This window comes from Eublepharis macularius, chromosome 11 (assembly GCF_028583425.1).
Source record: "Eublepharis macularius isolate TG4126 chromosome 11, MPM_Emac_v1.0, whole genome shotgun sequence".
Taxonomy (NCBI): domain Eukaryota; kingdom Metazoa; phylum Chordata; class Lepidosauria; order Squamata; family Eublepharidae; genus Eublepharis; species Eublepharis macularius.
In genome coordinates this window covers 73,722,736-73,866,914 of record NC_072800.1, presented here as the reverse complement: position 1 = coordinate 73,866,914, position 144,179 = coordinate 73,722,736, and the positions used below count along the sequence as shown (strand labels likewise).

The 144,179-nt window shown below is 41.8% G+C and overlaps 2 protein-coding genes and 2 long non-coding RNA genes across 5 annotated transcripts; 1 reads left to right on the top strand and 3 right to left on the bottom strand.

The window, feature by feature from the left end:
- Window positions 1-32,405: 32,405 nt before the first annotated feature.
- LOC129337292 (uncharacterized) lies at window positions 32,406-46,687 on the bottom strand. The gene is made up of 4 exons (XR_008597808.1): window positions 46,607-46,687; window positions 45,811-46,033; window positions 45,036-45,131; window positions 32,406-32,664 (listed from the first exon to the last, which is right to left on the bottom strand). It is a non-coding gene; the product is annotated as an uncharacterized LOC129337292 (long non-coding RNA).
- A 90-nt stretch (window positions 46,688-46,777) lies between these two features.
- On the top strand, window positions 46,778-89,674 carry ITGB1 (integrin subunit beta 1). 2 transcript variants are annotated; one of them, XM_054990896.1, is made up of 17 exons: window positions 46,778-47,036; window positions 61,662-61,731; window positions 63,334-63,419; window positions 67,275-67,497; window positions 72,511-72,681; window positions 73,659-73,897; window positions 75,273-75,431; window positions 75,921-76,016; window positions 77,555-77,644; window positions 78,172-78,312; window positions 78,449-78,645; window positions 79,902-80,140; window positions 81,527-81,749; window positions 83,073-83,302; window positions 84,976-85,142; window positions 85,680-85,760; window positions 88,544-88,633. In XM_054990896.1, exons 1-16 carry the CDS (start codon window positions 47,028-47,030, stop codon window positions 85,752-85,754), a joined length of 2,415 nt encoding a protein of 804 aa, XP_054846871.1. In that variant the 5' UTR covers window positions 46,778-47,027; the 3' UTR covers window positions 85,755-85,760; window positions 88,544-88,633. The 2 variants fall into 2 exon arrangements, with proteins under 2 accessions (XP_054846871.1, XP_054846872.1); XM_054990897.1 differs by lacking the exon at window positions 85,680-85,760 and having other exon boundaries at window positions 46,784-47,036; window positions 88,544-89,674.
- A 1,444-nt stretch (window positions 89,675-91,118) lies between these two features.
- On the bottom strand, window positions 91,119-115,401 carry LOC129337359 (uncharacterized). The gene is made up of 7 exons (XM_054990961.1): window positions 115,287-115,401; window positions 113,516-113,608; window positions 107,622-107,741; window positions 105,015-105,098; window positions 102,234-102,320; window positions 96,006-96,067; window positions 91,119-91,287 (listed from the first exon to the last, which is right to left on the bottom strand). Exons 1-7 carry the CDS (start codon window positions 115,399-115,401, stop codon window positions 91,219-91,221), a joined length of 630 nt encoding a protein of 209 aa, XP_054846936.1. The 3' UTR covers window positions 91,119-91,218.
- An 8,663-nt stretch (window positions 115,402-124,064) lies between these two features.
- LOC129337431 (uncharacterized) lies at window positions 124,065-130,341 on the bottom strand. The gene is made up of 3 exons (XR_008597818.1): window positions 130,283-130,341; window positions 128,038-128,154; window positions 124,065-124,148 (listed from the first exon to the last, which is right to left on the bottom strand). It is a non-coding gene; the product is annotated as an uncharacterized LOC129337431 (long non-coding RNA).
- Between the last annotated feature and the right edge of the window lie 13,838 nt (window positions 130,342-144,179).

The following is a 144,179-nucleotide window of genomic DNA, read 5'->3' as shown; positions in this document are numbered from 1 at the left end:
GATGTTAGAAGCTGTTCACTGCCTAGAATGCTGTTATCTTTTTCTCAGTCTGAGGTTTCTCTTTGGCCCAGGAAGGCCTCGTGGCCTTTAAGTTTCTCACGCTGCTGTTCATCTATTAAACTAAGCTAACTGTTCTCTGAAGGGGGGTGGGGCTGGGGGTGGGCTTAGGATCCTATATACATTATGTGCTTGTAGAGAAAGGCCATTCCTGCCAAGGAATGTAACAGTGTGTGAACTAGTAGCTTATCAATAAAATTGCTTTAACTCATGCAATTCCTGGACTCATGCAGTGAAGTCTTTGAGAGTTACTTGGTAGAACTTTACACCTGCTTTACTATATTCCAAATGAAGCTATAATTAATCTATCTAATTTGAGTTACTAATCTCATAAAATTATGTTTACAATCAATGAGGGTTATTGGTATTTTTTCAAATACTAGTTCAGTTCCCAGCTACGTGTTCAGAGTTTTACTCCTTTACTTAGACATTTATACTCTTCTCCCCAACTAGCACTTTCAACATCTGAGGTATGTTAGACTGAAAGAGAGTAACTGGCCCAAAGTCATCCGGTGAGATTCCAACCCAGGTCTCCCAGAACTATATCATACTAGCTGTCAGTATAATGGCTTGCTATCACATTAGTGTCTCTGGAAACAATGGCCATGCTCCATCCAAAGACAAGCAACATACCAGCAGCAAAACTAAGCACACTTGCTGGGCAGCAAGTTCAATTAAACACTCTTAGGCCACGTCCTTAAAGGGATGGCCCACACACCCAGTGCTAATGGCTTTTCTCCTTCACTCCACATGTCTCCAATTTCAAAACAGAAGCAGGCTGTTTGGCTTCCATTTTTTTCAGTGCCTGTTATAAGAACACAATTTCCTGCACTTTCCTGAGTCCCCGAAAAGGCGCCGAAAAAATGGAAGCCAAACAGCCTGCTTCTGCTTTGAAATCAGAGACGTGTGGAGTGAAGGAGAAAAGCCATCATGGTTGGGTGAGTGGGCCGTCCCTTTAAGGACGTGTGGAAAGGGCCTTAGAATCCTTCTATAGGTCTCATTTATTTTAATGAAAAAGTTAAGTGCTTTTTCACATGCTTCACATTCTGGGACTAAAATCAATGGGACATATAAGTACTGGATTGGGGGTGGGGGTGGGAGGCTAAAACAGTATCCCGTGACACCAAGACATCATTTCCAGCTGCATAGCTGGAAGGAAGGTCACTTTACTGGACACTCTAGAATTTTCCTAAAACTCTATATAGTTTTTACCATAGCATTTGGGGAGAATACTAGAGCATTCCATGACAGTGATGTTCTTCTGGTTGCACAGTTGAAAGAGACATTGCAGCATTGCTGAATGCCATTTGGGTGAGTCTCTGCCACTTAGTCTCTCCTAATTATAATCAATGTGAAGAACTGAACAATAAATCTCTTATATCTGCAGTATAGTGACTGAATATGTTTTTTAATCACAATGAAAAAACAATTCTAAAATTTTAACGTGATTTCCATTTAATGTTGCCTTGGAAGGTTTGTTGCAGCACAAATTTAAACTAGTCTACAGGTGCCTAGAAATGCATTAGAGAAAGTGACTTGGCTTTTTATAAGGGGGAACAGACAAGAAATCTCTGAGGGATTCAGGTTGTGTCAGGCATTAACACAGCTGACTGGATAGCAGGTGGCTGCAAGTATAAATTTCATGCTAACATATTCATTAGAGCTCCCTTGCCTCTGTCTTCCTGGAATTGTAAAGTGCTGCCAGTATCACTCTAAGCAAGCCTGCGCAAGGGCAGCCTCCTTTTCTGAGAAAAGAAAGAAAACAAAACCCAGTTGGATATGAAGAGCGAGAGCAATTCCATATTCCTTGTCTCTTTTTCTTCACCTCTGCAGAAACATCGCTTTAAGCAGAGACTGTCGAATCCTGCTTAATCAGTGAGTTAGCAAAGCAAACCCAATTCTGTCTGGAGCTGAAATGGTTCAGAATATCTCTGTCTCAATTAATTTATTTATGAGAACCCAGAAGGTGTGACTATATTACGCTACCTAACCTCTCTTTTTAGAATATCAATTGACAGATTCAAGCACCTGGTAGGCTTATGAGACATAAACATTCACGTAGTTTCGTAGTTTCTGTAATGATAAAATGTATATGTGACACTTGCTTTTAATTTTATTTTCCTCCATGAATAAATAAACATATTCCATAAATGTGCTGAATAAAACAAAGGCAGAGATACTTAGACCCCAAGCACAGTGGCAGGAAAAGCTAAATCTGATGTCTTAAGTATAAGTTCCCCCAGCCCATAAACTATACAAGAGAGCACCATAAATCTTTCTTTTGACTTGGTTTCCCATATGCTGCATTTCCTGTTGAAAAATTCACATACAATTAAATATCCATAGGCAGGTAGGCAAGCATGCAGGCAGGCAAAAGACAGAATTGTTGGTGGGAGGAAATCCACTAATGTGAACTAGCTAGGGTTCCAGCTTCAAATTGAGAAATTCCTGCAGATTGGGGGGGGGGGACCTGGAAAGGGTGGGATTAGGAGGGAGGAGGGACCTCAGCAGGGTATAATGCCATAGAGTTCACTCCCTGAAGTAGCCATTTTCTCCACGGGAACTGATCTCCGTGGCCTGGAGATCAGTTGAAATTCCAGGAGATCTCCATCCGCCACCTGGAGGCTGGCAACCCTAGAACTAGCTGCCACGTTGAGGCAGGCCTCTTAAAAGGACAATGTCCTTTACACCAGATGGGGCTGCCAGGCCACACAGCTGAAAGGTTGTTCTGTCTTTGAATGCATGAAGATGCCTTATCTTAAGTCAAATCATTAGTCCATCTTGCCCAATAACGCCACTGTCTGGCAGCAGCGTTCCAAGGTCCCCTCGGCAGGTGGCACTTTCGAAGATCCTTTGAAATAGAGATGCCACAGATTGGATTTGGAACCTTCTACGTGCAAAGTGCATGCTCTACCAGGTACTTACGGATTTAATATCCCCAACGAAATGGCAAAAAAAGCAGCTGCGGCTTCTCCTACCTCTTTGCTCCTCGGTCCCTTCACTCGTCCTTCTTCTTTCCCACTTGCTGCAGCAAGGTGTTCTCCAGATATGCCAAATACTGGCAGGTGAAGAAGAGAAGAGGACTGGGAAGGCCCATATATGTATAGATCGCAAGGTAACAAAAACAAATCAAGATTAATGTATGTAGTCAGAGGTTGGGGAGCACTCTCACAAATGAGTCCCACAATATATTTAGATCATATTACCAGGCTTGCCAAATGGGCTCTGGGAAAATCCCAAACCCTGGGGTTGGGGCCCATACTTACCACAAGAATCTTCTCCAGGCTCCAGTACATTTGCTTCCTCTGTGCCACTCTCTCCCCTTCCTCGTCTTTCCTTTTCCTTCTCCTCTTCTGTTCCCTTCCCTCCAGCCAGGTGTCCAGTATTTTCAGGGCATTTCCCCCGGACAATCTAAGGAAATACTAGACTATCCAGGTGAAAACCAGATACCTGGCAACATTGCATATTACACCAGTTTTAAAATAACTGCACTTGTTTCCTGTATGTTTCTGTGTCAAATTCAAGGTGCTGACTTTGGCCTCTAAAGCCATAAACATATTTATTTGGTACATCTGTATCTCATCCTTCCTCTGAGGAACTCAGGGTGGCATACATTGGCCTTCCCTCGTCCAATCTGTCCTCACTAGAGATGGGCATGAACCAGAAAAAAACAACAACCAAGGAAATACTAGACTATCCAGGTGAAAACCAGATACCTGGCAACATTGCATATTACACCAGTTTTAAAATAACTGCACTTGTTTCCTGTATGTTTCTGTGTCAAATTCAAGGTGCTGACTTTGGCCTCTAAAGCCATAAACATATTTATTTGGTACATCTGTATCTCATCCTTCCTCTGAGGAACTCAGGGTGGCATACATTGGCCTTCCCTCGTCCAATCTGTCCTCACTAGAGATGGGCATGAACCAGAAAAAAACAACAACCATGCCGTTCATGGTTCGTTACATTTCACGAACCATGAACTTTCACGAACCTGCCCCAGTTCATGAATTGGTTCGTGAGAATGTCACTTCCGGGCCAGCAAATCACCACTTCCAGGCCAGCAGAAGGTCACTTCCGAGTCAGCAGAAGGTCTGCAGGAAGTCCATCCCCTGTTGCCTAGGAAACTGATCGGTGCCAGGCTGTCTGCAGTGATGAACTGAAAAACGAACCAAATGAACCAGCCTAAAGTTCATGGCGGTTCATCAGAAATGGGATCTGACGAACTGCTGGTTCATAAACCACGAACCAGCCTGGTTCATCATGAATTCTCTCAAAACTGTCTCTCAAAACTGTCTCTCTCAAAAACTGTCTCTCTCAAAACTGCCAGTCTCTCAAAACTGTAGCTCACATCATGTGCAGAGCACATGAATCTGTGTTCTATTTGCTGCTACTGCTGAAAATTACTGTCCTTGTGTCCTTTATCTCTTTGCAGGCAGCCCTTCAACAGGGATAGAAGCCAGGATGGATCTCATACATAGTCCAGAGCCAACTATCTGCAGAGCCTACAACATGACCAGCATCTGCCGTAATCAACCTACATCTAGCATTTGTGCTGCTATGTGGCGGCTGACTCTCTTGTTTCAACCTGGATCCTGGTCTGTTGCAAGCAGCTTAATGCAAAGTTGTTTGAACTTTCGTGCTCATCTCTAGATGAGCAGTTCGTGCTCATCTCTAGTCTTCACAACAACTACCCCGTGAGGTAGGTGAAGCTGAGAGTGTGACTAGACCAAGGGGTGATTAGTGTGACTAGACCAAGGGGTGATTTGACTGTGAGCGTACATGGCCAGGTGGTGATTTGAACTGAACCTGAATCTCCCTGATCCCTGTAAAATATTTTGACCACTTCATGGTTTGGGTCCCTGATAGTGTTTATTCCCATTTGATCCTCCCCATGATTTACAATTATTAGGCAATATCCTGTTCCAAAATCCATTTTCCAGGTAGGGTTGCCAATTCTTGGAGATTTGTGGGTGGAGCCTAGAGACGGAGGGGTTTGGTAAGGGACCGAAAGTGAGACATAATGCCATACAGTCCATCTTCAAAGCAGCCATCTGCTCCAGAGAGACTGATCTCTGTAGTCTGGGAGACAAGCGATCTCCAGGCTATTTCCAGCCCTATTTCAAGGATGTCCAGATTAACCCCCTTATGTTGCAGAACTTTCTCTGTGATTGTACTGGCATTCTGGAATGCCCTCCACCACGAAATCTACCTCTCTGTTCCCTTACAGACATTTCAGAGAAGGCTAAAATCTTTTTGTTTAGGATAGCTTTTTAAACAGTTATTCCCTTACTCTTGCCCTGTTCTTACTGCTGCTTTTTCATCATTTTTGTTATGTTAATGTATTTTATTATTGTAATTAATTGTATTCTTGTTGCATTTTATAGTCTTGTTTGATTTCTATTTTCTGTACACTGCGCTGAAATGCTTGAAATCTAGAATTAAATGGACTTGCTTCTGAGCAGACAGGGGCTGTTTCCACACAGCTTACCTCTCTTCATAATGTCCTGGTAGATCGCACAAAAAACACGGAAGATCGCGTTTCCTCACGTGAGATTTGTGCGATGTCACGTGACGTCACGCAAATCTCGCACGAGGAAATGCGATCTTCCGCGTTTTTTGCGCAATCTACCAGGACATTACAAAGAGAGGTAAGCCGTGTGGAAACGGCCCTGTTTAGGATGGCTCTCTAAATATCTATTAGAACTCTTTCTGCAGCATACATTCGAGTATAAGGATAATCTCTGTTTCAGTTCAGGAATAATCAAATAAATGCTTAATTCATACTGCACAGATGGAATGAGTGAGAACTGGACAACAGAACTTTTAATAACCAGAATCTCCATGAAATATTTTTCATATGTTACATAGGCAAAAGGCAACCCAATCTTTAATGTCATCTGTTCCAAATTATACATGCAATTATGGTAAAAAATCTATACCAGAGCACATCTTATTCCTTGGGATGTTGGTTCAGTTGTTATTAAAAATTTTAAGAGATTTCAGCCGGCAGATTTATGAAGTTCTTCATATATCACCATCTACAAGACTGAAGCTCACATTGCTTAGCCAATCCTCTGTTATGAAGAAGATCTGAGGGATTAAAATTGGCAGTTTACAGAAAATCTCTTCTCTGTACCTTAAGGCATGGACTCCTGGGGTGCCTAAGCAGTATGTTGAGGGTTCTTCAGTGAAAAGATCCGTAATGGAGAATGAACATCTCTGAAAGACAGTTACCAATTTCCTGCTGCAATAGAATATTGGAAGTCTTTGGGATGCATTCAGATTAGATGCAAGGAGGACAGCCAACCTTGTTTGATCGTGGGTCTGTCTTCTTCCCATATAAAGTACGGGGTGTGGGGCCTAATTTTTCCAGACAGGACACAAAATGAGGGAGGCTGACTCCTTGTCTTCCCTACCTTCCCTCCCCCACTGCATTTGTCCCAGCCAGCTCACGCCTACTATCAGAGCCAGGGTGTGTGTTAGTTCAGTCCCTGCAGCAACGCCCTGATGAGCTTTGCCAGCATTCAGCCATGCAAACTGATCATATACTCTAAAACTTCCAATCCTCTTTAGAGATTATTTGGAACTGAATTTTTCGTGTGTGAAACAAAAAATCCATTTCTAAATGATTGCTAAAGTGCATTGAAAGTGCATTATCCAACATGCGCGGAATCAACTGTCTGCAATCCTCTGCAATTTGCAAAGGCTCTACAGCAGCTGTGCAAATAACGACAATCTTAAATATACTTACTGGGAAGCAAACTGAATTGAAATCCAAGGGACTGTCTGCTGCAAATATAATCTTCTGCCTACATGTACCGGCATTCCCTCAGACTATGTTATTTATTATTACTTACTAGTTACATTATTTATACACCTTTCTCACCGAGACTCGAGGCGGATTACACAATGTGAATCAGTACAGTCAGTTCCAAAGACATTTCAATAAATAGTGTAATAGGGTATATAAATGCAAATTTGCAAAGATGTAAAACAAGCAGAAATCCAATACAGAGTTAAAGAAAAGAGTGTAAGTAATTCTAAGACTGATATATTAAACAATGTAGAAACTACCCAGTGGGATCAGACTTACAGTAACAGACAGTTGAGTGGGAGCTTTCCTGCCCTCTTCAGATAGGCCGTTCCATAGGGTGGGGGGCCAATGCACGTGCACGGGCAGCTGTTAATTTTGCCTGTGTGCAGGGTGGCACTTGCAGAAGGCCCTGTTACATAGGGAAAGAGGCAGTCTGGTAGATATGATGGACCAAGGCCATGAAGAGCTTTGTGTGTGATAGCCAAAACCTTAAATTGAGCCTGGTAACTAATAGGTAGCCAATGGAGTGACTGCAGAATGGGAATAATATTCATGTTCCTCTTAGCTCTCGATAATAATTGAGGTGCAGCATTTTGCACCAACTGGACTCTCCAAGTTAACTTAAAGGGGAGACCTATGTGCAAGGTCGTTACAGTAATCAAGTCTTGATGTTACTGTGGCATAGATCCAGGTGGCCAGACTGGCCATATCAAGGTAGGGGACCATCTTCCAGGCTAGATTGAGGTTGTAGAAAGCCATTTTTTGCAGCTGCCTTAACTTGCTTTTCTAGCAGTAACACTTGATCCAGTATAACCCAAAGGTTCTTAACTGAGAGCCAAGCTACCAGTGACTTTTTCACATGGAGAACACTTGATTGTTTTCACAAGTTTTCCTGGGAACTGAAGTCTGAGTGTCCTTCCCCTCTCTGTTAGAATCGCTGCCTGAAGAGCCAGAGAAAGCCGGCAGCGGCAGCAGCTTTTGCAAATCGTTCCTCCAGTCACGAGCCTGCTGGACAAGAGAGCTTTCAATGATCGTTTGGGGTTGGGCAGCTGCTACTTTCTCCCTGGGCATCCTGCTCCCAGGGAGCTGCTCTGGAGAAAGCTGCTGTGTCGGTGAAACTCCAGCTGCAGCGACAGCGGAAGAATCTGCAACTGCTCTAACATGCCCTTGTTCCAGTTTTTCTCCAGCTCAGGAGCGGGGGAAGGGCATGTTAGAGCAGCAGCAGATTCTTCCACTGTCGCTGCAACTGGAGCTTCACCGACACAGAGGCTTTTTCCAGAGCAGCTCCCCGGGAGCAGGACGCCCAGGGTGAAAGTAGCAGCTGCCTGCCCCCAAACGATCGTTGAGAGCCCTCTTGTCCAGCAGGCTTGTGACTGGAAGAACAATTTGCAAAAGCTGCTGCTGCTGCCAGCTTTCTCTGGCTCTTCAGGCAGCGATTCTAACACAGAGGGGAAGGACACTCGGACTTCAGTTCCCAGGAAAACTTGCGAAAACAATCAAGTGTTCTCCACATGAAAAAAGTCACTTGTAGCTTGGCTCTGTGTCTTCAAGGGTCAGACAAATTCCATTGAAAGTGGAGAGTACAGTGTCCTTCAAGATCTCTGCCTTCCCAACCAGCTTCATTTCTGTCTTGTCTGGATTCAGTTTCAATTGCCTGCTTTCAGCCATTTGACCACAGCTGTTAGGCAGTGCCCAAGATCTATCTATCATAATTGAGTATGCAGGGAGCACCGACATCTTAAAGGTACAAAAGAGGGTGATTGAAAAAGATTCCTTTTTTCATAAGAATGAACAAAAGAAGCCAATGAGAGCTATATGTAAAGGCAATTAATAATAAAAATACACGTCATTTCATTTTTTAAAAAAAAACATTAATTGTAAGTCCATCTTTCCAGCTCTGCAGAGAACCTACAGGGGCTACAAAGAGTAAATGAAGCCAATACATGCGGCACAACAGGAAGAATGATTCAGGATATTCTTTGAATTTTGCAGGAAATTGCCACACCAGGGAAACCAATTAGATATTGATTATGGCTTTCTTATATGAGTTGATAAATTGTCTCCAAGAAATATCCTACAGCTATGCTCATGATTATGGTGTAATTCTGAAACCGGTGAATGGACCACTTTGCCATAGAATATCCAGGAAGTGTGATATGTGGGGGAAAGGAGTATGATACACATAAAATTATTTTTGGACTTTATGATAAAACCTGAATTTTGGAATTCTGATAGTCTAATGTAGCCAATTACATGTGATTATTTTCATGTGCTTCTGGCAAATTTGGCATGTTTTTACAAGTGTATGCAGTGCCTCAATTAATGACAATTTAATGTGTTTATAAATTGTTTTTATATAGCTCTCTATAAATTTAATTTCTCTCTCTTATGAACTAGTGTACTTTGTAAAAATCAACATTAATTTACTGGGTAACAGTAAAGCAGAGAAATACACACTCTCAGTATCTGTATTTGTGGGTGGAGGGGGCCACACAGTGGCCAACAGGGGAAAAGTTAGCCTTAGGTAATGATCTGTGTATCTAACACATTCTCCTAAGAAGGAAAATTATTCATTAGGACATACAAATCATTCCTACTGAATGCAGAAAGGTATTCATGAAGTCATATAAATTAACCAGTTAATCTCCAATCCCTCCAAAATAGAAAGCAATCATGATACCTCTGTAGCCAAGTTAAATCTGAGATTGCTTCATTATGCCTTCCAATTTAACACCGTAACAACCAGCAAAATTTTCCTGGTTGTGAGCTTTCAACAGTCAAGTTTTCTTCATCAAACCCAAGTAGGAATGGAGATCTCTGACTCCTTATATCCCAGTTAGACGGTGGGAGTTGCAAAGAAGATAGACTGTAGAGGTACAATGTGATGAAATGTAACTAGCATGATTAGAGCAGGGGAGAAAGAGCAGAAAATTAGCCTCTATGGCGATAGAAGAATTCTCTGTCCTTATTCAGCCTTCAGGTGGTTCATTGTTTTGAATTTGTGACTGATCTCAATGTTAGCAATCTCCTGTTGTAATCTTCTCTTGAAGTTTCTCTGTATGAGGACTGCCACTTCTAGGTCAGCAGTGGAACGTCCTTCCAAGTAGAAAAGCGGCATGTAAAGTTAAATATAAATAATACAGTACACAACTAGACTTTAAGATATATATATTTTTGCAACCCTTCTTTCCTAGGCAAAACACTAGATGGCATACAATCACTACTGTAAGTCTTAAAACATGGGCCAGAGCCCCACAGTGAAATCACCCAACTTAATAATGAAGCACACAACAAAGAATGCCTCAATGTTGGTTTCAATGGAATTTATTTTTACCAAGTTCGCTTGTTCCAGTGGCATTTGCTGGAAGGAACTACTAGAATAAAAATGTACAAGACAACACCAAATTCTACCGGAGAGAATTTGCAGATTTTCTGTTTCCATTGAAGGAAAATCCAGATGGCATAGACTGTCAGCAGAAAAACCAGCCAAAAGGCTTGCGTGGCATATTAGATTCATGTGCTATAAACTAGAACCATGCCATAGCCTAGAACGCCCCACTCCATAAAAGTTTATGCCACAATAAATCTGACAGTTTTTAAGGTGCCACAAGATTGGTATGGGTTGGATCCATTGGTATACTTCTACTAAGTGAAGAATCTTTCTCCTACGGAAGATTACTCACTTAGCACTTAGCAGAGAACCATTGGCTTCAGCCCTGTGTCTCTTGAGATATAGCATAGTGGTTTAATATTACCCCCGGAAATATACAAATTACAATTCTACACATGCTTACTTGGGAAAAAGTCCCATCAAACTCGGTCGAACTTACTTCCATATAGGTATGCTATATATATTAAAAATATATATATCAGAAACATCTGATTATTTTAAATACATATAAACAATGACAATCACAGCTGGTGTATCTCCTTCCATGCATACTTGCTGAAGTGTTTGACATTAAAATTGAGCTCTTCACAGGCTTCATACTGGTGGGGTGAATCAAATCCACGAGTGGCTGAAATAACCTATTTACTGCATTTATGAGTCATTTCCTCTGCAAGTGCTCATAGGGGGCATATAATATGAAAATGTCAGCAATTAAAACAATATCAAACAACCTAAACCATCAAAATGCCCCCAAAACAGATAAAACAACAAATACAATAGTTAGCTGCTACTCTTCGTTACATATTGCATCAACCATTATCTATGAATTCAAATCAAAACAACATTAGGAACAAAACGTGCACGTTCATATCACTTGTGAGAGTGACAGTACGGTAAAAATCATACATTCAATTTCTTACCATTTAAAAACAGTGCTCTTTTAAAAGGATATTTCTACTTAACATTTATTTAGCGCAAATAACGTTCTCAGCAGCACTGAGCTGAAACCATACACTATTAAAATAACACAGAGCCTGGCATTCTTAACTGCAGCTGCTCTGAATAGTCGCATTCAGTGTCTCAATATTGCAGCACTTTAGAATTCAATATGATGCTAACATGTCTGGTACAATCCGCGCATTGTGTAAAAATACTCCTACTGGTATAAATACCCCTTCCTCATACAATAGCTAATGAGAATATGAAAGAGTTCTTTCAAGTCTCTATTAAATCATCCATGCGAATACAAACTCAGCACTGGGGGAAGAGTTATAGCAGATTTGTCCTAATGCGGTATATGAATCACTTTTATCGACAGTGTATTGCCACCTTGACATATATATGATCTGATCCTGATGGAAGCCTGTAAAATTCTATAATCATCACACCTTGGAGATGGCATGGTTCTTTTTAGCCTTGCTTTAGCCAATATTGTTGTTAATTCATACTATAAGTAAAAAACACTTGTGTATAATACAGGCATAGAGATGATATTAAACTGAATGCAAATGCAGCAGAGGCAGATTTAGAGTTGCCAGATCTCCCTTCTGGTGGGAGGGAGGAACCTGGCACTTACCTGAGGTAATCTCCTTGCCGGATGCAATAACATCACTTCTCGAAGTGCCATCATTGCGCCTGGCAGTGGGCGTGCTCCCACACTTCACAGGGGCTCCTGTGAAGTGCAGGAGCATGCCCGCCATCAGGTGCAATGACATCACTTGAAGAAGTGACATCATCACACCTGGCAGGAGCACACCTGTGGCGCACTGGCCCAAGAGGTTTTTTGCCTCCTGAGCCCATTCCCCAGGCTCTTTCCACCCACCATCCCGGTGAATAACAACAACAACATTCAATTTATATACCGCCCTTCAGGACAACTTAATGCCCACACAGAGCACTTTACAAACTATGCCATTATTATCCCCACAACAACAAACACCCTGTGAAGTGGGTGGGGCTGAGAGAGCCCTGAGAGAGCTGTGAGTGACCCAAGGTCACCTAGCTGGCTTCAAGTGGCGGAGTGGGGAATCAAACCCGGTTCTCCGGATTAGAGTCCCATGCTCTTAACCACTACACCAAACTGGCTCTCAAACTGCCAAAATGGCGGCAAAGGGCAGAGGCTGGGAGCAGGGGATTCCCCACCTCCACTGGCGGACTGGCTGCCCTAGCCAGATTACCTCCCAGCCTATTTATGCTAAGGTTTGAGAAGGCTACATTGCTGATCAACTGCTCTGCTAGGTGCAAACTCTGTCCTCTACACACCAGACTACGATCCCAAGTCTAGCGCCAGCCAAGCTAGCAGCCTTTCTCCAGACCTCGCCAGCCTGCAGAGTGCAGGACAGGAGCAACCATTTTGTGAGCCATTCTGAGTCAGGATGAGGGGGGCTGTGGCCAACTCAATAATGGTGTTTGCTTTTCAAGAAGTTGGCTTCTCAGACTCCCCTACTGGAGCCTGTCAGCATTGCTAATGGGCACCAAGAAAATCATCCTTCAAAAGGGCTATTGTTTGCAAGCATGGAATCCTAAAATCCTAGCATTGGAAGGGGTCTTACAGACCATCTAGTCCAACCCCTGCCCAATGCAGGAACAGCCTAAAGCCTAGAATCATAGAATCATCTTCTAGTCCAACCTCCTGCACAATGCAGGAAATTCACACCTACCTCCCCCCCAGTGACCCCTGCTCCATGCCCAGAAGATGGCAAAACACCTCCAGGATCCCTAGCCAAACTGGCCTGGGGAAAATTGCTACCTGACCCCATGAGAACTAAGCACTGATGTAACCCATTCTGCCCTCCCCCTCAGGATCTGCCCAGGTTCACAGAATCAGCATTGCTGATAGATGGCCATTTAGCCTCTGCTTAAAAACCTCCAAAAAAGGAGAGCCCACCACTTCCCGAGGAAGCCTGTTCCACTGAGGGACCGCTGTAAATTGTCAGGAAGTTCTTCTTAATGTTTAGCCGAAAATTCTTTTGATTTAATTTCAAGCCGTTGGTTCTGGTCTGACCTTCTGGGGCAGCAGAAAACAACTCTGCACCATCTTTTATGATATCCCTTCAAGTACTTGAAGATGGTTATCATATCACCTCTTCAGTCATCTCCTCTCCAGGCTAAACATTCCGAGCTCCTTCAACCTTTCCTCATTGGGCTTCAGACCCCTCACCATCTTCGTTGCCTTTCTTTGGATATGTTCCAGCTTGTCTATATCCTTCTTAAATTGTGGTGCCCAAAACTGGACACAATACTCTAGGTGAGGTCTAACCAAAGCAGAGTAGAGTGATACCATCACTTCAGGAGATCTAGACACTATGCTTCTGTTGACACAGCCCAAAACCACATTTGCCTTTTTAGCTACCACATCACATTGCTGACTCATGTTCAGCGTGATGGTATAATCTACTAAGACCCCTAGATCCTTTTCACACATATTACTGCCAAGACAAGTCTCCCCCATGCATTTGATTTTTCCTTCTTAAATGTAGAACTTTGCATTTATTTCTGTTGAAATTCATTTTATTTGTTTTAGCCCAGTTTCCCAGCCTGTCAAGATCATCCTGTATCCTGACTAGAGATGGGCACGATCCGCATTACGAACAAAAAAACCCCACTATAATGGCGATCGCGCAATCGTGACCTGGCGGATCATGATCGGCCACGGCCAACGATCCAGTGGTCGGGAGAGGCCTGGATCGGGGTGATCGGGCTTGGTTCAGGGATCCAGACACTCAGGCGCCAGCAATCTATTCCCCTGGCAATGGAGCCAGGGGAATGCCTGAGCTCTGTTTGCCCTCCTTCTGTCGCCCTGGAAACCCAAATGGAAGCCCAGCTTTCCTTGATCAGCAGGGCTTCCTTCCAACCACAGAGCAGCAAAGCAGTCACAAGTTGGGAGAAGACACCCAGGGGAGGGAGGGGGAAGGGGGTGTTCTGTAGCCATGGGCACTCCAATCTCATCCCAGCAAACCCTGATCGGCAGCTCTGATGGCCAAACACAGACCCCCTGTGTTGCTGAATGGGACCCATGCTTATAAATAGCCGTGGTCTCCCAGGCTGGGTTTCACTTTCTGCGAGCAGTGAAGTGGGACAGAGCTCTTGCTTGATACTTGTTAGCCTTTGGAGAGAGAGAGAGACACTGAGAGAGTCAGCTGCCGCCACAACCCACCTTCCCACATAGCTGGGATACCAGTGTGCCCTGCTTTGGCATCCACGATCCACGATCCACGGCTCGGGAACAGGAGATGATCGGTGTGGATCGTTAATTCGAGATTGTCGCCGGCGCCAATCCACGATCCGCTGGATCATTAATTTTTTGGGGATCGTGCCCATCTCTAATCCTTACTCTGTCTTCAACCGTATTTGCTACCCCTCCCAATTTAGTATCATCTGCAAATTTAATAAGCATTCCCTCTATTCCTTCATCCAACTTATTTATGTTGAACAGAACAGGCCCCAGGACTGATCCCTGAGGAACTCCACTTGTCACTCTTCTCCAAGAGGATGAGGAACCATTAACAAGCACTCTTTGGGTGCACTCTTTCAACCAGTTACAGATCCACCTAATAGCAATAGGATCCAAACCACATTTTACCAACTTGTCAACAAGGATATTATGTGGAACCTTATCAGAAGCCTTACTGAAATAGAGCTAAACTACATCTACAGCATTTCCCTGATCCAGCAAGGTAAAAGCTTTCTTTAAAAAGGGGATAATGTCTGACATGACTTGCTCTTGAGAAATCCATGCTGGCTCTTAGTAATCACAGCCATCCTTTCTAAATGTTCAAGGACTGACTGTGATGATTTGTTCTAAGACTTTTCCAGGTATTAATGTCAAGCTGTCGGGTTGGTAGTTACCTAGATCACCCCTTTTTCCCCTTCTTGAAGATGGGGACAACATTTGCCCACTTCAAATCATCTGGCACCTCGCCTGATCTTCAATAATTCTCAAAAATAATGGACCGAGGCTCAGAAATTACATCTGCGAGTTCTTTTAGTACCCTTGGGTGCAATTCACCTGGCCCTGAGGACTTAGCTGCATTTAAAGAAACTAGGTGTTTATGTACTACCTCTATGCTTATCCTAGGCTGTAACTCCCTTCCCCCATCATGTGTTCTGTTATTGCCATGCTGAGCACCATCTCCCTTGCAGGAGAAGACTGAGGAAAAGTAGGAATTGAGCAGTTCTGCCCTCTCTTCATCGCCTGTTACAATTTCACTTCCCTGTCCCTGCAATGGGCCTATTATGTCCTTGCTCTTTTTCTAACTTTGAACATAAGCAAAGAACCCTTTTTTGTTGATTCTAGCATCTCTTGCGAGCCTAAGCTCATACTGAACTTTAGCTTTTCTAGCACTCTCCCTACAAGCATTGGTTATTTGTTTATATTCATCCTTGGTTATAAGTAGAAATGGGCATGAACCGGAATACAAACCAAAAAAACCCACTAAGCGGTCCAGTTCGTGGTTCCCGAACACCAATGCCCAACAAACAGCTGATCATTTAAACAGCGGAGCTTGGCTGGCCGGCTGGGAAATGGCCATTTAAACTGTGGGCGGGGCTTGGCTGGCTGGCTGGCTGGGAGTTCCCCGCTGGCCAGCCAAGCCCCGTTGTTTAAATGATCAGCTGCTTGTTGGGGATCTCCCTGACAAGCAGCTGATCCGGGGGTTTAAATGCTCCTTTCCCTGCAGCTGCTAAGTGGCCGGGAAAGGGGCATTTAAACCACATGAACCATGATCCACAAACCGGTTTGTGAACTTGCCCCAGTTCGTGGAAGTGTGTGGTCCCTGGTTCACGAAAATGCCATGAACCACGAACTGCATGGTTCGGGTTTTTTGCAGTTCGTGCCCACCTCTAGTTATAAGTCCCTCCTTCCATTTCCTAAATGAGTCTTTTTTTATTTCTTAATTCATTAGAAAGCTGTTTATGAAGCCACTGTGGCTTCTTTAAGCTCCTCCTGTTTTTTCTTCTCATAGGAATTGTTTGTGATTGTGCTTTCAATATTTCACTTTTAAGAAACTCCCACCCCTCTTGACCTCCCTTCTCCTTAAGTATTTCTGACCATGTGATTCTATGCAGCATAGCTTTCAGTTTGTTAAAATTTGCTTTCCTGAAGTCCAACCTATATGTCTGACTACATGCAGCTTTTCCCTTCCCCAAGACTGTAAATTCCAAAATTACATGGTCACTGCTACCCAGAGTGCCCACTACTTTTACTTCGTCAACCAGTTCTTACCTGTTGGTGAGAATTAAGTCCAAGATAGCAGAACCCCATGTTTCCCTCTCTACTTTCTGAAAAATGAAGTCAGGAATTTATTTGACCTTTCATTTTTAACAGAGTTAGACTTCCAACTGATATCTGGGTAATTGAAATCCACTGTGCCCCATCTCTTTGTGAACTTTGTAATTTGTTCTAGGATTTTCTCATCCAAGTCCTCTACTTGGCTTGGTGGTCTATAGCAGACCCCCACCATAGTATCACTTACATTTCTTATTCTTTTTTTATGTTTCCTAGCATACGTTCCACTCCCTGCAGGTCTTCAGTGTTCCCTTCTCCAATTATAGGTTTTGAATTTTTCTCTCTCCCCCCCCCCATAGGATTTAGTTTAAAGCCCTCCTTATCAGGTTTGCAAGACTCTTACCAAACACATTTTTCCTACCCTCATGAGGTGTAAACCATCTCTCGATAGAAGAGCTTCATCTCAAAAGCATAAGCCATAGTCCAAAAAACCAAACCGCTCTGGATGACACCATCTATGTATCCAGTTATTTATTGGCAGCAGTCTTCTTTCCCTTCCTAAACCACGGCCTATGACAGGAAGAACTGATGAAAACCACAACCTTTGCTCCGAGGTCCTTAACCCTTTTACCCAGATCCCCATAGTCTCTTTTAATGCATTCTGGACTGTGCTGGGCAATATTCCAACAAATATACGTCCAGTCACTCCTTGAAGACTGCCAATGAGGGAGAAGCCACCACATCACTAGGCAGCCAATTCCACTGCTGAATTACTCTTAACATGAAGAAGTTTCACCTAATGTCCAGCCAATACCTTCCCTCCTGAAGTTTAAACCCTTTGTTCCGAACACTGTCCAACAGGAACAGCTCCCTTCTCTCCTCTAAGTGACAGCCTTTTAAATACTTAAAGAGAGCAGTTATGTCTCCCCTCAACATGCTTTTCTCCAAACTGAACATTCCCAGGTCCTCAGTCTTTCTTCATAGGGCCCCTGATCATCTTGGTTGCTCTCCTCTCCACTTGTTCCAATTTGAGAACATCCTTTTTGAAGGAAAGCTCCAGAACTGCACACAATACTGCAGGTGTGGCCTGACCAACGTGATTTGGATGTTATGCCTTTGTTGATACACCCTGAGATTGTGTTCACCATTTTTGCTGCTGCATCACACTGACTGCTCATATTTAGCTTCTGATCCACCCGTATCCCAAGCTCTTGTTCATACACACTGCTACCCAGAAGTCTATCTCTCATCCCATATGCATGCTTTGCATTTTTGTTACCCAGGTGGAGAACCTGGCACTTATCCATGTTAAATTGCATCTTATTCAAATCGGTCCACTTTCCCAATGTGTTCAGATCTTGTTGAATTCTATCCAAGGGTGTTTGCTACTCCTCCCAGTTTGGTGTCATCTGCAGATTTAATGAATAATACCTTCACACTCTAATCCAGATCATTTATAAAAATACTGAAAAGCACTGGACCCAGAACCGAGCCCTGTGGCACTTCACTGAATACCTTCTTCCATCAGATATGATGCCATTTACACTACGCTAAGCATAGGCTGTTTAGTTTGCCAAAAGTTTTGTGTGGATATTAAAATGCAAATTCTAGCCACTGAGCTGCCAGAACGGGCAGGCTGGAAGGTCAGAGATCAAGAAAGAGAGCACAGTAATAAGGAGGTCACAAGCTAAGGTCACACGAGCTAAGAAGGGCAGCGTCAGGGCTTTTTTTCAGGGGGAGCGCGGGGGAATGGAGTTCCGGAACCTCTTGAAAATGGTCACATGGCTGGTGGCCCCGCCCCCTGATCTCCAGACAGAGGGGAGTTTAGATTGCCCTCCGCGCCGCTGAACGGCGCGGAGGGCAATCTAAACTCCCCTCTGTCTGGAGATCAGGGGGCGGGGCCACCAGCCATGTGATCATTTTCTCCGAGGGCAACCCACGGAGTTCCACCACCTCTTTTCCCAGAAAAAAAGCCCTGGGCAGCGTCAACAACATAGCCTACTCCAGATAAATATATTTGCGTTATGAAAGTAACATGAGAGTTATTTTTGGAATTCCAAGATTTGTCTCAGGCAAAAACATATCCCTCTGGGTTTTTTTAAGGGGAAAAAATAGAAACAGCAGTTGAATAAACATATGAATTGGCTGAACCACAAGTGTTAAGGACCAAGGTTGTTTCCAGTTTCCCAGAAGAGATGGCATGCCAAACATATGGTCCTTTGGCTTCAGCAGCCTCGTGGATGCTTCTGTCATTGATTCAAAGAGAAATGGGGAGGGCAGCCAACTCCTCTGTCAGAACTGGCTTCTTAACGGGATTCGAGCCATAACTTGAGAAACTTTAGGGCTGCTGTGAGTTGCTGTTTCACGGGGTCCTTAAATTGATTTGCTAGCTTGACCTGACCTTTTCATTTAGACATAGTGATAAATATTAATATTTCTTTAGCTCTTTTAGTGAACAAAATACTATTTAAAATCATTCTTATATTTTCACAAATGCCAAGTGATGGATAGACTGGCCGATGGCCTATATAGGATGCTAGTCATGTGACTGTTTCCCTTCTTATTTTTAACTCAACACGGCCAAGCAAGATTCAGGTCCAGTAGCACCGTAAAGACCAACTAGATTTCCAAGGTATGAGCATTCGAGAGTCAAAGCTCCGTTTGTCAGATACGAGGAGCAGAAAAAGGAAAGAGTCCTTATAATCCAGATGGAAGGTGGGAGGGGTATTGTAAATGAGCGTGTTAGAAAGTTAGCTGTAATACATGTCGTAATTAGTTTGATAGAGCATGGGTGTGAGTACAGAAAATTAGCATCTGTAATGTGAGAAAAATCCCATGTCCCGATTCAACTCTCGGGATTCCATTGTTTAAAATTTTAAGGACTCCTTCCTTTTTTCTACTCCTCATATCTGACAAAGGGAACTTTAACTCTCAACAGCTCATACCCTGGAAATCTACTACAGACCAACATGGCAACCCATCTGACACTAACTTCTAGAGCAAGGGATATTCCTTTTTGTCTTTGCCATCTAATCCCATTTCAATTTCATAATTTTCCCATTGCCTCCTAAAAGACTTCCAGTTGCTGATGATATCACTTGTCGTGTGTAGGTACCAAGATATCTGCTTGATCATTTTGTTTCTTTTCAAAGCAATTCCATCTCTCATACCTTGTTTTACTTGTGCATAGATTATTGAAAGGAGACAGACTTCCTCATATTATATTTAGAAAACAAAAGAATCCTGGTTTGCTATTACAGCTCCTACCTTATCTTTCTGACCTATAGCCTAGAGTTACATTTTCAGTTCTCTATTCAAGTAGTTGTTAAGTCACTCGCCAAATGCAGGATGGATTGCAGTTCAGAAGGAGGGGAAAGCGTGAAAGGAGGAGTGGTTAGATATGCACGGGTGGTCTCTTCCCAAGAGCTCTGAAGCGTCCGTGTGCATTGCAAGAAATGCGCAGAAAACCAGCATCCCAAAAGATAAACCAGTCCAAGCACATTCTCAGAAGACGCGTGACAAAACTGGAATAGTCACTCACGAGATGCTCATGGCTGGCTAAAAACGATGTGTGAATCAATGAGAATAAGATGGCAGAATTCCAAGGGTGTATCATTCTGAGAAGGACATGAGGAAAAGCCCCTGTCCTTCTCAGAATGGCCTGGAAAGCTCCCCATGAAGGACATCGCCAATTGTTGCAAACTGTAAACAGCAAGGAGAAGGAATAGTCTGTCACATGTAGTCTTTCCAGATTATCATTTTTCATAGGGTTGCTGAGTTGGGAAATTCCTGGAAATTTGGGCGAAAGCCTTGAGAAGGCAGAGTGAAGAAGGGGAGGGGTGTGGTGCCATTTATTCCAGGAGAACTAATCTCTATAGTCTGAAGATGAGTTGTAATTCTGGGAGAACTCCAGACCTCCCTACCTGGAGGTTGGCAACTCAATTTGTCAATTCAATAAATGAAACAGTTATTTGTTGCCAAGTATCCAAATGGGTTTCCTCAGTGCAGTTGTTTTTCCCAACAGGTATATCTTCACACAGTACACAAAATAAAACGTTTTGTAATTGGAAAAATACCATTTCCCTTCTCCCCACAGCTAGTAACTTTAGCAGTACTTTGGGAGATGCTGATGGTATTAGTAATGTGGTCCCAATGGGTTAAGATAGGGGTCCCCAACATGGTGCCCATGGATGCCATAGGGTCTGCTGATATCTTTCTTGGTGCCAACCAAGTGTTTTTAGAAACTGGGTGGGGCCAGGTGAGGCTCTTGCCCAACAGGGCTACTGATTTGCAACTGCTTGGCTATGCAAATCAAAACAACATAATTTCAGTGGCAGTCGCCACCATGGTGTTTGTTTTATTCTCTCACCCCTCTTCCCCAGTGTATTTTAAAATTACCACTCTCCTCTGCATAGGGTTGCTAGTCCCCTGCTGGGGGTGGGAGATCCCCTGCTCCCACCCTCCACCCCCCCCACTTACCTGGCCAGCAGGGGAGGCACAGGCCTCAGGGGTGCACTCCCTGGCAGCGCAGCGTGCTCCTGGGTGGCCCAATTTGAGCCCAAAATGGCCAGGATCAGGCCACTGCCAAGGAGGGGACTGTTCCCTCTCGCAGCAGCGTTCCATTCCAGGCCGATTTGTGCCCAACTCAGGCCAAATCAGGACCCCCAAGGAGTGCTGGAGCACTCTCAGGGGCACCAACAGCCTGTGTGATAATGTCACTTCCCAGAAGTGATGTCATTGTGCAGGCAGGCCTGGGGCTCGTGCACACACATGCTTGTGTGTGATAGAGACACCAAGAAAGTAGGCGCTGGGGGCCCCACCTCCCGCCGGGAGTACAGGGGGACCTGGCAATCCTCCTTCTGCACTTTGGCTTCCTCTGAGTGTGTGGAGTCACCTCCAATGGCAGCCATTTTGAAGTTATGTCAGAATTCCAAAGGTGCCCACAAGTGCAAAAAGGTTGAGGATGCCTGAGTTAAGGCCTCTGACATATCTAATGGTATGTGACAGAACCCCCCTGAGCATGCACGCACGCACGCACGCGCACACACACACACACACACAAGCTCACACAATTTTGTTAACTTTTTGAAGTAGAAGTAGGGATCCCATTCCCTCAGTGGGAGTGGGGAATCCCCCACTTTCATCCTTCACCCTCACCCCACTTACCTGGCTGGTGGGGGGGAAGGTGCAGGAACAGACCTCCCAGTCGCATTCCCAGGGCAATGCAATGACATCACTTCCTGGAATTACATATTGGGAAAACAGGAAAGCACGATGGGAGCAGTGAAAAGGTAAGCAACAGGTCCCCGCTCCCACCAGGGATCCAGTAAGGGGATCAGGCAACCCTAGATAGAAAATTATTGTACTGTCTCATTCAAGTATGGAAACACTCATAGAGCCATTATTAAAGGGGAGGGGGATTGACCTCCCCAACACAGAAACCCCATTTCAATAGAGCAGCATCTCACTATTTTGTAGATTTATTTAGTTCTTCAAAGGCTAGATGTCTCCTCCCCCACCTTTCCAGTACAAAGAGAAGTAAGAAGAACAGCTGAAGCAAAGCTGTCTGCAATCCCATTTTTATCGGATAGCACTGTAAGTACTTGGCACTTTTACTAAGTAAAAAAATTAATCATTTGGGCAAATTTTGGCCAACGCCCAAATGGGGAAAAAGCCCAAAATTTATTAGACTGTGAAACACCCAAGATAAATGAAGTTTCATCTTTTGGTTCATTTGAAATAAACCCCTGGAGAGTATTCTCTATGCAATAATCCTGCCCTGGCAAAGTATGGAAAAGATTACCTAATGCTCATGATTTAAACTGCCACAGAATGAAATGAATTATATTGCACTACTACAAAACATTCAAACGTCTTCTGCGTTCTGCCGGGTATGGAAAAAGCACTCTCTGTGAGCTACTAAGCTTACCATTTAAGGCTACAATCTTCAAGCTGCGTACTGCGAAACTGTTCCACTGCTTTCAGTAGAACAACTCCTGAGTGTACTAATATGAGGATTGTTCCTTTAAGCATCAATCAGGGATTTCTACATGTTTGAAACAGTTTTTTCCTTTCCATATTGCAATCAGTTACATTCAATTTCATATGAAAAGGCTCATTTGGTGTTTAGAAGTGAAGGAAAAGTCATCAGACCTTCTGGAGTGATGGTTGTTGTGGGTTTTCCGGGCTGTTGTGGGTTTTCCAGCCCGGAAAACCCACAACAACCATCGTTCTCCGGCCGTGAAAGCCTTCGACAATACTTCTGGAGTGACTTTAACAGCAGTGGTTCAAAACCTCTACTTGCACTTTCTCTGTTAAAAGTAATATCTAGTGCACAGCAAGTAGAAAAAGTCAGATATCTGCCAAATTGCAAAAGAATATTCCATATTCATAGGATCGTAGAATCATAGGGTTGAAAGGTACCTCCAGTGTTGTCTAGTTGAACCCCCTGCACAATGCAGGGAATTTACAACTGCCTCCCTTCCCCACACACCCCAGTGACCCCTGCTCCATGACCAGAAGATGGCAAAACACCGTCAAGATCTCTAGCCAAACTGGCATGGGGAAAATTGCTTCCTGAGACCCCAAAGTGGTGATCAGCATTTCCCTGGGCATGTTAGAAGGGGCCACAAGAACTAAGCATTCCTGCCTTCCTGCCCTCCTTCTCATAATCTACCTAGATTCACAGAATCATCCAACAGGTGCAGACAAATCCACAAATGCGTCTCCAAAGTAAAGGTAAGTCCAAGTAAAGGTCTCACTTCATAAATGCTTACTGTATATTTCTCTTCACAGGTGGCGCCAATGGAGTCAGGATGTGCTAAAGACACTGCCTGCCCGTTGGCGCCACCTGTGAAGAGAAATACACAATAAGCATTTATGAAGTGAGACCTATACTTCGACTTGCCTTTACTTTGGAGACACGTTTGTGGATGACTGTCCGTTTGATTTGTCTGCACCTGTCGGATTGTTATATTAACTTGGACTTTTGAAATTGATTAGATATGTATTCTCGCGCGAGAAAACGCGATCTTCCACGTTTTTTTCACGATATTCAGGTTGTTATGAGCAGCGGGGAACCGTGTGGAAATGGCTAAGGTGTAAAAAGCAACAAAAATGGTGCTGTTGCTGTTATTCCGTTGTACTGTCCCTACTTGATTTGCCATCCCTGACCTGAGTGGCACAGGCTAGCCCAGTCTTGTCAGGTCTTGGAAGCTAAGCAGGGTCAGCCCGTGTTAGTACTTGGCTGTGAGACCATCGAGGAAATCCAGGGTCGCTAGAAGCAGGCAACAGCAAACCTCCTCTGTTAATCTCTTGCCTTGGAAACCCTACAGAGTTGCCACAAGTCAGCTACAACTTGATGGCATCTTACAGACACATTTCACCTACGCTTCTTCCAGGGGACCTATAAAAATATAAATAAAAACAAGATAAACTATACTACCATTAAAAAACAGGATTATGAAACATGGGAAAAGACATTAAATACTAGGGTAGCGCCTATGCAGTTTCATTTTAGATAGCCTTTCTGGATTTCATGCTTGTTTTTATGCTCCTGTTTTCCACAGTGCTATTGTTAATTAATTGCTGTACATGATTTTATGATTTGTATTTTAGATGATTTATTGAATGTTTACGCAGTCCTTTGAGTTACTACCGCCTTGTAATAGTCTATAGTAGTTGCCTTTTGTTGTGTTGCAGGAACTTTAAAAAAATGAGAAGTTCAGCACAAACTTAGTCCAGCCCAATCAAACAGATTCTTCATTCAGTTTTGTGGGTTTAGCTCCTCTTATGTCCTTTAGATGGAAAGAACAGTAACTCCTGATTAGGAGCATTGATGTATTTTAATGTGCTGAAAACAATGCCACGGAACATATACAGCATCACAACGTTGACCAAACTTGGGTGATAGCTGGAGGAGAACACTCCCTGTGAATATGGGCTCTCTAAATCCAACGGGAGCTGTTCTGGCCCCTACGAACAACAAACAAAAAAACATGTTCGTTAACGGGACATGTTTGTTACTGTTCGTCTGTTCGTGTTCATTGTCAGCAACGAACAATGAACAGCGTGTTCCTTTTTCCCCCCGTTCGTGCCCATGTCTAATCCTTATTTCCTTCCCACCTACAGTCAACTTACTGTTATTTGCTCTCGCCTTCAGCTTTCCCTCTTTCTCTACCCCAGCAATAGGGATTCCATTCCACCAGCGGGGATGGGGGATCCCCTGCTTTCATCCTATACCCTCCTACCTCCACTTACCTTGCTGGCAGGAGAAGAAAACATGGAAACGGGGTGAGCTCCCAGGCCACACAGTGCACTCCCATGTGCTGCAGTGGCCTGATCTGGGCCTGAATCGGGGCCAAATTGGCCTGGATCAGGTCTGATTTGGCCAGGATCAGGCTGCTGTGGAGTGCAGGAACACTGCTGCAGTCTGCAGCAGCCCAATCCGGGTTGAAATAGCCTGATCTGGGGACAAATTGGTCCAAATCAGCCCAAATGGGGGCTGAATCGGTATGGATCGGGCCTGAATCAGCACAGATCAGGCCACTGCGGAGCACAATAGTGCTCCTGCGCTCCACAGCGGCCTGATCTGGACCGAATTAGCCTGATCTGGACCCAATTTGGCCTGGTTTAGGCCCGATTTGGCCCAGATCGGGAACTTGTGGTGCATAGGAGCGCTTTCAGGGTGGCTCGCAACCCGCACAATGATGCCACTTCATGAAGTGACATCATCATGCAGGCCAAGAGCACGCATGTGCTTCCTGTGCTCATGACCACTTAAGCAAGGGTAAATACCAGACCTCCTACCTCCCACCGGGGGCGGGGGTAGGGGGACCTGGCAACACTAGAAACAGGCCTGCTAGGCATGCTCCTGGGGCAGTGCAATGACGTCACTGATGTCATTGCACTGCTCCGAGAGCACTTCTGTGCTTTGCCAGGAGCCATTTGGACCCTAAATGGGCTGAATTAGGCCCGTTTGAGGCCCAAATCATCCCACAATGAAGCACACATGCACTCCTGCATCTGCATGGTGATGTCACCAGAATAAAGAATATTCTTTATTCGCATGTGGTCCTGTGCCTGCATGGTGATGACCAGAAGTGACATCACCATGCAGGCACAGGACCACATGCGAATGAAGAATATAGATGGCAAGAAGGAGGTAAGAGCCAGGTATTCCCCCCTCTCACTGGGAGAATAAGGGGACCTGGCAACCCCACCTAGCAGCCTCTCCCTAGGAAAACTGCAGTTCCAGCTGCTGAGCTGGGCCAGACATCTTTCCATAGCAGAACCCTTTTCAATCCCAGCCTACAACATGGAAACCTATTTTCTCCCGTTCCTTTTTTTTAACAAAACTGAAATAAAGAGAAACTAGTGATGGTGCCAGTAAAGTGAACCACCTTAAGTAGAGCGGGACTAGATTGCAGGTGAGAACTCACCAGTTTGATTCATCATGACACTGGGATGGTAAGTTATTTTGTGAACACTGCCACGGCATGTATACATGCCAAAGATGGACATCTCTTCCTCCCAGGAAAAACATATTTCAACTTAGTACCTTTAACCACACTTACAAGCACAGCATGTTCAAACAAATTTACTTCTTTCTAGAGTAGACTTGTTGACCTGACTCACACAACACACAAAATGGTTCATTTGTGCAGGAAGATACCCTTCCCTTTTACTGAATTCAGCATTATGATGCAACATTTTTGAATGTCTGTATTTTACATTGTGAAGTAAGTCCACCAGTGTAAATCAAGCTGTTCATGTTTAATCATCTCTTTTCAGCTCTTTCCCAAACCACATGGGATATGCATATGTCAGATACAGATGACAGACAAATCAATTTGTTATGAAAACTGCTTATTTCAGACCTCTGCTTCCTATTCTTTAACCATCTATTAATCCATGAAGGGGACCTATCTATCCCACAATTACTTCATTCAAGTAGTGTCGGTGAAGGATATGGCCAAAAGCACTATGGAAGTCCAAATATGCAATGAGCTCCAAAAGACTGGTGAGAACCTAGGTAAAGGTGGTCCCCTGTGCAAGCACCGAGTCATCTGACCCATGGGGGACGTCGCACAATGTTTTCTTGGCAGACTTTTTGTTACAGGGTGGTTTGTCATTGCCTTCCCCAGTCATCTACACTTTACCCCCAGAAACTGATTACTCATTTTACCGTCCTCAGGGATGGAAGGCTGAGTCAACCTTGAGCCGGCTACCTGAACCCGGCTTCCACCAGGATTGAACTCTTGGGCTGCAGTACTGCCATTTACCACTCTGCACCATGGGGCTCTTGGTGAGAACATCTGCCATTGTAAATACAGACTGAAGTAATTCATCCTGCTCCTCACTGATATCCCTATACTCCTTTAGAAACCTTTTCACTCCTTCATTACATAATGGGTTATTAATATTGCTTAATAAGGTGACTTCCTGCTTTTGATGTATTTGAAGAATTGTTTTCATGCTTTTAGAAATATGTTCCTCACTGCTTGCTTTATTGTCAACTAGGGTTGCCAACCTCTAGGTGGTGGCTGGCGATCTCCTAGAATTACAACTGATTGGCTACAGAGATCAGTTCCCCTGGAGAAAATGGCTACCTTGGAAGGTGCACTCTATGGCATTAGACCCAGCTGAGGGCCCTCCCCTCAACAAACCCCACTGTCTCCAAGTTCCACCCCCCCAAATCTCCAGGATTTTACAACCTGGAGCTGGCAACTCTATCGTCAACTTAACTTTTTTTGGCTAGAGACAGTGCTCCATCTTGTTCTCATTCGGGCATGATTTCTACTTTTTAAAGGCACACTTATTGCCTTTTAGGAGCCCCGTGGTGCAGAGTGGTAAGCTGCAGTACTGCAGCCCAAGCTCTGCTCACGACCTGAGTTCGATCCTGGCGGAAGCCGGGTTCAGGTAGCTGGCTCAAGGTTGACTCAGGCTTCCATACTTCTGAGGTTGGTAAAATGAGTACCCAGTTTCCTGGGGGTAAAGTGTAGATGACTGGGGAAGGCAATGGCAAACCACCCTGTAACAAAAAGTCTGCCAAGAAAACATTGTGATGCAACGTCCCCCCCATGGGTCAGTAAAGAATGACTCAGTGCTTGCACCTTTTACCTTATGCTATTGTTAGGGGTTGGTCACATGGATTGTTTCAGCTGATGCTGAATGAGCTACACCAGCTACTTGTCTATTTCCAGGCTCAATTCAAAGAAATTTTAGGATCCTAGAGAAGCCCCGTGGCGCAGAGTGGTAAGCTGCAGTATTGCAGCCCAAGCTCTGCTCACGACCTGAGTTCAATCCTGGCGGAAGCCGGGTTCAAATGGCCGGCTCAAGGCTGACTCAGCCTTCCATCCTCCCGAGGTTGGTAAAATGAGTACCCAGTTTCCTGGGGGTAAAGTATAGATGACTGGGGAAGGCAATGGCAAAACACCACGTAAAAAGTCTGCCAAGAAAACATCGTGATGCGACGTCCCCCCATGGGTCAGTAATAACTTGTTGCTTGCACAGGGGACTACCTTTTATGGCTTCCTTGACTCTGCTCATTAACCATGTTGACATCTTCTTCAATTTGATGGTATTTTTCCTAATCTGTAGTATACATGCTATCTAGCTAGCTCCGTGACTAACAATTCCAATGCACAGACATTTATGATATCCAGGATTTTTTTTCCAATTTGTCATATGCAGTTATCCAGTCAACGTGAATGGCAATGCCCTGCTATACTGCTTCATCCGTCAATCACACTCAGAATGGGAACTGGTTTTTAATATCTTGCCAGTCAGAACGCCCTCCACCTCCAAGTCAGAACAGAACATCAGACTAACAGTGAATGTCCCTTTTATTTGGAAGCAAGAAGGGCATTCTGAACTGTCCACTATTCTAGGAGTAGTTTGCCTGAGATGAAATTCCTTGGATTAACACTCTGTTGGCATCTGCTATTATCTCTACCTGATTATATCTCTCCTTAGTGATTTTCATAATTGTAAGGCACCGTGATTTTTACCCCCTCAGGTTAAATAAGGATTATGTAAGTACTTGTTTTTACTTCATAGTTCACATTTTTTTCTTGAATTCCAGCTTTGGAGGTTTCAGACTGACTGAGAAAGAACAGCCCCACCTCCAAATCTGTGTAAAGGAACCACCCATCAGTCGATCAAGATGCCCCCTGCCTCCCAGTGAGAAGCTGATGCAGTAAATGAGTTCCTAGCTTGAGTCCCTTTGCTGCACAGCTGCTAAGCAAAGAAGTGAGACATTGATTCAAGGCAGCCTGAGCAAACTTCACCAACACGTTACCTAGCTGTTGTGTAAGGAAGACGGCGGAAACTGGCGCACACCCGAAACAGTGATTCAGCATTTGTCAGAACAAAAGACTCTATACAGAGAAGTAGACTTTAACAAAATAGCCAAGAAGTTGTTCTATCTAATTTAACCAAACATCACCTGGTGTGAAGAATACTACTTTTTTCTTTTGCCTATTCAGATGATTGACTGAGTCAGGAAGATACTATTCTTATAAGAAGAAATCCCAGCAAAGGAACTATTCCTCCCTCTCTAAGAGATTGGCAATAATGACAAAAATTTCTCTTATAGACAAGTAAACATATTTAGCATTAACTTTGGTAACAGACTGTTTTACCAGGTGTACCCTGGTGCACCATAAGGAAGCTCATGGCACAATCAGGTTTAGTGTCCTAGAGGACTCTGGCATTTCTATTGCAACAGAGGATAGCTATTGTTCTCAAATAACAGAAGAATTAATGTCTGGCACACTGAAGCCTGAATCTCTTTCTACCAGTGTCAACTTCTATACACAGATATCACACTCAGTGACTTTTCATGAAAACTGTAGCAACTATACTGAAACGAGAATGGCTTTGGAGATTGGAAGATTCTTTGTACTTCAGTTTGATATATTTATTTTCTCAATGCACCATATCCTCTCGAATCATTCCTCTTTTTTAGATATTTTATAACTCATAGTTTTATAATCCAGTTAGTATATTCTCTGTTTAAACCTTGATTTAAAACACAATCAAGTTTTCTGGGTCGGATATGGGATATTTAACTTTGATCATCCATTCCTGAAGAAGATTTCTGCATAATTTGAAAAATAACACCCATTATATTGACTAGGTTGCCCAATTAAATTGTAGCCTTGCTTACTCAGTCACACACACCACCCCGCTACAGTCTCACATTTTATCCTTTGCGCCATTCCCTTTGTCCAGCTATCTGTTTAGTACAGTATGGAGCAAGAGGAAGTGGAATAGCTGTAGGCAGGAGGTCATTTTATGAGGTCAATCCCAACCTAGAATCTGGGATGTGTGGAGTTCATCAGCCACTCTTTTTGTTTTGGAAATTAAAGGAAACCAGCAGCATAGCAGCTCTCAGGCTTTGCCTTTTTTCAGGAAGTGAAATGTGGATTTAGAATTAACCTCAGTATTTTGGCAGTCAGCTCTGCTATTCTGCAGACTATAGTCATTTTTTAACAATACAAATTATTCAAGTCCAAGTCAAACTCCTTTAATCTATACTGGAACGAGGAAACTAAATTATACAAAGTCACAGTGGTTACTTCAGATATCATTAGCACAAATAAATTAGGTTATTTGATTGTATAAAAAACAGGTAGTAGATCTGAGATACAGTACGGCATGGCACTGAAGTTTACCTGTGTGGATTTGTGTGTGTTGAAATGGTCTTGCAAATGCCTTGCTGTGTGTTCAGAACAGATCATGGCACAACATTAGAGCACCTCTTTTTCAAAAAATTTAATCTTATACTGTTCTTTGATTTGGGTACATGCTGAGTCATTCAAAATGCTGGTTAAACATGGTGGTTTAATCTGCGATGCCTTCTACAGGCAAAAAGAATTGGTGGTAGCTAGCCAACTGTCGTTATTAGTCTTTTTTTAAAAAAAGATGATAAATGGCACTGTCCCATGCAGGGGCACAAGTTACCAGAGAAACAGAGGCATTTGTTCAATTTTTACTTATAAAATTAGAACTAGAAAAAATCCTTAAAGATAAAAATATCTCTCTGGGGACCAAGATCAAGATAATCCAAACCATGGTATTCCCATTACTATGAATGGATGTGAAAGTTGGACAATGAAGTAAGCTTGATAGGAAGGAAATTGATTCATTTGAAATGTGCTGGAGGAGAGTTTTGCGGATACCATGGATGGCCAAAAAGACAAGTAAGTGGGTTCTAGATCAAATCAAGCCTGAATTCTCCATAGAAGCTAAAATGACAAAACTGAGGTTTATCGTACTTTGGTCACATTATGAGAAGAAGACAAGATTCTCTGAAAAGTCAATAATACTAGGAAAAGTGGAAGGCAGTAGGAAAAGAGGAAGACCTAAAACGAGATGGCTTGACTCAATAAAGAAAGTTATGTCCTCCAGTTTGCAAGATCTGAGCACGTCTGTTAATGATAGGACATTTTGAAGGACTTTCATTCACAGGGTCGTCATAGGTTGGAGGCGATTTAACAGCACACACACAATGAAACAATACGCTGCTGTTATGCAGTTATTACAGATGATTTAAGCATGTCTCTTTCTAGGACTGTGTAAAATGTTTTTATTTTCATTCGTTTTGGAAACGGAATTATGCCATTTGTTATTGTAATTTGTATTAAGTTTGACCCCTTTCTCCATTACCATACAGTATAGAGGGGTCCCAGTTTTGTTCCCCTGCCTGCACTTCAATCACAGAGAAAGCACATTTCTCCAGTTTTCAGCTTGCTGGTGATAGAAAAGTTTGATTTTCTCCCTTCAGCTAATACTTATACTACAGTTGAGTGTCATGTACAACAGTTTGAAAAAAGTGACGTGGACACCTATTGGCTAGTAGTCCAATCACAATAGTAGTGCTTAGGGGCAAACTACATGATACATTTTTTTAATGACTTGTGTCAGGGTTCCCCCACCCAACTCACACTCCCCACAGCCAGAGAGCAGCTGTGGGGACCTAATTTCTTCAAGTGTTGTAGGGCCCAATTCAGATTGTGTGACCATGGTGCCTGCATATGGAGCCCTGGGGAGGGCATTTCAGTTTGTGAAAACTACACAGAGGGAAGGCTGGAGCCCTGAATTGGTCCCTGGGGCGCTTAGGTAAGTAACAGTGAAATCCTAAGCAGAGTTACTACAGTCTAAGCCCATTAATTCCAATGAGTTTAGACTGGAGTAACTCTGTTTAGGATTACATTGTAAGTTCCCTGCAGCTGCCATGAAGCTGTAGAGAAAGTGAATGGGGTCATGGAAACCTGACTTATTAAAAAATTTACCATGTAGTTTGACCTACAGTGACATACTCAGCCTCCCCATGCCAGATCCATAAAGAAATATTTTTAAAGTTTCTTTAAAGTTCAACATGCTTCCTCTTAGAGCATTCTGTACTGTTAAAACTATGGCATACAGAAACGTGTTCCTTACAATGATGCAGCTTTAATTATCATAATTTAAAAACAGAACTATATAACCTATCTTCTTCTTTGCCCTTTTATTCAGCAGCACTGCCCTGTTTAGCAGGATTATGACACATCTTTTAGAGACAATGCATGACATGAGCTAAAGTTGCAGAAACATGCCTTCAATCTATTCTTTTTATTCTCTGTCTACATAGCTGATAAGTGTAAAAGTATGCATTTCTGATTTAGAATAATAGTTTTAAAGAAAATGAGAAACAATTCTGAACTGTAAAGCCAGTATCTATTTATTTATGAAAATTCTTGTAGCCCACCATTCTAGCTGTCAACAGCAGCTCAAGGCAGCTTATAAACATTAGTTTTCACCACCACTATGTAAATATTTTTAAAGTATAAAATAATAACTGGGGGGAGGGTTATAAACAACTCCCACAAAAATTACACAGTGACACATGAAACACAAGAAAAGTCTTTTTAATCAGGACAGTTTTACAAAATTTCCAGAACTAAACCAGCGTGGGAGAGTCATCATTACCTCTTCAAGACAGCCATTCTAGAGGACTAGAGCCCGAGTCGAGCATAGCCAAGTTTGAGTTGTGCTGGATGTAAGAGAAAGAGGAAGCAGTTGAGAAGAAGCTCTGCCAAGTTCTAAATTATCACACAGGTTGATATTGGCAAAGATGATCCTGTAGATAAAGGTTCCAGGTTCTTGCCAGGGTTGTAAGAACAGGACCTGAAAACATAATAGGTAACCTGGGAGGTGTCTTAAAACAGCAGTGATACGACATTGGCATGGTGGATAAAGTTAAAACTTATTCAATTTTATTTATTTGAAATATAGATTGTGCATTATCCTCAGCACTTCTGCTTTCTGCTCTTGAAATTTCTCTCCTATTACATGAAACATTGAAAAAAATAGGAACAAGGTAAGTAGAGTTCCAGCTTACATTAAAGAGATAACATATGGATAAAACAGAACCCAGAGCTGAAACATCTATTTCTGATTTCAGCAGGAAGGGCAAGATTTTCAGAAGATGCTGTTGGACATACTTTTTACTAAACTGTAACAAAGGCAGTTGCAGTTTACAAAAGAGATAAAACATACACCCCTTTTTAAATAAACGTGTCCACCCCTTTAAATATGTATACTTTATTAATAAGCACACATAATTATTCAGAGCCCTGACCTGGATAGCCCAGGTGAACCTGATCTCATCAGATTTCAGAAGCTAAGCAGGGTCAGCCTTAGTTAGCAATTGGATGGGAGACCTTCCACAAAGACTAGGGTTGCAGAGGCAGGCAATGGCCTCTGTTAGTCTCTTGCCATGAAAACCCCACCAGGGTCGCCATAAGCCACCTATGACTTTAGGGCACTCTCCACCACCACAATTAATCAGAACAATGGGCAGAAAGCTTGAACTACCAGTGACCAGAAGTATTTGCTGATTTATTTACTCATAACAGTTCTATGAGGTAAGTTAGACTGAGAAATAGTGACTTGCCCAGGTTTAAGAGCTTCAAGAGGATTTGAACTCATATCTCCCTAGCCCTAATCAGATGCTCCAACCAACACACTGCTACCTGTCAGGTATATTGTAGATGGCTAAAAATAAAGATGAGGAAATATCAGATGTGGTTTTACTCTCTTACCTCCTCACCCCCACAAACCGAAAGTGACACTCTCAGAAGTACAGACTATTCCCAAGATATAGTCAGTTGTTTATGATGCCTTTTTATTTACTGCATATACCATGTGATTGCTTATATAGTACAATGAGAGCCAAAAAACTAGTGGTTGTGAATCAGTCCTACCTACAGTCTTTCAACATCTGCAGTCCACTCAACCAAGAAGGCTAATTCCACTTAAACCAGATGCTTCTCTTAGCAGATAACCTTTCTTATCAGATGCATCTTGCTTTGATGTTTAAGGTACACATAGCAGGAATAAAGCTGTCATTACTGTGCCTAGTCATACTTAAGCAGGACATCTCTTGTGTTATGAAATCACTTCACAAAAGGAGGGTATTTGCAGGACATTCCTCGTCTTCAGTCAAAGGAAATGGTGTTTATAGAAGAACTTACAGAGTTTCCTTCAATTTAAAAATACATGGAAGCGCTGTGTCAGTACTTTACAACTAAGAGTGGGTTACATAAAAGGGGGAAATGTGCTGCCTTAAATTCTAAGAATGATCTTGTGTAAATAGCTTATGATCTTTTCCAGACGCTGCTGAACAACAGGCAAAATCTACCCTTGAAAGTGACTCAATCTGAAGCAGCAAAGTTTACTTTAAGAGATCTGATATATTACATATTAGGACAAATGCAACACAGAGCTCTGGAACAGAAACATAGAAAGCATGGAATGTAATAACTAGAAGCCTGCTTACTAAATTGCTTTAATGAAGATTGGCACTATTTGTTTTTCCAGTCTACACTATAGTGTTATGAACAGGCATCCACAAATTGTGGCTGGGCTTAGTGGTCAACTTTTCTACTAGACTGCTGCAAGGTCCATTTCCACCACAATACTACTTGCTCCAGTAAGAAAATCAGACCTTATACTCAGGGCTTTTTTTCTGGGAAAAGAGGTGGTGAAACTCAGTGGGTTGCCCTCTTGAAAATGGTCACATGGCTGGTGGCCCCGTCCCCTGATCTCCAGACAGAGGGGAGTTTAGATTGCCCTCCACGCATGGCGCAGAGGGCAATCTAACCCCCAACTGAAGCACTCCCATTAACTGCTGGTGTTCAAATGAGCAGTAAGGGAAAATGGGAGGGAAGATGTCATTGTCGATGTCACTTCCAGCTAAAACCCAGAAGTGATGGTACCAATGCTCTAAGATTTTGCCAATCTCTATAGTTTTTACCATAGAGATTAGGGAACTCTTACAGAACCTGTGGTATCATTTCTGCATTTTAGCCAGAAATGATGCATCTGCGATGTCCCTTTCCCCATATCCTGCCCTGAAAGTCTCCCAGGGGTTCCACCACATGCCTGGCAATTCTAGTTCAGAATAAACAATGCTGGGCTGGCCCAGTATAGGGCAACTTCAAGGCCTGTGTACTTTTACTTGGGAATGTGCCCTATTTAATACATTGGGATTTACTTCAGAGTAAATATGACTATGACCAGACTGATTATTACTAAAACTTAGGCTTGATAAGCTCCAGGATATTTTTGGAGGAATTCCTGGACGGGGTGTGAGTGTATGGCTGAGTCTGGGGAGGGCAGAGTTTTGGGGGGAGAGGGAGCTCAGCTGTGATGTGATGCCACAGAGTTCAACCTATGAAGCTGCCATTTCCTTTGGGAGAACTGATTTCTGTCGTCTGGAATCATAGGGTTGGAAGGGACATCTAGGGTCATCTAGTCCAACCCCCAAAACTTTAATCAAATACCATTCCCACAACTCTCCTAAAATAGCAGATTTATCCAATTCCTGACTTATATGTAATAGTAAGAAGGGGAGGGGGTGTGGGTTGCTGACACAAGTGAAGCATACATTGGGATTTATTTCAGAGTAAGGAATCTTCCACGGAATCCTGCAACGTGTCCATCATGTTCAGTCTACAGCAAACGTTTTCTCACCTTTAAAAGAGGAAGAGATGGTATGGTTTTGTGGTCCCTGTATATATTTCACAATCTGGAGAACTAAAAAAATACCCTCAGCTGTTTCTACCTGGTTTCAAACTGGAGATCAGTTGTAACTTTGGGAGAACTCCAGGCCCCACCTAGAGGTTGGCAACCGTATTGAAACCCCCTGACTGCTGGGTGTGAAAAGGGTTTTTAGTAGAAATCAATTGCCAATCTCATTTAAGTTTTTCAAAAGAACTCTCTGTTCTTTCCTAATAGATAGCACAGAAGCAGGGGCAAACAGAATGCTCTCTCTCCCCCTCTCTCTTATTGGCTGAAAAACTACCTGGACAGTAAGGGACCCTAAAGACAGCTGCTTCGAAGAACAATGCTGGCCTAAAAATGAAAGTTTAATCAGCGGCCATATGTTACTATCACCAGACAAGGAAATGAGAAATTACATTAATATTTTGTTTAGCTTAAGGGGCTTTATTAATAGCACTGATACCTAGGAGATACTTTACTGCACATCAATGAATGTGGCAGCTAGCTACAAATACTTGTGAAACACCCCACCTGCTTAAATGGAAATTGGAGGGGGGGAAGCAAGCATGAAGGTAAAATTGGCCTTGTCAAATGCTCTTCAGCCCACATTTTTCATTTCAGATGAAGTGTTAATGACACTGCAGTTTGTATCTTTTGTTTAAAAAAAAAAGGAATCTTCTAGCCAACAAAGGAAACTTCCATAGATCAGAAGTCCTGGAATTCATACTGCTGTTTATGACCTGGTACCCACCACAAAGAGGTCAACCCTATATTTACCAGGAGAAAGAGCTTATTAAAGATGCATTTAACTGCTGAATCATAGTTTAGTGTAGTTTATGAAGCACGTGGGGCCATGCTTGCTGGAAGATGCAGCTGTAGGGAGACTAGGGTTGCCAGGTCCCCGTCCCCCCGACAGGAGGTGGGGGACCCAGCACCTACCTTGCTTGTTGTCTGTCATACATGCATGAAGAGCGTGCACAGTCCCGGGCCTGCACGATGATGTCACTTCTGGGAAGTGACATCATCACATGGCCCACGCCCACCCCTGGGAGCACTCCTGCCCAAATCGGCCAGGATCGGGCTCAATCCAGGCCAAAGAAGAACCCTTGTCCGTTTTCACCAGTGGAGAGACTGACTGGATCCATTCCATCCCAATATCCTTGGTGATTATTTTATGGTTTAAATGAGCTCTTTTACCACAATCTCTCTCTGCCACCAAGTCTTACAAACATTTTGATCCACCTGGAATTAGAAACATATAAAGGTATTAAGATTTATGTTGTTAATTGGAACTTGGCAAAGAAATTCTATAATCTTTGAGAATGTTTTTTTTTTGTCTTATTATTTTGTTTTTGCTATGTGTTCTGTTTTTATAATCTCTTGTAAATTAAGTTTTCAGGATTGTTTACTTCTTTTGGGAACCCACGAGGAACTGAATCTTCGAAGGAAACAGAATAGTTTTTCATGGTTTTCCATTCTCTCTACAGCCACACCCCACAGATGCCAAGGCTAGCGGTTTGCCTTGGGGTGGGGGGGAGGAAAACATATTCTGCTCTAAAGATACTGTCTTGGTGCTTGCCTGCTTCCTTTTTCTCAACAAGAATAAACAAACAGATTTTTCAAAAATACTCTTCTCACAATATAATGGACTCTGTATCTACCGTGCCTGGCACTTCTTATCGCCTGGAGAAACTGGAAGCCTTAACATTCACATTCTAGCACAAACTACCTAGTTTCTCAATGTCTCTGTACATGATTTCTATTACTACTTAATCAAAGGCGCTTCCCTTCTTGAAATCTGTGTAAAGCACTGCAAGCAAGCTATGTTACTCCAACAAGGTTTTCAACAAGATTTTACATATCTTTAAATAAGAAGTTTTTTAAAAAAATAGTATGAATAGCAGCAAGCTAGCCTACAATTCATATTATCAGGAATGTTTCCAGATATTCCCTTTGCTCCCTCTCCCTTGTAGAGGACGTAACATCTTGGTGGAAACAGATAGTATGTTTATACAAAAAACATGATAAGGAGGAGCAATATCTCAGAGGTATTTCTGATTAATCCTACTTTATGAACAGATGAATTACTAAGTGCAAATAGTCTGGCACTGCCTGACTAAGAACCTGGTAATGCTTACTCATCTTTATAAAAAGTGATATCATAAAACACTTCCTAAAACATCTTGAATCAGACATGCAAAATATTTGTACTTACAAGCACATGCTGAGTACCATGCGTGGGCTTAGTGCTATACTGAGCATGGCATGCTTCACCAAAGATACTAACAGTGCATCTGCATCCATGCAAAGGCATTTAACAACAACAACAACAGATTTATATACCGCCTTTCAGGACAACTTAATGACCACTCAGAGCGGTTTACAAAGTATGTCATTATTATTCCCACAACAAAACACCCTGTGAGGTGGGTGGGGCTGAGAGAGCTCTGGAAGAGCTGTAACTAGCCCAAGGTCACCCAGCTGGCTTCAAGTGGAGGAGTGGGGAATCAAACCCGGCTCTCCAAATTAGAGTCCCACGCTCTTAACCACTACACCAAACTATAAAGAATCTTCTGAGAAAGTTATTACATTCTATACCATACTTGGCATTATTATTGCTGCCAAACTCTTTTTGCCAAAGATTGTTAGTTGTGTGTAGATTTATGTTTCTGAAATGAGCCCAAACATTGAACTAGGTTGTTTGAGGCTGAGGCTAGAGTATCCAAGAAGACTGGAAAGGGTTCTCCCACATGAACTTGCTTGCCAGCTGAGATCCTTACTGGGCATTATTTGACGATTAATCAAGAAGCTTTACTGTGGTTGCATTCCAATTACATGCCATAGGTATGTTTGCCTGGTGCAATTTATCTTCTAGGTGTCAGGCAAAAATTGCCATTTTCACCCAAGCTTTTTTTAATGGAACAACAAATGATTCTTATATATTCATGCAAAGCAAAACAAAAACAACAACGTTGGCAAATCCATACATAGACTTATATAAAAGGTCTCCAAATATCTAAAAATAAGATCATAAGCAAGCTTTTGGTGACTAGTAGTGTTTTTGTATCCATTATCAAAGTTTTTATCACACTGATTGGCTGGTTTACTTCTTGGCCTGCATGGGTCTGTGTAACTGACTTTGGAGTTAATTATTTTCATTGATTTTTCATTTTTCATTTTCAATTTCTGCTCCTCTTTTTATTAGTGAGGCTACTTGTGGATTTCATAAGCTGCTTTGTGGACTATGTTTGGTAGAAGGGAGGGATAGATACATTTTTTCCCCAATAACTGAAGCAGATATTGAAAACACTACATTTTAAAAAACGAGAGCTATATCTCAATAGAAAGACAAAAAGGAAGTAATAAAAACAAAATACCCTTTTTGCAAACCTCACTGTCCCCTGGGACAGTGGTGAAGTAGCCTTTTGCAAAACAGAGGGCACAGAAACACCAGGACAATGGAAGATATAGCTGCATATTTACATAGAGTATTCCTATCAGTTTTGCAGTACCTCACTGGGGGAAATAAGCAGAGAGATAGAAAACCAGGGTGGAGGCAAGAGAATGAGTTCCACATAGGGTTTCCAAGTCCCATTAACCTTCTGGTGGGGGTGGGGAGACCTGGCACTTACCTGTGCGATCTTCTTGAGCACACATGCTCCTGGCAGGCATGATGATGTCACTTCCAGAAGTGACTTCATCACACCTGTGGGGAATTCTGGAATTGATTTCATCACACCTGTGTCAATGCCCCCACTGGGCCCGTCCTCAGAGCCTTTCCCCCCCACTGTCCAGATTAGTGACAGCAGGGGGGCAGAGGCTGGGAGTGGAGGATCTCCCACCCCCACCAGGGGACAGGTAGCCCTGGAAGAGATAAAAAGTACCCTTTGGATGCTTCATTTTGGCCAGCAACGATCAAGTCAGCTTCAAAGCAAGAGGAAAAGCAAAACTAGAAGCCGCACCTCACAGAGCAGCATTCTAGCCATACAGTCATTGGGCTACATAAAATAAAGATACATCGTTTGGATCCTACAGTGGCCTTGGGCTTGGTGATAAAACCATCTATATACACCACCAGAAGTGATCACTCCGCAGACCTTAAAAACAAATCTGGAACATTCAGTGCTGCGTTAGGTAAAAAGGCCTTTGAACAGACAAAGAAATGAGTTATGTAGAATGAAAATGTGTGATCCTGAATTTGTTCAGAAATGTAGCATCTGAGAAGAGTTCAGATTTCATTTTTCACTGAGTTCCATTGCCACATCCCATATGGTCATGATTCTGGTTAGACTAGAGTGTTTGGTGCTCATCCAAAAGGAGGCCGTGCTTCCTATTGCCTTTTTTGGAGCCTGACAAAAGTTTATCTGAATGCGACCACCACTAAGACTCCCCATTACATACTCCCTGTGATTGGGATCCCCAGCCTTTTGGAGTCTGTGGGCAACTTTGGAATCCTGATACAGGATGGCAGGTGCAAAAACAAAATGGCTGCCATAGGAGGCAGCACCAACCACAAAATGTCAGGGAGCGAGGTTATACATACATCTAATTGTAGCTCTTCAATGTTTCAGACAGAAGCTCTGCTTAACAGAATGCCTCTTAATCTGTCCCATCCAGCAGATCTCTAGTAGTCAATGAGAAGTCCTGTGGGCCTTGCCAGGTGATACAAGGGTAATGAGAGAAGTGAGATGAAAGGGCAAAAGGTGAATTTTTTTCATTCTTAATCAGACCTTAATTACAAAAAGCACTGATGAACTAATGAACTCAGAGTATTTAGGCTGATAGGAAAATTTCGCAAGACTTTTAAAGAAGACGCCAGAGAAGATGACTGTGAATCACTGGAAAGCTAACACAATCATCTTTCCCTTTAGCATCAGCAGCTCTGCTGGAATATCTTATATGGTAATAAAGCCTTATTTTAAAAAAATGAGGCAGATGAGAAAAAGATGTATAAATACATGTATTTAATGATTAGAATGATGGAAGCATTGTAGTGTTATCAGAGCTGAATTTTCATAAATCCATCAAAGGGCAAATTCTCAATATGTATAAAGCAATGGCTTCAAAAACATGTTTCTTATCTTAAAAAGGAAGTGTTCGGGGCTAGTTCCACTGCTTGAAGATGTAAGCTTGTTGTTTGTTCTTCATTACTGATGGAGAAGTGGGAAGAGGCAACTGGTGAGCTGTTGCTGATCAATATTGCCTCTGAAGGATCCAAGCCAAGTGGCCCTGAGGCACTGGCAGAATAGCAGGCATTTGACTCTGCTTGCTCCTGGCCCCCAGTGGCCCTGTAAGACAGCGGTCCTCATGCACGCGCTCCTGAGCCTGGCATGATGGTGTACCTTCTGGAAGCAACATCATCCACCACCCCCAGCTACCAGGGCAGCGTTTGCAGGGCCAACTTCACTGAGGGGTGGAGCAGCAGAACAAGGCCTGGCCCAGGCCACAGCCATGCCTCTCTTTCCCTTGCTTGGTCCCAGGCCTGGGCTGGCCTCAATGAGGGGCACAGCGGCAGAGAGAGGCTCGGCCCGGGACACAGTGGCGCCTCTCTCTCTCTCTTTTCCTTGTCTGGGCCAGACTCACTGAGGAACAGAACAGCAGAACAAGGCCTGGCCCAGGCCGCTGCGGTGCCTCTTTCCCTCACAGATCGCCAGGTGTCCAGTGTTTTGATCCCATTTTCCCAAACACTCCAAGAAAATACCAGACTGTCCTAGTGAAAACTGGAAACCCTATTTAGGAGTATTAAGAATGTGGTGATAACTCTAATCCATAGTGAGGATAACAAAAATAGACTTCCTCTGCTTCCCACTCTATTGAAAAATACATTTTGCCTATTTTCTTTTTTAACTTCAATAGCAAGTCTCCTTCCTTTATATGTTTTGTAACACTGGCTGTGTAATTATTGATATGGATGTATAGCGAACTTTCTTAGCATCATTCAGTTTCTACCTGCTTTATAATGGTCACTGTTAGCAAGGAAAATGTTGTGGGCTTTCAAAAAACACAGAAATGAACAGAAGGAAGAAACGAAAAACTACCAGCCCTAAATACTCAGCATCATGGATCTAGTAGTATTCTGTGGGACTGGCGTAAAAGGTGTGAGAAATTGTCTATAAAATTTTGTCAACATGGTTTCTGAGCATTTTAAATGCATTTCATTCACATTCAGCCTTCTTCCACAACACTGACAGGAAAAACTGTGCAATTGATTTCTATACCCAGCAATGCTGTGCTTTAGTAAACACAAAATGAAATCATATCACCCAGATTTTTGCTTTAAATCCAGGTCTGCTATTTCTTCATGACATAATCACCTTGCCAACACTTCATCAACACATGCAACATATCAACACATACAAGGGTGGACTGGAAAATGAAAGTCACATTAGTTATCCCTGAGAGTTAGGCTCTCTCTTTGTGTTAAGTGTAGGATCATTTGGTATTAATAAGTAGTTATTTCTGAGATTTTAACCAAGGTTTGCTATTGATTTGGTGATGAGAGCTTTTATTAACTTATTTTTCAAAAGTGTGTGTTTTCATTCCTTTCCTGAAAGTAGAAAAGAAGGTTTGGCATTGGCACATATAAAATACCAAAGACACGAAATCACCATGCCTAAGTAAATGCAGAATATTTCTGCTGCCATAACATCACTGACCAAATGTTACCTGGTGCTTCAGAATGGATTGAAAGACTATCACCATCAAGATCAAATTCTCTGTCTGTTTTTCCTAATATCTGTAGCATTTGCTCAGTACTGCTTATTCTGAAATACCCTTTTTACTACAATATTTCAAAAATTTAACAGCTGGGAAGAACAATTGTAAATCAGATTCACAACATTCATTCACTCAAGCATCTTGGCAACAGAGTTTTTAAAAACAATGTTTTCATCATAAAGGCTCGATCAGTATATGACACTTTTTTGAAAAATGACTGTTTCTGCATAGCAATAGTAACATTATTATAAATTCCAACATTGGTCTTCAAATCCCTGCAGCCTCCCTAGACTTTCCACATTAAGTAGTATAACTATGATTGGGTTCTATCCTCTTTTTCAAACCTATTAATGATGGCTAGTTTGGGAAGCAGCACAAAATTGCACAGGGCCTCAACAATGCCAAGCTTCCTGAAAAAGGGAGCCAAGACGTTCAAAAGATTATACCTTGAAAAATGTGTTGGTCATTAAGGAGCCATTGGATTTGAACCTTGCTGAAGCAATGCCAAAAGGCACTTGACAATAAGCCTTTAGGCTGCATTTTTCCAAATACTAGAATTGTTACATTTTCACTCTGTTGGAGACCTTCCTTCTCAATGACAGTGAGAAATTCTCTGAATTTGGGTGGAAATAATAGAAAACTCAATAGCTTTACTTAGAACATCACTGCACATCATTCTGCCAGGCAGACTTTGAAGGTCAGGTCCAAAAGTATGAGCTCATTTGACCTAGAAGCCCTGCCTCCCTATGGCCATGTTAGTAGGGTTGTGCACACACCAAATGCACGGTCTTACTTGCTTTTGTTTAAGACTGAGTCTTCTCATTAAAACTGGATAGTAGGCTTAAGCCCTCTCTTAAGCCCAGCCACCAGTATGTTTTAGAGGACAATTTATTTTTCATTCTATTGCACATTCACACTGAGAAGCGGCGCTTTCCCTGCTAGCTGCTTGAAGAAGGAAGGTTGCAGCACCTTGATCTTCTTCTTTGTCCTGCCCTCTAAAGGATAGCATTCAGTCATTGAGCTTGTTTTACTAAGTGGCTTGGGAACCCACTATTTCAGCCTAGCTATTTCACAGGATAGCTGTGTGCACAAAATGATAGGATTTATATTTAAAAAATGTTCTGACTGACCTGAGCATTTGTAAGGTAAAATAAATAATGTGAAATGGAATGGCATTATGGAAATGACCTACCTGAAGAGGTCAGGAAAGCTCTCACTCTTCTGGCTTTTTGCAAATTATGCAAAACTGAAGTATTCAATAGGGCTTTTTTACTCATGTAATCTAGGCCGTGCTGTAAGGAAATAGATGCTTTTCTAAAGTGATACAGACTGTAGACTATGCTACTGCGTACTATTACTATTAAGCAATAAGGAAACAACTATTTGGTTGTTTCCTTATTGCTTAATATGTCATGCTTATGCTTTGTTTCAGCTCTTTATTAGATTTTTGCTTTTTTTTCAAAATTCTGCAATCAATATCCTATTTTGCTGTTCATCGACTGTTCCAGCAGTTGATCTTATTGAATTACGCTGTGTAGCCCACCTTGAGTCTTGATGAGAAAGGCAGACTATCAATAATGTAAATTAAAAAATAAAGAACATAAAAAATATGCTGGTGATCTGAGAATTGTAGGTCATTCTTAATTTTTTTAAAAAAAATTGATAAAGTTCCATAGTAAATCTTTGGTGTTTCCATGGGACCCCTTTCTGGACTTTTTCAGAAACAAATTAAGTCAGAATGTTCTAGTCTAAAGTATTGTGCAATTAATAAATCCCTGGAAATCATTTGTTGCAGCTATTACTGTTCTGCAGGTTTATTGTTATTATAACACATTTAACTTTCTTCTATGAAGCAGTCTCTAGAGCCCAAAGACAAAACCACAACTTTTTCTGACCACACTTGATACATGGCAAAAACCACTTTGCCATTTAGTAGGATGAGAAAGACAGCCAAGCTACCCTTAGAATTTCAGATATTCACAGATATTTCACACAGATTCCAGATTCCACAGATATTTCAGTGTTTTTAAATAATCTATTGTTTTTAAATAATCTATTGACCCAGTATATCTGCGACACAAGCAATGTCCCTTTCTTCTTTGATAGGAGGCAGCTGTTTTTGTTCTGAACGAAGGAGGTAATTGTACAGATAGTTATAATCCTACTGTTTCCTTGCCCCACAATGAATGTGACACTTTTTTAAAAGACTATCTTACAGAAATGCCTTTGGGGCCTGATCCTGATTCTGACAAGTTGCAGCCAACTTATGGCTTTCTAGGCAAGACACTTGTTTAGGAGAATGAAATTCCAACCAACAGGCAACACTAGAGATGACTGGCAATTTAAAGTGAGTAATAAAATAAAGAAGGGTCCCCACTGGAGAAAAGTGAAAATAAATAAATACAACAGTTGTGGGGAAGGGTGTTTGACAGAGATAAATGTGAAAACCCAGAAAAAAATAGGAAAAAAATTAAAAAGGGGGGGGGGGGTCCCCTTGAGGGCCCTTTTTCAATTCTTTTGGTCAAAAAATTAGTAGATTTGGGCGGGGGTCTTAAATCATGTATTTGTTTAAATATAACTAATCTTGCCCACAACAGGCAGTGCAATCATCATATACTAAAATTTAAATAATGATGAAGTTCAATGTTCAATACGGTAAACTTCAATGTTCTCACTCTTAACAGCCTACAGGCCATACAATGAAGAATTTTATAAGTAATTTATTACTGCATAGATAAATATGGCTAGATCACATGTACACTTTCTTATCTTACCTGATAGTAAAATTTTTAGTTTCTGTTGTTCAGAAATGTTCTGTAGACATTCAGTCCAGGGAGTAATGGTTGTGAAGTGACTTATAAGAGGAGCAGCTAAAAAGGATATGGGCAATTGAGTCAACTTGATCCTTGCAATAAGTACAATAACATTTCTCAGGGGGTATTCTACTAAAATGGCCTTTCATCTTGGCAGAAGGTAACACATTGCATCTAGGTAACATGAAAGGGTATTGATATTTTGGAATTGTTAAATAAAACAAATATTTAGCCAATTCAAACATTTTCTGATAGGATAAATGAAAGTAAATAAGGGTGCATTTCCAGTCAGCTTTGAATTTTAGCATAGCCCAATCTTTTTTAAATAATCAGTTCATACATTTAACAAAGATTTTTTCAGAGTATCTGTAGGATTTAAGCTTAGGTTTAATATAGCAAACTTTGAATCAATTGGGCTAAGCCAGTTTGGAAAGCCAAGTTTCCAACTAGGAGCCAGCTGTTACTAGTTGCAGTAAAGATGGTAGAGCATTAAGATTCGTGGAGTGATAGTCTGAACCTGATAGCATAGTACCATGCTATCGTTGAAATTTGAGGGAGTCTTGATTTGAAATTCTGAATTTTCTCTAAATTTCTATCCCCACTGCTTCAAAATTTATGGCCATCTTAAATTTCTTGTGATGGAATGGGGAAGAGATAAGTGGCAATTAGAAGTTAAAACTAGATTTAATGGGGAAACTAACTAGTAAGCTATGAGAAATCAAATAACTATAGTTACCTAGATTTGAGTCCAGCAGCACCTTAGAGAACAACAAGATTTTCAGGGTCCTCAGATCCTGTTCTACCAAAGACAACACAGCTACCCACCTAAATCTATAGGCGCCTGTATGCCCAGTAGAGGCTTCCTATTAAATTTCTACATGGTACTTTGGACCTGGTTCTTCTTCCTGCCAGTTTCCATTGTGTGAGTAGGTGATTCTTCTGTTCCATCTTGGTTTTGCCTGTAAATGGATGATTCAGTCGGTGAGTGAACATGAGCAAAATGAGCAGAGAGAAGCCTGTTTGTTGTATCTTGTCTATGCGTCAGAAAGAAAAACTAAGGATGGGTAACCCTAATTCTTATACTGTTGAAAAGTTTTAGGTGGGTAAACTGCACTGGTCTGCAGTTTTGAGTCCAGTAGCACTTTAGAGGCAAAGATTTTTCAGGGTATAAACTTTTGAGAATCAGAGCTCCCTTCAGGTATCTGAAGTAGTAAAACAAGTTTAGAATCGATAATAAAATATTACATACACTTCAAATTTTCCCCAAACTTCTATCCCCCACCCACCCCCGCCTTTGACTCTCGAAAATTCATACCCTGAAAACCTTGTTGCTCTCTAAGGTGCCACTGGATTCAAATCCTACAGCTTGGAAGGTAATCTTCCTAGGATGAAAGCGTCCCTCCAAGTTTAATTCGGGAAAGCGAGGAAATAAGAGCGTGCCTCGGTTACCAGCCGCATAGGAAAGAAGGGCGCTGCTTTCCAGTTGCGAACTGGTCCCTCACAGGAACTTGCGGGGGCCTGACAAAGAATACCTATTTGCTCGCCGCCACCTTCGCGCTTAAGGGAAGCAAAAGCGGCCTTGCTCAGCCGCCCCAGGGCCCAACTCCGCGCCGCTCACGCTCCGCCCAGGCTGACGGCAACTGGGAGGAATGCGCTTCCGGAGGCGCTGAGGGAGCAGCGGCGGCACTCGCAGGGCCGGGCCCTTCCCTTCCCTTGGCTCTGCAGATGGTGCGGTGGGAAGGAGCGGCTCTGCTAGGCGAGGCGGGGAAGAAGGGACAGCCCTCGCCGCCACCCCGGAGACGGCGCTTCGAGTGAGGCCTTCCCCGGACGCCGCCAGAAAGAGAGCGGCAGCGCTGAGGAGAGACCGCGGGCGGAAAGAGCGGTATCCCGCCCCGCCGCCGACCTCGCAGAGCCCTTGAGGGAAAGGGGGGCCCTCCTAGCAGACCCGCGGCCATGACACAGGTACGGGGCGGGGGGAAGCGGGGAAAGCGAGGGCCGAGCAGCCCGCGGCTATGTCTCGCTTCCCCTCCCTTCCTGCTCGCAGGGGCTTCCTGCCTCGGCCCTGGGTGTGTGAATGGGACCCGGGGGGAGTCTGAGGAGGGGAAGGGTGCCCGCCGCCGCCGCCCCTTCTCACAGCTGAGGGGCTTTGGGTCTTCTTTTCCAAAGGCTTTCCTTGTAAAAGGAGAATTTGGGGACTAGTGTTGGGGAGGGGGTGTCATTGAAGCCGCCCTCGTGGAGGAATTGCACCGCCGGGGAAGCTGGTGCAAAGTTGAACACTCTCTGTGCATGCCCCTTAGATAGAATCAGTACTCTATTTATTATTTTTATTTATTGTCAGCCTTTCTCACTGAGATCCAAGACAGATTGCGAATGAAAATACAGTGAATGAAAATACAATCAACAACTAGGATGTTCACTCAGCGAAGTACGATAACGAACAACAGTTGAGACGTTGAGTGAAACGGATACCCTTTTTCAGTATTCCCAAGATTCGCCAAAATCGAACATCTTTTATTACCCCTTCTTGTAGCTTGCTGCTCTGAATTTTCAGCCTCCGGTTCTTTGCACTTTTTATACGTTGTGGTAACGTTCCCCAAAATACTTTAGCGGTAGCCAGATTTTTTCCCCGAGTCATTTTATCCTTTAAGTCATCGTTATTTCTGCTTCTCATGGACATTATCTCATGGGGCTTTGATGAGAGAAAGGATGCAAAGTTGAAATAACGCCCCCACCCCTTCTTTTGCTGCAGCTTGTTAAGGTTGACGTGCAGGGACGAAACTAGAATACCACATGAGAACAGGGATGGCACTAGAATAATTCATCTGGGGAGAGATCAAGTGGTGTCAGTTGGTTGAGCAGAAGAGCTGCTTTTGCTACCATGCTGGGCTGGTGGACACTCAGGCCTTCTGGTGGGAAATTTCACCTCTTCATACTTGCTTGGTGGGAAAAGAGGAAGGGAAACACACATTCATAAAGTTGTCTGCAGTCTTTGAAGACGTTCAGCTGAAACCACATTAATCTGCTGTGATTGATGGTTAATTTGCTGTGATTCTTGATCGTTATGCTGCTCTGTGGGATGACAGGCGGAGGGAGGTGCTTTTCTCTGTTAACATTCCCTGATAGAAGGAAAATGGGAAAACCCAGTGTGCTAGTAAGGAGAGAAGGAGCAGGAAATAGCAGCTGTGTCGCTTCCAGAAAGAATGTTATAAAGGTTCAGTATTGGGCATGTGTGCTTGCAAGTAAGTTTTGTGAACTTCGCTGAAACTTATTTCCAATTAAGTATGATTAATGATTATTGCTTAACATCATGGACCCTAGTCTTAAAAGCTATTTCTGTTGAGTTTCACAGAGTTTGCTTCATGTTGAATCTGTTCAGGACTATAAATTTAGAGCCTAATCATATTCATACTTGCTTGGGGTAATTTACTTGCTTCTTCCTGTGGTTGTAGCTATAGGAGATGCATTTGTGTTCCTTTACAGGGTTTCATTGCCATGACACATTCTGTGGTCACAGTTTCACTTTACTTGGTATATATATTTTTGATATAATTAATTGCAGTTTGCTCCAGCGTAGTTATGCATGCTATCTTTGCATGCCCTTATAGGGACTTTGGTTGCATAGTATTCCCTTCTTTCTCACTTTGTCTCCTTCTGAGCAACACTTAAAGTTACGTTTTCACTCTTAATCATTTTATGTGATTCTCTTCTTTGTCATCTTAAATTACTCATTGTATCTATATATTTATTAAGTGCTACAACTTTCCTCTGAGCTCAGAGGTGTATTTTATTTTCAGAACAACTCTGTGAAGTCGGGCTGAGAAAGGGAACCATGTCCACTTAAGGAGCTTGATTGCTGAGCAGGATTTGAGCATGGATTTCCACTGCTATAGCTTTTATATCGGTGGTCATTGACCTGTAACTGTAAGACGGTTTGCAAGTCCCCATATAGCTGCCATTTTTTGCTGCTTTTTGGATGGACTTGCTTCTAGTCTCTGTGTGTACAGAGCAAGGTTGCTATGCCTCCTGGCAAGCTTTGTGTGCATGCTGAGAAGAAAAATCAGTAGAACAAGGCAATATTTATGGTGAAGAGAATTCCTTTTTAGTGTAGGCAGCTCAACAGATTGCCTTTTTTTTGTCATGTGACTTCCTGTCACATGCTCAGTGGATTTCCTGCTACCACTTGGGGGTTCAGGTTGGGTCTTAGGTCTGCATAGGTTTGAGGACCACAGATTTGTACCTTGCTGCTACTGTTCCTTGTGAATTAGTACTATGAACTTCACTTTTGACATGTACTTTCTAGCATTTTGTGTAGAACCTATTAATATTTGAATTCTATGGTGCCCCACTCAAGTGTCTACAGAATTTGGTGACTTACTTCTGAGTACTGCTGGAATTTAGAGCAGCTACTTCTAATCCCTTAGACATAAGTAATTGGCTGTAGTACCCTTGTCCAATACTACATCTTCTGTATACTTTGTTTAAACCCAATTGAAATCCCGCATTGTCTTTGTGGAATGACTTTGGACTGGCCTGTTTGTGTATTATTTCCTTCAGATTGTTTCATTAATATTTTAACTATATTTCTGGTACCCTTGAACTTTAGCATTGAAATGTAGGTTACAAATTCTTTACGTAAATATGTACCAACAAATATGAGAGAGTGCAGGAAATGCTAAATGTTGAAAGACAGTATTTGTATTCATAGAAAGTAATTAATCTGAAGTCAATGTTAAGGTACCCTATACAAGAGAAGCAAAATAGCCACAGAAACTGTAAAAATTATGTAGCGTAATAACTGAGTCGCTTCTGTTCTCATAAATAAAGAACTTTCTTAAGATTACTTGCACATAAGAGTCCTTTTTCAGACATTACAGCTGCTCATAACAGGAGCCCACCAACAGGACCACACACACTGTATGTGGTATTCTCAATGTAGATGGTGTACCAAAGCAGTACATATATTAAAAAATCTCTGCTTTGCCCATTTTACTTGAAATGGTGACCACATGTATCAGGAGCATCTGTCAGATGTTGCACATGTTCCTGTTGGTGGGCTCCTAGTGCACATGGTTGTCGCTCCTGAAATGGGTCACAATTACATCCTTTCTTAAATCTGTCATCGCAACTTACCATGGGTTTTCTTGTTGGAATTAGTGTGTAATCTCAAAATAACTAAAATTTCTTGAATGTTGTTGCATGAGGTCAGTGGCCAAGCCCTGTATGCTTCATTAAAGCATGCTGAGTTTGGAGGAAGCACCCGAGAATGTCAGCACAGGCTGTCAGAAACCCAGCAACCAATGGAGGCCTTAAACCAGCCAGCAGGAGAGACAGGAGCAGGCCACACATGTGCCCCTGAAGATATAGGGGTATGGTGAGGGTGGTGTGCCCTCTGTTCAACGTCAGTTAACTGAATGTTTCAGATATTCAAGTGCCGGACAACAAACTTAGCACTCTAGTTTGGTGTTGTTTTGCATCATGCTTGCTTTTAAGTGTGTCTCAGTGCTCTAAATTGAAAGAAGAGCCTCCATGCTGTGGTCTGTCTGTCCTAACATGCCCAGAAAAATTGCAGGCACTTACATGTAGATAGAGGTTTGCTAAAATAACTATTTGCCAATGAATTTGTTGGAATGTGGTTTGCAAATTAGTCTATATTATAGCTAACTGATTGTTAAGCCCCAGTAGAGAGCATAGCAGGGAGTGGATTTGTGTTTCATAGTGCATGTGATGTTGGATGTATTTGGCCAGCACTGGACTGTTGAGTGTGCTTAATATGGATGAGAGCTAGTATGGTGTAGTGGTTAGAGGGTTGGACTAGGACTGAAGAGTCCCAAGTGCAAAATCCCTTCTGCCATGAAGCTTGCTGGGTGACTGTGGACCAGTCACACACTGTCAGCTGGACCTATCTTACAGTGTTGTTGTGAGGGCAGAACGGAGTAAAGAAGAGATATGTATGCTGCTTTAACTTCTTTTGAGAAAAGATGGGATACAAATATATTCGATTAATACTAAGCTCTAATCCATTGATGGTTGAACAACATACTTGTAGAAGAGTGTATGCTTGATGGATAATGCAGTGAACCCCTAAACAGAATTCTATCCTAAGTCCATCAAGTTCAGTGTATTTAGGGATAATTCAGTTTAGGATTGCATTGATAGTATTTTAGTTTTTCCAAGAACTTCATATATAGTCCTTAAAGCAATAGGAGTGAGTGTTATCATCTCAGTATGGCATGTAGAGAACAGAGTTTAAAGAAAACTGGCTTGTTGGAATTGTTGAAATGATACCTAATCTGAGAACTTTCTTCGCTACTATGCTGCGTATTTTAACATGCTGGCATGCAAATGATAATTCAGGTGTCCTTTGTAGTATAAAAATCCAGCAAAGCCTATGAACAAATAATGTATTTTAGAATTTAAAAATTTTACTTAGGGTCTAATAATATTGGATTAGATCCAGTGACCAAATGCTTTGGCTGTAGAAATTGTATTTGATTTTGTGAGTGTGTATGCCTGTCTTAGCTTGCGCTGGAGTCTTTCTGTGCATATAGTTGTCTGGATTAAAGCCATGTCCTCTGTGTGTAAAGGTGAACAGTTGGCTGTTCTTTCATACCATTTAAGCAAATTCAAAGATGCTTAACCCTGAACATTTTTTTAAAAAAGCTTCCTGATCCAGGCGCAAGCCATAAGCATCCACCCAAATTATGATAAACCAGATGACTCATTCTTGTGTCACAAAAAAAAAGTATCCCAAGGAAATGATTAAGCAGCCTTCTCTAAAACAGCATATGGCTGTATATTCAGAGCTGTTAAGAATGAGCAGTCAACAATACATACTTTAAAGGACAATGTAGTAAATACTTTGTATTTTAATACAGGGAAAGGGGCTAAATCTTATATGATTTGAGACATGTATATACTCCTTTTTGAACCTACCTGACCACTGGTCATCTTCTGAGGCCCTGCTTTAGATGCTCCCACCTTCTGGGATTAGGTGGCCCTTATGAGAGCAGAAAGGCACAGTATAATTTTTGTCAAATAAATAAAACATAATACAATATAAAATAAGGAGCTAAAGACAATCTTTTCATGAAAAATAATTGTATTCTTAATTATGCTGCTTTTTGGATGGTACATTCTGATAATAATAATATAATAATAACATTTGATTTATATACCGCCCTTCAGGACAATTTAACGCCCACTCAAAGCGGTTTACAAAGTATGCCATTATTATCCCCATAACAACAAACACCCTGTGAGGTGGGTGGGGCTGAGAGAGCTCCAGAGAGCTGTGACTAGCCCAAGGTCACCCAGCTGGCTTCAAGTGGAGGAGTGGGGAATCAAACTCGGCTCTCCAGATTAGAGTCTCACGTTCTTAACCACTACACTACAATGTTGTATTGATCTGATCTGGAGAGAAATCTGGTATCTAAGGGACTTTGGCTCTTCTTATAAAATTTCTGAATTTGTCTATTATTTTACAGGGCTGTTGTTAAGCCCTGACCTGGATATTTCAGGCTACATGATCTTATCAGATATCTGAAGCTAAGCAGGGTCAGCCCTGGTTAGTACTTGGATGGGAGACCACCAGAGAAGTCCAGGGTTGCTAGGCAAAGGCAGACAATGACCTTGAAAACTCCCTTGGAGGTTGTGACTTGAAAGCACTATACACATACTCTGCTATAAAACATTTATTTTGATTAAAATGTATGCATATAGGCTTAAACTATCTGTTAATGATTTTTCTCAAAAAGTTTCAACCCTTGGTTTATGCTGTTGTGCTCCTACACCAGGTGTAGTCCTTGAGCCTCAGCAATGCTGCCAGCACCACAGGAGCTCACCTGAGACACTTGTGTGGAGAACTGGCTCTGTGTGCCAAGCAAAATGGTCTGGCATGGCACTGTTTGGCATGCATGCCAGGAATTGCCTTATCCCAGATCAAGCTTCCCCACTGTCTTCAGTTAAGTATCACAGCGTGTAACAACAGAGAGCCTTGTAGCGCCTTGTTTGCTGCCAAGAATGAACATGGCTTTCTTTTAAAATCGACTGTCTTCTTTACATTTGAGGTGTGAATCTGTGTAGAGCATGTAGCTTGTAGAAGGAAAGGAAGATGAGAAAAGGGTGCAGATATTTGTTTGAGAGTGGTCTGCGGTTAACTGGCAGCTTCTAAAGATAGACAGTTCAGTTTCTACTCTAGGAAGAAAAGCTTACTAGAGGCAGATAATGTAGGCCAGAGGTCCCCAACTTTTTTGAACCTGTAGACACCTCTGGGATTTTGAAGAGGAGTGGTGAGTACCACCAAAAAACGACTGCCAGAAGAGATGGAGCCAAATGGAATACCTCTCTCTTCACACCTGGGAAGAAGGAAATCCTGAAGTGGGAATGGAACCACATACTGACAAAGGAAAGTCCAGGGGCTTACCAGTCCCCCTCATCCTGCATTGGAAAACCTCTTCATTTGAATGAAGGCAGCCAGTAAGAAGCCCTGCCTTGGAATGGCCCTATCCACTTTCCAAGAAGCTTGAGGCGTGCCAAGGGAAGTACTGGTGGGTGCTGTAGTGCCCAAAGGCGCCATGTTGGGGGACCTTTATTTAGGTACTTGGCATTCCTGTGTTGTGCTGTGTGCTGCAAGACTGCAGTACCTGTTCAGAGCAAGATCCAGGGTTTGTTTTTTTTTGGAAGACTGGAAGAAATTTAAGAAATATTTGGAAAAGAAATGCGATGTTAAAGGACAATTGTGGTCTTTGGAGGGGTTTTAAATTTTATTAAGTAAGATTTTAACGAAGGGAATATATATAAGATCTCTACCATGGGTAACATAATATAATTGTATTATAGTGAAATAATAATCTCTATGAATAAACGGGGGGGGGGGGTTTCGAGTGTTGTTGGAAGTCAGTAGAGAAAAGGGGGAGGGGTGGGGTTATATATTTAGAAAGGTTTAATTTGGATGTTGTATGTATTAACCAACTATTTTATATCACCTCATCCAATAAAATTTATTTAGACTGCAGTACCTGTTCATATGAAATTTACAGAACAAATAAGTATTTCATGTTTTATGTAAAACTTACCTTGGACCAAATTGAAAAAAATTAAACTTTATGTCTAAACTACTTGTTCCTTCTAGAGTAAAAAAAAGCTGGGCATGTGGACTGATCCTCTTATGTTATAGTGCAGCCAGTTGCAGAGTTACTCCTTCTAAGCCCTTTGGAGTAACTCTGTACACGATCGCTACATGTTTGCTACTACTGTGAAGCTGTACAAAAATCTGTGGTTATATTAGGTTAGTTATAAGAGTTGTGAATAATGGCAACCATTTGGCCCTCTCTCCTATATCTGCCACAGTGCTGCTATTTCCGACTTTTTAAGTGGGTCATGATGTTATCCCAGCTACTTCTTTGGTCTCTTCAGGGTCCATACTGTGAGAAAAGCAGCACCCTCTGACCTGTAAAAGGCCCTAAGATTGATAAATAGCACCATGAGGATGTTCTTTGTCTATGTTGAGAAAACACTGTAGCACTTTTTCAGAGTCAGAGAAATCTCTCTTTCTTAGGTTTACAACATGCTTTTATTAGTTATGGGGAGAAAAGGCTGTGACTGTCCCATGGTACTGTCTTTTTTTTTTTTAACCTCTTGAAGGTCTTTGTGAATTTGCGTTACCTAGAAAGGCAGGGAAGGTGAATGCAGGTACCTTGGTTGTCCAGGTACAGTAGCTTTTCATATCCAGCAACTGATTTAAACCAAACTTGTGTGTTCTATGCATTAAGAAAATCAAAGTTCTGTGCAGGGGAATTTGGTGATCTGGTGCTAGGGAATTTGTTAAACCCTGTTATGTATGCTTGTTTATTGGAAGCTGAATTTTTTGTCTTTCCTGGGCTGCAGGAAATTGCAGTTTACATGTAGCTGTGATTGAATCATACTTGCAGCATTAAATGTTTCATACAAAGAGAAAGCATGAACAAATGTGGCGAATTGTATCTGTTTTATTATGATAGCTGGAAATGTTTCAGAAGCAGTGCACCAAGAGAGTCCCAAGGTAAATGTATGCCTTATTGTCACAGTTTATGTGACATACTCTGAACACTGAAAGTGCCATATAAATCCATAATAATAAAAAGATGTGTCTGTCGTTGGCAGACATCACTCATCAGGAATAAACTTTCAAAATTGACCACCAGCTTCAAGATGATTATGTGAGTTGCAGAGTCAAAAATAAAGGCAATTGGAACATGAAGGTACAGTGTATCTCCAGTGTATCCTCTGCTTTACCAATGTTAAAAACAAAGCCTCCATTGGGCTGTGCATTCAGAAGTTGACAGCTGCTTAATCTATAATGAAAATGGTTTTTAAAACTTTTATTATTGGCAAGGCATCTTTGAATTTTTTGATGCAAAGTGGAAGAAAACACATTTTAATTTAGACACATACTTGGGTGGGGACATCAAAAACTAGAGTGCTGAAGGAAATGGCACACTTCCTTTTCCTGAAGAGAGAAATTGTACCCTGCAAACAACGGGCAAACGTTTCTTTTTTTTCCTTTACCTTGATTCAATAAACGTCTTTAGAACAGGTACATAATGAGCACACACACACACACCCCACACAGCAAAATTTAGTCCAGCGATGTCCCTGATCCCTACATTTAGTTAAATGCTGGGTTGTGATGATTGGACTTCCATTTACCTGTCATCATATGACTTAAACTGCATTGTCCACTTCTATCAATATCATCTTATCACAGGATAATCTGAGCAATGCTTCCAAGTTTAATTTTCTAGTCTAAACCCCCACCCCCAGTAAGTGTATAATTAACTTTCTTTCTAATATGGTTCCTTTTAGTGGTAGTTTGAAATTTGAATCATTTTAAATGCATGTCCAACTTTTGAGAAGGCTCAGCTATGATGCAGTTGCAGTACTGAGTAACAAATTCAAGTAAGCTGAAAAAGGAATATTTACATTCTAAACAAAATAAATTTTGGGTGGCTAAATATAGACTTAAAATTGTACATTGCCAATACCTCTTCTGGGGGGGGGGCTGACTTTTTTTATAGAAACTGCAGTAGTTTTTCTGCTGAATTACTGTGATGTGATTGTTTCAGATAGGTAACTGTGTTGGTCTGCAGTAGAAGAGCAAGATTTGGGACTAGTAGCGCCTTAGAGACCAACTAGATTTCCGGAGTATGAGCTTTTGAGAGTCAGAGCCCCCTGATGAATCTGATGAACTCATACCCTGGAAATCTAGTTGGTCTTTAAGGTGTTACTTACTGGTCCCAAATCTTGTGATGTGGTTGTTAGGAATGAGGAGATGCTCATTAAAAGTGGAGAAATTTGATTCTTGAATAACCCAAGTAAACTCAACAGATAAATCTGTGATTTCCCACTGCAAAACTAAATGAATTACTAAAATTAATTTCTAGAAGTACTAATTTGAAGACTTGTGGAAGGTGAGCGAATAGTTGCTTAAATGTTTGGAAAAGGGCTAGTCCACGTAGATATACGTCACTTGATGACTCTCAGTAGAATATGTAAGCTGCTTTGGTCACAGAGCATTTTTGAAGTTAACGCAAGATGATATGAAAGTTCTCTGAGAGGTCACCATCCAGTGCTGCAGTCAAGTTCATTTACTTTGAGAATTAAGGAAAGGCCTGCAGCAGTCCCAGGCGTTCCTACTACATATGTTGGAAAAACTTTGATAATATATTTGTTTCTTGGTTTGTTTGCTTTTTCCGGCATGGAGAAGGGAGAAACATGTACCATTCTGTGATCTTGAGAGGAAGGGCAGGATAGAAACATTAGGTAGGTAAGATTGGTTTGATTTGATTTATTTTTCTGGCTTCACCTATGCCTGTAGAATAGGAAGCCCCTGTAGTTCATCGAATCGTGAATGTTTCTGTCATCAGTGACCCTGTGGTTAGTCTAAGATCCAGGGAATATGGTGGAAGATACTATCTTTGCACCAGCCGCCTCTTTAAGCAAGGCAAGAACTACACAAGTGCACTCTTCTTACTTTTTTTTCCTTTTCAGAAAAGTAGCAACTCTTCCTACCTGTCAGATTTCCAAAAGTGACTTGTGTCGCCTAGGGAGCCTTGCTCGCATGGGAAGTCATGTTGACATAGCTGGCAATCTGCAGTGTTTATAGAGCTTTTTCAAATGCTGTAAGGTGGATCAATTTTATCCCTGTATTTGCAGGGAGTGTGCATGAGTGAAAGAAGGAGGAATAGCTTGGCTCTTAGACTGCCTGAGGAATTCCTAGTCTGAGGGATTTTGCCTGCCTTGTATCTCCTTTTGTATTAAGTAGCTAGATCCAGCTTGACGAAAGTTTTCCAGTGCTTTCTAGGTAACTGTACAAACGATGAATAATGTCTGCATTTCAATATAGGCATCATGGTGCTGTTATTTTAACCCAGATGCAAGCTCTCGTGATGCTTAGCAGGGAACAGGGCACCTAACTAAGAGGGAGGTTAACACCAAAGGCCAAAGCCACTTCCTTTCAGTCACTTTATCTGGGCTCAGCCTAACTCTCAAGGGAGGATGAGTGATGCCACAGGGGCTTGGGGCAGCTGCAGAGTCCTACACTTTTATGTCTTTGCTCCAGTTTGATTGGCTAATTAACCTGGCCTGGTTGCTGGGCAAAAGGGAATATAGGTTGTGGATAACCTGAATTGCTGTTATATGCCAATAAAGGCTAACTTGAACTTGAACTTGAATATAGGTTGAACCCCAGCTAATGGTCTTTGTTCTTGGGGTCTGCCTGGGCATGGAGGTTGCATGATCCATCTGTCTTGCAGTATGCTGGCCTGGCTACTGTGTTCTACATTTGGGAGGCAGGAGACTGGTTGTGTGTCTCTGGGTCTCGGTGAGTTTCAATTTGTCTGTGTTTCCCTTGCTAGGGTCTCTTTGAATTTGGTATGCTAGCGATTAGGAGCATTTAGCTTTCTTTCTTTCTTTCTTTCTTTCTTTCTTTCTTTCTTTCTTTCTTTCTTTCTTTCTTTCTTTCTTTCTTTCTTTCTTTCTTTCTTTCTTTCTTTCTTTCTTTCTTTCTTTCTTTCTTTCTTTCTTTCTTTCTTTCTGCACACGTTCTAGCTGTAATTTTGAACTCTGTTTAATAGATGCTGTTACACGTTATCTGTGTTGTGACTCTCTGGTTTATGGCCTCAATTTGAAGACAGTGTCTTGGCCAATTTATCTTCTGCTACCATTAAGATTATTTGGCTGGGATTCAGCCTAGGCTGCAGCCTGGTACAGTCTTTGTTCTCCAGTCTCAATATGAAGACTTACTGGGGGGACTGGGGGGAGCCTACTGGTTCAAGGGCAGGTGTAACCTTACTTTGCTTTGCCTTCTTCCTGTCCCAAGGACTCTAGGTTGGGAATCTGTGAATCCCCTTACACATAGAAGAGGCAAGACGATGTGGATTTTGTGGTTACACCCACTTCCCTAGGTCACTTTCCAGTGAGTATAGAAGTGGTAAGAGCAGAATTATGTGGGGCAAGTGTACTGTAGTGGTTAGGGTATTGGATTTAGGCTGGAGAAACCCAAATTTCTATACAGCCATGAAACTTATTGGATAATCCTGGACCTGTCTCAAAGCTCTCAGCCTAACTCACCTAACAGGGTTGTTTCGAAGATAAAATAGAATAGGGGAGAACCAGGTATGCTGCCCTGAGCTCCTCGGAGGATTAGTAGGATAAATATTTGATTGAATATTTCTTAAGAAATGTTCTTCTGTCATGGAGCAGTGGTCACTGGGGCAGTCAGGGAGCAGCAAGTTGTGAATTTCCTGTATTGTGCAGTTGTTTGGACTAGATTACTCTAGAATCCCTTCCAACCTTATGATTCTATAATTCTGTGAGCAGAACTACAAGTGACAAAAGGCACAGGTTGGACACTTGTCAGCTTCCCTCAAGTTTTGATGGGAAATGTAGGCAGCTTGGCGGAATGTTGGACAAGTGACAGTTGAAAAGTCCATTGGACAGCAGTCAGAGAGCGAAGCTGCGAGACCAGGATGCCTACATTTCCCATCAAAACTTGAGGGAAGCTGACAAGTGTCCAATCTGTGCCTTTTGTCACTTGTAGTTCTGCTCTCAGTTGGTGTAGTGCATACGTTGAACATGTTGTGCAGCAAGAGCTACCTTGTGTAAAGATTTTTAAGTACTGAAGGCTCAGACGGAGAGCCAATGTGGTGTAGCGGGTAGTGTCAGCTAGGATCTGGGAGACCCAGGTTTGAATCCCCACTCTCCCATGGACACTTACTGGGTGAGCTTGGGCCAGTCACATTCTCTCAGCCTAACCTATCTTATAGGGTTGTTGTGAGGATAAAATGTAGGAGAGGAGAATGATGTCAGGTATAATTTAAGTAAGTAAGTAAATACAGCCTTCAGTGAAAGCAATAGCCCTTGCTGGCTAAAAATAGTCCGTTTATGTCACCTGGCTTCTTTCTCTCTTTTCCACACATGACATTTTCTCATGCCTAGCATACTATGGAGGTAAAATAATATAAGCTAATAATGATAGTCTGTAGAAACATTTCTTATTACAACAAAGATTGTTTTGTTAGCAGCTGTAATTCATATCGGTAGCTGGTGAGGTACTTCACAAATTTTAATAGGTTACTTTCAGTGAAAGCCACTTGGAATAGTGTTGGTCTGAACAATGACATAAATAAGACATGTATCATTTGAGAAATACGAATTTTGCATTTGGCAAGAATTGTTAAAGCAATGCTTCACAAATCCCAGGCACCATGGCACCTAGGTATTTCATTGTGGTGCCTAGTATTTGGAGCCAGTTTGGTGTAGTGGTTAAGAGCGTGGGACTCTAATCTGGAGAACTGGGTTTGATTCCCCGCTCCTCCATTTGAAGCCAGCTGGGTGACCTTGGGCTAGTCACGGCTCTCTGAAGCTCTCTCAGCCCCACCCACCTCACAGGGTGTTTTGTTGTGAGGATAATAATAACATACTTTGTAAACCGCTCTGCGTGGGCATTAAGTTGTCCTGAAGGGCAGTATATAAATTGAATGTTGTTGTTGTTACTATTTTCAGCAATGATTTTATTGTGGCATCTTTCAGCAATTCTTATATAAGTACAAAGGCTCTGATCCAACCAGTTTTTTCACTAGTAAGAAAGGGAGAAAGGGCTTTGACCACCAAAACAGCTGTGTTAGGATCATGGCACCTGTATGGACAAAAGCCATGTAGAACCGGAGCTGTAATAAGGAGGGCCAAAAGGATGAGACTGAGCAAAAAAAAGCTGGCTAGATTCAAGCCAACGCTTAATTATTTTGCATTACCATGTTTTGTTGTTGTATGACATAAAAATGTGTTTGAAATCCTTGTGATTGCTCATTTATATTTAAATTTAGCATCGTTCTCTACTGTTGGATACAGTTATTTAACAACTATATTGCCTCCAATAATAAATTAAATGAAGATTTTTAAAGCAATAATGAAATTTAAGTTTGAAATAGAAAATTATTTTATTCATGTTTTTCCAGAAAGCTCGTATCACTTATTATGCCTGCCAGAAACAGACAACCATTTCTTCCCTTGCAAGTAGCAGAGGCACGTCCTGCCTGTGCTCTGGGCCAGGATGTTCCAATTCCCTTCTTTTTGGGCACTGCAGCTCCCACAAGTGTCCTGACGAGAGGGGACCAGTTTTGCAAATCTGATGAGTTGTGCATGCCCTGGACAGACGGATACCTCCTTTTATTATTATAGATTGCAGCCATCAGAATTGGTTTGCAAGTGCCATATGTTGGATTAAAGTATAATTTGAACTTGACCCAGACTCATGTTTTCTTCCTCCATGCCCCCCCCCCCCACTCTTATATTCTCATCTTGAAGGTGAGAGAATAAAGAAGTAATTGCAAAAGTGACACTGAAAATTTCTTTGAAACCAGAAATTTATGCTTTTGGGTCTTGACTGAAGCGAAGATTAATATTTCTGCTTGGGCAAATGCATGTTTCACCAAGTATGAGTGGAACACTTGTGGGAAGTGTGCGTCACTCTGTTTTGGATAAGAACTATGAAAATGTGGGGAGAAGAAATGTAAATTGCTCATGTTTCCCCTCTGATGGCTGCTTATGGTATTCCAAGTGTTTCTGCCTATTTGTTTTCTATTTTGTGTGCTTGACTGGGAGAAAGTGAGGGTTTTTTTCTTAAGTGGGAGCGACCCCCCCCCCCCCCAGATTTCATTCAGTACATATTCAAAATTGTATTCATATACGCTGTCATTCAAATAAAGTTCTTAGGCACGCAGTGTAAACATGCGTGTATGTAATGTTATGCCCCCTTTCTTATATCTATTACTGAAATACAGATTTTGCTTTCAGTAGAATCCTTAAAAGCAAAATGAGTGCTAAGCTAGTACGATACTACAGAAATCATTCTGTCCATCCTGTCAGTTTTTAAAAATCCATTATAAAAGCAATTGCAAGATTTTTACAGCACAGTTGGGAGAGCCGTGTGGTCACACTATTGTCTCAACTGTATTTGCGAGCCAACGTTTACTATAGCACTAGTGCTTTTGAGAAAACAGGAGGAGATGCAACCTGTTTATTTAATGAATTCTGCATTTTATTTTCCAGGTAAATTTTAAATTGCTCGTCTGGGCTGGATTATTAAACTGCTTTATAGTCTGTGGATTTGCCCAGCAAGGTAAGTGGAAAAGTTCTGAACTCTTAATGTTCTGTTGCTATAGGTGTATGCATCTTTAGTAAGCATATGTCATATGGCCTATTTTAATGTACTGTGCTGGTACGTGTAATATCAGAGCTGGGGTTACTGCACTGGTGTTGATGGGATGCTGCACTGATCTGCTATAGCATTGATGTTGGTGGGGGAGCCTCAAACAGGAGAGAGCAAGAGGAGAAGTTAGTGCTCAGAAGGGTTTAAGCTGAACCTTGTGTGGCAATGATAGTTTTACTAACAGGTGAGCAAACTGGCAGATGCTAAAGTGGAGCTGCAGCTTTTAGGCTGTAGCTCTCTTCTGTGTGGAGTAACTTGCAATGTGTTGCATCTTCTACTCTTCCAAGCAAAAAGTAGAATGAAGCTGCTACATGTAGAGATTTGTGGCAGGGTGGCTGCACTTTCTGCCAAACTGCTACTTAACATTCAGTTTTGGTCCTTTTATGTATATGGAGTTACAGTCCAATTCATAGCATTTGAAGCATCCTTAATTCTTGGGTACAGGAGAGAAAAGAATCCAGTGATGGTCCAACACATTTGTGCAAATGTTCCTAGCTTGGATGAATGAGACTTTGCAACCTTCTTCTCAGGAGCACTAAATTACAATTTTTGATACAGGGATTAGCAGGGATGATGGGATTTCTGCAGTTTAGTCCCTTTCTGGGTTTGATTGTTCTTTCTTGGAGATCTGAACTGAAGATTGAATCTTAATGGAACAGAAGCCCACGAGAACAGTCCACTCCTCCCTGCAATTTTTTACCTGTTTTTCCCCGGTATCAGGGAAGAATTTCCTACATGCTGTAGGAGTGCACTTGTGCAATCTTGAAGTTTTAAGGAGCTTGCCGAGGAACTTGCCAAATGTGCTTACATAAGATTCCTCAGTATTAGGGAAGTCAAGGGAGTGCAGTTGCCAAGGTCTATAAATTGTGAGATTGCACAGGTGTGCTGGCATGGCACTTAGGAATTAATCTCAAAGTTGTGATTAGCTCCAGGCAGAAATTTTGCCACTTACAGAAGATCCTCTAAGTGTTAGAGTCCCTGCTGGGAGTAGAATTCTGCAGTTCTAGCAGTGATGCTGCGTGAAGCCAAAAACTGTCTTCCAGCAGAGATTCTAGCACCTAGAGAAGGTTTTTCTGAGAGCACAATTCTAGAGCAAAAGAAGTAATTCTGTCATGTACAGAACACTTTCTAAGTGTTATAGGCATGCACTTGTGTGATCTCACATTTGCCGGAGTCAGTAACATACAAGACTGTACAAGTGCACTGCAGTAACACTTAGGAGAAAACAGTCCCCTGGTGTCCACAAATCTCTGGAAACACAGGCTAGGGCAGGAGCTTAACAAGTACATACAAACGTTGTCAGACTGCTCATCGGAAGTGTATTGGAATAGGGCTTGATCCAGTGAGCGGTCTGAGGGATGGAAGACCCTTCCGTGTTCAGTTGTGAATTTGTAATTGAATTGAAGTTTGCAAGCACCCCCAATGATTAGTTTAGCTAGACAGATATTTACTAAACTCAGATGAGCTATGTATTATTGCTGTTAACATTAACTTTTGTGTACTTTCTTACAGGTGGGAGCAATTGTATAAAAGTTAATGCAAAATCATGTGCTGACTGTATACAAGCTGGACCAAATTGTGGCTGGTGCAAAAATATAGTAAGTATTTTCTTGTAAACAGACTGTTGCTATTTTCCATTACATTATATATGTAGCCTTGCTTATGTGTGCAAAAACTTGGTTTAGCACCTTTCCTTAGTCGGATAAATTTGCTGAAACTGTAAATGGAAGCTGTAGGGCTCTTTGACATGAACTGCTCAGGTAGATCTGAGCTATGATTTTGACAGGATGGTTTAAAATCAGTCAAGGTCAATTTCAAATCCAGTTTTTACTGCAGTCTGCTCTGTTGTCTTGGGTTAGAGCCTAAATTCATTTATTATTGGGAAAGAATGAAAGAAGGTAATGCTTGTATGCCATACCTGTGCTGAGTAACTTCTTGGTGCCTGCAGCGGTACGTTTAGCATTGCTCTTGGAATAGTCCTTTCCTCCTGTTCCTAGACTGCATTTAAGATTCAGAATAGTACTAGGCAAGATCAGAATCTAGAAGCAGTTGCAGCCTGCTGGTTGCCTCACAAAGAAGATCAGCTGTGACAAAAAGCTCATGAGAAATGGCAAGGAGAGCAGTTTATGGAGCAAATGGGAAAATAAGAACGAGGGTGGTGGCGGCGTTTGCACAGTAACTAGGGATTGGTTTGATCTCTTAGGCAAAGGCTCTGATAAGCAAGGAGTGATCTTTACATTTTGCTTTGGGATCTCCTTGTCCTCTTGCCATGAGCAGAGAAGTGAAGGTTGGCCTCTCACGAGGCTGGAACATGCTCAAAAGTGAAATAATGGATTTTCATCGCTTCTGATTGCTTCACAGTCGAGGTAAGGTGAAAGGATCATGCCTTTCCTCCTGGAATTCAAAGGATCGTTCATTTGATTTCGGGCAAAGAGGCATTCAGAAACAGGAAGATATTTTCACTGTTGCTGAGCACCTCCCAGCTCAGTGCGAGATATGTGAGGGACCATGCTCTTTGAAAGGATCAGAGAGAGTGAAAAACATTCTCGGTGTGATTTTCTTTTGTTCTAGTGACTCTCAAGGTGTGAGAGATGCTGATTCTCTCCTTCAGAACTGAAAGATCATGAGCTTGCTGGCTGACTGGGGAATGTTCTGAAGCAGCGAGGAATGTTCTTGCTGTTTCTGAGCTTGTTCCAGCCCAACACAATAGACTGACTCTCCACCCCCCCCGCTCCTTTGCACAAGCTAAATGATTTGGGGAATAATGGTTGTTGTGGATTTTCCAGGCTGTATAGCTGTGGTCTTGGACCAAGACCACGGCTATACAGCCCGGAAAATCCACAACAACCATCGTTCTCTGGCCGTGAAAGCCTTCGACAATACATCGATTTGGGGAATAGTTTGGAACCTTTCTTTTACACAGGCAAATGAGAAGCCTCTCTCCTCAGAATTGGAGGAGGAGGAACTCTTGGCTTAGTTCTCATCTGTGAAAGGAGGTTGCTAACCTCCTCACTCCTGGCTGTCTGGAGAGCACACTTACCTGAGTAAGGTATTTTAACTAATGGTGCAGCTACATGGTCCCATTGGGAGCTACTTAAGTCTCTGATGTAGGTGTGCATCACAGCTAAGCCATACATGCACAGATCTTTAACTTGCAAGGTGAAACATGTCTTCACGCTCTGGCTGTTAAGCCCATTTATCAATGAAAGTACATGTCTCCTTCTCATGGAGTCAGTCAGGTTTTTTCACATCTAATTCTTCAGGAAATGCTCCCTCTACTTTCTTGCAAGGCTATTAAAATGTGCACTTCAGTTACTCTCTCACTTCCCGTCCCCTTTACTTTCCAGCTGGAAACAATTGGAAGGGCCTGTTGGCTGCTGCAGTCTGTATCCATATATAGCCTGATTCACACTGAGGTCAGATGATTATGTACATAGGAGGCATGTGAACACACCAAGCAGCCCATTTGCATGTGTAAAATAGTCACTCTGACATACATAAGAGTACATGGACTATAAGGTCTCTTCTCTGTACTGACATTAGAAGTATGAGGCAGATACTAAAAGCAGCTGTCCCGGCTACCCAGAAGCAATTGTTAGTCATTATCAGTGAAGTCGGTAAATGGCTAAACATCTTATTAAAAATCAGGGCTTATTTAACAGGATGATGACCTATACAATTAAGTTCCTTAGATTTTAGTTCACTTCCTTTGCCAGTTATCAAGGCTATTTAGATTGTATGTCTCCTTTTCTCTCTCCCTCCCCGTGTTCTTTCATGGTTATTTAAAAACCATTCCACTCTGGAGTCTGTCTGGATTTAATTATATTCTCCGGTGACATTAGAAGGGCAGTAACTTTAGATGCAGACAAAGCAGGTGGGCAAGGAAGCAGAGGCTTTTATGTGCATTTTAAATCCTATTTAAATTCTAAAATATCTTGATTTTGATATTCTTGAGCTATCATTAAGGTGGTAAACAAGCATCTAGGCTGTACCATTTCAGACTGCAGGTGTGTCCTCACATGACTGAAAATCATTCAAAATGTTCTACTCATAGAAAACAAGAATTTTGAGGAGACTTCCAGCCTCAAGACCTGTTCCTGATAACTAGATTTCTCTATGAAGAAGAGTTCAACCCTGTGAGCGCCACCTGCAGTCTGAAACAGTACTGTCCAGGCATGGGTTTATACCTGATCAAGAGCTAGATTGTAGAATAAGGTCATTATTATCTTTTTACCAGTAAGGTATTGCGTGTACAGGAAAAAACAGAAATGCAAAGCTTAGCTTGGTCATGTCATTTTTGTTTCTTACTAATGTAAACTGCTCCTTTCCTGATGCTGTTAAAAGGAAAACAGAACTGGTTTGCATGGTATATATTTGAAATGGCAAACTGTGATTGTATTTTCCCTGCAAATGAAAAACCATAGTGGTAATAAACCACGTTTTGGAATCCTTAGGTTGCAGAGAAAGTGCAAACTATGGTTTGCATGTTTAGGCATAGTAGCAGTTGCTTATAAGAAGGATGTGGAATCCTGAGTAGCCCCTGGCCTCATTCACGTAGCTACAAAACAGGATTTCTTATTTCTGAACCAACTAATGTGTGAACTGGCCTATCTCACAGGTATAACTAGAAGCTGCGCTTGTTGTCATTGTTCCATGTCTTCCACAATAGCTGCCACCTCTATTAGTATACTAATAAATAAATACTAATAAATTAGGTTTGCAGGTTTTTCTTCCATGGCTGTTTCTGGATTTTACACACAAAATGGCAGAAAGGCATGATACTATGGTCATTAAAAACAACCTGACTGTTGCTTTTAAAATCAAGATTTTTATAAACCTCTGTTTCGTTTCTTCTCTCTGAAGTTCTAAATAAGTTCAATCTTTAGTATCTCCCTGATAAATGCATGGGGATGCTTAAGAACAGAATTGTAAGTAAAAATGCTATGGTCTTAGCTGCTCCTTGTTAGAAAAGGGTGCTGTCAAGTTGGTTTCTGGTTTATAAGTATTTCATTTATTTTTCACTTATATGCTGCTTTTCAATTACCATTCTTCACAGTTTTTAATAAGTAAAAATGATAACCATACAGTATCATTAGACAGTGAAAATAGTTCAGTGATCACTAATGTACAGCAGGACATTAAAAAGCATACTGCTATGCTAGCAAAAATAGCAATTTACTGAAATGAGGGTTTTTTTCCAGCTCATCATTACATCCAGCAATGTATGCATTTTAAAAGCATATATATATATATATATATATATATATATATATATATATATATATATATATATATATATATATATATATATATATATATATATATATATATATATATATATATATATTTAAAAATGGAAAATTATGGCTTCTATTTATTTACTTTTTAAACTAAATTATATTGGATATGAGTGAACGACCTTGAACCTATCCTTTTTATTTCCTTCCTCCAAGACCTTCCTCCAAGAAGGGGAATCTACTTCAGCACGGTGTGATGACTTAGAAGTTTTAAAAAGCAAGGGCTGCCCTCCAGATGAAATAGAAAATCCCCGAGGCTCTCAACAGATGCTGAAAAACAAGGAAGTCACCAATCGCGTCAAAGGATCTGCCGAGACTCTCAAGGCAGAAAACATTACTCAGATACAACCACAACAAGTATCGTTAAAGCTACGAATAGGTAAAAATGGAAAGTTAAGATGGTGGGGGTCATTCCTTAAGATTTTTTGGTTCTGCAAATAAAAAGTGACTGCTTTCAAGATCACTTAAAAATGAAGTAGGTGGGGAGAAGGGAGATTCTATCAGGCAATGCAGTCTATGAATCATTTTCTGTCAAGTTTCTCTGAATGTTAGGAGTTCTGTGCTGTTCTGATCCTGTACCTTTGGTTCTCAGCTTGTAATTTGGCCTTGTCTACTTTTAGAAAGGCAACTCAAGCAGTTTGTAAATAATTAGGCATACTGGCATGTGAATACTTAAACCCTTAAGCTGAATGGCAAGAAGTATGCTGTGAATGTTTGGATTTCCTGAATATTTGGATTTCCTTAAAAAAAATTGATATAAGTTTTAAACTAAAGATTAATTAAGTGTTGAATAGGCTATAAAATTTTCTGCTGTAAATATTTTGCTACTGCTGAAAAGAAACACAAGTGAATATATTTATGGTGTGCATTATTTGACTTAATGTGATATTTTAAATTGTAACCTTCCCTGTGGAGGTGTAAATGTTTCAAGTAAATAAAACAGGTAATTTTGTAGGCGTTCGGGAGTGTAAGGCAGAGGGGAAGGAGGAGGTCGGAGGTATAAGTGAAGTGTATATTTCCCTCTGGAAACAGCTGAAGGATTGCGTGATGAGTAGTAGTCAACTTCAGCAGTAAATCCATGAAGAAAGTTTACTAGGAGCACCAGTGTACTGGCATCTTCATTGGCTTTGTCCTGCGTCTGGTCAGCTGGACCCCTGCAAGTCAGTCAGTCCCTTGGCTGGCTGGCCTCTGTGGCAAGCGCAGCTGGATCACAGGGCTTGTGCCTAGTGGACCGGTTGATCCAGTTGCATTGCTGGATCTGGCTCAGATCTGGCTCAGCTGGATCTGCTGGCAGGAGGCTGCATTGTGCTCTGCAAGGCATCACAGCATTCTGCGCTGGGTCTCAGGGAGGCTGTGCGTAGCCAGCCAGGCACTTCACCTCCTTTGTGCCACTTCAGCCTGGGCCCTTCGCTGCCACTGTTCCTGTAGAGAGAACGAGGGTTCTGGGGGCTGGGGGCCCAGGTTCATGTCTTGCCTGGCAGGGACCTAGTGGCTGGACCTAGGGGCTGTCTCGAGGGTTAGTGGCAAGGGCTGCCTTGCAGGCTCTGGCAGGGTGGCTTCTGGCCTGGCGCTGCTGACGCTGGGCTAAAAGAAACAAAGCATAAGTGAACCAGCCTGTTGCAATTTAAGCTAGTGGATAAGTTTTTAAATTAATGGAGTCTAGTGAATGGAAACTTATCCCTGAAGTTTGGGAGCTACTGTGTAGAAAGGCAGACGAAATCTGCTAAAATGCCTTATTTTTTGCTTATGTAGCTTCAACTCCAGGTCAGGAGTTTAAGTCCCCTTTCTAATTTGTCCTGTGCTGTGGCTTCCTTTCCAGAAGAGAGAGGGAGGCAGCAAGAGGGAGGTAAAGAGCCGGAAAGTGCTGTATGGTGTGTTAGGAAGGCAAAATAAAACAATGGAAAACTGACTGAACAACAAATTTTAACGAGTTTTAAATTCTTCTTCATGAATTTTGAAGAAATTCTTCATTCTTTTGAAGAAATATGCTGTTTTCATGGCTTGTTTGCGGTGTTGAATTTCTTTTTTTCCCTATGCCATAATTAACTTGCAAGAGAAAGTGAATGTTTGAGTGTCATCTTTTAGCACTGCATTATCTGCTTGTAGATTTTGTGTATGCAGCCATGCCTGAAGGGTACTAGGGATTTTCAGCTATGAAAAATTAGCAAGTAAAGGCTGTCTAGGAAGAAGATAGTGACAGAGGAGATGGAAATAGAGGATCTCTGGAAGGTTGTAGAGCCAGAGGCAGACTCAGAGTTTTAGTACTGAAAGAAATAAGTACTAAAAGATCTCTGGTTCTAGCTTAAAATAGTTAAGCATCACAGCTCAGTTTTATTAAGAGTCACGGTTGCTAAAGGTTTTGTTTTTAAAAAAAGCAAGGAAATGTGACTTTACTCCTGCAATGATCACGATTTGTTATTGATTTCAGTGCAGCGTGTGGGTGGTACAATTTGGCTGGAGTGTGACAGTATGACCGTGGTTGCATTGGTAGCCTTGAATGCTTTCAGTGCAGTTCTTCACCTATACTAAACTGGTTGAATCCAACTCTGCAGCTTCTAAAAGTATAGATATGGTTGTCTGTAAGCTCAGTTTTCCATTCTGCACATTCCCCTTGCCTTTAGGGATTATCGAATATGGAAGAATCTAACCCTCAATAAAACAATTTTGTGTGGTGCAGAGATAATCAGCATAAGAACACATACAAGTCTAATCCGTGATATGAAACGTATAAAGAACAAGATTGGAAATGTAAATTACTCATTTGTACTTTTGTGCTATTTCTGGGTAATACCAAGAATGATTCAGGCAAGCAAAGGACGGGGGAGGAGAGGTGTAAGAAAAGAAGATATTTTGAAGGTTTTTTTAAAAAATTAAGAGTTTGCATTTGCATTATTGAAGTCAAAACAAACAGCGCAATCCTGAGGCCTGCCTTGCCACCGGCACATGAGTACCTGCAGCACCACTTGTCCGCTCCCTACAGGCTTTTGCAGGAGATCTACGCCAGCAGCCAAGCCCAGCAAGGTCGCAGCAAGCAACGCACATCCCATTGTCAACTTGAGAATCTCAACAGCATCCCCCAATGGCCATGCTGACACCCATGATAGGGTCACGAGTGGCAAGCAAAGGCGCAACCAATGCATGGTCTATGATCCCTGCTCCCCATCGACACCTCCATTCTCCTCACCAGAGAGTAGGTGGCCGGGGACCACATATCCCCATGATTGCTGTGCCTGCATTGAGGCTCCCGGCTGGCAGAAGCTGTCCATGGGTAGTGGCGGGCCCCGCAATTGTTCAGGCAGGTCACAGACTAGTGCCCACCCTGGCTCTACTAGAGTGCCGAACTGCCCCATGCTTCTAGGTAGCTAGACCCTCACCGCATGGAAACAGTGGTCCAGGGTGGGCCTCAGCCCTCCTGCCATGAGATGGAGAATGTGGCTGCTTCTGCAGTGGACAGAGCAAGGAGAGCCTTATCTCATGCATGTGTCTGAGGTGGAGTTGAGGGCTGGTTGGGGGTCTGTTCCTGGTGCCAGGCTGGAGAGGCAGTTATGACAGCATGCCAGGGGGTGACACAGCCGTGCTCCTTGGTGCCCCAGCTGGGGAATGACCTGTGTAGAAGGAGAGAAGGGATAAGTGTACAGGGGGCTGCAGCCCTGGCCCCGTTTCAGCTGTGGCAAGGGCTGCTGAGCCAATGGGGGTGTCCATGTCCCTTGGGGCAGGTGATGCCAGATCTGAACTTGCAGATGCTGCTGGTGGGCAGGTGCTAGATGCTCCTCCCACGGGTAACTGCTGCTTGTCCACATCTAGATGTCCCAGTGCTGCCATGAATGCTTGGGGCATCAGTCCTGTGAGGGAGGGAATTGTGGCACAATTGCCCTTCTGAGGTGGAATTTGCGGGAGCAAGCTCACAGTCACCCCAGCTCATGGCCACAGTCTCACCTCTGCCTAGGTCTGGGCCCCCGATAAGGGCTGTGGGGAACCCCACCTCATGACAGCATCAGCCGCAGCTCTCTGAGTGGCTGCCTTTTTGACAGGCATGGGCGTGCTGGTTCCTGAGTGTGTGGCATGCTCCTCACCAGGCTGCTGTTTGGGGTTGCCACCAGTGTGGAAGGAAAATGTTGAGGGGCCTGCTGGCTCTGCGGTTCCTTATCAGTTGGGGCAGTTTACCTGTATGGGAATGTCAGAGGGGGTTGTTAGTCTAACATTCGGGACTTAGTTCTCTTCCCATGTACAAGCCTGAATTTTGCTAAGTTCCCTCTGCACACTCTTGCACAGAGGTCAGCATTTGGGGGGGGGGGTGCTGCCATTGATGGGGGAGGGGCTGGTACCATTGAGCAAATCAGGGTGGTTGGCTCCTCAGCAACTTCTTACCTGTTGCTGTGCCCTTGGCACTCCCCAAGCCACAGCTCCAGATGGGTTACCTGTAATGAAACTCATTTGGGGGTTGTTAGTTGGATGAACAGGACTTAGCTCTCCTCCTATATGTGAGGGACACCTCGGCGTTCAAACGGTTCCCCTGTGCACTCTCTCCCTGCCACCATGAGCACTCTGCTCTAAACTCCTGAGGCAGGGGGTTCTCAGGCAGAGCCTCTGGCTGCTTCCCTACTTACCTGGGATCATGGTCACCCCAGCCAGAGATGATGTAGGGTGGCCAGGAGGCTGAGTGGGTGCCAGGAAGGGGGCTCAGCCACTGCAGTAGTTGGCATCCTATGCTCCACCGTGCTGTTTGGGCAAGGCCGGACATGAAGGGGGAGTCAACTTTTCCCTCGTAATGGGAATCTATGGGCTATGCCACCTTTTCTCATGGTGTGAGTTTGCACCATTCATGGGGCATTCCTGTGCCTGAAACAGCTTAGGGAGCGGACTAAGTTGTGTCCTAGCTGCTGCGGCTGATTGCTGGCAGGGGGACCTGGTTGGAGAGGTGCCGGGCCACTGCTTCATCCCTGGGGTGTGGGGTGTTATGACAGTGTAGGTCTGGGATACGCCATTGTAACTCCTAGGTAGCTTTATGAGTACTTTTACAGCCCCCCACCCCCGGATTGTGCTGAAAGTAATGCTAATATTGGGGGGTGATATGGATGAATATCCTACATTCTGTATCTGAAGAATATAATTATGTTTAATAAACTTGGGGCCAAACTTTAATTAATGATAGCTTGAACTTTTATCTTTATGCCTCTGTGACAGGTTACACTAGCGATCAGCCTGCCTATAGTACAGTTTTAACAGAAATCTGAGACTAGTTCTAATGGCTGTTTTAATTTTACTTCACACTGATTTTTATTGCTATTTTAAAAGTTGAAGATCTGTCTTATCCAGTCCATGTATAATTTTAGCTTATTTAATGTTTACTAAATTATTGTTGAAAATCTTTCTTTGCTGTTTCTGGAAATAGGGGAACCACAGACCTTTTCATTAAAATTTAAGAGAGCTGAAGATTACCCTATTGATCTGTATTACCTTATGGATCTCTCTTACTCCATGAAAGATGACTTGGAAAATGTAAAAAGTCTTGGAACCTCTCTGATGGGTAAAATGAAGAATATAACTTCAGATTTTCGAATTGGTAAGGATCTTATTTGTGCACATGAGAAACCAGGCTAACTTGCTTTTCTGCCAATGTGTGTCAAAAATTCCAGATTACCTGTTGTGCCTGTAAAAAAGTAAAGAAAATAAGCAGCGTGCTCACAAATATAATGATTTTTTATCAGTGTGCTTAGTGAAGAGAACAATGTTCTGTATCTGAAGAAGAATCCATACTTTTTATGAAAGACACGCTCGTCCTTAAAATGTTCCAGTCAGAAAAAAAGTGAACACTACAAACATACAAATGTTGATGCTATTGTATCAGTAAACAAACATTGAGCAAGGATTATCATAGCTAGTTCCTAATGGTCTTTGTTAAGACCCACTTAGGTATCTGTGCAGAAGCATTTTCAAAACATTCTAGAGTCTTAACAAGGAACTGAAATTCTAGAATCTTACCAAGGAACTGAGAGGAATGTTGCAACCTTTGTGCGTGCCTCAAACAGAGGGCCAAGCATCATCCTGTGGATCTTTTAAGTTCAGATTTCTGGTGAAAACTATGTGGGCTGGGATTCTGTATGTATATGATGAAGGTGCAGAATTCTGAGAATCTCCTGTTCACTGCACGAGGAAATGAAAATGTTATAAAGGTGACAAATCTTGGATGAAGAATTTTGAGCAGAACTTTGATTTGGAATGTACACTGCTCTTGCTTACAGTGTTTCCTTTCTACCTAAAATTTCATTTCTTGCTTGCAAATAAGGAAAACGAACACCGTTAAAAACAGTTGCTAGACAGGAGAATTGTGATGCAGCCCTTTTTCAAGATGGCCCCTATATTTTAAGAAGTTGCTCATTTCTTCCAGGCCCCAGTTCTTATCTGGTAGTGAAAATTTTCCTATAGTTTCTAGGTAAAGGGGAAAATACCTCTAGGTAGAATTTGCCAGGGGCCATTGAGCTGCTTTAAGTAACATGTAACACAAGAGCTCCCCAAATCATTTTCATTCCTTTCTCTTAGGTTTTGGTTCTTTTGTGGAAAAAACTGTGATGCCTTACATTAGTACCACACCAGCCAAACTCAAGAACCCATGTACGGGTGACCTTAACTGTACCAGTCCTTTTAGCTACAAGAATGTGCTCAAACTCACTGAGAATGGAACCCTGTTTAATAAGCTTGTAGGTAAACAACACATTTCTGGCAATTTGGATTCTCCAGAAGGTGGATTTGATGCGATAATGCAAGTTGCTGTTTGTGGTGTAAGTACATTTCAGTTTCTTTTGCATTTTATTGTAATTATATCTGCCATATGTCCCTGCACATTGCCATTCAGTTTAAACTTTGTCATTTCATGTTACCGTAAATAATTGCTAATTTGACACCAAGAGGATAAATTCTGAGGAAGCAGTGTAGAGGGGAGGTGTGTGTCTTAAGAGGTTCCATATACATTTCACCCAAAGGTTGGTCCCAAAGGGGGAAAGGTTAACTGTTGTTTGCCGTCTTCATTGGTAAAGAGCCATTAATTTAATTCACAGTATCGAAACAAAGATTGGCAAGTGTGCGAAATTAAGTACCCGATACATTCGTTTTCATTGTCTGTGTAGATGTGAGCAAAATGTGATTAAACTTAACTTTTTTGTAGCAAACATGTACATAAGTCTGCATCAGTTTTTTTACGCCAAAGGAAAAAAGTGTCAAGGATTGTTACACCTTTCTGATTTTTCCCCATGGTGTAATTCTACTCTGTTTTTGGTCTAGGTGCTGATTTTCTGTTTAGCTTTATTATTTCATTTCTGCCAGCATTGTACTTACTCAGTATCAGGCCCGTATTTTATGTTCCAGACACAACATATTACAGTAAAGATGTTGAGCAAAACCCTGGAGAGAATCTGACCTTAATATCATGATGGCTGATGCCAGAATAAAATCTGCATATGATATTAGACAGTTAAATGGAATGTACAAGAAGATCCCCACCTCCCACCTCAGCTTCTTACTTTAAGAGCTTTTCAGTTGAAGCGTCCAGCTCCGAAGCCGTGCCTTCATGTTCCTTGGCCTCATTCAGTCATGCTGACATTGACTGCCTCCTAGTACCCCATGAAGCCCCAGTACAGAATGCTTGCGTGCTAGCTTTTGGAACCGCTTCCCACATTGCCATTTTTTGGTTGATTGACTGATTATATTGAATTCTGAACATGGCCCTGAGATGGTGTGATGCTGTGCTGTGATGCTGTTGCTTATCAACTCTATAAATTTGCTGTTGGCTGCAGGAAAGGAAGGTGGTGGAGGAGTTCTGCCACATTAGCAAGGCAGGCAGGCAAGTGAGGTGCAGGCTGCTGAGTGAGCCGCGGTCAAGGCAGTGAGAGAGGAGGCAGCGCGAGCAAGTGTAGCAGACAGTGGTGGTGACAGAGGCAGGGGGGAAGGACAGGTGGCAGGTGGAACAGGACGAGGTGAGGGCACAACGAAGCTGTACGAGGGATTAGGGACCAACAGGATTTCCCCTCTCATGCAGGTCCTTTCATGTGTGAGAATATGAGTGCAGAAATATTTGCTGATCATTTCATTTTCGCTTTTGTCTGCTACCTTGAGCTTATCTATACTGTGCCTTGAAAAACAACAATGGTTTTTCCAAAGGAAAAAATTGGATGGCGGAAGGACGTCACTCGATTGTTGGTGTTTTCCACGGATGCTGGATTCCATTTTGCTGGAGATGGGAAACTTGGTGGAATTGTTTTACCAAATGATGGACAATGTCATTTAGATAACGACATGTACACGATGAGCCATTATTATGTAAGCATGTTTAATGGTGCTTTGCTTCGTATAAATGTATGTCCTAAAAGGGTATAATAAATAAAGAGGGGGTTAGCTGAAATAGATGTGGCTGCTTGAGCCAACTCCAGCATAACACTTTTCATCTATGAAAGGATGCTGAGAGAGGAAGAAACAAATTTATATAGGCTCTTTGAATATTTTTAAAAGGAATACTGGTGGCCCACTGAGGACTAGCTAGTTAGCAGAGTTGAACTTTGATCTAGGGAGATTTGGATTCCATTCCCTATTTAGACCTGAATTTCATGTATCTTAAAGTATACTGATCTTTATCCAAAGAGCAGAAGGGTTTCTGGCAGAAGAGTAACTGGGGTGTTTATTTTCAAGTAACTTTGATTTACTCCTGTATAGAAAGTTAAAGGGGGAAAATGTGTAAGATTTTAAATTTGATAAAACGTGTGCATAAGAATTCACTTATTTGTTTAACATCATCTAAACTTTATTCTACAGGATTATCCCTCCATAGCTCATCTTGTTCAGAAACTAAGTGACAATAATATTCAGATAATTTTTGCTGTAACACAAGAATTTCAACCAGTTTACAAGGTAAATATTAAATGGAAAATATATATTAATTCATTTATACTCTGCCTTTCTCCCTGGTGGGAACCTGAAGTGGCTGTCATTATTCCTCTGACCTCCATTTTATCTGTTTATAGAACTTAAACCCCCACCTTCCTGCTAACAGATTAAAAACATACAGAATAAAAATTAAAGACCATTAAAACCAAACAAAAACACATCTTTAAAACCAGAGCTAAAATACACATACAAAAAACATAAAAACAAAACATTGGGCACGGAGGGGATCACTGAGGGAACACCAGATGAGACAAAGAAGTCTTCACTCTCTAGCAGAAGACAGCAACAGAAGGGAATAGATAGTCTCCCTGCCTCTAATCAGAAGTTTCTGGAGCAGGGCCTTGGAAGAGGACTGTAGTGGTCCAGGCAGGTTCATAAGGGAGTAGGTGGTCCTTCACATATGCTTGTCCCAAACCATATAGGACTTCAAAGGTACCTTGCATTGTGCCTATGAACAGATTGGAAGCCAGTGTAGGTGGGTCAAGACTGTAGTGATAAAGTCACTACAACCCACTCCAGTCAACATCCTGAACCAATTGACGTTTTCAAACACTTTTCAAGGGGCTCCACATAGAGTGTATGGCAGTAATCTAATCTAGATGTAATCAGGACATGCACCAGATCTTTTCTGCTCAGGAAAAGCTGCAGCTTGCAAACTAGTTGAAGCTGGTAAAAGGCACTCCTGGCCACAATTGTCACCTCCTTCTCTACTGGTAGGCCTGGGTCCAAGAGCACCCCCAGACTATGGACCTGTTCCAGAATGGATGACGTCTTACACTCCAGGTCTGATCTTCCACTCACCAGTAGGAGTTCTGTCTTGTCATAATTAAGCTTCAATTTATTAGCCCACTGCCACATCAAAACTGCCACTGGGCACTCTTTCACACTTTATACAGCCTGCCAGGCATCATCAAGAAGCACCAGATAGAGCTGAGTGTCATCTGCATATTGGTGACAGAACAACCCAATTTTTATCCTGATAACAATCCTCTGAGAAAGGTTAGAGGGAGAGTGTGTGATGGGCCCAAGGTCACCCAGCAAACTTCCATGGCAAAGCAAGGATTCCTATCTGGGTTTCCCAGATAGTAATCTGACTCTTTAACTACTACACCATATTAGCTCACTTTACATGTAGCCTGGGAACTATTCCATAAGAGAAAGCCTTTGCAGTACAGTAGAATACCACCATTTATGCAGATTCACTGTTTTCCCAATATGGGCATTTGATGATCTATCTAAATTATTTAGCACTCCCATTTAGCCAAAACTCTGGATATGATTGGGATTAACCTATCACCACCCAAATAAGAGAAGCTATCCTTTAGCTCTTCAGTTATGCAGACAGGGTTGATCTAAAATATTACTCATTTGCAAGTTTCAGAACAAAAAACCAAAATGTTTGATCTTTATTTTGAGACCATTCATAATTTTATATCGCTTTTCAGTAAGTCTGTGTGATGGGAGTGATTTTAATTTCATGTTGCTTTCTTTCGTATGTAAAGGAGCTGAAGAATTTGATTCCGAAGTCTGCAGTAGGAACACTGTCTTCAAACTCCAGTAATGTGATTCAACTGATTATTGATGCGTACAATGTAAGTCCATTTTAGTAAGTAGCTTTTGTTTCTCCCTCAAGCTAAGAAGAGTTTGCAAAGAGGAAACCGTCTCATTGCCTCTGAATGCTACTGCCAGTGGAGATAATAGAGCTGGATTACCCCTGAGTGTATTTACGATGCTGAGGTCTTGATCTGGAAACTGAATATAATAAACTTTGAGAGAAAGTGAGTGCCAGGTGCTTTGTACCACACTCCGTCTTACAGTGCTGCTGTTGAATCCTGGGGTCTGGTAAGGAGCAGCAGACCTCTGAGCCAGTGAGCTTGTTTGTTAGAATCTCTGTAGAGGAAAGCGAAGGCATTTGCAGCGCCTGTGCAGAGGCCTCTGGCAGCAGAACCATGGATCTGAGGTGGGGCCGGAGGTCTCTTCACAGGCATGACAGACCCTGTCTCAGCTGGGCTGTTGCCAGTTCTGCCATCATGCATCATTTTTGTTTGCATAGGTTTTGTTAAAAACCTTTTTAAAAGGATATTTTATGGTATAACCAAATAACTCAATTTTTTTTTAGTCATTGTCTTCAGAAGTTATTTTGGAAAACAACAAACTACCAAAAGAAGTCACAATTGAATATAAATCTTTTTGCAAGAATGGAGTGAATGGTACAGGAGATGAAGGAAGGAAATGTTCAAACATTTCAATTGGAGATGAGGTAATTTCTGGAGCCTCGGGAACTGGAGTGCGGCTTGGATTTTTGGGTGGTTCAGAAGTGTGCAAACCTTGATGCTTTCATAAATCTTGGTGGCCAGTACCCCTCTCTAGTAACAATCCATTTACTTTGCTTACAGGTTAAGTTTGAGATTAAAGTAACAGCCCACCAGTGTCCAGAAAAGGGGCAAAGTGAACCCATTAGAATCAAACCCCTGGGTTTCACGGAAGAGGTAGAAATTAAGCTGGAGTTCATCTGTGAGTGTGAATGTCACAATGAAGGAATTCCCAACAGCCCACTCTGCCATAATGGAACATTTGAGTGTGGCGCTTGCAGGTACAAAATTATGAATGTGGCTGTTTTTCCTCAAAAAAGTGTGTAGCAGAGAATAAAGTGTTTCTGTTGTTAAAATAACAAGATTCTTTTGCCTGTGATTGGGAACAAGATGATTATCATCAAACGAGCTTTGCGGAAATCAATTTTTCAACAATTAAAGAGACAGTTTGCTTGTAACTGATAATCTTAGATCTCACTGGAAAGTGGACTCCATTGACTTAGAAGCCTTCTCTTCCCCCGCCCCCACAACCTTGGTGTCAGAGGACTCTCACTCGTGTAGCATTATTTCATATGTTCAAATTGAGCTCCGGTACTCGGCATGTCCTGAGAGTGTCCTTTCTCTCCAGTTCCCTATTTATGACAGATCATTCTTTTTTTGTCTGCTTTCATCCCTGCAGCCCTCCCATTTTCAAGTACCGACCTTCTTTCCTACCTCCCCTCAGCCCTTTTTTCTTCCACTGCTGCATTCCGTATTCCTGCTACATTCTCAGCCTTGTCTTTTCCCTTTGCTGGTTTCTGGCCCACATCCCCATTCCCTCCCTTGCACCTCTTTATTCCTCCTCCTATTTATTACTTCTGTTTTATCCTTTGTCTTCCCCCTTCTTATCCTTTCCTTCTCCTGAACCAACCTTGGCAAATCCACCATTAGAGAAAGAGACTAAGGAGGGGGGATCCAAATGAATCTCCCAGTTCAAAAGTGAAAATTGTATTAAATGACTGCTGCCATTGTGTAGGCACATCCACAGTGTTACCACTCACCCCCAAACATATTCAGATTTTTTCCAAAATATTGGCTGATAACACCTTAAATTCCCTTCAGAGTATTTGGCTATTGGGGGGGGGGGGCAAAAACCCAGTTAGTCTGAGCAAAGGGCACTGAAAAGTAAACTGCAACTCCATTGTACTTTCTACAGTGCCACATTGCAGTTGCTGTTGCCGCTCTCCCTAGTGGTTATTTCGGTTGTTATTTTACCTCTATAACAAGCATTTGACATTGGTGATGGGTTTTGTACAATTGCAGGTGCAATGCAGTAATGGTGCAGTCATTCATTAGCTACTCCAAGCTATTGTTGATGAATTTCAGAACATCTAGTAATAGGATGAACCTTTTAATCTTTTCCGTACAACCTGTCTCTTGCAATTACAAATGGTTACTTTGAAATATTTGTTTTGAATGTAGATAAGAAGGAATGCTTATATAAGACTCAGATTTCACTGTTTAAGGCATGTGATGGATACCTTTGTTTTCCTATTAGGTGTAAATCAGGACGTATTGGAAAACACTGTGAATGCAGCATGGATGAAGTAAACAGTGAAGATATGTCAGGGACCTGCAGACCCCCAAACAGTACAGAAATATGTAGCAACAATGGAGAATGTATTTGTGGACAGTGTGTATGCAAGATAAGAGAGAACCCAAATGAAATCTACTCTGGCCAGTTTTGCCATTGTGATAACTTCAACTGTGATCGATCTGATGGCTTGATTTGTGGAGGTAACTAGTTTCTTTCAAGTGAACTTTCCAAATGCTGAGATGACAAGTCTGAAAATACCATGAGAAAGTCAGAAGAGAATCCAGTACACATCAGAAGGAAAGGATCTATGCCAGTGGGTCTCACTTTGGGCTGTTGGAGAGCCATACTCCTAATTACCATCAATCAGAAGAGCCACATGACTGCTGTATGCCCCGTGCACCGGCACTCCACCTAAAATGATATAAGATAAACTCTTCCTTTTAAATACGATTATAACCCTTTAAATTACCAGAGTTAGCTCTGAGCAAGTAGGGCTGTCTCCCTCCACCACGGTTGAACTGTAACCAGCACTTGGGTATCTGGAGTGAGAGGAAGGGCTTTCCTCTCTCCTTTTTTCCACTCTTCTTAGCATAAGGTACATCAGCTCATGCAAGAAAATGAGACTGCCCTGGAGGAGAGCAAGCTGGTCATGAAGAAAGGGGAGTAAAACCACCCCACTGTGGCCAGCTTCCTCTTTTCCTGGGAGGCTGCTGTGGTGGTGGTTGTACTGTGTGTGACCAGCTTGCTCTCCTCCCAGCAGCCGCTTAGGTGTTAGAATGAGAGTGCAGAGGCTACAGAGAGGGGGTGGCATTGTTGGAGAGGATGCTAACATGAGGCGTGCAGCTCAGAGATGCTTGCATCTTAGCCATCCAGTCCCTGTGGCATTGGCTGTTTCAAAATTAGAAGCACCTGCCAACTACCAGTCCTACAGTGCACTGGCCTTGCTCACTGCTAATGCATTCTCCAGAGGGAAAGGAGGCTGCAGTGAGAGGAATGATACAGGGAAGTTTTCTTCCTCTGGTGTGACTCCATTTGTGCTGCTTAGTATCCAAATCTAAGAATCAAGTCCTGGTCTTTAGTTGGATCTCGTAAATTTACTTTATTTTATCGATTTGATTTATACCCCGCCCTCCCCACAGATGGGTTCAGGGCGGCTAACAACATTCAAAAAATACATTAAAAGTCAAAAACCATAAAATCAATAATGCTTTTTAAAAAAATCATTAAAATAGTCCAGGAGCAGGCTATTTAAACAAATACTGTTTAAATTATTCCACTAACAGTGGTGCCTTCAGTTAGGGAAGGCTCTTTGTGCCAGGGAAAAGAGCATGTTAGAACAGATCCACAGGATGTAACCCCTTATTCTCCACAGGAGCTCATAACCGTTGCTCATGGTTAACAGTGATTTTTCACATTACACAGTGTAGAGAGACTTGGGCAGTAAAATTATTCAAATGTCAATATATATTGTGGTTAATTATAAATCTACAAAAGACTCTTAATGCCACAAAATATGTATTTCATACTACATTGAAATTTGGTGCTATAGAGTTTCTTTTTATCTCCCTCCTCCCTTGTTTCTGTAGGACACGGTGAATGTAAATGTCGTGAATGTGAATGTTGGCAAAACTACACAGGCTCCGCTTGCGAGTGTCCCCTGGATACGACCCCCTGCAGGGCTGCTAATGGGCAAATCTGCAATGGCAGAGGGACCTGTGAGTGTGGTGTCTGCAACTGCACTGATTCCAAATTTCAGGGTCCTACCTGTGAGTTATGTCAGACCTGTCCTGGAGTCTGTGCAGAGCACAAGTAAGGCTTTTTTTAAAAAGAGTATCTCGTTCTGTTGTTGGTGTTGTATTTTATATAATCACACATTAACAAAATATAAAGGGGGGGACACCAAAATGGCAAATGCAAAACAAAAAAGAAATTGAGAACAAATAAAATAGTTTACTATTATTGCCATATATTTTGTTCTTAAGGATGTATAAAATTGGAACTTTGAAGCGCTTAGTTTTTGTACAAGGAGCTGTTTGTTGGATAGATACAAACTGTCAAGCTGGACCCCAAAGGATCTTGCTGTGATAATTTGATGTATAAGGAGCAGGTTCGAAGCTCAGGGGAGCTGCTAGACTCAGGCCTCCTGTTTGGATAAACAGGTGGCAGCGGTGGCCAGGGGTGCCTTTCACCTGCTTTAGCTGGTGAGCCAGCTGCAGCAATTCTTGAGCAGAAAATACCTTGCTCTAGACTGCTGCATTGCAGTGCATGCTATGTGGGGTTCCCCTTGAAGACTGTCCAGAAGCTATAATTGGTCAAGAACGTCGACTGGAGTGGGTCATAGGGACCGTATCACTCCCGTCTTGTTCCATTTACATACAGTTAGTTTTTATGCTCAGTTCAAGGCGCTGGTCTTGACCTTTAAAGCTCTCTGTCACTTGAAAGATCACCTCCCATTTGTCCAATCTGGTCATATCCAGCGGTCTGGCTTTGTGTGTGCCACCATCTAAGCTAGATAGAGGTGGCAACCTGAGAAAGAGCCTTCTTGGTCATGGCACTAAAACTTCGTAACTCTTTCCCAGGGAGATGCGTCTGTTTCCCTCTATCATTTTTTTCTGCCAGCAAGTGAAGACTTTTTTTGTTTTATTTGGCATACCCCCAATAACTGTTACTTTGCCTGTGTTACATGCCGTCACGTTACCTCCGACCTATGAATTAACTGTTAATGGCCCTCCTCCATTGTTTATATGTTTTAATTGAATTGTTTTATATCAAATCATTACTTAAATAAGCCATGAAGCAAAAGCATGTGGCAAGGAAAACATTGTAGATTAAAATAGAGGCCAAAAAGAGAAGCCACAGGACTGTACCAAAGATCAAGAAATGCAGCAAACTGAACACCCTTTCCCTTAAAAGCCCACCATATAACTTGGCTTTTTACATTTCCATGTAAAAAGCAATACTTATACTTAAAATGAACAAAATTGAAAAATACTTTCGTACAATCAAGTATAACATTGTTTTCTTAGTTGCATACCCAGTGACTTATTTTTTTTAAATACTGCTGAGATTTCATCCTGCAGTGGGCATTAAAATAATGTTTTACTAACGGGCAGTGTGTCTGATGATCAACAGGGACTGTGTCCAGTGCAGAGCTTTTGGCAAAGGGGAAAAGAAAGATAAATGTGATGAAGAGTGTTCACATTTTAACATGACGCTGGTAGACCACAGGGAGAAGCTGCCACAGCCTGGTGACTTTGATGCTCAGAGTCATTGCAAAGAGAAGGATATTGATGACTGCTGGTTTTACTTCACCTACTCAGTGGAATCGAAAAAAGCCATTGTCCATGTGGTGAAGACACCAGGTATTATTTACTCTTCATATGGATGGTGCTTTAGAAAACTTCATGGAACACAATTACCGTTCTGTTGTGTTATGGATCTTTTCCTGTTCTTAATTTAACCATGTGCTCTTTATAATTTAACATATATTTCACTGTCACTTGGGTTGCAAGTTAGTAATTATTGTGCAGCTAAAACACAAAACAATGCACCTGAGCTGAATATTAGATATTTTCATAGTTACTATTCCAGACAAGAAAACAGCTTGATGATGGCTTTGCTTCCTCTTGAGTTTGAAGATGCTTCAATTATAATGGTCCTTACTATTACTGGAAATATTTATGTGCAGCATCAGGCATTGAAATAATGCAAATCAGTGGTTGGCACAAGTCTGTTCTGGAGACTCAGGCGACTAGAATCATGCTTCCTGCAGATGCTAAATGACAGCTGCTGTAACTCGGTGGTTTCCACGTGATCCAGTTCAGCAAGGAATACTGCACCCATAGCTGCTGTTAAATGCAAGGTGTCTGTCTGTAAAGGAAATCCCTCAGAGAAGCTTGTTTTCACACAAATATTATGCATGGTAGCTCAGGGATGGTTCTGAAGTACCATTTATTTGTTGCATGACATCCTGATAAATTTGAGGTTGTGAAAAGTCCTGGTAGATATTTCATTGAATTTTCAGCAATTTCTTTCTGCACAGTAAGGGGCACACTACACCAAAATAGTTTCAGGTGGGTAGCCATGTTGGTCTGTAGTAGAAGAGCAAGATTCAGGTCTAGTTCTAATGAAGAGAGCGTTGACTCTCAAAAGCTCATACCCTAGAAATTTAGTTTGTCTTTAAGGTGCTACTGGACCTGAATCTTTCTATACACCAAAATAGTGGCTGACTTTACCATCAGAGAAAAGTGAGAAATTTGCATGGGAGGGAGTTAAAAAAACCCCAAAACCAAGTGTGCGTTGTCTGCATGTGTGCAACTTACCTCCTCCAAAGAAAGAAATGCACCAGATTGGGACCAGCAGCAGCAGAAGCCAGGAGCATTGCAGGGCAGGCGGTGGAGGCTGGGAGGCGCACAGGTCCCAGTGGAGACAGCAGCAGTGGGAAGGAGAAGCCCCAAATAAAGAAGACTGAGCTGCTGCTGCTGCAGTAGCAGAGTTCAGGTGGCAAGAATCCACAGTGAAGCTAGAAGCAGGCTGATGGAAAACAGGCACCTCCTTCCTCTGTCTGATGCCACTTGTGCTTTAGCTACCCGTGCAACTTGCTTTCTCACCCACAGAGACAAGGAGGACAATGAGGTGACAACTTGCCATGATGGAGAGTTGTTGCCACTGAACTCCAGCACTGTGAACCGGTGGGGGGGGGGTAGCTACAGGGAGCTGCGCATCTGTGGCAAAGCAAGGGGGTGAGCTCCTACCATCACCATTGATACTGTGATCTGTGCCGGGCCCAGCGATGGCAACAGTGGGCAGGCAAGGAGCCCACTGTACCTCCCTAATCCCCCCCAACGGTTCTTATAGGGCCTCTCACTTGTTACATTATAAAATCAAATGTTTTTATCGATAACTTAAGCTCAAAAGGGAAGCAGAAAATTACTCAGACATTTCTTTGGTTGATGTATAATTCTAGAATCCTCAGTCTGTGTTTTCATAGCATTTATTTTACATTGAAACTGTGCTTCAATTACTTGTTTCCTAGAATGCCCAACTGGCCCTGACATCATTCCTATTGTTGCTGGTGTGGTTGCTGGAATTGTTCTTATCGGTCTTGCTTTATTGCTTATTTGGAAACTGCTTATGATAATTCATGACAGAAGAGAATTTGCAAAATTTGAGAAGGAAAAGATGAATGCCAAATGGGATGCGGTGAGTAAGGATCTGAATTAACTGAAGTGGCTGTATTGTTGCTCTTCAGATGGTTTAAGTATGCATTCCCATAGAATGAAGAAAGCAGGGTGTTGGATTACATTTTCACTAGAGTTCTTGCTCAGCAATCCATGTAAAGCTAAATTATGACTTTTGGACTTGGAACATACAAGTATTCATCTTATGCCTGTTTCACTTAAGACTTCTAGGTGCACGTAGTGCTTTTGAGGTAATATTATCAGTGAAGCCCAATGGGAGCATCCTTCATCTTTTAGCCACAGTGTATACAGCTTCCATTAAAAGAGGCTTTAATAACTGTTGAAAATTATTCAACATGCTAACATACTTAGTTCATGTCAGCTGTATGTGTAGTAAATTTGGGGCTTTACAAAGTTTCTGTTTAAAAGGTTCACAATGAAACTCTTGACTTCAAAGATTAGACTATTTTATATAGATACAGCACAACTACTGTGATTCTGCCTTTGAGTATTTTCCAGTCTCCTCTTTATCCCACATTGACCATTTTTCTACCTTCAGCAAGAAAATCCAATATACAAGAGTCCTATTAATAATTTCAAGAATCCAAACTATGGACGTAAAGCTGGTCTCTAAGTCTCAGTTCGTATTTTCATTTCTGTCTCTTTTGCTGTGCATGTCACTTCTCTCAGATTACCTGTATGCACCATTAACTAACTTACCGCTTGAATCTTGCATACTTTACCAACTGTTGCCTCAGGCTGTAGAATTATAGAATGGAATTTGGATGAGGTGGGAGAAGATAGGGTCCAAACTGAAGTTACGGTTATATTAAATTGGGTTTTTTTAGTAAGATTTGAATGATTTGCCTCCATGCACATGCACACACACAATGCCAATAGCAGGGGCTTTGTTGCCTTCAGTGCCCCCCCCCTAACCTCTAAGAAGCAGGGCAGTTCTCAGCCTCTGCCAATCTTCTCCAGTGCCCTCTGCAGGGTAAGAAGAGCAGTACCCTTGAGGTACCAGAAAATGCCCCATTTTATATAGAGGTAATAATATGCTAAGGTAAAAGGAAAGTGTAGTATTCTCCCAGTAAAGTATGGATATGGTTCAGCCAGAGCTTAGAACCTTTTACAGTTTTTCCCCATGGGAAGAGTTAAGCACACATTTAGAGCTTTCCTGTTGAAATCAGTAGGATGAAAGTGCTTAACTCAGCTGGGTTATACTCTGCATTTTAGGAAAATAGGGCATAATTTTGGATTGGTAGTATAGGGGGGAAATTATGTTGTTACCTCGTGCATCCTTTTCTTTTCCCTCTTTATTCTGCTGTTGGCACTATCGCACTCTCATGTTTTGAGATTCGCATAATTTTTCCCACTTACACACACACACGCACATGCGGACACACATACACACACACTCTTGAAAACTTGTTGCCATTTCAGGTGCTACCTGGTGATTCTTTTCAGGTGATTCTTTTTCTTCTAATGCAGACCAAAACAGCTAGCCACCTGAAACTAACTGCAGTTCTATAATATAGAGTAAGACCATTTCATTCATCTTCTCTACTGCTCAGTAAGGGAAAGTGAATTTTTGTAGATAGGGATTTCAACCAGGAGGCACTGAAAGAGGGTGTCACTCAGGAATTTAGGAAAATGTGAGAGAAACTTGCTCATCATTGAGGTGGAGATGTGCGTAACCTGACCCTATAATGTGGGCCTTCCATATTCTGTTTGCCTATGATCCTCATAGTGCTAAAAGAACAAGCATAAGTTAATTGCTATCTTTTGATGCTGCTTCGTGATATGAAGCATCCCTGAAGCTGCTAGTTTTGTTCCTTTCCAAGTGTGCAGTTGTTTACCACCTGAATCTCAGCTGCAACATGATAACAGCTAGGTAAGAGGTCCAGATGTTTTGGAATTCTGTTCCCAGTATTGGCAGTATCCTTTGCTTCCATATTTTCAGTTTGCAGAAGGACATCACCAGACCCATGTTATTTCTGTGCTGCCATTAGGTGTAGCAGTTGTGTTACTGTGTCCCATGCGGTTTGAGTTTTTCAGATAGCAAAATGGCAGCTTGGCCGTGAGTTCTGTTTTGCCTTTTTGAGTGGCTTTTGTTAAAATTCAGACATGACAGAAGCAAAGCAAACACGTCTAAGAAGCTGCTTTCTTGTGAAGTAAAATGTTTAGCGAGAGTGCTCAGTGCAAGCAGCTGTTTTTACTTTAATATGCTTTCTCACTGTCTAGCTTATAAGCATTATTAGTATCTCTTAATGTATGACTTTAAGCCTTACCATAAGCAAACTTCCAAGGCATGTGTGTATAAAGGCTTTGCATGCTTTTGACGAGATGTATATACAAACCAGTTTGATGCAGACAAACTGATAATTGCAAAATTAGAGGGTTTATAACAGGCTTTCTGTAATGAGTGCAAACAGTATCTCTGGCACTGGAAACAGTGTGTTAAGTCAGTAGACTTGTGTTTTCATCCAATGTGGTAAAGCTTAATTTTTACGCACATTCAGACTCACATCTCTGGAAGTCAGTTGAGAGCAGTACCTTGATGTTGGATATTGTAACCCAGTTCAAAATTGGGTAGTATTTTTTGTTGTAACAAAATTCACAATATATCCATATAGTTGGGATAGCTTTTTACAGCATATATCTGCTTTTGTTGTGTACAGCTAGTTCATACAGGATTTGTGTGCCTGAGCAATAAACCCTCAATTCTGTCTGCTTTGGTGTTTGCTAGTTCTGCAGATGAATAGCTGAGGATGGGAATGGCTGTGTTCCCCTTCTGACTAATTTGTGTGTAGCATAATAAGCTGAATGTGTGTATGAATAAATATGTAGCAATTCTTGGACACTGACCATAGTTACATTATAATATTAAGAACACATTCTCAATACTGAATTTTGAAGCCTGCATCTTGACTTTTGCAGCCCCTTTGTGTGTAGCTGATGGATTTATAAAGGCAGTATTTATTTTGCACTGGCTAAGTGTACTTTATATTCTTTGTATAAACTTAAATGCATATTATTTGAGAGCTGTAGGGAGCCCCTGTAAAGCAGCCTATCCCTAAAATGTAAACTCCTAGTGTTCATAATGCCATATCATCCTTAGCAGATTGAAGTGCTAGAATTTTAAAACTGTCAATACTTTAAACTGTTGCATATTCATAAATATGTAATAGGCCTGAAATTGCTTAAGAATCTTAACTAATTCTTAAAAGATGTACTTGCTTTTGCTTGTTTGAATCCCAAAATCTGGTGCAGGAATGCAGTCTCTAACTTGCACATGGAACTCTAGATATTTGTGTGCACCCTCAAGTATTGCAAATAGAGGTTCTTAAATATTTCAGATGTATAATCTGTCACAGTTTCTTAATCTTTAATATTAATAAACTGTGTTTTTTTTTCTTCTAGGGTGAAAATCCTATATACAAGAGTGCAGTGACAACTGTGGTCAATCCGAAATATGAGGGAAAATGAAAATTGCTTTGTAATTTCACAACACTGTATGCAATGTAGCAATTTTGTAGTCACAGTAACCTAGCTTTTTAGGGCAATACTGCAATGAATTTACTAATTCATTACATTACATGTAGATTTGTTTCCTATGCAGATTTTTTAAATGTACAGTATGAGTTTATTTTTTGTGAAGGTTTTTTTTTTTGTTTTATGTGTGAAATCAGTGCCAGAGGACTGACAGAAAACTTGAGACTGCATAGCCCTTTCTGCTAAGGTCACATGGTGCCTTTTTGACCTTTCCCTCCCATGACTGGAGTGAAATGGCTGAAAGCAATCAGTATGAGGGGCTCTGCCTACCCGTTAAGTATTAATATTAGACCAGTTTTAGCTTTATAGGTACATCAGGGCTGGGGCTTGCACAGTTAAAGCAAGCCAAATAATTCCTTGGAAACTTAAAAAGTTTTCTTTAGCTTGTGAATAATGGAGTGTCTGCCTCAAGACTTACCTTGTTGGATACAGTAAGCTGAATGAGATGGAAATCATGATATAAATGACAATTTAATAAGCTGTTAAGCATTTTAAACTGTCAAAAAGTTACAGAGTGTATAGGAGGACTAACAGGTCGGAAACAATAGCTTTAATCATGCAATTTTTATGCCATTACTGTACAGTAACCTAAGAATTTTACTTTGTAAATTCAGTCTGTGGGCTTTGGTACTGTGGAAGTACCAGGACATCTTCTAAATGCATAGAGGCCTTAATTTTATTGTGTACTTGTTTTTAAAAAATGCTTTCTTAGTTTAAAGCCTAATGCTTTGTCACCTTTTATGTATTTGGTTGCATTTTGTGTAAGATTGTCAAAACAACTTGATTTTTCTTTCAGTTTTGGCTGTAAATTTGCCTTTACTGTGTAGCTAAGACAACATGACTGTCAAGATATATATTGTCATTTGATGTGTCATGTATACTTGCCTCTGACCATTCTGTCCTATCACATTCTTATTTTAAGTGCCTTTGATTTTAACAAATGTTCACTTTTTACAGTGCTATATGGAAGTTATTTATTAAATAAAAGATTAAATCAGATCTGTACTTTTCTCTGCATTCTGTAGTTTTCTATATTTGAAGCAACCTGTAACTGCTTATTATTTATCTCAGCAACGTTTTCTAAAAACTTAAAAGGCTTGAAGAAAAGCAGACATTTGTGATGAAATTGAAATGTGAAATTCCTATAAGTAACTAAGGTCTATGTACTGAACTTGTTTATACAGGGTTAGATCCAAGACATTCAGTGTGCTAACTCTGGAGTGTTCCTTCAGTGCAAGGAACATTCTACCAGCACAACACGCCTCTTCTGCTAGAGCAAAAATCGTTGTGCCAGAAGAAGGGCCCAGCATTAATGGAACAGAACCTCTCAATCTGACCCATACTTTCTAGAGTAACATGAAACAGCCTTGCTCTGACATTTCTAGATAGATATCAAAATACACCAGTGTGTTTTTGAAAGCTTTGACATTTAACATTGTGATCCTAGGCATTTTACTAAGACGTATGTAATAAAGGATTCATTGGGACTTGGAACTGATTCTCAACGAATGGTAAACCTGGATCTGGGTAGTAACACTTCTAATGGCAGGAATGTTTTGCATTGTAAAAATACTTCTTGTTATGTTGAAGGAACGAGTTGAGCAGAACTGTTTTCTGTGTGGAGGGACACTCACTCCGAAGTCACATCCCATGAGGTACAAGGGGCTCCTGCTGCAGTAAAATATTGGTCATCCGTTCCCTCTGTACTGTGTAAAAAAGTTCTGCAAGCATCCGTAAGAGTTGGTGGGTCGTGGTCTTTACCTAATAGCTTGAATAACTCTGAAAGAACATCATAAGGAAACTGCTAGCTTGTGTTTCTGGAACTTAAATTCCATTACCAATATTCCTTAGTCTAAGGAGATAGCAGATGTTTTAACTTCATTTAACTGGAACCCAAGCATTTTGCTAGTTCCAGTACAAAAGTATAGCATGAAGGCCCTCTGTAATCCCAGCCAATCAATCTCACAAGTCATGGAAAAATACTTCATAAAACAGACCTGTTTCAATGGTAATAAACTTTCACCTCAGACCTCCCTCCATCCTCCTATGCTTAGGTCCTATTTTAAAAACATTATTTCACTACCTATGAAATGTGCCTATAACTATGTCAAACTGAGAATAAGCATGGTATTTATTCCTACAAGGAAAGTGAAGTGCATTGGTACAGAACTACTGAATTCTATCTGTTTGTGCTATGTAATAGATTGGATTTCATGATTAGAATTCTATGGACCAAAGATTTGGGTTATCTTAGACATCTGATTATAGGGCTGATATTACCATAGTTGAAAGAAAAACAATGTAATTTTGCATCAGAACAAATACAGCTGTGCTTTGTTTATATCATTAAAATGTTTACTACTTGCATGTTGGTGGTTCAGGTTTCTTTATTTTTAATAATCATTCAGGTGCAATTTACTGCTTCCACAGCTGTCAGAACAGATTCATCTGATAATGCATGTTTCCTTTTCCAATTCAGTGATTAATTTTGTATGATGAATACATCACTGAATTAATAAAAATAGAATAAGATCAATCATGTCTTAGTGATGTGACAGGAAAAGTCCATGTTTTGATCCTCTGTATCCCTTTCCACAAATAAGTATTGAATCCTAAAAATGAAAAACAGTTATTCTAAATACAATTTTAGTTAAAGTAAATAAAACACATTATCAGCTCCCTGCTACCACCCAATGTGGTTCAGCAGCAGCATAACCCATCGGATCAGCCCTGAGAGACTGTTCTAACCATGTATGAATAGATTTTGGATTTTTTGCAGGGTGCAAGGAATGAAATTTCAATTTTTGCCAGTAACTTTAGTAACCAAGCTTGAGCCTAACAAGTTTAATTTGATTCATATTGGATGGATTGCCTTTCAGTAAATCACAGAACCTGGGACTAGTGAGCAATGAAGGGGTGGGGTGACTTCCATAGTCAGTGGATGTGGCTGGTCAATAGCTTGTTATGCTGTCTGAGGAACAAAATATCCTAGTATGATTTGTGATGTTGAACTAGCATAATTGGAAGCATCCAATATGACTACGTGTTTCCATAGATAGCACACTGTTGCAATAATACTGGAACAAGCAGCAGTTTGAAACAGTTGCTTCAGTAAAATTAGTTTGAGACCTCCTGTGTGAGTGGGCCATGATTAGGTTAGCATAACAAATTGTGTTTATAACTTTCTTAGTAACCTAAGTCACAGGGTGGTTGTTAGGCTAAAATGGAGGAGATGAAAAAAATGCTGTAAGGAATTTTGGGTCTCCAATGAAGACGAAAAGTGGGGTACAAATATTTAAATCTTATTGAACCCCCTCTGTACAAATGCATCAACAGTCCTATACAACGTTGTGTCTTCATTATTTTTGAACCAGGTCCTCCACAGTTACCTAAATAATGTATTGTTCCCCACAGATGTTACTTCCCTTTAAACCAACAACGGTAAAACGAAATATGACCACAACTAATGATCTCTGCAATATCTGTCAGAAAACTGACTGATTGTGCTGATCACCCATTACAATGAGAGTTGTGAGCCAACAAAAGTCGTAAGCAGCTGTATTTAAATTAGCAATGCCAAGATGTCTTCCATATAGGTTATCGGTCTCAAGTTCAATACTTTTGAGAAGTTCCCCCCTCCCCCAGCTTCCTGACAGCAGCAGCATGCATTCATACATCTCTTGTGTTTCCACTGCTTTTCTCTGATCTTTCTCAAACCTGCTTTGCTCTGAAGTTTTGCGAAAGATCGCAGTAAAGCCTGGATCGCTGCTGTGAGGGTGGAAAAATTTAGATTTTCTGGCCCACAGAGCAGCCATTTTCCTTGACCTATCTCTGCACGGGTCATTTCCTCCCCCTGCTACTGGGAGGCTTTATTTTTTTAATCAACACTTGTATACTGTTATAACAACATAGCATTGTAACAGTAGGGGTAGCAAGTTCACCGAATTTTTTTAAAGTGGGTCTCTAGATTCACAGCAGGATGCCAATGGGTGTTATGGGGCCCACTAACACGTGTCCTGGTGCTTACCAAGTATTCTTAGTGAGAGGGATCAGGGGCAGGGGGAACTTTGGCCATGCAATTTTTTTTAAAGTTGCTTTGGCAGCAGGTACCACCACAGCACAAGGATCTTCACTGTGTAACTGAAAGCTGTGTGTATGCAAGAAAATATTTTTAAACAATTGGTTAATTTTAAAGGCATCCTGCTAAATAAATTCTGCCTAAAATGTTGAAGTGTTTACTCCCTGACATTCTGTGGTTGGCTCCACCTTCTGCAGCAGCCGTTTTGTAGTTGCACCCACTACCCTGTGTCAGAATTTCCAAAGTGCCCACAGGCTGAAAAAGGTTTGGGCCTGCTCTAGCCCCTTCCTGGAAGGACAGATAGATAGAAGATCAGAGACTTAATCCTTTTAAAAATGAAAGTTGGGAATTCTAAGAACCTGCCACACCTATTGTTACTATGGTACATCGATACAAAGATACGCTAGTGCTGACTTTTTAAAAATTAGGAAAGCACCGGTATCTGGGGAGTGGCTCCTGCCAGTGGATTGGGGCAGGGAAACCTACCAGATGGAAGCCCCATTGCTGCAGCACTTATCAGCAGTCAAACCAGCAACAGGGAAACCACAAAATCCCATCCCTATGTGGAAGATGCCCAACATTCTAGCATCTAGGGCTTCCATGGTTAGTAATGTTTCCAAAGATTACCTCTTGCTTCTCAAATACCAGCTAGAAATGCTGGGTCTCTAGTGGAAACACCCAACAATACCCCTGCAAGAGGATCTAATAATGAAGATAATGGAAAACGTGGAAATGGACAAGTTTCAGGAAAGAAACAGACTGCTGGTTACCTTACAAACCCTTAACACAATTGTAAAGAAATAGTAAATCCCCCTCAAATGTGCAATATCTTATATACTAATAGCCAAGTGCCCCTCTCCCCGGGCAGATACTTAAACCTGCATATTTCTGCAACTTTGGAGGACTCCCTGAAGTTGCATAAAAATCTGAAAACCAATTGTAGCAAATAGGGGGATTAAATTCCACCCCCCAAAACACCTGAGGTCTGTGCATTCTTAAAACCCAACTAAGCAAAACCAGGCGAGGAGCCAATGAGCCACTCCAAGCCAGGCTACAGCGGCGGCAAGCAGCCACAGACCTGGGCAAGAGGCTCTGAGGCCAGGTGAGAAGGCAGCAAGCTGCCTCCTTGGCTGGCTGAGAAGCCTTCCCAGGCCCAAGTGAAGAGCTGGCAAGCTGCTCTGAGGCCAGACAAGGAATCCCCAAGCAACACTATACCTGGCCAGCACCGAAGCCCTGCAGGATGAGGAAGGCTCAGCACTGAGCACAGCCACCCCAAGTAGGTAGGAACATAGGGTGTTTTGGAGGGGAGGGAAGGTGAAGGATATTAAAGGGAAAGTGTTTGGGTGGCAACCAGGTAGGAGGGGTAAGGGAATTTGCCAAGGAGGTGAGTAGAAGGGTAAGGGGGGAGAAAAGGGGAAGGATCCTTGGGAAGGAGAGGGAAATATGGAAATATCCCTGGGATGGCAGGGACAGAGAAGGATCTTTGAGAAAGGGGTTCCAGTGCATGGGAAATACAGAGAATGGATTAGGAACAGGAACAGTGACATACAATGGGCGGGGGGAGAACAAGGAAGAGAGAGACATAGAAAAAGTGGTGGTGGGGCTAAGAGGAGGAGAATGACAGAAGGAATGGGGGAAGAAGAGTTAAAAGTAGCAAAGAAGGAGTGGCATCGGGAAGTAGGTAAGAATGAAAGGGGTGGGGGAGATAGGAGCTCAAAATGCCCTTCTGCCCTACCTTCCCTTCTCCCACCCATTGCCACACCTTAGAAATGTAGGGGGGAGCCTGAAATGGTTCTCAGCAATCCCCCCACCACTTTCTCATGGATCCCCACTTGTTACATATTAATAGCCGAGGAGCCCTGATCTGATGATACTTAAATCGGGAGACTGGAGCCATGAATGGACAAAACAGATCTTCCTACACATGAAAAATGCCCAAGGCATGTATAAAATCTGAAATCTAAAAAAAAAATGGGGGGGGGGCCTAAAAAAAAAACAAAATGATAAAAAGAAATTCCTGTAGCTTTAGCTAGATGCTCTCAGTGGCTGTTGCTAGGCAACCATAACAGTTTAGTTAATGTTCCAGGTTTGGTTTCTGTCAGCAAACAGCAGGGGCAGGCCCCTTTCCAGGATTCTTTTGGCCTTTAAAGGAGGACTCATTGGAGCAGGGGTCATTTCGTAGAAATAGAGCTGCAGGAACTCATTAGTATAACATTAGCACAACTCATTTGCATATGCCACACCCCCTGACATCACCTATCCTGGCTGTTTTGGACCTAATCCTGGCCATTCAGGGCCGAAATTTGGCCCAAAATGGCCAAAAGGGGCTGAAAATGGCCAAAAAGGGGCCCAAAATGGTCAGGATTGGGCCGCTGCTGAGTGGGAGAGTGATCCACCACCCGTCAGAGGCCCGATCCTGGTTGTTTCAGGACCAATCCTGGCTGTTTCAGGACCAATCCTGGCTGTTTTGGGCCTGATCCTGGCCATTTTGGGCTCGAATTAGGCAAAACAGGCTGCTAGGAGGAAGGAAATAGTGTGGGAAAGGGATGCAGGGGAAAGTGAAGTACCCTCAGCAAGTCCTTGCTGGTTCCCCATCAAGCAACTGGGTCATAGGGAACAGGCTGTTGGGCAGGGGAAGGAAAAGTGAAGACTGGGGGGCAGACAGATGGGTGGGAAGGAGAGAAGAAAGCAGGAAAAGGGGGAGAGGGTATGGGGGCAGAAAACATGGTAGGGGACAGAGAAATGAGACATTCTCACAAGTCCTTGCGGGGGTCCACTCTTGTTCTATTCTTAGGGTGTAGACCAGGGGTCCCATCATGGTGCCTATGGGCACCATTGTGCCCACTGACATCTTTCCTGATACCCTCCAAGCCTTTTTAGAAAGTGAATAGGGTCGGGTGGGTCTTTTGCCAAGCATGGCTTCTGATTGGCCACTGGAGATTTAATTAGCTGTGCAGATTTTTTGTGGGGAGGGGGAAATTGCTTTGGCAAAAGCTGCTTCCACAGCACAAGGATCTTCACTGCGTGACCAAAGATAAGCAGTAGCAGCCATTTTGTGGCTGACTCTACCTCCTGAAGCAACCATTTTCTGGCAATCATTTTGTTGTTGTGCGCACCACACCACACTGTGCCAGAATTCCAAATGTGCCCACAATTTCAAAAAGGTTGGGGACTCCTGGTGCAGACTATTTAAGATAGCAACTCTAACACAGGCAAATATACAGCTTTATAGAGTAAGCTATAGTTACTTACCATTTCTTCTGTTGCTGCAGAGCTTGGTGCCTGAGCAGTAGTTGGAGAAAAATCCAATAATTCTAAACACAAAATCAGTTACTTCATTTGAAAGCCTACCTAAACTTCTAGATTTTATTTACATGTTAATAACATTGTAAAACTTTAATAATTAAACTGACTGGCTGTAATATACAAATCAATAGAAATATTTATAATGCCAGCCTATTTGACATTTCACTGAAAACTTGACAGTTTGCTTTTATTTATCATCTTCCTTTCCCTGTCAAATAATGAACTGGCAGGAATAGGTCTCAAGATGAATGGTAGGCAATAATCTGTTTTTCCAAAGCAAAGTCCAAAAGAGTTGTAATATGAGTTGGCTTACACTAAAAGGGAAAGGGTACAGTCACAAGGCAATTTCCAAACTGCTTCTGGGTTAACCATGCTGAAGACTAAGGACAAGTCAAATCGCTAGTACTGCCATAGGAGAAAGACAGTATAATCTCTACCCCAAACCAGGATACAACTTGTCAGTCCCTAAAAGAGTCTTATCTTGAAGAGCCCTGAGTTTGGCAGGTTACAGGTTCAGCGATGAAGGACCAGAAGGATTGTGTTAAGCAGCATCAGCCGAATCATGTGATACCAGTAACTCAGAAATGCTTGGCTAAAGAAGCGGCATGAAGATTGTAAAATAGTATTCATTGATTTGAAATACTTTTATGCTGCCTTTCCACCCATGAAGGCCATGAACATACAAACATAAAACATTTGAACATAAAAATAAAATAATTCCATAAAATCATACAAAAACAAACGCACACCAAAATCCGGTCCCATAACAGTTACAGGGGGTATGCCAAAAAAATCTTCACCCACTGGCAGAAGACAATGATAGAAGGAGACAGATGAATGTCCCTGGGGAGGGAGTTCTAGTGTCATCATCATGACCAAAAAGGCCCTTTCTCCGTTTGTCACCTGTCTAGCTTCAGAGGGCGAGGGCCCCCGAAACAGGGCCTCCAAAGATGAATGGAGTAGACAGATAGGTTCATACGGGAGAAGGCGGTCCTTATGGTGAACGATGCGCAAGGAAAAGGGTTTTTATGGAAGAAATGGATCGAGCTAATCCTCAGAAAAAATAACCGTAACTTTAATATTTATTAAGAAATGTATATATTGCCTCACCAGATTGCTGCTTAAGGTGGCTCACAAAATAAAAGGCAGGGTTGTTATGAGGATAAAATGGAGGAGAGGACAGCAATGTAAGCTATTTTGGGTCTCCACCGGGGGAGAAAAGTGGAGTATAAATGAATAAATATTTAAAAAATGCAATAAAATCATTATCAACAATGAAAAGTCATAAAACAGCATACAACAACATTCAACACCCTAAAACGATATTCATAAAACAGTGCTTAGGCTAAAAGGAGATCATAAAAACAGCTAAAAAATTGAATCCCTTTGCTAAAAAGTATGGGTAAAAAGAAGTATTTTGGCCGCTACTTAAAGAACAGTAAGAGAGTCTCAGGCGAGAGGACATTCCAAAGGCAGGTGCTACAACTGAAAAAGCCCTGTCACTGCCTGCATCTCATCTCTGCAGGTGGGGCTTAACAGGCTGGGCAGTGTACGAGAATACTGACCAAGTGCCCAGACCCCATGTAACGAAATGGTTGCCAAGGGTGAGATGAGTGCTGGTTGCAGTTAATCTGTTATAAAAAGAAAAAAAAAGTTCCCCGTGAGGTTTGATGGGCTGTGGGGCCAGGGAGGGGCCTGCAGGAGTCTTGGTGTGGGACGCCCTTCTTCCTGGACTACAACTCCCAGCTGCCCCGGGGGCAAGAAAGTGCGGGAAAAATAAGGGGTGAAGCCTGAATAGATAGATTCAGCGGATCCTGAGGAAAAGAGTTAGTCGCCTTCTTGGTTGAAGGAGAGGCTCCTGCTGCTGGGCGAAACCCAGGTGCCTAGGCCCTAAATGCGGAGGGCCTGGGAGGCAGTAGAAGGGAAATAAAGGGTGAACCTTCCCTGAGACCACCACCCCTTAAGGTAGAGTAGGGAACAGTGTGGTAGGGAAAGCAGACGGCGGTTCTCTTCAGTTTAATTTTCTGCCCTAGGGGTTCTGAAAAGGGGGGGGGGTCTACCCCTATATGTTGTGCCTTTACCTGCTTTGTATATAGAAACAGTACTTTACATTGTACTCAGAAACAGGCTGTTAGTATAGATCTTTCAGCAGAGGGTGGCATGATTCAATATTCAGTCTCTGTGAATACGCTGCCTGTGGCATTTTTGCCTCCTTCCCCCTCCCACCTGACTTACATGGTTTTTAGTCCTCATGAACCCCATAACCCTGGGAATCAACTTTTTTCCTCAGGGTTATCTCCACACATTTTGAAGAAAAGTTAAAGCTGTGTGTCATCCACATATTGGTGACCCCATGCTCCAAATTTCTGGATGACATCTCCCAGTGGTCTCAGGTAGCTATGAAACAGCATGGAGAATAAATGGAACCAAATTAATATATAACAGACCCAAATTGGTCATGCAGCCCAAAAGGATACCATGGCTGATGGTACTGAATGCTGTTGTGAGAGGCCCCGAAGAACCAACAGGAACACACTCTCAGTAAACCAGCAAAGATTATCCCACAGGACAACTAAGGCAATTTCCATGCCATAAGCAATTTGGACTGAAAATGATACTGTTTTATCCAAGAATACTTGGAGATATTTAGCCACCATTCTTTCCATTATTTTGTAGTTTGCATATCTGCCAGTAGTTGTTCAAATCAGCTTTATCTTGACTTGACTACTTTAAAACTGATTTTATTACCACCTCTTTTAAAGCCAGAAAGAGCAGACCTTCAGAAGGACAACTGTTAATAGCAAGTAGTTAACCACTGAGCTAACTCTCTTTGTGCAGCTTTTATCAGCTACAAAGGGCATAGACCAAGGGACTGAGAGAAGGATGTTCTTCCCCAAGTATCTTTTATACATCCTGAGGTTGTAATAATTGAAAGGTTTTGATATGAGCATGACAGATGGCCACCTCAGGAACATTCAGCTGTTCACGCAAGTGATGTTTATCTACTGAAGCATTTTACAAACTGAGTGATGTGTAGGACTGAGTGCTTCCTAATGCAAGGATCCTAACATGACAGGGTTCTCACTACTTTATATGGTATTGCTGGATGACACTGTATGAATATAATGGAAGGACTGTTTCTTCACCACCACAAAGTAGGTTCCAAAATGGGCTGTGTGTCAGACTTTCTCCACCTTCACTCTAGCCAGCGTCCCTGTCATTTCAAAGCCCTCAGCTCTTCTGCACACGATCGAGCTAAATAAGAAAGGCCATGTGGGAGCAAGTGCTTGGGAGCAATGCTATCTATTGCACGAGAGCAGGGGTCATTTCATAGAAAAAGAGCTGCAGGAATTTATTAGCATAACTCATTAACATAGCTCATTTGCATATGCCACGCCCCTTGACACCACCCGCAGAGTGTCATTAGCATAACTGATTTGCATATGCACCACCCCCTGACATCACCTGTTCTGGCTGTTTTGGACCCAATCCTGGCCATTCAGGGCCAAAATTGGCAAAAAGGGAGCTGAAAATGGCCAAAAAGGGGCCCAAAATGGTCAGGATCCTGGCTGTTTTGGGACCAATCCTGGCTGTTTTGGGTATGATCCTGGCCATTTTGGGCCCAAATTGGGCTGTTTCAGGCCGAAATGGGCCCAAAATGGCCAAAAATCAGGTGGGCGGGGCCATCTGACATGTGACCTTTTTGGAGAACTACCGGAACTGCGTTCCTACACGTTCCCCCTCAAAATGAGCCCTGCATGAGAGACTTTTCCATTCCAGAGGCCTACCAACTATCTTCTTGATATGACTGTCAACCACATAAGCAAGAGAATATTTGCTGTTATGGAAACCATAAAGTCCTGAACTTCTCCAGATAATAAAACCTCAGCATAAATGTTGACGTCACCTGAGACCATTTGTTTCAGAGTCTCCAGTGCCAGTATTGAGAGGAAGCTTAAGCTGGAAGGGAGGGGGATACACCAAAGGAATCCCTCAACTGTCCACAATTCCAACCCCAGACACAAAACAAGATTCAGTGACTGTAAAACAGAGTGCATGATGAGAGTAATAGAACTATGATAGACTATGCTGACTCTACTCCCTTCCCTTAGCAGGCATCCATTAAGGCATCTGTAATATGTCCATAGTGTCTTTAAGGAAGACATAATAAACCTCCACAAAATTAGGAGCTGCCTGCTGGAAGTTACCATTCACCTTTAAATATTTTAAAGGCATTAAGCAGTCCAGGAAAGAAATAAATATGGTCTTTGCTGCCATCCTATGGAAATAGCTCAGAGGCACTCTTAAGTTTAGAAAGGCAGGAGCAGCTGGAGATTCAGGCTGCTCTGGGACAGTTAGAGTACTTTAATTGCTTTGCTCAGGAGGGTTGGAGAGGTACCATTTTTTTAACACAAGAGACTATACTATGATCTTGCTGTCCTGAAAGCTACCCCTCCTCTTTATCAGTTTGGTGTAGTGGTTAGGAGCACGGGACTCTAATCTGGAGAGCCGGGTTTGATTCCCCATCCCCACTCCTCCACTTGAAGCCAGCTGGGTGACCTTGGGCTAGTCACAGTTCTCTGGAGCTCTCTCAGCCCCACCCATCTCATAGGGTCTTTTGTTGTGGGGATAATAACAACATACTTTGTAAGCCGCTCTGAGTGGGCATTAAGTTGTCCTGAAGGGCGGTATATAAATCGAATGTTATTATTGTTGTTATCAGAGAGCAGAAGAGAGTTATTGACCTTTGGTCCTTGTCAGAGACCACATTTACCTACATCACTGTAATCAATCCTGCACAAACTAGAAAGGGGGAAAAACGGAATGAAGAGAGGCTCTGCACCACAGGTTTCCCCTGAATAAGAAACCATTCGCCCATTCTCTGATGGGGTTGCCCAGATCTTTGGCTTAATATTGGCTGTCGGGAGCAGTCTGAGGCGGAAACAATGGGTCAGGATAGGCTGTGCCTTCTCTGATACTTTTTCTTTGCTTTGACTCTGTGCCAATCTGCTCTGAGGTCTCTAGTAAATGCCTTTCCAGTTACTAGTAGATTAGTAAATGAAATTAAGGCACAAACCCTTTAGGAACTGGGGGACTGAGTTGGGGAGTTCAGCAGTGTCACTTCTATCCCAGTGGTTCCCCGCTGCAGTGAAAACACAGCAACCTCTGTTTCTAGGTGAAAAGAGTGTGTGGAGCTCATATATCAATCCCATTTCCAGGACCCAGTCCAGAAGGTATAGAACTTGGGAAGCAAAAAATGATGGCAGAAGCATCCATCACAGGGTGAATGATCCAGGGAGGAGCTGTTTAGATGCCTGTAACTGATGCTTTCTTTGGTGTTTCTTTTTCTTCCTGGTGGCTGGGGATCAAGCTTGACACTTCTGGGACTTATCCTTGCACTGACTTGGTACCAGGCTTTGTCCCTGGAACAGCTTAGGGCCAATGGGTCTGGTGTCAGTTGGAGGTGTTGGCACCAAGATCTAGGCTTGAGCCTTCTGCGTAATCAGTCTTCATCTATCTGCCATTCCCTCAGAGGTTGAATGAGTTTTTTCAGAGGATGGCCCAGACTCTGACTGGACTGGTTGTGCCTTGCATACTTAGTCAATTTGAGGCAATGGACGCAGACCTCTAATGTGTGCTGCTCTCTCAAACACAGCAAAATACGAATCATGGCTGACAGTCAAACTCAGCTTCCCCCAACACTGATGATGCTTTTTTGAAGGCAGTCCATACATTTTGAAGGAATTTTGAAAGAACAATCCTTGAATATCTCAATTCAGCCCCCTCTAAGAGCCAAAGAACAAGAGACGGCGCCCACAGGTCCATCCTGTGGCCACCGATGTCATTTTAAAAGCAGTTGTGGTCCTTTAAAAATTGCCACAGGGCCCCAGGAGCTCTTGGCTCCTCCCTCCATGTCTTTTCAGGGGCTGAAACAGCAATGGAGGGGATGTTTTGCATGAATGAAATGCAAAGGAGGAGATGAAAAGGATGGTGCAGGGGGACATGAGATCCTAGGGCTGCCACATGCACAATTCAGACCAAGGCCCTGCGGCCATTTTTAAACTGCTTTTAAAAAGGCATTTGTAGCCATGGGATGGCCTCGTGGCTGCTGTCATGTAGACTGGCCATACATTCAAAGGAATGAAATAATTACTGTTTAAGGAAATAAATTACCTTTCATCTCTGGAGAAAGGAGCTTTCTCTTCAAAGCAATCAGTTTGTGGATATAGTTTCTTGTTGGTAACTGGTATCCTTCCCATGCTATGTAAGAAATATTACAGCATGATAAAATGCATTGTATATGGCCAAAGGTTCTTACAATCTTAAGTTAAATTAAAAATATACAAAATGCAAGGGTTAACAAAAGAAAAACAATTTTTGAAAATTAATAAGGAACAAATTAAAGATGTCCTGGACCAAAAATGCACATTGTAAGGGGCAACTTTCCCTGGGAGACTTTGTCAAGTTACATCATCGAATAACTTTCATCATTAAGCCAAAACGTGTCTTCTAGAGCATTCATGGCTTTTATTTGGAAAGGTAGGGTATAAATACAGTGAATAAATAAACTTTTCACCAGATGAGCAGAACTTTCCTGCCTCTCTTTTTCCACTAATCTTCACAAAATGCTGCTCCCAGGGGGACAGAGGATCACAAGGAATAACATGAGAAGGGTCTACCCTGGTGTAATAATGAGAATTTAGGAAGATATTTCCAGGTTCCGCAACTGACCCCAGCTGCTTGTCAAGAAACTGAACAGGTTTTATTTATATATTTACAACTTGGGTCTACTCTAGGAAATAATGCACTACATCCCTTGAAATGCCCTTGGCTCAAAGCATTATTAAAGCTGCCCAAAATGCCCTCCTAAATAATTCCATTTTACAACCCCTTCAGAAGGCCAGCAAGGTGGAAACTTTCGTCAATTATTTCAGGAGTCTGCACCGGAGTAAAGGGGTGGTGATTGAAAAGATCCATATCCTGAGAGCAGCTGAGCATACCTAGGTTTGCCCTCCACTTCAGATGGGGCCTGGAGTTCTCCCAGAACTATAACTGATCTCCAGACTGCAAACATCAGTTCCTCTGGAGAAAGTGACACCTTCAGAGGGCAATCTGTATGGCATACAATAGATTCTAGGTGAAATGCTTCCCCAAATCCCCCCCCCCCCTTCACAGGAACTGCCTCCAAATCTCCAGGAATTTCCTAGGCTAGAGTTGGCAATGCTACCCTAGCAAGGAAGTGGATAGAGAGAAGCACTGATGGGTAGAATGCAGTTGCTACACAGATACATGCAGGGTGAGACAGTCCTTCAAGTATGCGGGTTCCAGATAATGAAGATCTTTAGAGGTAGGTTCCATTCAAGATGCTGGCACCCAGGAATAAACAGACAGGCAGCAAAGGGATGTTAAAATGGGGCAATTAGCACCAGACAGGCTACTGCATTTTTACATTGTGGAGAAATAATTTTATTTGTAGGTCTGGGCAGTATCAAAACCTTCACTCCTAGTTTAAAAGGTGTCCCTTAACTAAAAGGCAGGAGAGGCAAGGTGAAGCCAAATGCTTTCTAAGCCACTCCCAGCTCTGGGCTTTAGACATGAAGATGTGGTCGGTTAAGAATTTCTGTTAAAAGATTACCCTTCTAGGTATGGGGGAGGGGGATTTAGAGGACTAAAATGCCAGAGAGGTTTCTTCCTGGAGCCCTCAGGAAAAGCCTCTCTCAGCCTCAGGAAAGGAAGAGGCACTAAAGATTACACAGCAAATTTACAATAGCTAATGGAACATACCAGGGAATTTCAGAAGAAAATACAGCAAAACTTCTGACTGCATGGATCATGAAAAGCTATGGATAGTGTTAAAAGAAATGGGGGTGCCACAGCATCTGATAGTTTTGATGTGCAGCCTGTACTCTGGACAAGAGGCTACCGTTAAGACAGAATAAAACAGAATGGTTTCCAGTTGGCAAAGGTGTCAGACAAGGATGCATATTATCTCCGTACCTGTTCAACCTCTATGCAGAGCATATCATAAGAAAATCTGGATTCGATTCAGAAGAAGGTGGAGTGAAAATTCGTGGAAGGAACATTTAACAATTTGAGCTATAAAGATGATACCGTGTTACTGGCAGAAACTAGAGAAGACTTGAAATGACTATTAATGAAGATTAAAGAAGAAAGTGCCAAAGCAGGATAACTGCTGAACATCAAGAAGACAAAAGTAATGACTACTGAGGATGGAATTACACAATTTTAAAGTTGACAATGAGGAAATTGAAACTATTCAAGATTTTATATTCCTTGGCTCTATCATCAGCCAAAAGGGAGACTGCAACCAAGAAATCAGAAGAAGAGTGAGACTTGGAAGCGAAGCTTTGAGGGAACCTGAAAAGATCTTTAAAGATAAGAATGTCTCTGGGAACCAAGAGCAACATAATCCAAACTATGGTGTTCCCATTACTATGTATGGATGTGAAAGTTGGACAATGAAGAAAGCTGACAGGAAGAAAACTGATGAATTTGAAATATGGTGCTGGAGGAATGTTTTGCAGATACCATGGACAGCCAAAAAGCCAAATAAGTAGGTTCTAGATCAAGCCTGAATTCTCCCTGGAAGCTAAAATGACAAAACCAAAACTATCGTACTTTGGTCACATCATGAGAAGAGACTTTCTGGAAAAGTCAATAATGCTAGGAAAAGTGGAAGGCAGTAGGAAAAGAGGAAAACCTAAAACAAGATGGCTTGCCTCAATAAAGGAAGCCACATCCTCTAGTTTGCAAGATCTGAGCAAGTCTGTTAATGATAGGACATTTTACAGGTCCTTTCATTCATAGGATCACCATAAGTCGAAAACGACTTGACAGCCCATAAAACACATACACCACACACATCTAGCACAATTGCTCCTACAAGAAATAACAGCCTTTAACTTTCTGAGTCTATTGTGTGAATCAAATTACCAGATCTTGAGGGCTCTAGAGAATATTCATGGAACCTAGTTGTGTTCGGTGCTGTTGGTTGAGAACATAGTAACTTCTGAGCAGCTGCAAATTAAAAGGCAAAAATACCTTTAAGCAAGCACGGTTGTGGTTCAGCTATCATAACAAACTTAAATAAAACAGTTAGTGCTAGGCACAGTCTCGGCTTGTTTGCTGTGCTTCTCCCAACTTCCCCCCTTCTCCCATCTCCCCCCCCTCTAGTACATGCAATTTGGTTAAACTCTGTGCCTCTTACTGTATGCTCTAACACTTCATCCTGCAAGGAGGACAGCTTGTACTCTATAACCTTTGATCTGCATCACAGAATGTGACATATCAAGACTGTTACGTAATTCAAGCCATGAAATCATTTGTTCAGATCAGCATTTTCTGATGATCTGAGATTGTGTGAGTTTATCACCACTTCATGCAAAGATGAGTCCAGCTAAGCCTTGTTCATAGCTGTTCACACAGAAAATTTAAAATGAATCAACAGGGCAAGGAGAACAAGATGCAATTGCAGGCTTCCTTGGGATACCCTCTCCATGAACTGAGGCATTCATTCCCATCTACCCTCCAGGGAGAATGCCCCATGTTGATTCCCTTAGACTTCATTCCTGTCACCAGATTTCAATTCACATGCTATGGCTCACAAAGATGGGCATGCAACCTAATTAATTTGGCTCATTTTTTCAGGAGTGGCTCTGCCACCTTGACGTCCACTTTGGGATTTTCCACAAGATGGCACATCAGCATACAGGACATACATCCACTCACAGACCTAAAACTTATTTTCTTATATTGTAGCCAGAATTGACAAGTATGTTTGGATGTGCGACCGTAGCACTGTCCAGTAGGTTGGGCTCCATGTGAAACAGTCCAGATATTCTCATCTTGGGCTTCAGGGAGATTTATATATCACCTGATTCAATAGCCCTCCACACATGATCTCTCTGTATGTTGACCTAACGTGAGGAGAGGGAGAGTCAGCATGAGCACGCTGGCCCTGCCACTTGACTCTGTTACAATGGATGGATCATCTGCATGGTGCGAATGCACAGAGGAATTGTCTGCATATGCTCCCTCCCTGTGATTGGGGACACTGCTTCCCAAAGAGTGCCAATCATGGGGACGGAGCATAGCCATGGAGACTACCTCTGCATTTAGGTGCCATGCTCATGAGCCAACAATCACATAGAGATAGGGGGAGGCAGAACCAGCCTTCTAGTCAGTCAACATGCAGAAGGGTTGTGTGTGCAAGGTTTCTGAAAAAAACATTCAATGGATGAACTTGGTTCCCAAGTCATCAGCTGTCTACCTCTTGATGTTGAAGAAACAATGGCCACACCAGTACGCAGAAGAAAAGAAGAACCAGGTGCAAGGTCAAAACATGTATTCAAGTTTTGTAAATCCCTGAAAAAATTTACTCAACTTGCGTAGATCCCAAAACTGGAATAATTTTTTTCACCTTGCATCTGGTTCTTCTTTTCTTCTCCAGCTCCTGATGTCTTCATAGACCATTTGGAGGAAAATTATCTTGATGAAAGGAAAGGCTTTAATCTGGGCACTGCATCCTTACATAACTGAGCAACTACACTTTTTTTTCTGGAGTTCAGGTTATGTGGCCAAAGTTGCTTGAAAGATGAGTCAACTCCAAGAAAACAGATGGGGCGTCCCAAAAATCAACTTTCTTGAAAGCACAAGGCATCCAACACCACTGTAGTTCATTCAAAAGGACTTAGTTCTTTAGGGAAGCCATCTGGCTAGGAAACATACGCTCCAGGCTCATTTCTTTTATACAGATTCCAGTGGTTTGCTAGTGAAGTCAGGCAAGCTAAATGGCCTTACTCATATGAAGTTTGGGATCTTGGCAGGAACTGCAAATAATGGGTTCCTTGTCTGTCTCCAAAAGTTTGAAGACACCCTTTGAGACTGGTTGTGTCACCTCAGAAAAGATCTGTTACAAATCTGGTTGCTGTGCACAAAGAGCATGCACACATTGCATCATTTTTAAACTAGCTTTTCTCCACAGGATTCTCAGAAAGTGGGCTAGGGCAGGACTCTGTCTTCATACTTTATGGTCCTGTAGCTGGAGACTGTAGAAGAATAACATTATGGTCTTGCTTTCACTCTAAACCTGGAGTATGTTGCCTCATACTTGCCATCTCCCCATTACCCATCAATGGCTGCATCCCCTAAAAAAGAATGTTTCCTCTAATACTTTAAAATGTCTGCACAATAATTTCATTAGAACCATCTTACAGTTTTAGAACTGAGATTGCACAAATTTGTAGAGGTCCTTTTTGTGGAACATAATCCATTACATTAATTAGACCTTTAACAACCTGGGAAAGGAGATGGTAAAGTTCAGGATCTTTTCAATCATCTTGGCAATAGTGAAAAATGTACTCATAATGAAAAACAAACAAATGACCATGCAAAATATTTGGCAACCAAAATTATGTAAAGCAATGGAAAGCTTTGATTTTAAATCAAATTCAGAACACCAACAAATGTCTGCTGGTTTTGCATAAGATTAAGAATGGGTGTGAATGCTATCTTCATTCATGCCATTAATTCATCACTTACCAATAAGGTTAGCTTGTTGTAACTCAGTCGGTGCAACAGCAGTTGTCTGTGGAAGATTTGCTTTATGGGCTGGAAGCAGACCCTTGTTAGAATCTAGTATCTCTTGCACTGCGCTTTCAACTGAAACAAAACAGTTAATGATGAATTCAACACATTCATTTTTAAATTTTAAATAATAATACTATTAATAACAACAACAACATTTGATTTATACCACCCTTCAGGACAACTTAATGCCCACTCAGAGTGGTTTACAAAATATGATATGATTATCCCCACAACAATCACCCTATGAGGTGGGTGGGGCTGAGAGAGCTCTGGAAGAGCTGTGACTGACCCAAGGTCACCCAGCTGGCTTCAAGTGGAGGAGTGAGGAATCAAACCTGGCTCTCCAGATTACAGTCCTGCTGCTCTTAACCACAACACCAAACTGCATCTCTTGCTTCTGTCATCCAGGCACATGCAAGTGACCTGTGCTGAACTTGTTATCAGTGTGTACAACCACATGGTCAGCTTTAACAATGAGAAGCCTAGACTGAGAGTGCTGGCCAAATATTCGGAGGGCATGTTTTACTCTTACATACAAAGTACAGTCTATGTCAACTCAACTCTGTTCTTTTGTTCATTTTACAGTCAAATACGACATCAGGGAAACTAAAGTGCCTAAGTGTACCAGTGCCCTATTTGTCCTAAGACTGTGGCACTGGAGAAGGATGGGCTTCAGCCTTATCTCCTGAGCCAAAACATCTGTGGTGGGGGCCCTATATGCTTATTTTATTTATTTATTTATTGGATTTCTATCCCGCCCTCCCCACAAACGGGCTCAGGGCAGGTTACAGCAATAAAACATATAGTTTACATTACAATTTCAAAAAAACCCACAGAATTTTCATAAAACACCACCCCTAGACAGCGACCTTACAACCCACCCCTGCCAGTAATACACAGAGGGGTGGGCAAAGGGAGGGGGGAACAGGCCATTCAATTCAAGCGGTAACTCATATAGAGGGGCATAATGCTAGATTGGCTGCATATGCCAGTTTAGTTTGGGACTAACAGCACAATCCTAAGAGGGGGGTAGTGCATTGGGAGAGAACCAAGGCTTACGTGGGTGTAAGTGGCTCCTACGTGGGCGCAAATGCCCTTCCGCTGGTGGTGGCACAAGGCGTGCTACCGCCGCTGTGCCGCCACCGGCAGGAATGCCTGGCGGGTGGACGGAGGCGGAGAAGCGGTGTAGGGCCCCAAGTTGGCGCAGGAGGGGGCGGAGCTGGAGTTAGTTTGCTCCCTAAGCCCTTCCAGAAGCGGGAACGCCCACAGCAGCGCAAAAGAGCTATGCCACGAAAAAATAAGGTGTAGCCCATAGGCACCCATTGAACGGGGAAAACTCGGCCCCCTCTCCAAGCACCCAGCCCCGCCCCCACGTCCTGAAGGAGCATAGGATGGGAACTATTATGGGGGCCAATCCACGTGCACTTCCAGCGTGGACGAGCCCCCCTCCTCGCACCCAATCATCTGCAGACGCACCCTACAAAACATCCGGCCACGCTGCCCATGACCTCAGGTAAGTGAGCATACGGCTAAAAGCTCTGCCTGTTTGCCTTCTGCCATGGGTACTTTGAACACGAGGCGGGAGAGAGGGTACCCATGGCAGCGGGCACTGAGTGCACTTTAGGGACTTTGCAAGAAAACTGGGAGAACTTTCAACTCGTTCAAGGGAAGTATGGCAAAGTCCAGAATGTCTGGCTAACATAACCACTCAAGTTTCCTTGCAGGTTATCTGACTCTGAAGTTCCATCTCAGTAAGGAGCAAGGTAGCAATTACAGGTAAGAAGATGGGGTGGTGGCTAACCCAGCTCGCTGATTTATGCTGGCTGCCCCACCACCTGAACTCGCCTGACAGCTAGCCTTGGCAGGAGAGAGGATGGTGGTGGCAGTCCCTGCCTGCCCCTCTGCGAGTGTCATTCAGATCCAGAGCAGGAAGCAATACCTCAAGGCAATCAGAATCTCCACCCCACCCCTGGGAGCGCAGAATGAGGGCTGCTCAACATGCGTTGGCTACCGAGGGACAGTGGCACTTTTTCCAGTTTAATAAAACATGTTGAAAAACAACAAACTTCTGTGTTTGCATGCCTGATTGACATTGTCATTAGCCCCTCTCTCAACACCCTGTCACACATGTCCACTCACACATCCCCACAAATGTATCAAGCTGCACCCCGTCTAGCCTCCCTGCCCCCTTCCTCCCCTCAGTGTAACTTCAGGCAGAGGGGTGTGAATTGAACTGTGGCCCATGAATGTTGGCCAGGGGGTGGGGGAGGCACTGAGGACTTTCATTCTCTGATAGTCTGAGCTGCTGGCATCTGATAAGCCAGGAAGATGGTAGCTGCAGGTGGAAAGCTACTGCCAGGGGGTGGGGGATGTGTTTGCAGAAGCAGGGATGGACTTCGCATGGGGAGGGTCTGTCAGTTCACTTGGTGGGGGAGCATCTCCCCAGTACTGGGACATGGCTGTCAAGGTCCAGCCCTCGTTCTCACTTTGTAGAGATGCAGTGATGTGTTCAAGTTGCACAGCAGCAAGTCTGAGCGCACTTTTCATTCCCCTCATTTCCAAATGGGCTTCTGGCCTCCCACATGGTTCCAAATGGGCATTCCTGTCACTCATTGATGGCCCCACCTCCCCCCCACCTGCTTCTCTGGAACCTGGGGATTGCCAATCTCCAGGTGGTAGCTGGAGATCTCCCAGAATTACAACTGATCTCCAGCAACAGAGATCAGCTCCCTACTATCTGGCCCTACTTTTCAGGGAGGGGGGACCTTTTTCTTTTGGTGGTGGCAGTGGCGGCGGGTATTTGCAGGTGCACCAAGCTGCAGCCACCAGCTTGGCCCTCCCCATTAGCTGTGCTGCTGCTTGTCCCTCGCCTGAATGTCAGGGGAGGGGTGTGGCCATTGGCTGGTGTGAGTGGGGTTGTCAGGGGAACGGTGGGCAGGCAGGCCCTCCCAGAGGCCACTGCATCTCACCTTGCCATGCTCAGGCATCAGCAGGACTATCCTGCAAAAGCCCATAGGGAGTCGTGCAGCGGTGCCCCATTTACACTGGCACATGTCTAGCAGAGCCCCTTTAACTGATTTGTGCAAGAAGAGTGTTCCAATTAGAGTGCAGTGGACACCTGCTTGCCAAGCAAGCTTTTGAAGCTATCAAACAGCATTTAGCACATGCCCCTGTGTTAAGACCCCCTGATTACACTAAACCTTTCATTGTAAGAACAGATGCTTCCATGAATGGGCTGGGAGTGGTTCTTTTGCAGAAGGGGTCTGATGATTGTTTGCATCCTATTGTGTACCTCAGCCGTAAGCTGTTGCCAAGAGAGAATTGGTACAGTGTGGGAGAAATTGAGGGACTAGCTCTGGTTTGGGGACTCAACAAGCTTAGAACATACCTGAGAGGGACACATTTCCACCTTGAAACTGATCATAATCCCCTTACATTCATTCACCGTATGAAGGAGACAAACTCTAGAGTTCTGAGATGGGCCTTAAGCCTACAGGATTTCTCCTTTGATGTTACCCATATAAAGGGGAGGGATAATGTTCTAGCTGACGCCCTGTCAAGATGTCATGATGATGCTGAGTGAAGTGTAATGTAATTCTATGTATTCATCTTGAACAATCCAGTATCTGTATTCTGTAACCTGTGTATCCTTGCTATATTTTAATTGTGATTTAGACTGCTAACATTGCTATTTCTTTATTGATATTTAGACAGTTAGAGATGTAGAAGTGTTATTTACCTGTGTGTTAGCTGCTGTATCCTTAAATGCTATTTTGCCTACCTTTAAGTGAATTCTCCACCATGCTTTATTGACCCTGTTGGAGAATTGGGGGGGATGTCTAGCAGAGCCCCTTTAAGTCCATTGCCTGTATTGGTTCAGGCTTCTAAGTTTCCACAGGCCCAGTTCAAGCTTAACATCCTGGGAGCAGAATGTCTGGCTCAGCTAATTAACTGCACCTGCAAGCTGTTGCCGAGAGAGGGGGCCTTGAGAAACAAGGGAGTCTTATCTCAGTTCCCGCCTAGCAACGCTGATTGACGGCACCTCTGATTGGCTATCAATCAAAAAGAAGAAGATGGCTCCTCTCAGCCCTCAGTAACTAGCTCAAACTAATTTGAAGAACTTCCAACAAGCTCCAAGAAGGAAGGAAGTATTGCTTCATGCTACTTTTCCATCAGCATGAGAGAGATTTTTGCTCTATGCCAGGCCTGACGACCAGACCTGCCTGGTATAGTTTAAGGAATATGTTTGTGAGTATGAGCCTCAAGCTTTCCTCAGAGAAATGCTAAGTTAGCCAGCTTTATGTTTTAGTTAGTCAGCTATAGTTACAATAGACAAGCTTTTATTGTTTTAAATGCCCTTTGCTTGTGCCTTAGTAGAGTGGTTCCTGCTACTTGAATACACTCTTCTAATTAATAAACACCTTTTATATAAGCCTTGTGTCTGTGAGTGTCTGACCAAGTGTGTGCAGAGTCCCCCAGGTTGGAAAAGAACCCAGAAACCGGTGAGTCTCAACAGGAGGGGTAAGGGCTATTCTTCCAGGAGGCCTGCTAGGGGTTTGAGTGGCTGTAAGCAGCACTTGAAACGGCAGGCGGGAGGTAGCCCCTTGGACACCTATCCTGGATAGCACACAAGCAACGACGCTGCCTGGGGGGTTAGGATTGGGCTGCCCATGGTACTACATGGCAAAATCTTGTCTAGAGGGAGAGCAGTCATCCATTTAAGTCCATAGCAGATGACACCAAAGAAAAGGACTTCGTCTCCACTTCAGGACTGTGCCCCAACCCTTCAAAAGTCCTTAAATACTAATCAATCTTCCTAGTCAATATTTTGGCTATAACAAGCAAAATAAAAGCATTAAGATTCATTGGAAACATGATTATCTTACTGGACTTAAACTGTCTAAGCCTACTGATAGACAAGTTCCAACTTGGTTTGTAACTGGGATTGGGAATGCTTCCGTCAAAATTTGGTTCCAAGCCATGAAAGCTTATTCTGTAACTAATTTGCTAGTCTTTAAGATGCCCCAGGACTCTTTGTTCTTAACACTGGGAAGACCTGGCATTCAAGTGTGCTGATGCCCCAGTTGATGGGCCCATCCTATAAAGATTCCAAGATAGACTGTATGTTAGCATTCTCAAATTTCCCTTGCTGATTTTCCACCTTGAAGCAAATAATTGTCAGGAAGTGGTATATACTCTATTGGTGGGACAAAGTATGGCAATAACATTATCCAAACAGCCTAGTTTCTAAAGTACAGCCACTTGGCATCTAAACTCTTGGATGGATCAGATTTGGCTAGGAATGTTTCACTCAGTTCTGGATCAGGAGAAGATCTGCCTGCAGAGAAAAACATCCCACTTTCTACAGTGACAATTTTGTTCATGGTTTTTCTGCCAAGCTGTATTTGGAACTCCAGCAGTATGGTCTGTTTTTATCAATGTCAAATAAAAGCACAAAGTTGATCTCTGACTGGTCACTTTCTGCTTAGCTAACTTAATGCCCACTCCTTCTCTGTACACCCAGACCATCTTCTGCATAGTGTCTTCTGCTAAAAGTTTTTCTCTAGCAACATGAAAGAAACATTCATGCTCAAGGCACACTCTGGATGGTTATGGTGTCTCGGAACAAGACAGAGGGACATTTTTCCAATTCTCAATTAAGTTTTTCTACCATTCCTTCCTTCTGTTTAGGACCCTGCATACAGACATCCCACTTCAGGTTACTGTAAGTTTATCTCCTGTAAGACTCTCCTTCTGAATCCTGTCTCGCTGAACACTTACTACTTCCCCACTCACTCCCTAGATTACAACCACAAACCCATTCCATCTTCTCCCATTATACTTACTATCAATTTTTTGTGTGGTTAATTCATATGGCAGAGATGTTCTTTTCACCTGCTGCATAAACTGCTTTCTTAATGCTAGTTCCATTTCTTTCTCTGCAAGATAAAGTTTTGGACACAGCAAAAAGCTTGTTACATTTAAACACCATTCAAGAGCCTAGGAATTAATAGACTGTAATCAATTAAATACAAAACCTACAAGGCACTTAGTAATCTTGATCTAGTAAACCATTTAATTGAATAAAATAATATATTAAATAAGATTACTGTTTGTGCCATTGCACATCTGTGCTCTGTATGATTTTGGACATCAGATGTCTGAGATTTAAGTCTTTTTTTTTAAAAAAATTACCTCATATAGTTGTATGTATAGCCTGCTTTTTTCTTAACCAGACTCAAAGAGGCGTACATATCCTTTCCTTTTTCCTTTCTCAAAACAGCTCTTTTGGCCACAGCCGTCAGCCTAATCCCACATTTAAAAAGAAAAGAAAGAAAAGGGGGGGGGGACCTCATGCCAATCACAAAAGGCTTTTTGTTTTGTTTTTTTAAGCTGGATTGATAAAAGGTAGGATGCCAGTGACTAGGTAATGAATGGGTCTTTATCTTGTAAAAGAAAAGAAAGGCTCTGAAGTTTACATATCCAAACCTAACACAGTCCATGAAACACAACTGCATGCAGAACTATGCTTCTAGCGCTCTCTTAACACTGACAGTTCTGATAACACTGATCTCTTGTAAGAGAAGGCAGTTGCTTGGACTGATAATGGAACTAGAGGTTCTGTAAGCCTTCATGACTCTGTTAACTAAGACAAGAGGACAAGAACTGTATGTGCATATAATTCTCACAGCTTAATACAGTAAATCTCCCATATTCAAACAGCAGCCCCTCCTGTGCCACCTGTCAGAGCATATCAATATGTAGAAACTGTTTCTGCAAACGGATAACCTCTTGTTGATCAGATTAAGAGTCAAAAATTCCTCTGTTAAATATTATTCATAATAATATGGTGTAAGTAACTAGCAGTGACACCAACAGTGCAAATCTGAATAGAGTTACAGCCTTCTAAGCCCATTGACTTCAATGGACTTAGAAGGGTGTAAATATGCTTAGGATTGCATTGTAATTATCTGAACAACACTCCCCTCTAATATGACATTTATTATTCACCTGATGTCTCCATTACATACAGAACCTAAACTAGTGACTATGCACTAATCATAGACCGAACAGGCGCTAACCCTCTCCATCTTAGACATGGCAACTGATGAAGCACTTGTGGATGCAAATAAAATAGGCATGTGACAAACAAAGATGAGCTCTGCAATGCCAAGTTGTCTCACATTTCTTAGTCATATATTATACTGCCTGAAGCTATCAAAATACTTGTTGATTTGGGGAAGGATTTGGGGATGGTATTTCTTCCATCATCAGCCTGGCTGATGACATTTTAAAAAGTAAAAGCATTCCACTCATATACTTAAAAGGTGAAACATAAAATGGTTTCATGGTAATACCACACAAAATCATACTTTCTTCAAATTTCAGAAGTGTCTACCATATTTTTCTTTTCTGATTTCTGAAGAAATGCTACTAGGCAACAGATGCAAAACAAAACAATCAATCAGTTTCATATTCTGCAGCTCAGCCAAATAAATAATCTAATAAGTACCTTATATTCTTATCCTATGCATATTCACCTAGAAGAAGCAAGACCACTGTGTGCAATAATGCTTACTCCCAAGCAACTGCAAAGAGAACTGCAGCCTCACTTACGTTGTATTTTGTACTTCTGTAATTGGATTAATAGCCTTTCGGATTCTACCTCTGAATCTATGGGAACTGATATGTCATGCTGAGGTATGGATCTCTTTATTTCTTGATATTCCATTGATCAGTTGAAAGAAAACAGGCATAAAAATTAACAATTAGCAATGCCAAATAATTTGTTCGCAAGTAATAGCCGCATTCATCATTCTTGAATAATGGTTTTCTAAACTGGCTAACAGGATCCTTACCTGTGAGTTTATTTTTTAAAAATGTAAACAGCAGTGGTAAAATCATATATTGTTTTATTTCATTTATAGTCCATCATTGTCAAGAGAGTTTCAAGGAGGTTACAAATATAAAAAGACAGCAATAGATACAATAAACCCATTTAAAATTTCCAAGCAAACATTAAAAACTACAACAAAAATTACATTTAATTGAAGTTTACAGAGCGGCAGTCTATGGGAGGGAGAACATGCGGTTGGGAGGGGATTGCAGGCGTCGGGCTCTCGCTGGGCGCCCCCCTCCCCCTCCCCTGGGTGTCTGTGTGGGGTTTCTGTAAACTTCAATTAAATGGAGAGCCAAGCTGTAAGACCAGAATGCCTACATTTCCCATCAAAACTTGAGGGAAGCTGACAAGTGTCCAACCTGTGTCAGGCGTCGCTTGTAACTTGGCTCTAAGACCATGAAAGACTTTACAGGCAACAACCAGTATCTTGAACTGAACCTGGAAACTAATCAGAAGCGACTGCAGAATGGGTATAATATGCTCACTTTGCATAGTTCCTGATAGTGATCAAGATGCAGCATTCTGCAACACCTGAAATTTCCAAGCTGTCTTCAAGGGCAGCCCAACGTTCAGTGCATTACAACTGCTTAGCTTCAAGATTACTGTGGCATGGATCTGGATGGCTAGATTGTTTGAATCAATGAAGGGAGCCATCCTTCATACTAAATGGAGATGGAAGAAAGTGGTTTTCAAAGCTGAATTCTCGGTTCTCCAGCAACAATACAAGATCAGCTATGATCCCCAGACTCTTAGTCAGAAAATGTGAGCTGAATCCTATCAAATATGGAAACGTAAGAACATAAGAAGAGCCCTTCTGGATCAGAGCACTGGTCCATCTAGTCTGGCATCCTGTCTCACATAGTGGCCAACCAGTTACTCTGGAGGGCCAACAACAGGGCACAGAGGCCAAGGTTTTCTACTGAAGTTGCCTCCTAGCACTGGTATTCAGAGGTTTAATGTAGAGGTTCCCTTTAGTCAGCATGACAAGTAGCCACTGATAGACCTACCCTCCATGAATCTGTCTAATCTCCCTTTAAAGCTGTCTATGCCTGTGGCCTTCACTACATCCTCTAGCAGTGAATTCTACATCTTAGTCACATGTTGTATAAAGTAGTATTTCCTTTTGTCTCTCCTGAATATGCTGCCCATCAACTTCATTAGATGCCCTTGAATTCAAGTATTTTGGAGGAGGAAGAAAATGTTTTGTCTGCATATCCTCTCTACCCTTTGCATAATTTTATAAGCCTCTATTATGCTCTCCTTAATTGTCTCTTTTCTAAACTGAAAAGTCCTAAACTCGTCAGCCTTTCCTTATAGGAAAGGTGCTCAAATCCCCTAATCATCGTGGTTGCCTTTTTTTGTACTTTTCCAGCTCTGCAATGTCCTCTTTGAGACACAGCTATCAGAACTTCACACAGTATTCCAAATGAAGCCACACCATAGCTCTACACAGGAGCATTATAATATTCGTCTTTTTATTTTCAGCCCCTTTCCTAATAATCCCCAGCATAGTTTGTCTAGGTTGGCACTCTCAGTCTCACCATATACTTGAATTTGAGATTTATTGTTCCAGTGTGCAGCACAATACCCTCAAGGCTGACCAGCACAATTGCTTTCTTCTCTGGTTTCAATTTCAACTTGCTTACTCTTTCCCACTGGACCACAGCAGCAGGCACTGGCTCAGGACAGTTATAGTAGCACCAAATAATTTAGACAAAGTAATGTAGAGCTGGATGTCATCAGCATATTGCTGATACCCAACTCTAAAACCATAGATGATCTCTGTCAAAGGTTGTACATAAAAGTTGAACAGCATGGAAGATAAAAGTGAATCCTGTGGAACCTCACTGAACAAATCCCATGCTGATTACAATTAGTGTCCCAAAGCAACCCTCTGAGTCTGATCAATACAAAGTTATTTAAACCATTCAATTCCACCTCCTTCTCCTTCTAATCATCTCAATAGGATGGCATGGTCTGCAATATCAAAGGCTGCTAAAAAAAAACCCAATAACAACAACAACAAAGAAGTACAGCTCTCCTCTACATTCAAATGGAGATAATCAAATAAAGCCACCAATGTTGTTGCCATCCCATAATCAATCCTGACACCAGATTGAAAAAGGTCAAGAGCAGATGTGTCATCCAGTTCACTCAATTATTTTGCCCAGGTTAGAGATTGGAAGATAAGACACCTCTGTACTCTGTATTTATTGGTATTGACTTGGTTTTATTGTTTTAATGTAACTTGTACTTTTACTATTAGATGTTGTTATGACCTGCTCTGAGCATGTTTGTGGGGAGGGAGGGCTGTAAATGGAATAAATGAAATTAAATAATTGGCCACATCATTCTTCTCCAGTGATTTTATTTCTTAACTACTAGGTGGATAACTGCCTCTTTTAGTGACTGAAGAAAAACTCCTCACATCAGTGACTGATTTATAAAGGACATTAGTGATTCATAAAAGAAGCAGCAGTTAAGCTTAAAAAAGCAGTATAAAAATAAATCTAAAATTGATCTTTTTCTTTAAAAAACCAACAGCAAAAATAATTTAAAAGTATAATTAAATCTAGCAAGCGAAGGGAAGAAAGCAAGTTGAGTTGGCCTACTTTGGACTACCATGGTGCCATCTCAAGAAAATTTTTAATTTAATTTATTTTCATTTATGGTCTGCCTTTATCATTGGAATTCAAGGCAAATTCCAAATATGTCTTCAAAAGAATAAAAATTTTAAAAGCTTGCTCAATATACATGTATATTTTTCTGTTACATTGCTTTTACGTCATGTACATTTTCTTTTATTTTGTGTGAAATGCAATCGTTCGAACTAGGACTTTTGCAATATTTTTCTACTGTTATAGTAAAGATATATTTCTTTATTTACTTCATTTATATCCCACTTTTCTCCCCAATGGGGACCAAAGTGGCTTATATATTTCCCCTCTCCTCCAGTTCATCCTGACAACTACCCCTTGAGGTAGGTTAGGCTGAGAAAGAGTTACTGGCCCAAGGTCACCCAGCAAGCAAATTTTCATAGCAAAGTGAGGATTTGAATCTGGGTCTCCAAGATCTTAATCTAACACTCAAACCACTACACAAAAATACAGGAACATAAAACTGCTCTCTTGCTCTTGTGCTCCAGTGCTTGGTGTGATTGACAAATGTGTACTAAAAAAAAGGGCAAAATCCCTTCTTTGAAGTGCTCTGTTCCCTCCTGCAGACTCAGAGCTGAGAACTTCCATGGCAGCATTCTAGTGGGTTTACAATGTGGAAAACCATTATATGGCAAGGAGACAGTGAACTTTTACAGATCCCTGTGGATTCCCTCTATTTTTCCTCATTCATTCTATCCAAGGCGTAAGGCCTCAACTACCAAATTCCCCGCTAACTAGCCCCAGTTCTATAGTGTATGGTTAAAGATAATGCTGAAGCAATAAACAGACTGCCTGTGGGCTGTTGCTTGCTTGCAATTAGGTTGCAGCAACTTTTTAAAAGCTAGGTAAGTCTTAAGATCTTTGGATCTTGCTGCAAAATTGTTAGGTAATTGTTTTCCACGGCTGGCCTGCACATGCACAGTCCCATTGGGGACTGCACAGAAACCATGAAGATGAAAAATTAAATTAAAGCCCCCCACATGACTGCATGAGAATTGGTATAGGAGGCCACTTCTGGTAGCTCCTTCATCATATTCCCCAACCCCCACTATTAAGATAAAGCGTTGAGGGTTGGCCACCAGCATTTCAACGCCATTCCTTGCAAACCTCTCTTCCATTTTCCTCATGAATCCTATCCACTTGTATAAGGTTTCTACTGCTGCTTCTTTTCCCCACTTTACTCCTCTCCTCACAGGTCAGTAATGGGCTGCCCACCTCCCTGAAAAGAAATCAGTGAAGGAAATCAAGACTTAGGCAGAGCTGACTGCTCTCAAAATGATCATGGGTGCACAGGGCAGGCAATTATCAACAAAAACTGAACTGAAGGCATTTGTATGCAAACCCAACTTGCATTAATAGCAATGTTCAAGTTTCCCTATAGACAAGGATACTTTAGTCTCATTGATGTATAATAGTGTAATAGGGTAAAACAGAGAACGAACCATGTATGCTACTAGGTCTCTTAGTGGGAACATGGGATAAAAATGCACTAGTTAATTATTAAGCCAGATGATGTACACTATAAAAATAAAATTAAGCCCTGCTCACAGCCTTATGCTCTATATTACTATTATTTTATATGTGAGGCTACTTGCAAACAGTCACCTAATCATATAAATATCTGATCATTAACAGCACAGAAAAAAGACATATTATTTATTATTTTCACATCTATATTCCTCCCTTACAGTGAGAACAGGTTCTCAAGATGACTCATCATAACCAAATCCATATAAAGCAAAATGAACAAGCATAAAATATACATAATAATATGAATAAGCATTCTGGCCAATGTTGACGTTATAAACACATTACTAATGAACTGAAGCAAGAAACTTGCAGTATAATTCTAAGCAGTGACCCCTTCTAAATCTATTGAAGTCAATGTACTTTGAAGGGGGTAACCGTGCTTAGGATTGTATTGTTGGTGGTATAGTATTTCCTTCATACTCAACTGTGAACAGGCCTTCAATTACTGTGTTGAAGGTGCACATGTGTGATTATAAACAGCACCTCTCTTTTTCTCGATACAATCATGCCATCTCCCTCTCCCACTTGGAGCATGATCTAGTAAGCATAACAGGCATGGGGGGGGGGGAGGTGTCAAATGATATAAAAATAAATAATTTTCTGTACTTACCTGGCACTTTACTTATTTGTAACTGCAGGCCTGACATTGTTGGTTTCAATGGATGTAATGATGCTTCAGATCCAAGTTTCTCTGATAAGAAAGATTATTATGCCATAAATTTCACAAGCATTTGATATAGATGTCTCATGACATGAGCAGTTTCAGACAAATATACCACTGAACATCTTATTTATAGATTCACTGTGTTGTGGATAATTAAAATGCTTGGTAAGAGAACAGCATACATTCACAACAGTGACAGCCATTGTGACCAGAAAATACAAAGGCAACTATTCACACTCCTACTGTTTAATAATTAATTTTTCTGGTCACGGTGCCCCTCCTCCCTTTGGCATTTTCCTGCTAAAATCATCACATGAGGAAGGATGCTATTCTGTCAGTTACCTCCATGCCACCAGAGACCTCCCCCTAAAAACTAAGTTTCCAGAGAGTTAACAGTGGGGCAGGAGGGAGGGGTGTGTGCCTGCACAGAAGACCACTTGATGAACAGCAGTTACAGGTACATGCAACCCTGTTTTCATCTTTGTGGTTTTTGTGCAGTCCCACACTAGGAGAGTAGCAAGCTCACTTACTGAAGGAGGCAGGTGTGAAGTTCTCAAAGTAAGAGTCTACGGAGGACCACCTTCCCAACAGATGCTTAGTGTCTTGTTGTCATTCACCCAGAGCTGTTTCTAAAGAAGCAGGGAACTCTCTAAAATTGTCCCTGCCAAAGTACACAAAGGAATGCAGCAAAGAAAAAACAGTGCTCTGGTGGGGACAGCCATGCTATGTAAAGGACATTGAACAGCCATGCCTCTACCAACCCACAAAGGAAGGGTTGTATGAGAATGCTGCCAGGTCTCTATTGGAGCCTGAATGACTAATACAACTGATAGTGTTGTGCAGGGCTTTTTTTCTGGGAAAAGAGGTGGTGGAACTCAGTGGGTTGCCCTCGGAGAAAATGGTCACATGGCTGGTGGCCCTGCCCCCTGATCTCCAGACAGAGGGCAATCTAAACTCCCCTCTATCTGGAGATCAGGGGGCGGGGCCACCAGCCATGTGACCATTTTCGAGAGGTTCCGGAACTCCGTTCCACCACGTTCCTACTGAAAAAAAGCCCTGGTGTTGTGAGACATGAGGGCTGAAAGCCAATCCTTGGCAGGGAATACTGGCCCGGGCTCTGGACACATTAATACTGTGAAATTCTATAAATGGGAAGGCATAGGTTAGAACCCACAATGTCCTTGTTCCATAGGTGGAAGTGCTGCACACTAAAAACAAAGCACCATGGAGGTACACAAAGTTAACAAGGGGTTACACCTTTACTTGGAATGTCTTTGGAAATCCAATAAGGAAGAGTAAATTTTAGTGTTTTGAAGTCCCAAACATAATCAATAGCACAAGAAGCAGGATCCAAGTCCTGCTATAGCTGCAGTAGAGACTGTTACTCACTTAGAGATGCAAGACATGGTAGTCACTCAAGAAGCGGAAGTTGCCACTCAGAAAAAAACAGACTACTGCTATAGCACAGGAAAAGGAGGTGAACAAATCTTTCAAAGTTGTTGGTGTGAGTGAAAACATAGCAGATCCATGCCAGAATAATGAAAACAGACACATGCATGATGGGTTCAAAGAAAAGACAGACAATATGCACCAACGGTGAAGCTTGTGCTGCTAGTAGAGCAATCTATGCATCAAAAAACAGCCAGGAGATTACCTTGCCAACAGATTAGCAAGGGCATTCCCCAATGGCAAGGATCCCTGCCAGCAAAGGAGTAAATAAAAGGGAAGACCATGGACCATCACAGCATGTGGCATGACCAAATAGCCCATCCCTCCAATCAGAGTATCTAGGAGTTGGTATCAGTCAGTCACAGTTATCTGTACAAAAAATGTTTCTTGTGTGTCTGCTGCTTTTATTTAGCACTCACCACCATCTCTGCCTTTTTTCATTTGCTGTGCTTCATAGTAAGCTTGGAAATCTTTCATATTTGCTTCTAGTTTTGCAGCCAATGCCCTTCGTTTTGCTAGTTGCTCATCTGTAAGATGAAATATTTTAAGTAATGGCACTACATAAATTACGGAGCTCTAATTGTTTCCAGTGTTTCGGTTATTTTTAGATTAGATGAAACCACAAAGACATGCAACAAAACAGAAATTATCCTTGTCCAGACTTTCTAGAGAGTAAAAGCAGCAGAGAGTCTCAACTTACAAAATCAAAAAGAGTCCAGTAGCACCTTTAAGACTAACCAACTTTATTGTAGCATAAGCTTTCGAGAATCACAGTTCTCTGATTCTCGAAAGCTTATGCTACAATAAAGTTGGTTAGTCTTAAAGGTGCTACTGGACTCTTTTTGATTTTGCTACTACAGACTAACATGGCTAACTCCTCTGGATCAACTTACAAAAACCAGGAAATTAGTTATCTCGTACAATAAAAAATCTCAAATGCAGCATTATTCCTTATGGTGGGAAATTATCACGCCTTTATGAGATGCCACCAGTAATTTCTCTGTGCCTGTGTGTGCATGTGGGTACACACAGCACTGTAACAGATTCATCATTTTAAATATGAATCTGCATCAGTGACAGAAAAACAAAGGTGATAGATCATTTTTATCTGAATGGGTATAGATGGTAAGAAGTGAAATGCATAAAATTTTCATCTGTAGTGTGAGAAAAATGTTGTGAATTGTGATAGATTTATATCCATTTATTCTTTTGTGAAGGGACTGACCTGTTTGTTCAATATAGAGAGCTGAAGGGCACTGCTAACACTTGATGACATATATAATGTTGGAAAATGAGGCAGAGTTGGCATCTTGACTTACTGCAGGCCCTGGTCCACTCCAACAATACAAGCACTGGACCTAACAACACCAGCTATACCATCTCAGGATTATTCACTTGTTCATCCGACATTGAAAAACCAGTGGAAGAATATATTAATCTGCCAGGACATTCCATCGCTGACCTAAGAGTAGCTGTTCTCAAGCAGAAAAACGTCAGGCGCTCCTATTTGCAATACCCCTTCCACCCTCTGCCTGGACTATAAAGACTCCTACCCTTTTCCACTCTACATATCTGACAAAGCGAGCTTTGACTCTCAAAAACTCACACTCTGGAAATCTAGTTGGTCTTTAAGGTGCTACTGGACTCAAATCATGTTCTTCTATTACAGACCAACATGGCTACCCACCTGGAACTATGTGCACAGGTCCACCATGAAATTGTGCTACAAACTCTGCAAAGCATGTACACATGCTTAGGTTAAATATCAGTAGTCCATGCGGATACTGTGTTGGTGTGCTAACTAAGCAGCATAGCTACTTGCAGCAAAGCTGTACACGAAAGCTCTTTGCCTCGCCAGCATCACAATTAAATGGGTCCTGAGAAGAAGTGTCTGGAGAGAGAGACTGTATGGGAAGGTAAGATGCAGATTGGAAGAGGGGGCCTGCGCTCCTATTAACAGCAGTCCTAATACCGTCTTTGTACGTGATTGGAGTAGATATGTGATCTGCCACCACCATCATGCTTACTTTGATACTGTGATAAAACATTTGCTTGGATCCTGCAACCTGTCCGGGAAAAGTGCTAATGGTCATGGGTCTTCCCATTCTTCCATCCCTACAGCAGCCATTTCTGACTATGGGAAAGTTTATTCCTGGGGTTGCACATACCGTCAGGTCCATGTTTGTCAGTTATATCATCCTCTGATACTTGTAATGGAATTGACACAAGACACTGCTCCAAAGAACTCCTTTCTCTTACAGGCTTATTCAATTCTTTGTCTAAGAGAAAGAATATGAAATAATTGAAAACAGAAAACTTCTAAGAATTTCATTATTCCTATAAAAGAATAAGCAAAATGCCATTAGATGAATAACAATACTAGATGAATAACAATAAAAACAAATATTTAAAAGCAACTGATTTTCAGTCACCATCTTGGTTGTACAATTAAAGGTCAATCTGGAAGGAATTTCAAATCCCTGGCTTATGGTGTCCTCACACATAGTGATTTACTAGTTGTGCAAAGATCATGCAAATGTCTGCTTTGCCAGGTGGGAAAATTGTTATTTATCTATTTGGAAAAAAAATCCTATAAACCTGCCTTTTTCACAAAAATTGGGACTGAAGACAGGTAAAGTAGTAAAACAATCCATATTATCAAGAAATTGAAATCAAACAGCTAAAAAGAATACACAACAGATCAGCCAGCTTTGAGTCTAGAGAGATAAGGCAAGATATGAATATTTTCAATAAATAAGTAAGTTGGGTGGTTTCCTCACTGCTTCCAGCAAGCTATTCCACGACAGGGTCATCTACTGAGAGCACTGGGCTCATTCTAAGAGATGTGGTCCTCCAGTTGTATCGGTTCCAGATTATGAAGGGCTTTAAAGGAAAGTAATAACACCTTAAGCGGGACCCAGACAGACAAGCAGCTGACAGACAGTCCCAAACAGGTAGTAAAATGCTTCCAGCAGCTAGCCCTTGATAACAAACAGGCCATTGCAATTTGTACCAATTGAAGTTTAGTATTGGGGGATCGAAGTTACTGTAGCATGGATCAGCATGGCCAGATTAACTGTCTCCATGTAAAAAGAAATCTTTCAAATTATATGCAGCTGAAAAAAATGCTTTTTTATCTAATAGCAGTACTTCTGCTATAGAGTACTGCTATTAGAGTACCTTCTCTAATAGCAGTACTCTTAAGAGAGACTATCAAAGAAAGCAGCACCCTTTCTAACCCAGGGAGCACAACCTCTACTGGTCCCTGGAGGTTTATTTAATGAGATGTATACCTAGGTGTCATCAGAATATTGATGACACCCAGCTCCAAAGTAATGGACCATCTCATTAAAGAGATTCATGTAAATGTTAAATGGCATAAGAAACAAACCTGCAGTACTTCCTAAGCCAGACCTCACTCAGCTGGTACTTCATATTATGTCTATAGTTCATTAGAAAAAACTCAAATCACCTCCACCTTCAAACTCCAAATCACACTCTGGTCTCAACAGCGATCGTCTGTGTCAAAGGTAGCAGATAAATCAAGTAAAACTAGCAAAGACGCATTTCCCTTATCCATTTGTAAACTGAGACCACCCACTACCACTAGTGCGACCCAAATCTATGTCCCAAAACAAGGCCTGAAGTAGCAGGTGTGTCATCCAGGAAAGCCTGGGATTACTCTGCTACCCAACAGCTTTCCCCAAGAATGGCAAATTGCAGATGGACAGGACTTGTTTGTCTAATGAAGATTTTTTCATAATGCCCTTATTATCTTGCTTTTTTTTCGTGAATGCCTCAACTATGAAGGCATTCATGACCCTCCACAGAGAAATACTCACCAACTACTTAAACTATTTTAATAATCAAGAAGGGAAAGGATCCAGACTGCAGATAAATGGCCTTCACAACACCCACAACTCTGCCAACATCTTCAAGGAGACCAACCTGAAATTATTTATATAACCAGGACTAGATGGTGCTCCTAACATCACTATAATCTGACCTACTCATGAACTGAGATGGGCACAAACAGCAATATGAACAAAAAAAAAGCCACGAACAGCCCAAACTGCTGTTCATGAATAAGCTGTTCATGAGGCCCCATTCTAAACGAACAGGTGGTCACTGCAAGCCTCGTTCATTGCTATTTGTTGCTGTTCATCAAGCCAGACAGTCTGGCAACAGCAATCAATTTCCCTTGGCAACTTAGGCAGGAATTGTCTGGACTCTGTCTGAACTTCTGCAGTTGCCCTGGAAACCCCAATCTAAGTCCAATTTAGCTTGATAGGCAGGTCTTCCTTTCAAGTGTGGAGCTCCAAATTTGTTACAACAAGGGAATAAAGACCAGAGGGGGCTCCCAGCTCTGGCTTAGTTTGCAGACAGTGGAGAGGGAGAGAGTTGCTGTTGGCATTTTGAGAGAGCGAGTGCATTGGAGCTTGAATTTTCTTTGTGTGTGGTGGGATAGGGATCTACCCCTTCAAGTTCCAGGGCTGCTGCCAGGCTCTGGGCCAAGCTATTATTTATTATTGGTACCTTTCCTGCTGCCTGCTCAGGTAAGGTTTCTAGGAGTGATACGGTAAGGATCTACCTCTTCAAGTTCCAGGGCTGCTGCCAGGCTCTGGGGTCAAGCATTATTATTGGTACCTTTCCTGGTGCCTGCTCAGGTCAGATTTCTGGCAGTGGTGCAGTAGGGATCTTGACTTGGATGATGGCTGGAGGAGAGCCTGCTGGCCCCCACGAACAGCCAACCACGAACATGTTCATGAACAGGGCCATGTTTGTGGTTGTTCGTGAGTCCCTGTTCGTGGATGGCAATGAACAACGAACATCATGTTTGTGTGTGTGTTTTTTCTGTCCATGCCCATCTCTACTCATGAATCAGCATCCAGCATCTGCGAAATTTTCATCAGCAAAGAAAAGTACAAGTTAAAAACAGCTGAAACCCAGATATCTATCTTTCTGGAGTCATCAGCTGCCAAAACAGCCTGAACTGGATGTGATTCAACCAACATAATGGTAGTGGGCAAGTTTTCTTTCCCATGATCACTGCCACATCATGAGATAAATGGGATTTAGAGCATATATATTTGCTCCAACATTTCCCCCAATTATGTCTGCCTGCCAAAGCCTGATATTCCAGACCCCAGTTATGACAACAAACAGGGTCACTGCCAATTGCATCATTTCCATGAGCTGCAAAATAAACCTTTGAATGATCTTCTCACATAACAGAGCACAATGACTTATATCATTCTTTTCTTGTAACAGTGTACTCCTATGTATGACAAATTCTGTGTGTAAAGCAGTCCTAGTTTACCGGGTGGACTTGGGCAAGACAATGTCTCTCAGGCTAATCTATTTCACAGGGGTGTTATGAGGGTATAACTGCAATGGGAGACAGCTTCTTGGAGCTGCCTGGAGATAGAAAAGGGCTTACACTGCGTAACCCACCTTGAGCCTCAGTAAGAAAGACGAGCTATAACCAACTAAGTCAATCGATCAATCAATCAAATGATGAACCAGGCCAAAGACCATGGATCAAGAAATCCACAAAGTAGTGCCAGGGAAAGAGAGGAGGGATTTTTTCCCCTGAGAAATCCCTGGTTTGTTTTTAAAAGAAAAATATCAAATGTGGAAAAAATACATTAGGTTTTTTTAAAAAAACCAAATCATAATGATAGAAGCAGTATCTGCTTCTTTAAGAAAAGCCACTGAGATCCCACTTAATATCAGTGTGGGGAAGGGTGTAGAGAGACAAACTTTAAAAAGTAAAAGATAGGAGGACGGCAGAGAAAAACATAAAAAAAGGAAAGTTGAAGATGAGGGGGTATAGATAAAGGTGTACGGGGACAGAGGCTGCTAGGGGAAGAAACAGAGAAATGTAGATAGGTAGTTAGGAGAGAAGGAAGGAGCCAGGCTGCAGAGAAAAGGCAAGAGGAAGAAAGAGAATGGAGAAGTAAGATTCTCCCCTCCTGCTCCACAAGCCCTTGCCAGCCCCCCAATTGTACAATAAATTAATTACTAGAGCTTCATACACTAACAGATTTTACTGGGAAAATCATGTAAGCTTTTTTGTGCAGAAATAATTATCCACTTGTGTAGAACTATTGGAAAAATTTTTCAAAGAAATACAAAACATACAAGCAGAGAAAACACTGTACTTACCACTGCCAGCTCCGGGATGAATCATGCTTTTTTGTTCCAGATCTTTGATACTTTTTTGTAGATATGGAGACGAGGACAAACCTCTCCTTCTCCCAGGATGTTTTCCTTTGGCTTTGTCTTCAAAAACAAAAGTAAAGAATTATTGAAATGTTAACATTTGCCAGACGAGTCTCCACAGCAATACTCCTTCTAGGAACATAAGGCACCGTCACAGATTCATCCTGTATAACAAGGAAGTATGACTTTACCAGTGATATACATTGTGGCAAGTCACCATCTGAAAACAATTCTCTGAGGTTAGAAGAATACAAATTGATGAGAGAGCACAAGAATGATAGGTTTGAGGAGAGATAGCGCGATCCTAAAAAGAGTTGCTCTGGTCTAAACCCATTGATTTCAATGGAGTAACTCTGGAGTAACTCTGCTTAGGATTGCTCTGAAAGTGACTTCTTGTGAGGTAACTATTAACTGATAAACAGTTGTGATGGATGTGGGGTGGATTCTTCAGGTGAGAAAGCATCAGCGCAAGGGGATAGGCCAAGAGACGGAAGCTGATCGCTTCCAAGGAATTCCTAGATCATAATTTCTTTGAGTACCCTACCCATGCAGTGGATCTTCCCTATTTGTGGGGGAACAGTGTAGGAATTAAGATAGATAGAAGTGAAGAAAAATTATCAAATACGCTAAGACAACTAGTAATGTTAGACCTATCTTCCACAACCATCACTAAATAGGTATGGGGTCAAAACTGCAAAATTTGTGTTAAATAAATAATTAATGATGCAATTAAGGATGAAACTGTTACAAACCAGTACACTGCTCTTAAAGAGTTTGTTCTCATGTTCCTACTCATTCACTCACTCACTCACTCACTCACTCACACACACACACAGACACACACGCCCAAACTATCACCAACTTCCTATTAAAATAAAAAGGAAGTGCAATCTCAGTTAAAATGTGGTAACTACACTGTTATTTGACTACATGTATTAAAATCATAAGTCTTGGGAACTTCGCAAGCACTCAATAATTCCAGTATGATGCATTATCTTTTCAGTGTTTTCACAATGAAAGAGGGAAACAACAATCTGATCTGATTTAAAAAGCACCATGAATGCCTGGAATTTCATATAGTTAGGATATGCTTCAGAACCTTATGCACTCTCTACTTCTCCAAACAGCAAGAAGTTCTAGGAGCAAAATTGCCTGGCTTGGTTCCGTTTGGAGTAGACAGCACTGATACTTACGGTATTTTAGTAATACTTTATTTATAAATATACATGTATAACACAGGTGAAGTCAAAGACAGTAGAGGGGGAAATCCTGTACTGCCCACTCCCAGGTACTTCAACCAACTCATAGTAATGTCTGAGTGCTTGCTTCTTTCTGTGTTCCCATTCAAACTTTCTTTACACACACAAACAATCAAATATCTGTCTCCTCCCTTAAGGTGGGAGACCTTCTCCATGGTCTAATGGGAGCTTCTACGCTCAGTGGACCATCTTCTAATAAATAGAAGAGACGGATTGGAAAAAATCTCTGTGCTTGTTAACCAGAGTAGACAAACCTGCTGCTTTGCAACCACCATGAGTCACTGTGCCTTTTTCTTTGCAGGTACAGTTGTTTGAACCAAGGCTTGTACCTGGGATGTAAGTTTTATGGCAAAAGCCCAAAGGCTTCCAGCTTAGCTATCTGGAAGATCCAGTGCCCCAAATGTAACATCAAGAAGTGGTGAACAGGCAAAGTCACTTCATCATTTTGCTGAACTGGGCCCCTAAAGCACTCTTAAATTGAGAGCCAAGCTACAAGTGACACCTTACACAGGTTGGACACTTGTCAGCTTCCCTCAAGTTTTGATGGGAAATGTAGGCATCCTGGTTTTACAGCTTGGCTCTCCATTACAGCTGCAAGACCAGGATGCCTACATTTCCCATCAAAACTTGAGGGAAGCTGACAAGTGTCCAACCTGTGTCAGGTGTCACTTGTAGCTTGGCTCTGAGTTTCCCATGGGGAACTTGCAGCTGCCATATGACTGCAAATCCCTGTGGTGATCATGTGGCCAATTAACATGTAGTTTGGCTTTTAATTACAGTAAACTAGGAAAGAAAAATGAACAAAAAGGAGGTATACCAAAAGAAGCAGAATTTGATTAACAAAAATACTTGACAGGAACTGAATTCATTTTATCACTAAGAAAAACTAATAACTTTTATAAGCGGTATGCACTGCTGTTTGCATTTACCCTCAAGTCCAACAGTTGCCAATTCCTCTTTTGTAAGTGACAGTGGTCCTTCAAAAAATATATCCTGTCTATCCAATCCTCTTTTCTCTTTAAGTTGACACAATTTTCTCTCTAAAAAAAATAGATTTTAATACATTTAATGGATTAAAGTTTCTAAAGATTTTTCGGTTGACTAATGGGCATACATTTGGACAATAAATTACATTATATATAATGCCTTATAGCATACTCACTTATATCATCTAGCTGGACATCTGAAAGAACCCTTATTTGTTCTATTTCATCCAGTTTTGATTCTAGTCTTTTAATCTCAAACAGATAGTTTATGTTTCTCCCTAGAAATGTAAAAATAGTTATAGTCAACAACAGAAAACAATGTGTAAATGTTTCCTTTACAATTATAACCATAGCAAATAAATAATAATCAATCAGGAAAAAACCTGTTACTTGATGCTGTTAGACAGCATCCATGGAACCCCTAAACATTTCAGCTGGTCTAACATTAGACAGCATTTAGTACATGCAACATTATCCAATGAACCATTTTGAAGAGGATAGGCTGTTTCCAAAAAGGTGATTGGAAAAATATTAGCGGAAAGGGCAAAACAGCATTCAGCCTTTTCGTCAACAGACCCTCGCCCAATCCAAATCAGCTGTTTTCCTTGCAGGGTTCCATATGTGCCTTTGATGGCCACTATGCATCTGGAAACCTACAGACAGAAAAGGCACTGAGTAGATAATAATAATTGCACATATACCACTTGTCTAGACAGGTTAGTGCCCCAACCAGAACAGTGAACGAAGTCAGTATTATTATTATCCCCGCAATACAGCTGAGGAGCTGGAGCTGAGAGGAGTGGCTTACCCAAGGCCACCTGGAGACTTCATGGCAGTAGAGGGGTTTGAACCACTCCCCCATTTCGCCATTCTTGGTCACTACTCCAGAAGCAGCTTTTCCTCTTTAAAAAGGGTACTGAGATCATGTAACACGCATCTGCATGTGATGCCTAGTTTATTAGTGATGCTCTGATTATTATTAGTGATGCTCTGATTCACACAACGATCATTATGTACATATAAAGATCATTGTGTGAATCAGAGCATCACTAATAATTAACCTAACATACTCCCTGGTGGAGGGTGCCCTCAAGTCATAGCTGACTTATGGCGATCCCTGCTGGGGTTTTCATGGCAAGAGACTAACAGAGGTGGTTTGCTGTCGCTTGCCTCTGCAACCCTGGTCTTTATTTGAGGTCTCCCATCCAATTACTAACCAAGGCCAACCTTGCTTAGCTTTTGAGATCTGATCAGGCTCACCTGGGCTATCCATGGCTCACCTGGGCTATATATGAATATGAATATGAATATGAATATGAATATGAATATGAATATGAATATGAATGCATGCATGCATGCATGCATGCATGCATGCGCAAATAATGTTACATAATCTTAAAACTTTTCTACACTCACAATCAGAGCCTGTCATTTCACTTCCACGTAAATCAAGACTTGGTGCTTCATCTATAGCTTGAAGGAGTGCCTCAAGATTGGCAGTCAACAGCTTTCTTTGCTCAGTTAGCATCTGTTTTTTTTCCTCTGTATAAAAGATTAGTAGCTCCATGTTACTAATTCATTTTTTTAAAATTTTCCAAATTTAACACAAGAAATGATAAAACCGCACCGTACAAACAAGAAAGGGATTAAAACTAAGCCATAAAAGACATTATCAAAACCACTCTTGGCAAATTGTTAAAAACCCAAGAATTACAATAAACAAGCATTTAAACTTTGTTGCATTGGGGGAATTACTTCTTTGGCATTTAAAACATCTAAAATTGGTTTCCAGATTTCATCGTATTCAAATAAAGGGACTGCCATATGCAAGTTCCCAAAAAACGGATTTTGCATAATCCTACCCATCAAATATTGCTCCAAGATTTTCTTCTACTGCTGATAAATGTCATTCCTTGTCTGTCTCCAAAATGCTACTCCTAAGTCTATATCCTGATTCTTCTTGGAAATTCCCCAGAACAGAACAACTCTCTCTCAGCTAGCTATATAGTAACACTTCTATCTCTTACCTTTCTACCAAGTATGTTAGTTCCTGGATATAGCTTTCTTTACTTTTTAATTAGCTCAGGTGTTACTGATAAGCAATCACTCTACTAACAGGTTATGGATCTAGACATGCACATATTGATTAAAGGAAGAAAATCAACAGAGGCTCTTTAAGTGCCACCAGGGCAGGAGCAAGGCAAGAACAAAGGAACAAACACGGCAACTGCCTGTAGTACAAAACACAGCCATCAGATTGCAAGGCTCACAGGCAACAATTATCAGGTTTGGAGTGAGAGAAAGAAGACCATCTTAACTGAAGGTGGTCTGTGGGATGGAGAGACCTTCAGATGGAACAAATGCGCAAGCGGCGTGGGACAAGGCAAACTGAAGATCTTCAATTGTCTCCGTCCTGATGGATTGCCAGCTTTTAAGAATTTTAGACAAATAAACTGCTAAAGAGGTATGGGAGGAATTAAAACACCTGCATGTGAAATCCTCTTTGAAATGTCAAATGTATTTTCCAAAATGCTTGTTCAGTTTAAGAATGAAAAAGAAAGATGAGTTGAAGAATCACTTGGATGGAATGCATAATTTAGCTCAACAACTAAGATCTGCAGGAAAGAAAATCCCAAATCAGGATACAAATATTTTTATTTTAATAAACTTTCTAGAATCCTTTGAAAATGTGATCCATGACCCAGAACTGAAAGGCCATCTTTCCCTAAAAGGGGCTATCAACGAGACAGAGGAGAAACATATAAGAAGAGATCATGATAAGACTAAGTAAGGTCAATCAGCCCTAAAAGTAAAGGTGAATAAGAAAAGAGAGTTAATTTGTCATTCATGTGTAAAGCAAGGGCAAATTAGGCCCAACTGCCCTGCAGGCAGTTCCCAAAGAAAAATGCTTCTCAAGCCAAGAGAGGTAGGCAAAAAAAAAGGTCTGTTTAAAGCTGAGGATCCAGTGCACACATGAGTCAGGATCCACCACACACATGTGAAATGATCAAAATTTCTTTAAAACAAGAGATGAGGAACAATTGTATTGGTGAATGGGAAAGGTCTTATCTCTGAGGGCATTGGACGGCCAGCAGGTGGCATCACAGAAGTGCATGTAAATGACTTCTCTTTGTTCCCCAAATGGACAACAGTCACCTGTCTATAAGAGCAATGTGGAAAAGGGGAATCAGAGCCTATTTCGATGGACAAAGATGTTTTATCAGAGATTTAATTATAAAAACTAATGTGAGTGATAACTTGTATAGGATTGAAGGTCACATAAAGGAAGTAAAGTTTGTAAAGCAATGTGACCACAGGAAATGTTCCCAATTATGACACAAGTACTTAGTTATTATGCAAAACAATGCAATAAGCTAACCTGAAAGAAAGATTTTTAAAAAGGCAGCTAATGACCAAATGTGCTATTGCAGAGAAGTGTGGGGGCTATATCAAAGCAAAAGACTAAGGTTTAGCAAAAATGGCACTACTGAAGCCAAGTGCCCCCTAGAGATGATATAGTAATATCTGTGGACCCAGGAAAACTCAAAACCAAGTGGAAATAGATTTTATTTATTATTTCACTAAATTTATATCCCAGCTTTCTGCCTTCATAAGGACCACGAAGGGAGTTAAATTAAAACAAACACAGATAAAATCACATGTTAAAACCATTAAAACCAACAAAACAACAAGTATCAATCTTCGTTGATGCCTGTTCAAAATTCACTGCGACGTGCCTGATTAGAGATAAAAGTAATAGGAAAATATAAAGAATATACGTGGCAATGGTTAGCAACAGGTTCCAAAAAAGACATTAGCGATCTGCAGGGATACTGGACAGGAATACATGGAAAATATGACAAATTATTTGACCAAACAAGGAACAGAGCACCGAACTACTGTGCCTCCCAGACCACAGTGGAGTAGCAGAAAGAAAGAAATGATCTCTCACTGACATGTCTAGATATCTGTTCCATGGTGCAGAGCTAGCTGACAAATACTGGGGAGAAGCAATTGCAACTTCTACCTACCAACAAAACAGACTAACTACCGAGAGTGCAACTAGTACACCATTTGAGCTGCGATATGGATACCAACCCAGTTTGGACCATCTAAGAGTGGTTGGATCAAAAGCTACATTCCCAAAGAAAAATGGACCAAGATGGACCTTAGAGCAGAAGAAGGCATATCCATTAGCTATACATGGAGATGCAAGGGAAACCTAATCCTCAACTCAAAAACAGAAAGTCAAGATTTGCAAGGTGTTCTACAGAGATAAAAGAGAAAAACCAAACATGATGGCGAAAATAACACCAGAGAATCGACACCAAAGAGAAGAATGAAGTAGAACAAATAGAATCAATGGATCTGAGCATGATGGATGACATGCAAATACAGCCTAAACAAGCAAAAGCAGATACAAAGCCAATGTCAGACATTCAACCAGAGCAAACAAAGGAGTACCACCAAGAAACTTTCCTGTTTGGCAAAAGTAGAAGCTATACCTGAACTTTTAAAAATGTTTCCAAAGGAAGCAAAGAAATGCTGCAGAAGATACTGAATTTCTTTCTTTTTTTTTAAGATACTGAATTTCTAATAAAAAAAACAAACTTGGACACTTATAGAACTACTACCAGGGAAAGGGGCAGTAGGATGCAAGTGGATCTTCAAAACCAGGCATGATGCAGTAGGAGAAGTCCAAAGATACAAGGCCAGATTCGTTGCTGAAGGATATTCTCAAAATATAGAGGAGACTACTATGAAACCTTCCCACTAGTGGTGAGACATACTTCTGTGAGAATACTATGAGAGCACAGCTGCAACAAGGAAAATTAAAGTGGAGCATCTAGACATGAAAACTGCTTTTCTGCATGCAGAGATAAAAGAAGACATTTTCATGGAAGAGCCACGAGAATTTGCATAATCCAAGGACAAGCTTCTTGTGTGTAAACTTCAAAAGATCTTTTAAGCATTAAAACAGGCTGCTAGGGACTGTAATGACAAGTTGAAGCAAATGTTCATTGAGGAAGGATTGAAGTAAGATGGGGCAGAACGCTGCTTAAGGCCTATGCTCGAGAAATAGAAACAACAGATGGACATACATTTTCACTTGTGTGGATGATCTAATCTTATGCTATGAAGACAAGAAGGGTTGTGATAAAATAGTTCAACACCTGAATCAAGAAGTGAAACCATAAGGAGACAGAAGGTGAGAGCTCTCTCTTCAAACAGAAGCAGATGATCCTTGAACCCCTAGCCTACAAGGCAATAAATGGAGCCAAATCAGTAAGTGCTCCTATGGAAGCATTAAATACCAGTGGTGAAAACAGACATATGTGTCTTACTCCATGTTTAAGAGCAAATGTTGCCCCTTTATTAGTATTTTTGCTAAAGCTGTATACAACAACCCTATTCAGAAACTGGGTTTGAAACTCTTTACAACAACTATCATGAATTGTTATTTGCTGCTAACAAATGCTTGCTCAGTTAAAACAAATTTGGGTAACAACATATGGAAGATATATTGTCGAAGGCTTTCATGGCCGGAGAACGATGGTTGTTGTGGATTTTCCAGGCTGTATCGCCGTGGTCTTGGGCACTGTAGTTCTTGACGTTTCGCCAGCAGCTGTGACTGGCATCTTCAGAGGTGTAGCACCGAAAGACAGAGATCTCTCAGTGTGACACAACAACTAACATATGGAAGGCTTCACAACCCCAGGCACTCTGTCAATATCATTTAGAAAAAGAAGGTTGAGTGATCCAAGCACTTGTGATTTCTGGCTGCTTGTTGGTTGCTTGAGTTGCTGGCCCAAACTCTTCTACTACATCTACAAGCAAGTCAGATCCAGTCTGAGCCATTTTACCAGCAAAGAAATCCAGAAAAGCGATCCCAGCAAACTCATGATGTCTTACTCTTGGATGGATCCTCCCTTGAACACAAAAGGCTTCTCACCTCCTGCTATTCCTCTGATTACTAATTTAGTATTCCACTGATGCAATAGTGGTGAAGAAGAGTTTCCTCACTGACTCCTCATAAACCTGCAAATGGGTTTAACAGCATGCCAACTCAGCTTTGGCATGAGTCTTATACTACAAGCTCAAGTTGTTTCCCTACCTGTTAAATAGCCTTCAGCTCCCTGAATAGTTTTATCCAACTTGACAAGTAAAAAATAACCCAACTAAGATGGTGGGGAAAAGATAGAAATACCCAGTGTAAAAAAAAAATCACTTTACTTACCTTGCATACTCCCTGGTTCAGTAAGTGTAACGGCCTGCAAGCCTTCCAGATTTAACTCCACATTTTCCCAAAGTTGTTTTCTGTTATCTGATAATTTAACTAACTCCTCTTCTGTAAACAGAAATAGTTTAGAATTATCGTGTGCAAAAAGGTTTACAGTATATTCATTATTAATTTAGTGATACATGAAATGAAGGCTAATTATCAGTTTTCAAATGACTCTAGCACAAATATATAAATAGCTGCACTAGAAAAGAGAAACTGAAAATTTATAAAATGGCATGCCAACTTCTTTGTGCATGGGTGCCTAATCACTAGTCTGCACTGGGAAAGGGACAAGACACTGATCCTCAAAGTATCCCATAAGGAAAAGATCTGTGAAGCACTGTGCATCTAATTTTTAATTCTCTACTCACCAATTATTTTTAATATTTCCAATTTGTCTCCTTCAAGTTCCTGTACTTCTTGGATATCTTGCATAATTGACTCTAAACTTGCAGTCAAAAGCCTTCTTTGTTCAATGAGCTCCTTGACTTTGTACTCTACAAAGATAATTTAAAATACATCGAAATTTTATACTACAGGAGCATAAATATGAAGAAGAATTCACGTGGAAAGATTTTATGCCTCTAAAATAACAGTAATAAATAATTTCACTGTTCAACAGTCACAGTGATGTCTGAAATCCATTTAGATTTAGAATGAATATTATATATATTATTGCTTCAAGGTGGAGTTGGCCTCAAGGCACTAGAAAGATTTGCTTCATGCCTCGTCTTTTCGAGTCTTCCTAAAAACTCCTAGTATTGGATGTACCAACAGAAAGAAACAGGAATAATTATTTTAGTAACCCATGCTGAGAGTCATGCAAATACAGGTTTCTTTGGCTGCTGCCTGAATAGATGGGCAGACTTAAGTCCAATGTCCTACAAAACTTTGACCTTGATGTTTATGTTCCACTGGGACCTTCAGGATAAGGCAACCTTTGCTTCTGCCTGATTAATTCCAGGAATACTACCCAGAAATCAACTGTATGAAAACTGGGGAGTGTTTTTTGGAATGTTTGTATTGAGTAATCTCCAGAACATCAATCACATATGTTTTCTTGGCCCTCTCTTGCCTGAGTAGCAAGCAACAAACTCTCTTCAGGTGTTATAGAGCATTTCATACTAAAATTAAGTGTTTATGTTAACAGTGACTCTCTATTGCATTTGTGCACGTCCAAAAAACTGTCATTGTTCCATGGTTATTAACTGTACACAATGAAATATATAAGCTACTTACCCTCCATGCCACCTGGCTGGGCAGCTGCAAGAGCCTGTGCTTGTTGCAAGTCTTTCAAATTTGATTCCAAATTGTCCAAAAACAATTTTTGCCTTTTAAATAGTTCTCCTAAGACTAGTTCTAAAACACAAATATTGTATAATCGTTAGCTAGAAAAGCAATTTTAAATGTAAATGGTTTTTTCACTGTTCTAATCATGTGACATACAGAATGATATTCAATTACAGAAAATAGTTTATATAAAATAATTCTCTCCCTGTGTCAGGTTCAGTTCAGACGTCACCACAAACCAAGAAAAATGAGCATTTCCTATCTCCTCTCCTTTACCGCTCCCCTTTCAACTTCCATTTGAGGCCCAACTTACATCAAATCATGGAATCTAACTTCTGTTTAAAGGGAAAGCACTAACTATAGCTTGCTAACTTGAATGTTAGCAAATTATAGGCAATACTAAAACGCAAGTTTAAAGATAAGCTAACCAAAGAGGGAAAATGAAAGCATGGGTGCTTGCAGCTTGTTCCCCGTCTTCCAGCAAATCATCTGAATCAGGCTTTATTCTGTCCTCACCTCTTGTTTTGATTATCGCCTTCTTGTCCAGTGCATAACTCTCTGCATCTTCTATGTCTTGAATAACTGCTTCCAGGCCTGCAGCCAAAAGCCTTCTTTGTTCAATAAGCTCTTGTACTTTTTGCTCTACAAAAAGATTTCAGCAAAAATGTAATATTAAAACACAAGAATTAATTGTATAAGTTGAAGGGTTTTTTGTAATAGCTACTACAAATACTGTAGCTGTGCCATTGCCATACAAAACCATCTGAAAACATATAACACACAATCTAGTCCACCCTGAGTAAAGCCATTACTTGAAGTCAAGTCCCATGAAGCCAACAGCATCTTATTGTCCTTTATTCCACTTTCCCTCAACTATATGCATGCACAGGGTCCTACCTCCTCTGTGGTTTACTATCCCAACCCTCCTAATCCCTCCAGAAAATGAGGAGGATCCCTCAGAATGATTCTTCATGTGAATGACACTGCACTTTCTTTTTTTCTCAGCTCAGAATACATCTAGGATGCTTCAGCAAGATACCATTAAATACAAACAAAGTCCATTTGATGTTACCAACTTAAAGAATCAAATAGCATAAACTTACCAGCGATGCTGTCCAGATGAGCAGATGCAAGTGTTTCTGCTTCTTGCAGGTCTTTTAGATTTGTCTCCAGATTTTCTAAAAACAATCTTTTCTTCTGAGAAAGATCATCCAAATCCCCTTTTAAAGTTACAAATTTTAAAAATATATTAGATGAAAATAGTTTCATATTCTCTCTACTGTTAAAAATCATAGGAAATCATGGGGGATTATTTTAAAATGTAGACAGTAGCTTCAGAAAGTAAAAACTAACGGAGTGTAGAAAAAAGCTAAGGAAAATGTTCCCAATAAGAAGCAAGATGGGTTTTTATCCAACAGTATTTTAGGAGATACCTAATAAAAATTATCCTTTCATTAGACCCTTGCCATTTGTAGAGATGCAACTCATCATTTCAGTTATTTGCAGCCTGCCGCCCAAACATGATGCAGCTAGTCTTGGGCACATGACCCCTCTGTATATGAGAGAAGGACAGTGGGAACAAGCATGCTGGCCATGGAACCAACCTCTGCATGATCACCAGCTTTTCTGAACTGTGGCTATGTGGGGAGAACATGAGTGCACTGGATGAGTTGCATGGTACCCAACTTGTCTGCCCGGCCAGGAAAATCACAGTGAGACACCCTTTGGCTGCCTTGGCAGGTGACTCATGCAGCAGTGCACATTTAAAACATTATGACTTGGCCAGGCACGATAGCCACCGCTATGTGACTCACTTGGCCAAGCTACAGCTGAGACAGGTAATGTATGTGACTAACCAGGAGGAGGCGAGGCACTTTCCAGTCCCAGGACTCCCAGTCCACCCTTGAAGGCAGATGACCTTCTACCTCCAATATTTGCTGATTTTGCTACTTGTTGTGATCCCAGGAACAGAAATCCCACTAACAACAACAACAACAATAACAACTGTGCTTGTATACTGTTTTTCTAGACAGAATAATGCCATACTCAGAGAGGTGAACAAAGTCACTGTATTATCCACACGTCTGAAGCAGTGAGCTGTGGCTCACAAAAGCTCATACCCTACCACAAATTTTGTTAGCCTTATAGATGCTACTGGACTCTTGCTCTTTTCTACTGCTACAGACCATTATGGCTACCCATCTTGATCTATTATCCACACAGTATAGCTGGGGAGCTGGGGTTGAGATGAGACGTGGTTTACCCAAGGCCACCTGCAGAGTTCACAGTGGGAGTTGAAGCAGCCAGATGCTGATTCACAGCCCAATTAATCATGATGCCAGGAGTTGCTATATTTTCACCACTATTGTAAAGACATAATAGTCTAGGTAATTTTGTTTTCAAATCATTTACTCTGTACTCACCAACAGGCATTTTTGTTGTATCTGAAACACGACGAGCTTCTATTTCTTTTATTTGTTGTATAATTGAGTCCAGACTGGCACTCAAAAGATTTCTTTGATCATTCAGCTGCTGTATTTTATTTTCTACACAAAGATTGTAATGCATTTAATTAAAAACACTAACATGCACTTATAAGCATGTTTAGAGATATGAAGGCTCAAGTAAAAGAATCTGAGGACTTTTTTAAAAATCTGGGGGGGAAACACTGGGAAATTTTGAGGAACCAACATGACAGCACCCCCACCCCACCCTGCCTCCTCTGCATGACCCATGGAGGGACAGCAGATGCCTGGGCAGGAGAAAAAGAAGCCACCCCCATGTGGGCCACGGCAAGGTGGCAAAGGAGGCAGGCAGACGGGTAGGCAAGAAGGGAGCTGCCATCATCATCTCTTCTGCTGCCACCACATGAACAGCAGACAGGTGGCAATGGAGACTGGCTGGTGGGCAAAGGGGCAGAAGCCAGCAGGTAGGCAGATCGCTGAGCCAGTGGGGAGATGTGATCCCCCTGCCCCCACAACGCCATGAATCTTGCAAGTCCCCACTTATAAAACATTTTCATGGACATGTTCATTGTTAAATGGGAATAATTTTGGCAACCATCAGTATGCTTTATGTTTGATAATATATTAGAGTTTTCAGTGTTTAACTTCATGTACAAACACATTGGCCGTCCTACTGTGACTATATGAGACTATTTGTAACCAATTTGTTGTAACTATTTGTTGACTCCAAAATCTGCTTTCTCATTTCAACTTTTCCTTTCTTTCTTACATCTCATATGGAAAAAAATGTGCTGTAGTATAGAGTGCTGCACTTTGCAGCTCTTTTGTAAGCAGTGTGATTTTTTAATTTTGCTTGTAGAAAACAAAGGCACCTATAGATTTAAATTCCATAAATATGCCAAATACTGCAATTTTACACACCAACTAAGTAATGAATTATGCATTTTTATGTTGTTAAAGCAGTAGAAGATATTTTGGATTGATAGGAAAGTATTACATATTTTTCAGTATTTCTCCCCCAAAGATTTACCCATGGCTTCAAAATTCCCAGAAATTCTACAAAATTAATACTCTATACAACTTACCCAAACCACAAACATGCAAAGGGTACAAGTCTGGTGGTTACAGGGTAAAGATAACTACTGGGGAGGGGGGCTTCTCATTCTCTTCTGTCTGGGGGAGGGGGGCTCCTGCTGGATGCTCACCCCCCCTTACCCCGCAACTCCACATGCTCCTGTCTTGTGGAGAGGACACTGGCCAGGCAGGTACCCCATAACATGCCTTGCTCTGGGGGGTTCTTTTGGGGGACAGTGGGGGCAGGCTACCTTGCAGGAGGTCTGAGGCTTACTGAGGTGGGATTGTTCATCTGACGCCTTCTCCCTCACCTGCCTGGTCAAAGGGAATGTAGGCTAACGTAGCCCTCCTCACTACCACCGTTTGTGGCCCAGTGGCTCAGGTGGGCAGGAGCTCACACAGGCAGCACATTGTCCTGGTGCCGACAGCTTCATCCTCCAAGGGAATGCTGAGATCTCAGCGCTGACATGATATACCTCTCCAGTGGTAAGACAGCATTGCCTGGAGATGCATGGGCAGCAGCGCCACCCCGGCCCCAGGGTGCTGGGGAGGCCCAGAGCCTGCATGCCACCACTTCTCCACTTTCTTGGTTGCATGTTATGAGGAGTGTGGGACGTGGCTTCGTGCATGCTGAAGGGGAAGGTAGTTTCCCAGTGCCCAATGCCACTGTTGTGGAGGGGAAGTGGGGGCAGTGTGGTTATGCAGCTGCTGCCAAGCCTCCCTCAGAGTGTCAGGAAAGTAGTGTCAGCCTTTCTCGCCATTAGGCCTCATGGCCCAGTTTCTTTTACTCATGCATGCTGATAGATCTTTTCTCACCAGGTTCTAGTTTATTACTGTCTTGGGGGCTGAGTTGTCAGCTACTGGTCTCCCTCAGCTCACTTCCCCTTTTTTCAGAGTCCTCTTAATAGATTTAGTGGAAGCCAAAGGGTACATGTTTGGGCTGACTGTTGTAGGCTTCACTTTCAATGGCAGGGACCACCAGGGCATGCCTGGATGGGTGATACACCCCCTGCCATTTCATGGTGCTCAGCAGGCAGGCTAGGGAATGTGTGCCATTGTCAGGAAGCGGTTCGATGTCATGCCAGTGCTCCAATGGCTGTAATCAATAAAGTTGTGGCCTGTTTTCATCCAAAGATGGTGACTCATGTGCTCTTTCCCTGGGCATCATTCTCAATATTAGCCTATACAGACCCAAGTCACTTTTATGAAACAAGAGAGTTCTTATTCCAGGTACACTAGTCTGAAACTGTAGTTGAAAGCACAGCGTACATACCATAGAAACTGTCTGGTTCGGAACCTGCAAGAGCCTGAACTTCTTCTAGTTCTTTCAGATTTGATTTCAAATTTTCCATTAAAATTTCTTTTTTCTCTGATAGATCATATAATTCCTTTTCTGCAAACAGACATATTTTAGAATTATCACTTGAAAAATAGTTTCAACTATCCTGATTACTAACAGAGTTACATAATATGTAGTTATGTATTGAAGTGTAAACAAATAATTTTTTCCCCATAAAAAGACTGTCTTTTCATTCGTCACTGCAGCTGTCAAGCAAGGAAGAGGGCAAGTGAAACTTATTCAGTTACTGAATGTAGTATATTTCAAGAAAGCCTATGTCCCTGGCAATATCACAATCCACTGTTTTCCTTATTTCAAAACTTTCTATCCTGTTTTTCTACCTAGAGTATCCAAGTCAACTAACACAATGCAATCAAAACAATAAAAATACAGTATCAAAATTTAAAATATCACACACAATTTAATAACAACAGAGCAACAAACTTCATCTTCTTCCATTCCCACATTCTCATTTCAATAGTACTGATTTGGCATCAAAAAGTTAAAAGAGAGTACACTAAATAAAGATTTCTGGGGAGAAAGTTCCAAAGTCTTGCTGCCACTGCCTTATCACCAGCTGGTCACCGCCAGCCTAGTCTCTGATGGTACAAGGAGAAGTTGGTTTTAAAAGCTAAGAATGGAAGTGAACATTGCTAAGTCAACTGTGTGACCATTTTTAACTTTGTTTTACTTGCAAAGTTTAGTTTCAATAATTTTGAAAAGTTTGGAAACAGGTAGCTTAGGCTGTGGTCAAAACATTTTTTTTGCCACGTATTTCACTAACATGATTTGGGTTAGCAGCTATTAAACTAACATGCAAAATTAAAAAAAAATCAAGATCACTCATTACCACCATGGATTACTGGTTCACCTGTTCCTGAAGAACGATGTTGAGCTTTTTTAATATCATGCACAGTTGCCTCCAGATCTTCAGCCAAATGTCTTCCTCTCTCTTTAAGCTCCTGTCGTCTATGTTCTATAAAATAATTTCAGGCTACTTTATAACAAAATATTAGTACATTTTGGAATATCTGCACTAAATACAACTATGCAATTAGCATTATGGATGCTCAATCACCCAGCTCATACCCCGCTCACCGACTGTAAGCAGGGAGCAGATCTTAGGACAAGCAACACTGCTGTTTGCAAGCAGCTTGAGCATGTTTGTTGAGTTACTTTCCAGATTTTCAGTCGGTATAGCACAATGAAATTGGATGCACACTGCCATGCATCCCAGTGGGGGCTCTTCTTTCCTCCCTCCCCCACAGATTTGTCATTGCTGCACAACAGCCGATTGCATAAATAGTGAGCAAATCAGTCAGCCAATTTTTATAAACCAACAATGGCTGTTTTCACATTGCTTACTACAGTTCTCATGTGAAATTGCAC

Coding starts and splice junctions, on each gene's coding strand:
- ITGB1 (XM_054990896.1), top strand. Junction 76,017..77,554: donor AATTTCAACCAGTTTACAAG/GTAAATATTAAA, acceptor TCGTATGTAAAG/GAGCTGAAGAATTTGATTCC. Junction 83,303..84,975: donor CCATGTGGTGAAGACACCAG/GTATTATTTACT, acceptor CTTGTTTCCTAG/AATGCCCAACTGGCCCTGAC.
- LOC129337359 (XM_054990961.1), bottom strand. CDS start 115,401: ATGGAATATCAAGAAATAAAGAGATCCATACCTCAGCATGACATATCA. Junction 96,068..102,233: donor CCTTTCTCCAGAGATGAAAG/GTAATTTATTTC, acceptor TTTTGTGTTTAG/AATTATTGGATTTTTCTCCA. Junction 91,288..96,005: donor CTGCAGCAACAGAAGAAATG/GTAAGTAACTAT, acceptor TTTCATTTTTAG/GATTCAATACTTATTTGTGG.